This window comes from Rhinolophus sinicus, linkage group LG11 (genome assembly GCF_036562045.2).
Source record: "Rhinolophus sinicus isolate RSC01 linkage group LG11, ASM3656204v1, whole genome shotgun sequence".
NCBI lineage: Eukaryota > Metazoa > Chordata > Mammalia > Chiroptera > Rhinolophidae > Rhinolophus > Rhinolophus sinicus.
Genome location: NC_133760.1, coordinates 79,877,560 through 80,015,081, shown reverse-complemented (window position 1 = coordinate 80,015,081; position 137,522 = coordinate 79,877,560). Strand labels below are relative to the sequence as shown.

The 137,522-nt window shown below is 36.3% G+C and overlaps 1 protein-coding gene across 1 annotated transcript; it reads right to left on the bottom strand.

Moving 5' to 3' along the window:
• Window positions 1–22,813: 22,813 nt before the first annotated feature.
• SAMTOR (S-adenosylmethionine sensor upstream of mTORC1) lies at window positions 22,814–130,397 on the bottom strand. The gene is made up of 5 exons (XM_019714252.2): window positions 130,111–130,397; window positions 114,982–115,123; window positions 96,330–96,500; window positions 40,090–40,204; window positions 22,814–26,003 (listed from the first exon to the last, which is right to left on the bottom strand). The coding sequence occupies exons 1-5, from the start codon at window positions 130,268–130,270 to the stop codon at window positions 25,374–25,376; spliced, it is 1,218 nt and encodes a 405-aa protein (XP_019569811.1). The 5' UTR covers window positions 130,271–130,397; the 3' UTR covers window positions 22,814–25,373.
• Window positions 130,398–137,522: the final 7,125 nt, after the last annotated feature.

Here is a 137,522-nt window from a genome sequence, read left to right as displayed (position 1 = left end):
AAAAATATGTTTTTTAATTTATCGCCCATTTTTTATTAATCAAAGACATAGATACTGATCTGTACAGCCAGCTGGCCACTGCACGTGGTTGGCATAATTCCAGCCACAGGCAAAGGCATTCAATGGTGTGTGTGGCCATGGTGGCCCGAGGAGGGGTAAATGTAAGTGCATCGTACTCTTTTTTTTTTTCTCCTCCATTATCTTTTTAAAAAAAATTAGTTTCAGGTGTACAAAGCAATGTAATAGTTAGACATTTAAACCCCTCATAAAGTGATAACCCACCCCCCAAGCTACTACTCCTCTGACATATAGCTGTTACAACACCATCACGTATCTTCCCTAGGCTGTACGCCACATCCCGTGACTATATATACACCTATAAATTTAGTTATAGTTGACATTCAATATTATTCTACTTCAGCTTCAGGTGTATAACATGTTGGTCAGGCATCTACACAGTCTATGAAGTGATCCCCCTGATAAGTCCAGTGCCCATCTGGCACCCTACATGATCTTTACAACATTGTTGATTATATTCCCCATACCGTATTAACTACCACTTTGTATTTCTTAATACCTTCACCTTTTTCACCTGCCCCCAACCCCATTCCCTTCTATCACCCTGATAGATCAAATACCTATCTGGCACATACCTAGTTATTACAATATTATTGACTATATGTCTTATGCTATACCCTACATCCCCATGACTATTGTGTAACAACCAATTTGTGCTTAATCCCTTCCCCTTTCACCCATCCTTAATCTCCCTCCCATCTCAATGAAGTCCCTCTAAGATTCCTTGTAATACTGGTTTGGTGGTGATGAACTCCTTCAGCTTTTTCCTGTCAGGGAAACTCCTTATCTGTCCTTCAATTCTAAATGACAGCCTTGTTGGGTAGAACAATCTTGGTTGTATGTCTTTGCTTTTCACCGATTGGAATATTTCCTGCCACTCCCTTCCGTCCTGCAAAGTTACAGTTGAGAAATGAGCTGCCAGTCTTATGGGAACTGTTCCCTTGTAGGAAACTAACTGCTTTTCTCTTGCTGCTTTTTCAGATTCTCCCTTTGTCTTTAACCTTTGGCATTTTAATTATGATGTTCTTGGTGTTGGCCTGTTTGGGTTTATCTTGTTTGGGACTCTCTGTGCATCCTGGGCTTGTATATCTATTTCCTTCACCAGGTTAAGGAAGTTTTCTGTCATTATTTCTTCAAATAGGTTTTCAATTCCTTGCTCTCTCTCTTCTCCTTCTGTTACCCCTATAGTGCAAATGTTGGTACCCTTGATATTGTCCCAAGGCCCCTTAAACTCTCCTCAATTTTTTGGATTCTTTTTTTTTTGTTTTTGCTGTCTGGTTGGGTGTTTTCTGCTACCATATCTTCTACATTGCTGGTTGGCTCCTCTGCTTCATCTAATCTACTGTTGATTCCCTGTAATATATTCTTCATTTCTGTTATTGTATTCTTTATTTCCGACTGGTTCTTTTTCATAGTTTCCATCTCCATTTTTATGCTTCCTCTCTCTCTGTTGAAGTTCTCCCTGAAATCAGTGAGCATTCTTATAACCAGTGTTTGGAACTCTGCATCTGAAAGCTTGCTTGTCTCCATTTCGCTTAGTTCTTTTTCTGGAGCTTTATTCTGTTAGTTTATGTGGCATGTGTTTCTTTGTCTCCCCATTTTGGCTGCCTCCCTATGTTTTTTTTCTATGTATTAGGTAGGGCTGCTATGTCTCCCAGTCTTAGTAGAGTGGCCTTATGTGGTAGGTGTGCTGTGGGGTTCAGTGGCACAGTCTTTCTGGTCACCTGAGCCAAGCGCTCCAGGTGCATCCCTTGTGTGGGTTGTGTGTGCCCTCCTCTTGTAGTTGAGCTTTGGTTGATAACTGTACATCAATGGGAGGGACTGACTGTTGGGCTCACTGGTTGTGAGGACTGGCCTTGATTTCAGTGGAAGGGTTGTTGTGCAGGGGCTGATCCTACAGAGTAGGATCTGCCTCAGCAGGACTCTGGTGGCTGCCCAGTCTGCTTCTTGGATGTGTCGTACTTGGAGGTGGCTACGTGATGCTCTAGCTCGTTTTGAAGCTGGCCACTGGGGGCTCCAGCCCCAGGACCACCTTGGGGGGGGATCTGCTGTAGGTCAAGTTCAGCCACAGCCTGTGCCCTACTCAGGGCCACCCGGCAGGAGCCACAAAGAAATCCGCAGATGGTTGCAGCCCATAATGTGCTTGGAAGTGCCTTGAGAGGCCAAGCCATGATCCAAGGCCGGCTGCCGCTAGTGCTGGCTTAGAGCTGCTCAGCCAGAAGTACAAGTCTTGCTCAAGCTAGATGCTGCTTGTCTGGGTTCTGTGAACCTTTGAGAGTCTAGGAAAGTCTGCAGCTTGAGCCAAGGCAGGTGGTCTGTACAGTGGCCTGGGTGTGCCTGAAAGTTGGGTGGGGCTGGGTCTGGAATGGCCAGGGCAGGGTGAATGAACAGTGGAGACTCAGACTCAGATATGGTGGCTGCCTGTGTTCACGCGCCAGGAAGCGGGAGGGCTCAGCAAAGAAACAATGGCTTCCATCAGCTCCCCCATCCAGGAGAAAGCCGCCTCTCCAGCCCCCGTCCCAAGCCAGACAACTCAGTTCCCCCCAGTTGTCCCTGCCACCTCTCGGTTGGAGCTCAGAGTGAGTGATTCCATTGGTGGGTAATTCTGTGCGTGGTCCCTTTAAGAGAAGCGCCTGGGAGTGCAGCTGCACACAGTCTCACTGAGTCACAATCTCTGCTGGTTTTCACAACCAGAAATTACAGGAACTTCTCTCCCTGCCACTGGAACCCTGGGCTGGGATGGGGCTAGGACCTCTTACTCCTATGGGGGTGCGGAGGACCCCCACAGCTGAAATATCCCTCCCGATCTTTAATGGACACACGCGGGTGTGGGACCAGCCCGTTACGCATCTCTGCCCTTCCTACCAGTCTGGAGGTGGCTTCTCCTGTGCTTCCTTAGTTGAAAGGCTTCAGTTCAGCTTGATTTTAGCTGATTCTTAATAATGGTGGTTTTGTAGATTAGTTGTAATTTTAATGTGGTTGTGAGAGAAGGTAAGCAGTGTTTACCTACTGTGCTACGGTTGTCCTCGTAAAAAATTTTTTTTCAATTACAGCTGACATGCAATATTATATTAGTTTCAGGTGTAAAACGTAGTGATTAGACATTTATATAACTTACCAAGTGATTAGCCATCTGTAGTCAGTGTAGTGTAGAATACTTCAGTGAGGTGGGTCTGTGTTTGAGAGTTAACTTTAATCTGTACATTCCAGGTAATTAGCATTTGAAGGACACTAATCAGGAATCTACACGGCTAAATTGGATGGACATGTGCTCCAGGATCACTATGTAAATCTGCACTAGAGCTATATTAATTAGCATGAAGATTAGAAATAAGTTTTCATTTTGGAAATAACAGGTGTTCAAGTCATGTGGCTGGCTGGAATGTTGTACACACACTTTTGTCCTTGCCTAATGTGGGGGCAGAGCCCCAGAAAGTAGTTTCCAGGCTCTCAGCCTCACATAGGTGCCTGGCTCAGGTAGTAAATTGCCATCAACTGTGATTGCATGGCCATCAGCTGTGGCTAGTTGGCCGTCAGCTGTAACCAGTGAGCCATTGGCCACTAATATAACTGCTGTGGCTACGCTAGCAGAGGGAAGAGGAGAGAATGGGGGCTAGCAAGAAGATGGCGGCTGGGCTGGCAAGCGTGGATGGCGGTTTGCGGACAGTGTGGATCCAGCCTCCAGTGAGAGTATAGTGCCGCCAGAGAGAATATAGTGGTATGACTCCCCTACCTATGGCTCCGTGGGTGTTCCTTTTTGGCCTCACCATATCCTGCGTTCTTGTGTGGGGAGCGGGAGCAGAGACCCCGCAGGCCTCCCTGTACGACAAATGGAGCAGCGAGTAGGGTCTCCCGCACGACACCTAAATATGGTACAAGACTCTGCTGAAACTAACACCCTTCCGAATAGCTCCGAGTCTAGACCGCTGTTTAGTACTTTGTCACAAAATGTTGTTTGTGTACTGTTTTTATGCCTGTTTGTTGATAAATATTTATTTGTGTGGTAGCATTAAATTTGAGATTTGTGTTCACTGTAGGACACTACCTAGTATAAGCGAGGAGCTCTCATCAATCTCTAGTTGTTGAAGGCAACCAGTATTTCCTAACAGAACCTGACAATTGTGAAGGCCAAGAGTTGTTCATTTTCATCCACCATATTTTTTGCATTTATCATTTCTTTTCAACTTCCATTGCCACTAACCTATTTTAGGACCTAACACCTGAATTTCATCAGTGACCTATATGCTGATCATCTTGATGTCAGTTTCACCCCAGACTAATCCATCACACTGGCCCCCTGACTGATAAACTCAGAGCGTCACTCTGTGACACTTCTTGGATTAAAACTAATTACTTCTACAGGTTATAGGATAAAGTCTAAACTCAGGCTGGCACCTGAGGCCCTTCAGGCATGATCTAAACCCCCGTTGCCTGTGCACTATTCATCCTGAAACTAGAAATATCACGGTCAATTCTTGACACCTGGCACATCCACAGCCAAACCCCAGGAAATAAAATAACCACCTGGGAACTATTTCAGTGACAGAAGATTTCAAGCACAGTTATTGATGGCAATGTGAAGATCCTAATAGCATGAACCTCCATTCTTCAAGAACCATTTTGTGTTCCCATTCTTCCATGAACTATATTTTTAGCAGCAGAAGGTTTTGTCTTTTTAAGTTTTTTTGCTAATTTGTCTTTTAACATTTTGAAAATAATGCCTTACTGTCTCCTTGTAGTCTAAAGATGATGATGAAAAGTCTGATGCCAATTTGATTCCCTTTCCTTTGTAGGTAATCTGTTTTCTCACTTAGCTTTTAGAAAATTGTCTTTATTGTAAATCTTCTGAAATTTCATTATGTTTAAATTTAGGAAAACCCTGGGATTTTCTTTTTTTTTTTTTTTGCAATCCCCCCTTTTTTTAATTGATGTTCTAATCATTCTTAAATTCTGGAAAAATATTGCCTATTATTTTTCCCATATTTCCTTTCTTCCTTTTTCTCTTATCTGGAACTCCTGTTTTTAATATATGTTGGAACTGTATCTAAACTTCATGTCTCTTTCATATTTTTTTACCTCTTTTTTTTTGGTATGTGCTGTTTTCTGGAAGAATTCTTCAGATTGATAGTGCAGCTACTAATTTACTACTCAGGCTTTTTTCCCCCTAGGCTTTTTATGTTTCTGTTGAAATATCATTTATTCTGTTATGATCTAGTTTTCATTTTATGGTATTTCCTCCTTTGAGAATATTAAACATACATGTTTTAAGTCCTGTTCGAACACTCAGTTTACTGTATTTCATCAGCTTATGTGTTCTTCCATTTGTTGGATTTGTCGTCTATCTTCCATGCTGTTGACTTTCTTCAAAAGTTAGGAATTTCTTGCCTCTCTCTTTTTTTTTTCTTTTTCTGTCTCTTCTGTTTTTTTTGTTTTTTTTTAAATTTTATTAGTTTCAGGTGCACAAGACAAAGCAATACTTAGACGTTTATCGTTTATATCCCTCACACTGTGTGAACCCCCTCCCCCATCCACTATCCCTCTGACATCGCACAGAGCCATTACATTTCCACTATCTCTATTCCTGATGCTGTACTCCGCTTCCTGTAACCATATACATACATATACATACATATATATATATATATATATATATATATATATATATATAAAATCACAGTTGGCATTCATTATTGTTCAGTTTCAGGTGTACAGTGCAGAGATCAGGCATCTACATCATCCCTGAGGTGGTCTCCCAAATGGGACACGTGTCCATCGGATACCCTACAAAATCTTTACATTATTGATTACGTTCCCCAAATTAATTTTCAAAACCCCGTGGCCATCTTGTGGTTACCGACTATTTTCTAAACCCCTCACCTTCCCCCTTATCCCCACCCCCACGCCCATCTAGAAACCCTCAGTTTTTCCTCTATGTCTCCAAAACTGTTTCTGATTAGTTCATTCACTTATTCTTTTCTTTAGATTCCGCATATAAGTGAGATCATATGGTATTTGTCTTTCTCTGTCTGACTTATTTCACTTAACATAATGTTCTCTAGGTCCATCCATGTTGTTGCAAATGGTAAGATTTCTTTCTTCTTTATGGCTGCGTAATACTCCATTGTATAAATGTACCACAGTTTCTTAATCCAGTCATCTACCGATGGGCATTTCGGTTGTTTCCATGCCTTGGCTATTGTGTATAGTGCTGCAATAAACATAGGAGTGCATAAAGATTTTTGAATTGGAGTTTTGGATTTCTCCGGATAGATACCTAGGAGTGGGATTGTTGGATCATAAGGTAGTTCCATTTTCAGATTTTTGAGATACCTCCATACTGTTTTCCATAGTGGCTGCACCAATCTGCATTCCCACCAACAGTGCACCAGCGTTCCCTTTTCTCTACATCCACGCTAGCACTTGTTGTTTGTTGATTTATGGATGGTAGCCATTTTGACTGGGGTGAGGTGGTATCTCATTGTGGTTTTTATTTGCATTTCTCTGATGGTAGTGAGGTTGAGCATTTCTTCATATGTCTGTTTGCCATCTGTGTGTCCTTTTTAGAAAAAAGTCTCTTCATGTCCTCTGCCCATTTTTAAATTGGGTTATTTGTTTTTTTGGAGTTGAGTTGAGTGAGTTTTTTATAAATTTGTGATGTTAACCCCTTATCAGATATATCATTGGCAAATATCTTTCCCATTCAGTAGGATCCCTTTTTGTTTTATTGATGGTTTCCTTTGCTGTGAAAAAGCTTTTTAGTTTGATGTAATCCCACATGTTTATTTTTTCTCTTACTTCCCTTACGCGAGGGGATATGTCAGTAAAAATCTTACTCTGGGTAATGTCTGTGAAGTTTCTTCCTATATTTTCTTCTAGGAATTTTATGGTTTCAGGTCTTACATTTAAGTCTTTAAGCCATTTTGAATTTATTTTTGTATATGGTGTAAGGAGGTGGCCCAGCTTCATTTTTTGCATGTGTCTGTCCAGGTTTCCCAGCACCATTTATTGAATAGACTGTTTTTACCCCACCGTACATTCTTGCTTCCATGTCGTAGATTAAATGGCCATATAGGCATGGATTTATTTCTGGACTCTCTAGTCTGTTCCATTGATCTATGTGTCTTGTTTTTATGCCAGTACCATTACTGTAGTTTTGATTACTATAGCTTTGTAGTATAATTTGATGTCAGTTATTGTTATACCTCCCACTTTGTTCTTATTTCTCAAGATTGCTGAGGCTATCTGGGGTCTTTTATGGTCCCTATAAATTTTAGGATTATATGTTCTATTTCTGTGAAAAATGTCGTTGGTAGTTTGATAGGAATTGCGTTGAATATGTATATTGCCTTAGGCAGTATGTACATTTTAACTATATTAATTCTTCCTATCTGTGAACATGGTATGTGTTTCCTTCTATTTGTATCTTCTTTCATTTCTTTCTTCAGTGTCTTATCATTTTCTGAGTACAGATCTTTCACTTCTTCGGTTAAATTTATTCCCAGGTATTTTATAGTCTTTGGAGCAATTGTAAATGGGATTGCTTTTTAAATTTCTCCTTCTGATGTTTTATCATTGGTATATACAAATGCAGCTGATTTCTGAATATTAATTTTGTATCCTGCTACTTTACTAAATTCATCTATCAGCTCTAATAGTTTCTTGGTGGAGTCTTTAGGGTTCTCTATATATAGTATCATATCATCTGCATATAATGACAATTTTACTTCCTCCTTACCGATTTGGATGCCTTTTATTTCTTTTTCTTGTCTGATTGCTGTGGCTAGAACTTCCAGCACTATGTTGAATAGAAGTGGAGAAAGTGGGCAACCTTGCCTTGTTCCTGATCTTAAGGGGAATGGTTTTAGCTTTTCCCCATTGAGTATGATGTTAGCTGTGGGTTTATCATATATGGCCTTTATTATGTTGAGATATGATCCCTCTATTCCCACTTTCTTAAGGGTTTTTATCATAAATGGCTGCTGGATTTTATCAAATGCTTTTTCTGCGTCTATTGATATGATCATGTGATTTTTATTTTTCATTTTATTAATGTGGTGTATCACATTAATTGGTTTGTGGATGTTGAACCACCCTTGCATACCAGGGATGAATCCCACTTGATCATGGTGTATGATCTTTTTAATGTATTGCTGAATTCTGTTGAGGATTTTTGCATCTCATTAGCGATATCGGCCTGTAGTTTTCTTTTTTTGTGGTGTCTTTGTCTGAATTTGGGATTAGGGTGATAGTGGCTTGTAAAAAGTGTTTGGGAGTCTTCCCTCCTTCTGGATTTTTTGGAAGAGCTTGAGGAGAATAGGTGATAATTCTTTTTTGAACGTTTTGTAAAATTCACCTGTAAAGCCATCTGGTCCAGGGCTTTGTTTGTTGGGAGATTGTTGAGTATTGATTCAATTTCCCTGGTGGTAATCAGTCTATTCAGGTTTTCTGTCTCTTCTTGAGTTAGCCTTGGAAGGTTGTACGCCTCTAGAAAATTGTCCATTTCTTCCATATTGTCAAATTTGTTGGCATATAGTTACTCATAGTAATTTCTTAAAAGTTTTTGTATTTCTGCTGTGTCTGTTGTTACTTCTCCTCTTTCATTTCTGATTTTATTAATGGGTCCTCTCTCTCTTTTTTTTAATGAGTCTGGCTAAAGGTTTGTCGATTTTGTTTATCTTCTCTAAGAACCAACTCTTGGATTCATTGATCTTTTGTATTGTTTTTCTGGTTTCTATTTCATTTATTTCTGCTCTGATCTTTAGTATCTCCTTCCTTGTATTCCCTTTGCACTTATTTTGTTGTTCTTTTCCGAGAGCCCTTAAGTGTGAAGATAAACTGTTGATTAGTGATGTTTCTTGTTTCTTTAGGTAGGCCTGCAGTGCTATGAATTTCCCTCTTAGGACTGCTTTCGCAGTATCCCATAGATTTTGGGTCATCGTGTTTTCATTTTCGTTTGTCTCGAGATATCTTTTGATTTCTTCGTTGATCTCCTGCTTGACCCATTCATTTAGTAACATGTTATTCAGCCTCCATGAATTTGTGTGTGTCTTCCAGTTTTTTTCCTGTAGTTCATTTCTAATTTCATAGCACTGTGATCAGAGAAGACAATTGGTATGATTTCAGTTTTCTTAAATTTATCAAGACTTGTTTTGTGGCCTAACATGTGGTCTATCTTGGAGAATGTGCCATGTGCGCTAGAGAAGAACGTGTATTCTGCAGCATTGGGGTGAAATGCTCTGAAAATATCGATTAAATCCAAGTGGTCCAATGTATCATTTAAGGCTGTTTCCATATTGATTTTCTGTCTGGAAGACTTGTCCCTTGTTGTCAGAGGTGTGTTGAAGTCCCCTACTATGATAGTGTTACTGTTGATCTCTGTCTTTATGTCAGTCAATATCTTTTATATATTTAGGTGCTCCTATGTTGGGTGCATAGATGTTTACGAGGGTTATGTCCTCTTTTCGGATCGATCCCTTTATTATTATATAGTGCCCATCTTTGTCTTTTAATATGTTCTTCATTTTAAAGTCTATTTTGTCAGATATAAGTATTGCAACTCCAGCTTTTTTCTCATTTCCATTTGCATGAAATATCTTACTCCAACCCTTCACTTTCAGCCTGTGTGTGTCTTTTGATCTGAGGTGAGTCTCTTGTATACAGCATATACAAGGGTCTTGCTTTCTTATCCACTCAGCCACCCTATGTCTCTTGATTGGAGCATTTAATCCATTTACATTTAAAGTGATTATTGATAGGTACATAGTTATTGCCATTTTTAAATTTGTAGTTAGATTGTTTTCATCTTTCTTCTATTTACAGAAGTCCTTTTAGTATTTCTTGCAATGCTGGCTTGGTGGTAATAAATTCCTTTAGCTTATTCTTTTCTGGGAAGCTCTTTATCTCTCCATCAACTTTAAATGATAGCCTTGCTGGATAAAGCAATCTAGGTTGTAGGCCTTTGTTTTCCATCACTTTGAGTATCTCCTGCCACTCCCTCCTGGCCTTCAATGTTTCTGCAGAAAAGTCATTTGATAGTCTTATGGGAGTTCCCTTGTATGTAACCCTCTGTCTTTCTCTTGCTGCTTTTAGGATTCTCTCTTTGTCTTTAACCTTTGCCATTTTAACTATAACGTGTCTTGGTGTGGACCTGTTTGGGTTTATCCTGGTTGGAACTCTCTGCACTTCCTGGGCTTGTATGTTGGTTTCCTTCATCAGGTTAGGGAAGTTTTCGGACATTGTTACTTCAAATATGTTCTCAATCCCTTGCTTCCTCTCTTCACCTTCTGGTATTCCTATGATGCGCATGTTGTTGCACTTGATGTTATCCCAGAGGTCTCTTAAACCATCTTTATTGTTTTTTATTCTTTTTTCTTTCTGTTGTTCTGTTTGGGTGATCTCTGCTAATTTGTCTTCTAAATTGCTGATTCGGTCCTCTGCTTCATCTAACCTGCTGGTAATTACTTCAAGTGAGTTCTTTATTTCGGTAATTGTGTTCTTTAGTTCTAACTGGTTGTTCGTTATGATTTCTACATCCTTCTTTATGTTGTCTCTAAGCTCCTTAAACATTCTTATCATCAGTGTTCTGAAGTCTGTCTCTGATAGGTTGGTTACCTCTGTTTCATTTGGTTCCATTTCTGGAGGTTTCTTCTGTTCTTTTATTTGGGACATATTTCTTTGTTTCCCCATTCTGGCTGACTCTCTGTGTTTGCTTTGATGTATTAGGTAGATACCCTGGAGTTCTTAGTTCTTGCTGGGTTATCTTATGTAGTATGTGCCCTTTATATTTGACTTGCACTACTTCGTTCTTCTCCTCTGTGTATGCTCCAAAGGTGACTCTTATGTTGTGCATATTGTCCTGTTAAAGAAGATCTTTAATTGCTTTTCACTTGTGAGTAGATGGGGTTAACTCATAGGCTGACTAGTTGTGAGATTTGGCTCTGCCCACTGCAGGGTGTTCTGTTGTGTGAGGGTTGACCGCTTAAATGTGGTTTGGCCTCTATGGGGTCTTGTGCCTGTAGAGAATTCCCTCTGGGTGTGTCACTTGTAGGTCAAACCTGGTAGTACTCTGGTTTGGTCTGGAGTTGGCCTCTGGGTATTTTGAATCTTGTGCCTCTTAAGCTTGGCCCTGGTAGGGCAATTTCAGAACAAAGCAAATCACCAAGCACAACAGCAACAACAACAAAGATAAAATCAAATACATTCACATATAAAACCAACTGACAACCCCTACTCAACACAGGCAAAGATATCAAAGATATAAAGACAAAACAAAACAAAACAAAACAAAACAAAAAGCTCAAATGCTAGATATGCTGCCCCCTCGGCAGGAGAAATCAGTTGTGGGACGGAGGGAAAGAGCCCACCTCCTGGCTTTTGTGTTCTCTGTTCCGTCCTGGGATCCCCTGCGTTTCTGCAGCTGCAGATGTCAGCCGGGTTTCCACCACCTCAGATGCTGGCTGCATTTCCAGAGCCGCAGATGCGGACCACGTTTCCATAGCCACTGATGCGAGCCACGTCTCCACTCCGCTCCCTTCCCTCTTCCCCTGCTCGCCCAATTTCCCCACCTGCAAGTAATCCTTGCACAAGTCTCTTAGCTGTTTTGCGTGATGAGCAGAGGGTCCTTTGATGGGTTATAAATGTCCCGTTTCTGATAAGATCCGGAGGAGAACTCAAAAAGTACGCCTCACTGCCACCATTCCTATGATGTCCCTCAGGAATTTCTTGCTTTTCCACAGCAGTTTTCCTTCTCTGATTCTTGTGCCTTCTTCCTTTAATCTTTTTGTCTGACTCAGTTTTTCCTTGGTTTCCTTGAGAGTGTTCGCAGTTCTCTATTGAGACTTACCTTATATTTTTAAATGCAGCTATATTTATATTAAATTATTTAAAACATATTCTTTATTATTTCTCTGGACTCAGTGTAGAAAGGGGTTATTTTTGCATATGCTGATTCTGCCTTCTTAAATTTTGTTTTATATTTTTAATTGATCATTATAGAAAATGTATTACATTTTTTAAAATTTGGACATCTCAATTTTATAATGATATTTAGCTATATTTTTCTAAAAATAATGATCATTTATTTTCTTTCCATTTGTTATATCTGATTTTGAATTAAAATTAAAAGCATTGTTTAATAATTTGGGTTTAATTTTAAATAAGTGGTGAAAGCATTCTTGGAATGTTCCTCACATTAATGGAAAAGCTTCTAGTATTTTCACCATTGAGCATATTCGTGTTGGTTAATTTCAGAAGATTATTTAAAGAATATGGTCTTTCATTCTTAGCTAACTAAGGTAAATTTTTCATTGTGTGTTGTCTTTTGAGATGCTCATGTGTTTTTACCTCATTGATGCACTGATTTATTAATCGATGATATTAACTACTAAATATTAATCTATACTTATAATTCTGGAATAAATCCTCATTGGTCTTTTAATGAACTGTTGAATTCAATAACCAAGATTTTATTTGTGATATATATTTTTATGTGAGATCTGTACATGATTTTATTTTCTACTATTATCGCTTGAGGTTTTAGTATAAATGAAAATGGAAATAGTATTTATTCATAGGCTTGTGAGATAATTAAGTGTTGGGCACTGTTATATCTATATATCTACATTATATATATAAATATTTAATTCAGATAGAATTCAAACTTACACAGAATTGACATTTTCCAAATCTTGATATTTCCCCAACTTCACAGACTTATCTCTGATATTTAGTGCTCCCATCAGGAACCTGGCAGTGTTTGCAGCTATTCAGTTTTATGTTCTTTGTTTATTTTTGCAACTATGAATGGGATTCCCCCCCCCCCACACACACACACATTATATTTGCTGCTTGGTTTTTGATGATTTATAGGAAAACTAACTTACTAAATTTTCTTATTATTTCTAATAGTTTTTTGGTCATTTCTGTTATACTCTTTAGTGAATGATATCATTTACAGATAATAAGCTTTTTCTTGTCCTTCCAGTATTATACCTCATTTGTTTATCTCATTTTATTAAATTAAGTTTGTACAGTCATGATGCAATTAGGCACCATTGTTCTTCTTTCTGCCCTTAATGAAAGGTATCTTGTTCTTTCATTGATTATGAAGTTTTCTATAGGTTTCGGGTAGATTGTTTTTTGTCATGTTAAGGAGCCTTCTATTAATCTGACTTATAGCACATTTATGCATGGATGTTGGATTTAATAACTACTTTTCTCACCATCGAGATGACCATGTTTTTTTTTTCTCTTTAATTGGTGGATATAGTGACTTATATTATTACTTACCTGAATTTATTCTTGGAAGAAAAAGAACCCTCTTTAGTAATAATGAATTGTGTCAAATACTAGTTTCACATGGTTTTTGCTAGTATTTTATTTTGCATTAATAGTTATAATTGAAATTACCTGTGACTTAAGCAAAATAATGGCTTTCCTAAGATGTCCTAATTCATGTACTCTGTAACTAGACCACCTTACTTGGTAAAAGGAACTTTGCACATGTGATTTAGGTTAAGGATCTTTTGATAAAGTGATTATCTCAAATAATTCTCATTGACAGAATCTAATCATGAATCCTTAAAAAGGGAAAACCTTTTCTAGTTGCAGTTAGAGAAAGACACAGAGAGAGATGTAATGATAGAAGGTTCAGAGCTGTGATGTAAGAAAGATGACCTGACATTGCTGGTACTAAAGGTGGAAGAGAGCTAGGAGTCAAGGAATGCAGGTAGTCTCCAGCTGGAAAAGTCAAGGAAAGGATTTTTCCTTAAAGACTCCAGAAAGAAACACAATTTGTTAATACCTTGATTTTAGCCCCTGAGACCCATGTTGGACTTCTGACTTACAGAACTGTAAGCTCATACATTTGTATCTTTAAAGTCACTAGGTTTGTGGCAATTTGTTACATACAGCAGCAAAAGAAAATTAATAGTTTATAATTTTATCTGTGTGCTCTTCAAGTTTGAATCAACTATAGCTGAAAAGTTCCCTATTTTTATTTGAACTTTTGAGTTCTTTTTGAATGTTTTGAAACTGATTTTAGAAAAAAAAAAAATCCGTCATAGAAGTTTTGACCCTGTAGATACCTACCAAGAAGGGTTCCTGGTAGCTAAATGGGCTCAAATTTATAAACAGAGCCTTCCAGACAGTGCTGAACAGAGGCCTCTCATGCAAGTGCACTTCAGGAAGAAGCCTGCACTGAATTCCCTGCCTCCTGCCCTGAACTGCCTACCTGTGCTGGGTTCCTGCCCTTGTAAAGGAGTTCCTGGAATTGTATTTCAACCAATTTCAACTGAAACTTTCCCTGTCCAATCAGAGTTGTGCACCGGTATCTGCTATCAGCATCTTCACCGACCAATCAGAGTAGTTTCATTCTGACCAATCAGGAAAGTGCCTTTTGGACCAATCAAACTGTGAGGATTTGGAGTCCTCATTGGCATGAGGATGGACAATTCAGGAACCAGGGCTGGGGACTTCTGTCTATATATATCAGCTCCCCTCTGGCTTGGGAAGTGTATTTTACCTTTCCACCAAAGCCTGGAGACTGTTTTTCAGCTAATGCTGAACCGCTAAAGATGACTTGGCCCAGAGTTAAGCAGAGCGGAACAGGTGGAGCAGAGCGGACCAGAACAGAGCTTTCTAGCTGAAGAGGGACTTCGCCCCAGGACTGTCTCGCAGCTGTGCTATTGCACAGTATTGCTGTCTCATAATCGAGCTGTAACCCTATTGACCTGTTCCTTAGCTGTGCTGTACTACAACTGAGTAGTTTGCACTGAGTCAGGTTTACTTCTTCACTGCATCCCAAATTGGAGATTCCTGTTGGTGTTGAATCCCCATCAGATGACAGACATACATACACTAAAACTCATCTGTAAAACTGTCTGGTTCTCATGACTGTAGGGACGGAGTCCCAGAGAGCATTTTCCAGGCTCTCGACCTCACGTGAAAAGGTGCTGGCTTGGTTATTAAATGGCCATTAGCTGTAATCAGATGGTCATCTGCTGTGGCTGGTTGGCCGTCAGCTGTAACTAGTTGGCCATTAAGCACTAATATAACTGCCGTGGCTATGCTAGCAAGCGCCAATTGCGGCTAGCAAGTGCAGTTAGCAAACAGATTGCGGCTAGCAAATGGGGTGAGCAAGTGTGGATGGCGGATTGTGGATCATATGGATCCTACTTCCTGTGCCTCGCCCAGCCGCCAGCAAGACTAGGGTGCAGGAAGAACCTTTGTTGGGAAACTGGCGGATATTTGCTTTTGTGTCTAGACCAGTCACCATTGAGAATATAGTGGTATGACTCCCCTATCTATGGCTCTGTTGTTCCTTTTTGGTCTCACCATATCCTGCATTCTTGTGCAGGGAGCAGGAGCTGAGACCCTGCATGACAAGTGGCACAGCGAGCAGGGTACGGCACTGGCCAGAATCCCCAAATGGGTAATGGAGCAGTTTATAAGTATGAAAGCACTGTTTTGGGAGACAAAGCTCTGTAAGGAGCTGCGCCAGGAGCAGGAAACGCGATCTGCCTGGGAGAGATGTGACCTGTGCCCCTCCCTGCCCCCCTCCCCCCGCTCCCCCCTTCCGTGAATTGGTGGTCCTTTTGGGCCTCCTGATGGTATGCCGCCCTATGGGCCATAGCAGGTGTCGCCTTCCTTTTGGTAATCTGCTGCTGCTGTAGGCTCTGAGGGTTGCAGACATCTTGCACTGAGGCCTCCACCCAATCGGACACCTGGTATGGCGAGCAGGATTCTGGCCAGGTAGGAATGATGTCTGACTCTGGGCAGGAGGAGAGGTGGCCCCCACATTGTGTGTGGTACCCAGTAGCCACTGTTTTAAGGAGTTGGACCCCTGAGGAGGAGTGGGAGGACATGGATGGCTCTCTGGCCAACGTGGAGAGGGCCCTGCAGGTTTTAGCTGAGCGGTTGCTGGAGGAGGTGAAGGATACAGCTAGCTGTGTGGGCTGGATGTTCCTCACAGCGTTGCGTCATAGCACGGAAGATGTGCTTAATGAAATAGCCCAGGAGTGGGACCAGAGTCCCTGCATTGCACATGGCACAGCTAGCAGGGTATTGTGGTTGCTCCTTTTCAGCCTCCACGTGTCCTGCATTCACCTGCTGGGAGCAGGAGCAGAAAACCCTGCATTATACTTGGTGCAGCGAGCAGGGTTCTCCCGGTCAGGTAACAGAGTCGTCTGCCCCTGGGCAGGAGGACATGTGGCCCCCCGCACAGCATGTGGTGCCCGGTGTCTTCTGTTCTCATGAGCTAGACCCCCTTGGAGGAGTTGGAAGACATGGATGGTTCTCCGACCAGCATAGAAAAAGCCGTGCAGCTGCCAGAGAGCTGGACCCTGTGGAGGGGTGGGAAGATATGAACGGTTCTCCAACCAGCATAGGCCGGAGAAAATGAAGGTCGTTGCAGCTGTGTGGGCTGGGAAATGCTTGCTGCTGCAGCCCAGTTGTGGGACTTATAGTCCCAGGAGGAAACGCTTGCTGAGTCCTTGGTGGGAGATGTGGGTGAGGTCAAGGTTGTCCCTTACCCCCAGGTTGGGCAGGACTTGGAGCCCTCACCCTGCAGAGAGGGCACACATTGTGGGGCCGGTGCACAGCACTGGAGAATGACTATGGACTATGGGGAATTGCCTTCCACCCCTGATTTGATGGACCACTTGACTGTTTGCTTGGGAATATACGACCATGTAATGGTGCTGGAGGATGTTTACTTCCTGTGTCTCGCCCAGCCATCAGCGAGACTGGTGCAGGAAGACCCCTTGTTGGCGTGTTGGTGGATGTTTGCTTTTTGTATCTGGACCGGCTGCGAGCGAGAATATGTAAGCACCTTGGTTGTGAGCCACTATTGTTCTAGCACAGTGCCGAGAAACCCTAGCTGTGCCCAGAAAGGCTGGTGGTACCAAGAACCCTGGCTGTGCCCAGGAAGTCTGGCTGTGCCCAGAAAGTAGGTGGACATCGAGGGACAACCCCTGGAAGATTACTTGAACTGGACTGAAACTTTTTCTCATGAGCTGGGTTCCTGGCACAGGGCCCCTCGCCTAAGACGCTGGTTGCGTAGGGTGGGAGGCGAGAATCTGGAAGGGTGGAGTGTAGTTTCCAGGCTCTCGAACTCACATGGAAAGGTGATGGCTCAGTTATTAGATGGCCATCAGCTGTAATCAGATGGCCATCTGCTGTAACTAGTTTTGACCATTAGCTACTAATATAACTGCCCTGGCTGAGCTAGCAAGCGAGGATTGCGGCTAGCAAGTGCAGTTAGCAAGCGAGGATTGCGGCTAGCAAGTGGGGTGAACAAGCGTGGATGGCGGATTGTGGATCATGTGCCTCCTACTTCCTGGGTTTCACCCGGTCGCCAACGAGACGGGTGCAGAAAGAACCGCTGTTGGGGTACTGGTGAATGTCTTTTGTCTCAATCAGCTGCCATTGAGAATATAGTGGTATGACTCCCCTACCTACGGCTCCGTGGGTGTTCCTTTTTGGCCTCACCATATCCTGCGTTCTTATGTGGGGAACAGGACCAGAGACCCCGCTTGACAATGACTTTTTAAAGGAGAAAATACGACTCCTTTTTCAATTTCTTCTGACACTCGTTTTTCTATTATAATTCTCATGTACTTTGTCTTTCCTAGTAGACTGGACTCTTCTTGAAGGCATAATCTGTCTGATTTATCTTGATATTAGAACTCAGTAAGAAAAAGAATGCCTTGCACAGTGTAATGCAAACACTTACATGCATGTCTGATTTAACTTTACTTCCTCATATGCAGTGCCCAGTGTTTATGAAACTAGTTTCAGAAAGACAGCCATTCAGCCAGCCACATTAATTAGGCAACTCAAGTAATATGGTGAATGAACATAAGCCTGAAATCAGACCCAAGTTACATTCTGGCTGAGCCATTTTTCTAACTCTGCAACTTTAGACAATTGCTTAACACTTCAAAGATTCAGTTTCCTCACTAGTACAATAGTAATAATAGTACTTTGTAGGCTTGTTGACAGGATGAAAGTGAGGCAGTCTTCTCAGAGTGCTCACTTAGCAAACACCTGATAGTTACTTAACAAATGATAATTGTTATCATGACTACTGAAAGGGCTTCATTTAAAACTGAATGGTATTTTTCAAAAATGTGTATTTTCTATTGCTCCCATTGTAATTTTCTAGGCTGTTATCTTGTCAAAAGGGGATACTGAATCTCCAAATTATTCTTGTATGAAAGGCCTCTGTAGTGCCATAACTTTAGTTGATGGATTCAGACAAGTACTCTCCACAGGTGAGGTTACACCCTCATAACTTGGAATGTGGTGGAAGCAACAGGTGTGCTTTTGTAGAGCTATAGAAGTCAGTACTTTAGAAACTGAACTATATTTTACGGGTTGTTTTTTCCCCCCCATTTAAAACTGTACTACTCTAATCCTTTTCTACTCTTAAGTAAAATTGGTGATTCTCTTAGTTCACGTTAACTGTCATCCTTTCTATTTATGGAACATTCTTCATGCTTAATAATTAGTTGAATGAAACATTCTGAAGAAGTGGTTACTTGTCTTTGAATTCATATTTAAAAGAGACAAGACAAACCTGTGTGAGACTTGTTTTTAGTTTCCATTGAAATCTTGCCAAGTAGGTTGTAATGAACCGTATCTTTTACATCATTTTCTGGGCATTCATAAGAGAGGAAATCGAAGATCAGAAAATTTAACACTAGCTCAGCATGGTTCTAAAGAGTGGATAGCATAGATTTTGAATTGGGTGGAAATAGTGGAGGCAAAATGTTCCATGTGCATGGAAGGCACAGAACAGGCAAGACTGAGAGGAAAAAGGAACAGGATTATTAAAGACTGCTAAAATAAATAAGAATCACTATGTGCTGTATCTCTACTATGTGACTATTTGCCCAAGGTCCCAGTGTTTAGTGGTGGAAACCTATCTGGATATAAAACCAGTGAAAAGTAGTTGGAATAATGTGTCCCTTACATGTCATAGGAACTGCTGGAGCACTACTTTTCTTAAAGAGTTGAAGAGATCAATTAGCTAAATCTTCCATTTAAATATATAGCGAAGCTAATGATGGTTTACAAACAAATTTTTTATTGGCAATGAGAGGGAGGTGGGAATTGGATAGTAGTGAGAGACATGGGGACAGAGTACGATCTGAGATAAAAGTATAAGACATTTAAGTGACAGGGGTAAGCAGAGGGGAGAAACAAAAAGCTATATAGCTCCCAGTCACTTAACATTGACCTAAACTACATTTCTACAAAGCAATTCAGACTTCTCCAAAGCATAAACTGAGCTATATCCTAATTCTGAGAATGCATTAATAAACTAATTAATATAAAACAGAAGCAGACTACCCCCCAAAATGGATCAAGTTATCAGCAGTGGTCCTGTGCCACTTCACCTGGTAAAATGAATTCATTTGCAGATGTTCACTGAGCACCAATTTGTGCAAGGCACTTTTCTAAGATGAGTATCATAGCAGAATAGATGAGGGTCTTGTCTACACACACACACACACACACACACACACACACACACACACACGAATAAGGAAACAGATAAACTTCAGGTAATTAGAGTTATTCAGATTTTACAGTTATGTGAAAAAACTAGGTTATGTGGATTGGGAAGGTCCTCTTGGGGAGGTAATATGTAAGCTGAGACCTGAGTAACAAAAACAAACTAGCCATGTAAACCCAATAAAAAGGCAGAGGGATGAGCTAGCGCAAAGATGGGTGCAGGCCTGTGCCCTCTCCCCAGGACTCTAACAGGCAGTGAAGGAGGGGCTGTAGGTTGAAATGGGAGAGGCCGGGAATGGCAACACCATTTATGCCTGGCACTTCTGTAAGGGATGCCCATTTAAGTACACTGCATCTAGATTGGTTATGAACAATGTGCCAAAAGGTCATGTGACTAGATTTCTTTGATATGTACCAGATGCTGAAGTGCAAGGATATGCTCTTCTGTGATTTTAAAGTTTGGGTGCCTTGTATTAATGCTAATGTATTTATCCTTTTTGAAGTTAAAGTGCCGGCCCTGAAAGCACAGTATTCCTTACAGTACCTAGTCCAGTGTAATAGTGTAGTAATTAAGCCTCAACCAGTGAGTCAAGCAAGACTAGAGATGATTTGTGACATCCTAACTCCTCCTTCCATTACCATTCTCTGGACCACCAGAGTCCGTCCTACCTTGATAATACTTCTGGTTACATAAGCTCCACATCATCTCTTTTCCTCTCTATCAAAATGGAATCTTCTTACTTTCAAATGCCCAGGTCCCTACTGCTTCCACAGTCATCTGTATTCTGGTACTGTAATCTGTGCTATTGCTTCAGTGGGGTTAGAAAACATACAGCTCCTTTTACAGTCTCCAGCCATGAGCGCCTTTCTGTTTCAGGTCAACTTCCTAAGCATCTGTCTACTTGCAGGCAGACTCCAGGGACTTGGCTGGCTCACTGCTCTTCTTCCAGCCATCATCCATCTACCTTATTTCCAGGGAGTTTCATCCATGCCTGTTTTTGGGAAATGTTATCTCCTGGATTCCTAATGAAAAGGCCTGTGGCAATTTGGAAACTATGATTGTTTCTCGCTGACTTCATCTTTCCTACACACTTTAGCCTGTCTGTGCACACTCTCATCCAAACAGGTGTTGCAGAACAAGAGTATGTGGGAGAACTGAATACTGGCCATGGTCATGTTTGTATTCTTTTTCCTTGGCTGAAGGCAATGGACTTAGCTAAAGAGTGGCATTATTTAACTGTAAAAGATGTGAGGGTCTAGGGAATGAAACTAAATTTAAAGGACTTTAGTGTGGATTCCATAATAGCCTCATATAGAATATCTGTATGACCACATAAGTCATATTCCAGGTATCTGATTCCCCACAACAGCTCAAGGATCTACAGGAGTCTATGAATGATTTACTCAGTTGTGACTGCCTTCAGTAGGTATGACATATATGCAATAAAAGGATACAAGTACAGTCCTCTGGCTTTTCTCCATAAGGAATTGAGAATAGACGTAGATCTAGGAAAGATTATCGGTCACTCATTTGTCTTTTGAGCAATGCTTCCTATTATTTTTATGGTTTACATGGGCATTTGGATCCAACAATATTAACGAATTTGTTTTACAGCCTTCTAATTATTAATGACAAAGTCAAGAAACAATTCTGCAGTCAATGTCCATGACATAATTCTTTGTATTTTCCTTTAACTTAAAAAAAAAAGGTACCATCTTTGGTACTATTGATGGGCCCAATCTTACATATTTTTAAAATCTATGATGCAAAATAGTTATCAATGCTTTTGATTACTACAACCAGGCCATGACATTAACAAGTGTTTATATTATTGCAAAGTGGAATAGCTTTCTATTAATTGAGCAAAGGTGGTATGGTTAAAAATAAAATTCACAAGTTGAACACGGTTTAGATTGACTAAAAGTTACCACTCATTAATGCCATATGTAATATGATTCTTATTTGAAAAAATACGTATTACACTACTGAGATCATTCTGAAACAAATTTAAGGTAAAATACACATTCAAACCTGAATTTAAGATAAATTAGAACAAAAGACTTTCCAATGGTTGATGTTTGAATTTCTCTAATAAGACAAAATAATGTTCGGAAAACAGCGTATTTCCCTCTTTTTATAACATTTAGAGGTCCTTAAATAAAATTGTTAGCTATTGTAGCATGCTTATTTTTGGGTATTGTATAATATAGGCCACCACTAATCTCGGGGAGCCTTGTGTTAAGTGGATCATGAACATGGGTTTTTATTACGAACTATCATGTTGGTTCATTTTTTTTTTAGGAAGATTCAAATTATTCTAATATAAACATTGTTTGTAATAAACATTTGTGTTATGTTTAGACTAGTACTTTAGAAGAATTTGTTTTCCACCTTTGCTATTATATAACAATTTGCAACACCAAGATGGAACCAAATCTTAAATCTACATTCTGTTTACCTAGTATGTGGTCTCTTAAAGAGAAATACCATTGCAGCACTATGCTTAGAAATGTGTGGGGAAAATGGAGCAAAATCTCAATTCCATTTTTTTCCTGCTTTTTACAATTAGAGAATTAATTTTTAGCGTGCACTTTTCTACAGGGATGAACAATGTATCTCTTTTATCCACAACGTGTTTGTATTTGGTAAACTTTTTTGCCTCCCATTCCATTTCTGGGAAACAAATTAAGAGACTTAAGCAGGGGGAAAGGTGTAGGATCAGTGGGCAATCATTCCTAGACACAGACATTAACTCCATGCAGAATGCGTGTCGTCTTCATTAGATCATAAGCTCCATGAACTGCCCAACCCAGTCCCTACTGTTTCCTCAGCATATTGCACATGGTAGAATTCAAACACTTGTTTAATGAATAAATAACTTGCCTCATGAGAAAGCCATCAGTTGCCCTAAAAAGTGATATACTTAACTAAATTATCTCCAATGTAATTAACTTTCAAGGAAAGTAGAGTATGATATGGTTGACATGCAATAAACTAGAATTTCTGCTGGCTGTTGTCACGGTTCTTCGATAAATAGCATGACAATGGAGAAATCACTTGAGATTTCAGTGAATGAATTTATGAAATTAAGGGGTTGATGAACCCAGCTAGAAAATTCTAAGTCATTCAAGTTCTAAATCGCTTCCCTACTCTTAAATCACTGAGACAGGTCAAAGACCACAAAGCTTTCAGTTTATAAGTAATAGACAATGAATATTAGAAAATTTAAAATTTTTAATAAATGTGCTTTGCTCACAAAATGTGAAAAAATACAACAAACACAAACATACATTTTCAGGTACGCCACCTCCCACCACCTGGCAACTATGATATAAACCACTTGATCCTGAAGAATCCAACCAAATTATGTTTTTGAAACACCAAATAGTTTTGGACAGTCCTATTGTGAATGTGACAGGAGGCCCCTTAACTTCTTTGTATCTAAATGAAATCATTCTTGAGAGTACCCATACAGTATATTAAAAGGAAGGTTCTATTAACTTCTCATCATTACACATATAATCTGGCACCTAGCCACATGACTGCTTATACTTTAACACATACGTTGAATTGGCTTTGGTGGAATATGTATTAGTTTAAATCCTGTCAACATAATTTGAGTAAGCTGAATTTACAGTAACAAATGGTATTTATAAATTCAAACAAATTTATACTAAGTGGGAGTATAGGTTTTATAAAGAGATTTTTCCGTAAAGTACTACTTAAAATACATCATGCACATTTTGGAGCATAAGCAGAATTAACATCTGTAAACAATCAGAAGAATGTATAGCACCAACATTTTAGCTGTGACACGAAGGTTGACTCCAAGGTCGTACTTACACAAGCCTCTCAAAAGCACTGTTTTCATTTACTTTCAAAGCATTTTTATTTGGTATATTGTTTTCTTTGCCCTTAACAATATTTAGTCAAATCAAAGAAAACAAACAATATGATAAAAGAAGTACTACCAAAACAAGTTTTGTGTTATCCTGAACACAGTGGTGTTTTTTTTCCTTCTTTTGGGGGAACTACAAGACTTGACCCACAATCTTGTGGATCAAGGCTTGACTGGAAAGAAAAGTCAAGCCTAATTATTAAGGTACCTTATACTATTGAAAGTAAATGAAAAATTTCAAGTTATTTCTGGCATATTTCAGCAACCAATGTTTACTGCATGTAATTAACTGACCTTTCTGGGTTAATTACAATCTCTTTACTTTCATTAATTTAGAATGTGAAATATCAGGAATACACTCAACCATTTATTTCTTAAAGGATAAATTTTGCATTTCTAAGTTTCACATTCAAAGTTAACTACAGCAATTCATAATCACAAAAACATCAGTTTACCGGAGTAAAGAAGTATAGTTTATGAAATTTAGGGTTAACAATTGAAAATGCAAGTTTCCTTTAAAAACACACACACACGTACATTAATCATGAAATCTGAAACTGATATTTCAGTGCAAAAACCTCAGTATGAGGTAATTTTAATGTAATAACCACTTGAAAAAAATCCACACAGTGGCACTCTTAAAAAATGATAGTTTACATGACAATTGCTGGCTGACAAGACAATGTAAGACTAAGTGTTTTTAGCTATTTAAACTAAATCTTGTCTTGTTTAGACATATATTTCTCCTTAATAATTTGCTTCTGATCCAGAAACACAGAAAGGCATTTATCAATGTGGAAAGGGAAAATTCCCACAGCCAACTAATGGTTTATATTTTCAAAGAAAATTTTTAGCTAGGGTTTAGACAGAAATAAGAATACCAAAAGGTCGAAACCATTTTATGAGACTACCAGCAGTGGGTTAATTTAACATTTTTTCTATATAATTTCAGACTTGTAGTGCATCATTTCCCTAACGGAAAGGTGAGGACTTTTTATCAAGATTGGTCTAGATAAAATATAAGCTCTCTTACAAGTGCAAACCCTTTCACAAAGGTGTTTCAGGTCAATATCAAGTATATATTGTTACTTGCTTAAATATTTTGTAAATGAAACCTAAATAAAAAGAGTAAAAGTGAACTCTCACAGTTAAATATACTTAACACCAAGGATCAAATCAGTAAGAAAGATGAAAATTTTACCTTGGCAATGGTGTTCATTGTACTGTGTTAATCAAATTACAATAAATACTTTGGGGGAAATCTGTCCCCCAATGTCTGATGTTGCGAAATGAGCAAGAACAAGGAAAAAAATTATCATCAATTCCAAAAAGATTAGGAAACGTTGGATCATCAGACAAAACTGAATACAGAAAATGGCTTTCTGTAACAGATAATTTAATTAGAAAAAAGAGTAAGTGCATCACAAAATAACTAAACCAATCTATCTGTGTCACATTTAACTTGTGAATCATCAAAGTGAAATCTACAGCTTTCTACGTATCTTAAAGTTTCTCAATGCAGTGGTTTAAAGTCAACATTGAAAAGATGGAAAAAAGAAAAAAAATACATAGCAAATTATGCTTCATTTTTCACAATAACACTAAAGAGAAAAAGGTACCTTTCTGTGGTATCTTAGTGCTAAATGCTAAAGTAACAGTGGTTTCCGCTATGACAGGGGTCACTCTACATGAAACTTTAAGCTTTCTATATAAGAATAAATTTTAAAATCCAGAAGCAGAAAAAAATAGTAAACTCTGTAAACCTGTGTATTTCTCCTATGCAAACCGGATTTTAAGTACTGAGTTCATGTTAGTATTTCTGATTAGTGTAAGCAATTAGTTTAGGAGTCTGGACTGAAAGGGTCTTTTGCTTTTATATTAACTTAAAAGTAATATGGGATCTTCCAGCTCATAGAAAGGAATGGAGCTGGCTTGACTTTCTCCAGAATCTGAGTCGTATGGCGCCTCGGGGAGCTCTGTGAAACCACACGCTAGCTGTTCATCTTCTGTATCTGATCGCACGTAGCAGGAAGGGTTAGAATATTCCTCGTCTTCTACACTGTTGAAATCTTGAGGAATATATAACATCCCTGGGTAGTTCCTACTCACCAAGTCACTTGTGGTTTTTAGGGAGATTTTTCTAAATGCCATCAGATGCATATGTGAAAATTTTGAATACTTGAAACGTTTAAAGCCCAGGGACTCTATGGCAATCTTCCAGCTTTTCATCATCATAGCGTGACGGTTCTGATGGGAGGAATCAGGTGTGATGATAAGCAATAAACCGTTTAACACTAACAGTTCATGGGCTTTCTTGCAGCAAATCCATCGCTGGTAAGGTGATGGAAAATAAGAAAGAAGCAGAGAGAAAACAACCACATGGAAAAGTTCTCCAGGAAGAGAATCAATAGGGTTTTTCAGCTGCTTCAAAAAGGCATCTATAGCGTCCTGTGCAAGTTGGAGAGGTTGCTGAAGCTGTAAGTTCAGGAAGTCACACTTATACACACTCTGCAGGAAGGGACAAACCAGGCATAGTAAGAATTCCAAGATTATTTCCACCTTATTATACAGATTTTACACTAAATTACCTCACAGCATTTCTATGTAATTCAAGCTTTAACTAGGCACTTTCCCTTCTAAATCATTCCATTTGCACAGACTTATTCAACTCTTAGTCACAAAAATCTCAAAGAGAAATTAAACCCAGATAATTTCTAGTGGTCATTTAAAACATGTATTTTTGTATAACAGTTCATTTGAAATTATAAATAATTTTTAAGCATATATGTTGTTAAAAATTAAGGGTTTATTTGAAATTTAATTTGGGTAAGAGTTTACAGGAATGGTTTATTTTTAAACTTAGTCATATGTATATTCACTTCAACATTTACAATTACCAAAACAGCCTAAAAACAACTTTAAACAAGAAATACCATGAAATAAAGATGAATCAAAGATGTCAAAGAAAATAATGAAAGAGACAAATTTGTAATCGCAGAATACCCAAACTTTTTAAGGTCATGAAAAACATCTTTTAAGCCATTAACTTTAACATTCCAAAAGAAACTTTAATATTGCATTTACTCAATTAAAAAGTTAATCCCAGGTTTGAAATAAACTACATATTAAATTTAACTCAGACAAAACAATCATGGGAAACACTGCCTGCCAGTGAAGGAATAAACAGCATTGTATAATTTGTTGAATATTAAAACTCTATGGGAATGATCCAGAATAAGAAAGCAGTTTTACAATTAGACAAAAATTGTTACCTTTAATCATATAATAATAGTTATTAATTAACAAAGATGTGAGCTAATTCTTTAGTCCCTTGTTCTTGTTAGTGGGTAGACAATCTGGTCACATAAGCATCTGAACTACCAATGGGGAAAGTGATACACATAAAGCTCTATTACATAGAAAAAGATTGTTTTTCCTTCTTTCCTTTGTTTTTTTTGGATAGCTTTATTGAAGTATAACTGATGTACAAACATAATTAAACTGTACACTTTTGATGTTTTTCATTTATACATTTGTGAAATTGTTGCCACAATCAAGTTAATGAACACATCCAACACACCCAAAAGTTTCCTTGTGCCCCCTTTATAATCGCTTCCTGACACCCTCCCTGCTCTTTTCTTACCACATTAGGCAATCACTGATGTGATTTCTATCACTATAGATTAGTTGGCATTTCCTAGATTTTTATATAAATGGAGTACACAGAATGACATACTCTTATTTCACCTGGCATCTTTCACACAGCATAGTTATTTTGAGATTCATCTATTTTTTTGCATGTATGAGTATTGATAGTTTATTCCTTTTTAATTGCTGAGGTATCCTACTGGATCAAGGATATACCAGAGTTTGTTTATCCATACACTTGTCTGATCATTTCTGGTTTTTGTCTATTACATGACTCAAGCTGCTATGAATATTCCTGTTTGTGTCTGAATGGACATGCTTTCATTTGTATAAATATCCAGAAAAGTGGTGGCTAAATCGTATAGTAGGTGTATGTTTAACTTTTAAAGAAACTCCAAAATTGCCTTCAAAAGCTGTTATATAGTTTTACATTCCCAGCAGAAGTACATGAGAGTTACAGTTTCTCTAAATCTTGCTCAACACTTGGTATGCTAGCCTTTAAAATTTTAGTCATTGTAATAGATGTGTAGTGGTTTATTGTGGCTTTAATTTGCATTTTCCTAATGGGCGGTCATGTTTATCTTCTTTACATGTATTTATTTGCCATCTGGGTATCTTCTTTGCTAAATTGTCTGTTCAAATCTTCTGCCCATTTAAAAATAATTTGCTTTAAGTTAAAAAAACACACAACTATTATTATTATTATTGAGTTTTGAGAGTTCTTTATTCTGGATACAAGTAAGTAATCAGATACAAAACTTGAAAACATTTTTTCCTCAGACTGTGGCTTCTCTTTTTATTCTCTTAACAGTGTCTGTTGAAGGGCAGAAGATTTTTTAATTTTGATGAAGGCCAATTTATCAGTTTGTTCTTTCATGGACTACTTATGGTGTCATATCTAAGAAATCTTTTCCTAATCCCGTATCACAAAGATTATCTTTGATGTTTTCTTCTAGAAGTTTTATAACTAGGTTTTTTCATTTAGGTCTATGATCCATTTTGAGTTCACTGGTGTGTATGTTGTAAGATAAGAATTGAAGTGTTTTCCTTTTGTACATGGTTATCTAATGGTTCAATCACCATTTGTTGAAAAGACTATCATTTCCATCTTGGTTGAAAATCAGTAGTCCCTATGTTTGGCCCTATTTGTTGACCCTCTATTATATTTCATTGATTATCTTGACATCAATAATACATTGTTTTGATTGTTGTAGCTTTAAAATAAATTTCGAAACCAGGCAGTGTTACTCTCCAACACTGTCCTTTTTAAAGGTTGGTCCTTTAAATTTCCACAAAATTTTAGAATAAGTTTTTCAAATTCTACAAAACAGCCTAATAGGATTTTGATCAAGATTGCATTGACTCTATTGATCAATTTGGGGAAAATTGACATGTTAACAATATTGAGGTTTTTTCACCAATAAAAATGGTGTATCTCCCCACTTATTTAGATCTTCTTTAATTTCTCTCAATAATCTATAGTTTTCAGTATACAGATTTTTCCATATCTTTTGGCAGATTTATATGAGATATGTATTTATATTCATATAAACATGATTATATATTAAATATTGCATATTTTGATGCTATTATAAATGGTTAGTGTATAGAAATCAATTGATTTTTGTATATTGATGTATCTTGCAACCTTGCTAAACTCATTTACTACTTAACAGTTTCTTTAGCTTCCAGGGGATAATCTAACACGATTAATGTGAGCTGTGAATAAAGACAGTTTTACTTCTTCCCAATCTGGATGCCTATTAGTACTTTTTCTTGTTTTATTATACTGCTTAGACCTCTGGAGAAATGGTGAATAGATGTGGTGAGAGTAAATATCCTTATCTGATTTTTGTTCTAGTTCTTGTGGTTAAAACCTTTTTGTTTCACAGAGTATGACGTTAGCTGTAGGTTTTCCAGATACCCTTTGTCAGGTTGAGGAAATTGCCTTCAATTCCCTCTGAGAGTTTTTATCAGGAAAGAAACTTTTGATTTTTGTTAAATGCTTATCTATAACTATTGAGATGAATCTTTTTCTGGTGAAACAATTGTTTTTTGAACATTAAACAAATTTTGCTCTCCTGGAATAAACCAAACTTAGTCATGTTGTATTATCCTTTTTAAACACAATATACTAAAATTTTATATAAACATTTCTGTTTCTATTCATGAAGGATATGGTGCATAGTTTTTTTGTTCTGTAGTATTTCTGTCTGGTTTACATATCAGGATAATGGCCTCATAGAATGACTTAGGAAGTCTTAGGGATGAGTTTGTTTATAACTGGTACTACTTCTTTAACTGGTAGATTTTAACAGTGACGCCATTAGGCAGGGAATTTTTTTTGTAGGAAAGTTTTTAACTGCCAATTCAAATTTCTTTAATACATTTAGGGCTATTCAGGTTATCTATTTCTTCATGAGTAGGCTTGTTAGTATGTGTCTTCAAAGGAATTTGTAAGTTTCACTTAAGCTGTGGAATTTATTGGCACAAAATTGTTCATATTTCCTTATTATACTTTTAATTTTGAAAAATTTGTAATGTCTCTTCGTTCTCTTTATTTCCAAGTCAGTAAGGCTAGTGGTTTATCACTTTTATTGAAATTCTCAAAGAAGTAGTTTTTGCTTTCAACAATTTTCCTTTTGGTAATTAAAAAATGTTTCAGTTAAGTTTATTGGGGCAACATTCATTAACATTATGTAAGATTCAAGTGTACAATTCTGTAATATATCATGTGTATACTGCATTGTGTTCTTACCACACAGATCTAGTCTCCTTCTTTCACCATATATTTGACCCTTTCCATCTTGGTTGAAAATCAGTAGTCTCTAAGTTTGGCCCTATTTGTGGACCCGTACTGTTGTCTGTGTCTCTGAATTTGTTTTGTTTGTTGACTTGTTACTTTATTTTATATCACAAAAATGAGTGAAAGCATATGGTTCTTGTCCTTTTCAGACTTATTTCATTTAGCATTATACTCTCAAGATCTGTCCATGTTGTCACAAATGGCAATATTTCATCCTTTATTCAGGCTGAGTAGTATTCTATTGTATATATGAACCATATCTTCTTTATCCAATCATCCATCAGAGGACCCTTAGGTTGTTTCCACATCTTGACTACCCTAAGTAATGCTGCAATGAACATAGGGGTACATATTTCTATATGAATAAATGTTTCCAATCTTTTGGGGTATATACCCAGAAAAGAAATTGCTAAATTGTATGGAAGCTCTATTCTTAATTTTTTCAGGAACCTCCATACTGTTTTCCATAGTGAATATACCAATTTAATTGCCACCAGGAGCGTATGAGGGTTCCTTTTTTTTCCCCACATCCTCTCCAACAGCTGTTATTCTTGTATTTTTGATAAGCCATTCTAATAGGTGTGAAGTGGTATCTCATTGTAGTTTTGATTTTTATTTCTGTATTAGCTAGTGAAGTTGAGCATCTTTTTATATATCTGTTGGCTATTTGTATGTCTTCACAGGAAAAATGTCTGTTCAGGTCCTCCACCCAATTTTTATTGGATTTTTAAAAAATTGTTTAGTTGTATGAGTTCTTTATATAATATTTTGGATATTTACCCCTTATTGAGGTGTTTGCAAATATCTTCTCTCATTCAGTTAGTTGCTTTTTGTATGGTGGTTTCTTTTGCTGTGCAGAAGCTTTTTCGTTTGATGTAGTCCCATTCATTTATTTTTGGTTTTACTTCCCTTGTCTTTGGGTCAAGTTCACGGAAACTTCTCTGAGACCCTGGTCCATAAGTTTAGTACTAATGTTTTCTTCTATGGGTTTTATTGTTTCAGGTCTTACATTTAAGTTGTTAATCCTTTCTAGAGTTAATTTTTGTATATGGAGACAGATAGCAGTCTAGTTTCATTTATTGGTTAGTAGGTGGCTTTCCAATTTACCCAGTACCATTTCTTTTTTCCCATGTTTTTGACTCATTAGTCAAAAAATTAGTGGTCAATGTAAGTCTGGGTTTATTTCTGGGACGTCAATTCTGTTCCATTGGTCTGAATGTCTGTTTTTTGTCAATACCATACTGTTTTGATTACTGTGGTTTTGAAGTAAAATTTGAAGTCAGGAATTTGATACCCCTGCCTTTCTTTATTTTCATATTTTTTCTTCATGATTGCTTTGGCTATTTGAGGTATTTTGTGGTTCCATACAAACTTGAGGATTTTTGGGGTCTATTTCAGGTGTGTCCAAACTGCGGCCTGCGGGCCAACTGCGGCCTGCGGGCCAACTGCGGCCCGCAATCCATTTTTAATTGGCCTGCAGCAAATTCCAAAAATATGTTTAGTTTACTTAAATAAACCAAGTGAGGCAATACGTACTATACCTTGAGTGAGTGGCCCAGCTGTTTGTGTATTTTACCGCATATGGCCCTTGGTGAAAAACGTTGAAAAAAGTTTGGACACCCCTGGTCTATTTCTTTGAAAAATGCCACTGGGGTTTCGATGGGGGTTACATTAAATCTGTATATTGCTCTAGGTAACATGGCCATTTTAACTAACTTGATTTTTTGAATCCATGGTCATGGAATACCTTTCCATTTCTTTGTGTCTTCTTCAGTTTCTTTCAACAATGTTTTATAGTTTTCAGTGTATAGGTCCTTCACTTCCTTTGTTAAGCTTATTCTTAGGTATTTTATTCCTTTTATTGCAATTGCAAATGGGACAGTTTTCTTCAGTTCTTTGTCTGATATTTCATTGTCAGGATACAGGAACACAACGGATTTTTGTATACTGATTTTGTATCCTGCAGCTTTACTGTATTTATTTGTTGTTTCTAATAGTTTTTTGGTGGAATCTTTAGGAGTTTTTTTATATAAAGAATCATGTCATATGTAAAAAGTGACAATTTTACTTCTTCACTTACAATTTGAATGCCTTTTGTTTCTTTCTCTTGCCAGATTGTTCTGGCTAGTACTTTTAGTACTAGGTTGAATAACAGTGCTGAGAGTGGACATTCTTGTCTTGTTCTTGATCTTAGAGGAAAAGCTCTCAGTTTTTCACCATTGAGTATAATATTAGCTGAGGGTTTGTCATAAGTGGCCTTAATTATGTTGAGGTACTTTCCTTCTGTATCTTCTATTAAGTGTTCTAATTATAAATGGATGTTGTATATTGTCAAATGCTTTTTCTGCATCTATTGATATGATCATATGATTTTTCATCTTTTGTTAATGTAGTGTATCACATAGATTTGCATATGTTGAAACATCCTTGGGTCCCTAGGATGAACCCCACTTGATTATAATGTGTTATCTTTTTAATGTATGGTTGTATTCAATTTGTTATAATTTTGTTCAGGATTTTTTGCATCTATGTTTATCAATGATTTGGCCTATACTTTTTTGTGTTGCCCTTGCTAGGTGTTGGTTCAGCGTGTTTTTGGCCTTATAAAATGACTTAAATAGTGTTTCCTCTCCTTCAATTTTTGGAAGAGTTTGAGAAGGACAGGTATTACATTTTTTTTGAGTGTTTGGAAGAATTCCTGGACTTTTACTTTTTGGGAAGTTTTTGATGATTGTTTCAATTTCCTTACTAAATCAGTCTATTTAGATTTTCCAATTCCCATGATTCCGTCTAGGAAGGTTATATATTTTTAAGAACTTGTTCAATTCTTCTAGGTTATTGAATTTGGTGGCATATAGCATTTCATAGTATTCTTGTATAGTCCTTTGTATTTCTGTGGTGTCCATTGTAACCTCTCTTTCATTTCTGATTTTGTTTGAGTCTTTCCTCTTTTTTCCTTAGTGAGGATAACCAGAGGTTTGTCAATTGTATTAATCTTTTCAAAGAATCATGTCTTTATTGCATTAATTTTTCTATTGTCATTTTGTTCTCTATTTCATTTAATTCTGCTCTAATTTTTATTATTTCCTTCTCTCTAGTGACTATGGGCTTCATTTGCTCTTTTCATAGTTCTTAAAGGTGAACTGTTTGGTTGTTTATTTGAGATTTTTCTTGTTTCTTGAGGTTGGACAGTAATGCTATAAACGTCCTTCTTATTACTGTTTTTGCTGCAACCCCAAAATTTTGGTATGTCATACTGCCATCCTCATTTGTCTGTATGTATCTTTTGATTTCTTATTTCTTCTTTGACCCAGTTGTTGTTTAGTATTATAGCATGTTGTTTAATCTCCAGATATTTGTGGTTTTTCCAGCTCTCTTTTTGCCATTGATTTTCAATTTCAAACACTGTGTTTGGACCATTTGCGTGGTATGATTTCAATCTTCTTAAATTTGTTGAGGTGCATTCTGTGCCCAACATATGGTCTGTCCTTGAGAATGTTCCATGTGCACTAGAAAAGAATGTATATTTTGGTATTCTGGGATGAAAGGCTCTGTAAATATCAATTATGTCTACTTTGTCTAATGTGTCACTTAAGGCCGAAATTTCCTCATTGACTATCTCTTTGGATGATCTATCCATAGCTTTCAATGGAGTATTTAGGTCATTTATTTCTTCAGCTCCAGAATTTCTGTTTGGTTCATTTAAACAGTTTCACTCTCTTTGGTAAAGTACTCTTTTTGCTCATTGATTTTATTCCTGAGCTCAACAAACAGCCTTTGTGAGTTTTCATCTATCTCTTGAAGTTTTCTGTGTGTATCTTTGTTTTTTCAGTACTGCAATCTTGAATTCTCTGTCATTAAATCACAACCTTCCATCCCTTTATTTTCTGGAGATTTTTTATTTTCTTTCTGAACTACCTGTTACCTTGGTTGTTCATGGTACTTGATGGATTTTTTTCTCTTCTTTCTAAAGTACTTGTTGCCTTTAACCCTTTAGCAGGTTGATAAGTAGAGCTTTTTCTTTTGTTTTTCCAGTGGATGCTGCTATAGTGCAATTTTTTTGTTTTCTCTTACACGCACTACATGGACTTCTGGGATGTCTGCTGGGTAGCACTGCCTCAGCTGTGGAAAATGCTCCATATTCCGAGGATTTGGGCACCACTTCCGTAGTATTGTCTGATAAGTGATGGGGCACACGGCCTCTGAGTTCCTGGTGCTGCTTTCCTGCAACTAGAAGCTGCCAGCTGTGTTGCACTATCTGAGGTGTCCCAGTTCCATCTACTAGGTTCCAAAGATGGGTGGGGGAAGGGTCAGTGGGGGAGGGAGCCTCGCATCTGTGGCTTTGTTCTTTTCACTGGGTTCAGTCACGATAGGTGCGGGCCACACCAGCTGGAATGTTGCTTCTGCCTCCACTGCTGCTGCATCTGCTGGAACCAGTAGGCTACAGGAGGGTTAAGGGAGGACTCAGGTTTCTGTAGCTGTTCCTTTTTCCCTGGTGATTTTGGCTGCTATCGAGCAGCTGCCACCCTTTGCATTGATTCTCCACCTCTATCCATGGGCTCAGACTCTGGTCTGCCCAATGGGGGTTGCAAGCCAGCCCTTCACATTCGTGCATCCACTGGGGCCCAGATAAGTGCAGGACTGTGTCTCTGTCTCTGCAGTTCCCATCTCTGTCCTTCCCCCCATCATGCCTTGCCTGCGCACTCATATACCTCTACCTTCTGAAGTCTCAATGTGGGGATCATTCAGATGTGTTTGTGTGTTGAGCAAAGAATCCTTTGTTGAATTATAGTTGTCCAACCTAGTGTATCTTTAGGGTGAGAGGTTTTCTCACACCATCATAATGCTAACGTCACTCTTAATTTGCCCTTTTTTCCTGAAACTTTTCTATTTCATTTAAATCAGATTTCCACTCTGATCTCTATTAGTTTCCTTCTTGTCCTTTAGATTTAGTGTGCTTTTTGTTTTCTAGTTGGAAAGTTGATCTCATTGTTTTGAGACCTTTGTTATTATTGGATAAAGGCGTTCAGTACTGAAACATTTCTCCAAGGTACTACTTTATTGACATCTTAGGCATGTTGATATTGTATGTTTTTATAAATCTTCATTCCACACTGTAGTCCAATTTTCTTGGTGAGTTCTTTTTTGACGGATGTTATCTAATTGTTGAGAAATGGGTACTGAAATCTCCAACTACAATTTTATAAATGTCTATTTCTCTTTGTTATTTTATCAATTTTAGGTGTATATATTTTAAAGCTCTGTTATTAGGTGCATTAATGTTTAGGATTGATTTGCACTCTTGATGAATTAACCCTTTTATCATTACGAAATGACCATCTCTACTGTTAATATTTTTTGTTCTGACGTCCACTTTGTGTGATTATAATATAGCCACACCAGTTTTCTTTTGCCCATCCTCTTGCTTTTAATCTATTTGTGTGTTTATAATTGAAGTGAATTTCTTATAGGCAGCATATATGAGGTCTGACAATTAAGTTTGCGAACTCATCCTTTAGAAAAAGTGTAACATATCTCATTGCTATCACTATGGTCAACTACGAAGAACTCCCCTTGGGAAGCTATGCACCAATGCCAGTGCCTAGTCGACCCTTCAAAGCAATTTTGGAACTCTTTTTGTAGAATGGCCATCAGAGCTGTTGTCGTATTACCCTTGATTTCTGAATGTCATCCAAATGTCTTCAATATTTCCTTTATCTTCAGGTAAAGAAAGAAGTCAATGGGGGTCAGATCAGGTGAGTAGGGAAGGTATTCCAACACAGTTATCTGTTTACAGGCTAAAAACTCCATCACAGACAGTGCTGTGTGAGGTGGTGCATTGTTGTGATGCAAGAGCCATGAATTGCTGGGGAAAAGTTCAGGTGGTCTATGTTTCTCATGCAGGCTTTTCAGCACTTCCAAATAGTAAACTTGGTTAACTGTTTGTCCAGTTGGTACAAATTCACAATGAATAATCCCTCTGATATCAAAAAATGTTAGCAACATCGTTGCAACAAGTTCATGAACTTAACTGTCAGACGTCATATTTGCGTGTTGCCTTTTTATCCAATCTGACAATCTGTGCTTTTTAATTGGGGAATTTAGGCCATAGCTATTTAAGGTGATTATTAATATACAGCAGTACCTCAGTTTTTGAACGTATCTGTTGATGAACTTTTTACGAATGCCATAAACCCGGAAGTAAATGCTTCATTTTTCAAACACGCCTCAGAAATTGAACATGTCACATAGCTTCCACTGAGTGCAAGATCCTGAGGCCTAGCTGTCGGCTGTTTTCGAACGTTTCAGAACTCAAATGGTCTTCCAGAACGGATTACGTTAGAAAACTGAGGTACCACTGTACTTAGGTTTAAATCTATAATCTTGCTTTTTATTTTCTGTTTGTTCACCTTTTTTGCTATTTTTGGGATTAATTGAATTTATGATCCCATTTTATCTCCTTTGTTGGCTTATTAGCTATAACTGTCATTTTAGTGGTTGCTTTAGGATTTATACTATACATCTTTAATGCATCATAGTCTATCTTCAAATATTTCACCACTTCATGCATATGTAAGAACCTTAAAATAGTGTATTTCCATTTCTCTCTTCTCATTCTTTGTGCTATTGTTGTCATTCCTTTGAATTTTACATACATTATAAACCCCACTCTACATTACTTCTGTTTAAATGGTTGTATTAGTTTGCTAGGGCTGCCATAACAAAATACCAGAAATTGGGTGCCTTAATCAACAGAAATGTATTACGTCACAGTTGTAGAGGCTAGAAGTCAGTGATCAACCAACCTGTTCCATGCCTTTCTCTGAGCTTATTTGCCTGCAATCTTTGGTTTTCCTTGGCTTGTTGATTGCCCACTGCCTTCATCTTCACATGACATTCTTCCTGTGCATGTGTTTATATGACAAAATTTCTTTTTATAAGGACATACAGTCATATTGAATTAGGGCCCACCCTAATTATCTAAATAAAGTCACATAATGGTGGTTATGACTCTTACATGTTTTGGGGGACACAATTCAACCCATAACAACGGTCATTTATCTTTTAAAGAGTTTAAATAATAATGAAAAAAAACTTATGTTTTTCACACCTATGAAGTTATCACTTCCTGTATTCTTCATTATTTTCTGCTGATCTGTATCTCCACCTGGCTGAAACACTTCTTACGTAACATTTCTTATAATGCAAATTTGCTGATTTTGAACTTTCAGCTTTTGCATGTTTGAAAAAAAATATTTATTTTGCCTTCATTTCTGAAAGAAATTTTTGCTGGGTATGGGATTCTAGGTGACAAATTTTTATATTTCAGTACATTAACATGTCTTTCTTTTAATTTCTGGCTGCTTTTAAGACTTTCATCACTGTTTTTTTTTTTGGTGGGGTGGGTGGGAAGTTTCGTTACCATGTTCCTTGGTGTAATTCTCTTCCTCCCTCCCTCCTTCCTTTCCTTTTCTTTTCCTCCCTCTCTTCCTCCTTCTTGCTTCCTCTTCCTTCCTCTTTTCTTCTCCTCCTTCTTCTGTGTATGCTTGGGATTTGTTGAGCTTCTTGGATTTGTAGATTTATAGCTTTTATTAAATTTGGAAAATTAATTCTTTAAATCTCCTCCCCTTTTGGGGGGCAACACCAATTATGCTTATATTTGGCCACTTGAAATTGTCTTACTGCTTGCTGATGCTCTTCCATTTGAAAAAAAATCTTTTCTGTGTCTAATTTTGGGTAGCTTCTATTGCCATATCTTCTATTTAACTTTTCTTCTGCAATATTTAATGTACCATCAATTCCATCTTATCATACATTGCAGTAATCCATCTCTAGAAGTTAGATTTACATATTTTAAAATATCTTCCATGTATCTACTTAACTTCTTGTACATATGGAGTATATTCATAATGCCTTTATCTTAATGTCCTTGTTTTCTAATTTTAACATCTATGTCAGTTCAGGGTTGGTTTCTGTTGGCTGATTTACCTCCTTGCTGTGGGTCCTATATTCTTGCTTCTTTACATGGCTGGTTACTTCTTTATTGGATGCTAGACATGGTGAATTTACCTTGTTGGGTGCTGGATGGCTTTGCATTGCTCTAAATATTCTTCAGCTTTGTTCTGGGATGTAGTTAAGTTACCTTAAGACAGTTTGATCTTTTTGGGTCTTGCTTTTAAGATTTGTTAGGTGGGAATGGAGCAGTTTTCACTGTCAGGCTAATTACTCTCTAATTACGAGTAAGGCAATGCTCTTCTCTGTATTTTATCAAATGTGCAGGGATTCTTCAGGTTTCCAGTGTGGCTGGTGGGAACAGGTACTATTTCCAGCCTGTATGAGTGCCAAGCACTATAACCTCTGGTTCTTCTAGGTGGTGCTTCCTTCAGTCTCATGGAGTTTTCCTCCATACCTGTATTGACCAGCACTCAGCTGTGTACTCAAGAACGACTCCGGAGACCTCTGGAGTTTTCCCTCTGTGCAGCTCTCATATCTTTGGTATCCTGTCCTAGGAACCCCAACTGTCTTGGTCTCCCAGGATTCTCAGCTCTGCCTCCACAACTCAGGGAATCAGCTGGGCTTAGGATATTCTCTTTGTGTCATATCCTGGAAACTCTCTGAAGGCTATATACTGGTGCAATTGGGCTCATCTCATTAGTTTACATTCTCTTGTGGATCATTGTCTTTTATTACCTGATGTCCAGTGCCTTGTAAATTATTTTAAATATTTTGTTCACTTTTTTGTTGCTTCAGGCAGGGGGAAAGAGGATCAATCTGGTCCGTTACTCCATCTTGGCTGGAAGTATACGTCTCTTCCCTTTGTTTTAATTATAAGGTTCTGGAACTGTGAACATCTGATTCTACTACTAAATTACTATAGTAGTTGTTTTGCCTTCCCTAATGACTTTACAGTTGAAAGTTTATATATAGTCCTAATCTTTAAACAAATTAAATATTTTAAGAATAATATTTAAGTCTGAGATTTAGATCAAATAGTCATCATGTCTCAGCAGAGCAACACTTGCACTTTAAACTATAATTCCCGATGGCAGAGGAATTCTCTGCAATGATAAGTAAGAACAGCTGTTTTACCATAAAGCAAACATTTGTCCATCTTTAGGAAGTAGATGTAATAATAATGGTTTTAATGTTTTCTGGTTCCTCAATGTTACTCATACATATTTAATTTAGACAGTCATGCTCATCAAAATTAAAGAAAAGATTCATATAAAAGTTGAATCTCCATGTAGGAACATTTCAGTAATAACAGCAAACATTTCTTTAACACTTACTATCTAACAGGGTACTTTAAATACTTTTTCTCAGGTAAACATTGCAACAATCTTATGAAGTATGGTCCATTACCAACCTCATTATACAGATGAAAAAACTGAGGCTCAGAGATTCAAACCTAGGTTGAAAGCAAGTCTACATTCTTTTATTCAAAAAGCACTTAATAACTATTTAATACACCAGGCATGCTTCTAGGTGCTGGGAATATAGCAGTGTGGGGGAAAAAAGTCCCTACCCAAAGAATTTATAACACATATTATTATCTTTATGACAATAAAAATGCAATTTGTATTTTTTTTTTTGTGCCTGGTGTTATCAAAAGTAAAATGGCAATCATTATAAATTTATATCAAGAAAAAAAATCTAATTTTAAAAGTAGAGGAAACATTCTATGTAAAGGTAAGGAGTTTCATCTACTAAATACAAATAGCCGAGATTTAATAAAGTTTTGGCTGAGTCCAAAGCCCTTGCTCTTTCTATTGCTCCATAATGGCTCTATATCACACTATATTTCAGAAAGAGATGCATTAAAAAAATAAACCAAACAGAAGGCCCCCAAATCTCTGCAATCTACTAAAGTTTCTTGATTGAAACAAAAGATGATAAACAGGGAACAGAAACAAAAACGATAAAGACACATATGGTACTACTCAAGTTATTACTGGTTAACTAAATGCTCAAAAATTTTCATGCAATATATATTTAGTTTTGAATAGAAATAATCTCTTATCAACTTGTACACAGTAAATGTATTTGCTATTTCAGGAATGTGCAGACAGTGCTTTTCCTTTGTAAATTTATGTGTAAAACAGTCAAATCTCCAAACAAAACAGAACTATGCAGACATACCTCTACAGCAGGTACAATGTCTATGCCGACAGTGAGAAATTCTTCAAACTTCAGAAATGGGTTAAAGCAGCTGCCAACATCAAGTAATCTGATCTTTCCTGAGGTTTGTAGTAACCTAAAAACAGATTATTTTGTTTTATAAATGGCAAAATGAAAATCAACTATAAGAAAAAAAATCAAACATTTGAGAATAAAAAAGGTCATACAGATTTTAGGCTCGCTAACTTTTTGGTCTCAGGATTCCTTTAACACATTTAAAAATAACTGAGGCCTTAAAAAGCTTTCATTTATGAGGATTATCTCTCAAATACAGTATTTGAAATTAAAACTGAATAATTTAAAATATACTTATAAATTCATTTATAAATCAATAAACCTATTGTATATGTTAATGTAAATTATATATTTTTAATGAAAAATCTAGATTAGAAAGAGTAAAAAGTGAGGCATGCTTTTATGTTTTTTGAAGTCTCTTTAATGTCTGGCTGAATAGAAGACTGATGGATTTTTATATCTGTGTTAGTGTTCAAGCTGTTCCAACATTATATACCATATAGTTTCTAGAAAACTACACTCATGAAAAAAATCAAAGTAAAGAAGACATCTTCGTATTACTGTGAAAATAAACTTTTCCCCCTTAAAAACCCTTGAAGGATCTCAGATCCCCAGACCATATTTTGAAAACTGTCTTTGCAGATGAAAAATCCACTAACAAATCAAGTCTATGTAGTCCATAAAACAATGTTTTTGTACTTAAACTTGAGTATGTCTCAATGATTTAAAAAGGCCAAAGAGAATAGCATAAATAGTACTTTTTAATTTATGAAAAATTTTTGTTTTATTTTTATTTAAGAGCTTTCCTCATGTCCAAAAACAGTAGGGAAAAATTAAGGTAAACAAAACCAGAAATGACCGTATTTTAAAGTTGGTCAAATGCAACTAATACGGCTCTAGCAACAAGGATGAAGGAAAACAGTGGATTTTGTTGGTCTGAAGCCTGTAAACCTAATGTTCAGACAATGTAGCAATAATAAGAATCAACTTCAGACATATGCCATTTTCACTGATGTTAATTTTCTTTAAAAAAATTATGAGTAGATACTGGGAAAATAAAGAAAAGAAAATGTAGGGAAACAAGTGGGTACAAACAGAATCTTGGTTCCTTGAAGTCAAAAAGGCAGGTACAGTTGTCCATCTATTTAGGTTTTTTCATCGTATCCCAATAACTTTTTCATTTTCTCTTACACAGTCTCACATGTTTTGTTGGATTTTTATTTCGTATGTCATTTTTCATGCCATTATTGCTTTCCCCATGGATAAACTTTGTTAAAAAATTTCATTTTTTCTTTTTTTGGTTACAGAAATGCAACGGATTTTTGTATATTGATTTCATATCCAGCAACTCTACTAAGTTCCTGTTATCTCAATTGCTTATCTGTATATTATTTTGGGTATTCTCATCTAGGTATATAATTATATAATCCATGAAAAATGACATTTGTGTTTCTTTCCTATCTATCCACCCATCCATGTTTCCACCTGTTACTTTGCCTCACTGCTTTGTCCAAGACTTTTAAATACAATGTTAAACAGAAATACTAGCAGGCACTGCTATTTTGCTAGTCTCAGAGGGAATGTTCCAGTGTTTCATCATTAAATATAGTGACTGTTGTAGGTTTTGTATACTACCCTTGCTAAAGTTTAAGAAACTCCTTTTACACTTTGCCAGTGCTTTAAAAAAAATTTATTTTTAACACAAATCTATGTTAGATTTTATCGGATGCATTCTATCAGCTATTCAGATATGACTTTAATCTGTTTATATTGTTCAGTATACTCATTAATTTTGTAGTATTAAACTAACCGTTCATTATTGGGAAGGACCTAACTGGTTTTGATATATTATTCTTTTTATATTTATTTTATATATGCATATGTAGTCAATTCTTATTATTTGTGGTACTTATGGTATATAAAGTCACCACAAATACTGAACCATATAGTTGCTAAGGGAAACACAGGCTTAGGCCTCTGGCACAACATTTTTGTCAACAGGTCAACATATAACTTGGATTTATGTGTGTTTCTGTTTAAAGACACCTTATTTAATATATATTATAATGCGTTAACACAACTCACAGCCAAAACCACTGTAACTTATGCCTAAAGGAAACTTATCTAACACAGGTATTTTCTCTGTAAGGCATTTATTGATACAGCTTTGTTGTGCTTAGATACACTAGACAGAACTTCAACAGGATGCATGGGGGCCACTTTAAAACTAAAATCATAAACAAAAAGCACAAAAATGCAAAAACTGTGACACTAAATAGACTGAATAAAAGGACATTTCCTTATACAGTCACACTCTGTCTGGATTATGACATTTCAGTCAAAGTTTGGATTATATATGAGGGTGGTTCCATAAGATTATAATGGAGCTGAAAGATTCCTATCACCTACTGATGTCACAGTGTAGCAATAAATTGCTCATGATGCTTGTGGTGATGCTGGTGTAAACAAACTGCACTGACAGTTGTATAAAGTATAGCACATGCAACTATGTACAGTGCACAATACATGATAATAATAAATGGCTGGTGCTCATTTATGGATTCACTCTACTATACTTTTCATCATTATAGAGTGAAACCTTTCTACTTATATGAAGTCTGCGTTGGTAGCAGCCGGCACCAGCCTTATGGATCATCAGCCTTATCATACTGCATGCTTACCATGTCTCTTGACTGCATCATTTCCTCTTGTGCTTGATTTAATCTCATGCTGTTTTGTACAGTAACATACTGTAAAAGCCTGTAGCTTAGCAGCAATGGGCTATACCCGAGGTATCTAGTAGGCCATCCCATCTAGATTTGTGTAAGTACACTGAGTGATGTTTTCACAATAAGGAAATAACCTAACAACGTAGTTCTCAGAACATAATCTTGACGTAAAGCAATACATGAAATAAATAAAAAGCAATACATGAAATAAAGCACTACATGAAAGGTGAAATAAGAAGACAGAGCTTGTTTTGTTCAACTTCAGGGAATGTGTACGTAAGATGACTCAAATTTTTTAACACTTTGCGCATGTCCACAAATGACTCTGAAATGCCACTGAGTACTGATACTGGACTTACAAAAACATTTTAATGAGTAGGTTAATTTGCAGATATGATTTGTGAATGAGGACTGACTATATATATATATATATATATATATACATTTTAGTATTTTTGTGTTCATTCACGAGAGAGACCACACTATAAGTCCCCCTTTCTGTACTGTCTAGAGAGTCTTTTAGTATCAAGGTTATGCTAGACTCCTAAGATGTGTGTGGGAGACTTCCTTTATTCTATTTTCAAAGAGTTTGTGTAAGAATAGAATTCATTTTTTCTCGAATGTTTACTACAACTTGCTGGTGAAGTCATTTGGGCCTGGAGTTTTATTCTATTTTTTTTTTTTTTAAAGATTTTATTGGGGAAGGGGAACACCTATTGGGGAAGTACTTTATTGGGGAACAGTGTGTACTTCCAGGCCTTTTTTCCAAGTCAAGTTGTTGTCCTTTCAATCTTAGTTGTGGAGGGTGCAGCTCAGCTCCAGGTCCAGTTGCCGTTGCTAGTTGCAGGGGGCACAGCCCACCATCCCTTGCGGGAGTCGAACAGGCAACCTTGTTGTTGAGAGGATGCACTCCAACCGAGCCATTCGGGAACTCAGCGGCAGCTCAGCTTAAGGTGCCGTGTTCAATTTTAGTTGCAGGGGACACTGCCCACCATCCCTTGCGGGACTCGAGGAATTGAACTGGCAACCTTGTGGTTGAGAGCCGGGGCTCCAACTAACAACTGAGCCATCGGGGAGGCAGCTCAGCTCAAGGTGCCCTGTTCAATCTTAGTTGCAGGGGGCGCTGCCCACCATCCCTTACGGGACTTGAGGAATTGAACTGGCCACGTTGTGGTTGAGAGCCCACTGGCCAATGTGGGAATCGAACTGGCAGCCTTCGGAGTTAGGAATATGGAGCTTTAACCGCCTGAGCCACTGGGCCGCCCCCCTGGAGTTTAATGTTTGAGAAGATTTTAAACCACTGATATAAGTTCTTTAATGATTATGTTATTCTGTCAAATTTATGAACACAGTATTATTCATTATATTGTTATCTTTTAAACGTCTTCAATATGTATAGTTCCATTCCCCTTTTAAATCCTGAAATTGACTTACAACTTTTTCTTTTTGTGATCTGCCTCAGAGATTTTAAGCTTTAACACGGTGTTTACAAAATTCCAACTTTTATCTCTGTTGATCTTTTCTTTCTTCTTGTATCTTCATTATTTCCTTTTCACTTTTTTTTTGGGGGGGTACTTATTGGTTGGTTTATTTTTTTTTGAGATATTCTTACTTCATTAGTTTTCAGCTTTTCTTTTTTATATAATATATTCATTTAAACTATAAATTTCCCTCTAAGTGATGCTTTAGTCCATATCCACACGTTTTACTATAAAGCATTTTTGAAACATTATTTTCAGTTTATTTTCCAGTTTAGCCAGAACTGAGACCAAACTTCTTTGACAGTGTTATATTACCTGTTATACTTTTCACTGAATCAAAATTTTGAAATACTTATTTATGAGGTAATAACTGTCTGAAATTAAGCAGTTTGTGAAGCAGTTTTTTCCATACTTTCACATTTAATTACTATTATAAATAAAATATTCATAATTTCTCCAGTTTAAATATGAACATACAATTTGTAGTAACAAGATGTATGTTCTATTACAGATTTTCTAATTCATTGTATGGCCCTAGAAAAGCCATTCTGGATCTCTGCCTTCACCCACATCTAACAGGGATATACTATTGCCCTTTTTAACCTACCTTATATACAAATAGGCATGAGTTAGGTGAAACATTTTGCTACAGTTGCTAAAGAAACAAGGTAAAATATCTAACACTTTATCATAGTAACTATTTTCTAATATTTGATTGCTTTTTATAACTTAACCAAAATAAAGACTGCACATACTTTCAGACCTACAAAATTCAGTAGTTACACAATGAGAATTAAAGTAGTAAAGCTAGTCATTAACAGTAAATCCATTCATCCATGTTTTCAATTAATTAGGAAATAATAATTATAAAAACAAGTAAAATTTTGTGAAAATATTCCTATTTACTCTGGCTTAGGAGTTCTTGCCCATATCAATGGCTTGTATGCATTGGCCGTAGCATCATGTACCTTGGACAGTCACACTGTCCAGAGACGGTTAAATAGATCTGGCAACCCAACTGGGATATGTCTGTTAGCCTGAACGCCAGATATGCATGCCATTCTCATCAGTGATTGCTTCTAACTTCTCACATATGTGCTTTTCAAAGATGAGGTGACAGGTAGAGCAAAGCGAAGGTCCCTCCCATTGCAGCAAAACTGTCAGGATTTAGATTATTTTCAACCACATCTAGCAGAGAGCCACTGCCTTTCCCTTGGTTTTTAATGTTTCAACGTTGCGGTTTCAAAGTGAACTGCTCCTTTACCTTCTAAGCCGCTCTGTGCGACATGGTCAGCCGCCGGTCCTGCGTGGGCTCCACGAGCAGCAGCCACGACGGCAGCGCCGCCGAGGGCCCAGATGGAGGCCCACAGGAGCCGGTGCCCTCACGGCGGCCACAGCCCATCGTCTTGAAAACACGAGAGGCTATGCAGGCCGCACAGCAGCGGCCACCAGAGTCTCCCAGCGGCTGGGGTCGGGAGACCTGCTGCTCCGTGAGGCGGGCACTAACATTTTTTGATGAAGTGTTTTTTCACAAGGAAATATTTTTATTATTTAGCTGAAATATTTTCTAACTTTCATTATAAGTTCTTCAGCTCATGTATTTTTTTTTAGAGGGTTATTTACTAATTTCTAAACCTTTGGGAATCACCTGATTGTCTTTTTGCTATCAATTTTTAGTTTAATAGTATTGTCATTAAAGAATATACTCTGCATAATTTCAACCATTTTAATCTTGTTGACATCTGCTTTCTAATTATTTATAAATTTAATGTAACAAATTAAAAATGTAATATAATTTTTAAAATTTATAAATTTTTATAAAACATCTTTTATAAATGTTGCATATATGGTTGAAATGAATATCACTTGGTAGTTTTTGGGTACACTATTCTATATATGACCATCAGGCCAAGTTTGTTAATCATGTGATTCAAATACTGTATAGTCTTACTTTTTGAATGCTTGCTCTCTCAATTTTTGGGGTGCATTAAAAATATTGCAATTTGTTTTTAAAGAAGAATAAAAGGAAGATCTCTATAAATAGATTTGAAATGGTATTTTTCATTTTTGCAAAAAGAAACTCAAGAAGGATAAATACAAAGAGTTATTAATACAACCTCAGAGGACTTGGAAATGAGGTGGATGTTTTAAGGAAGCGATGGGACGTCTGAGTGCACAATTCGTTATATTTTTGACTTTTGAAAGTTAACCTTACGTATTCAAAAAATAAAATTAAATCACAGAAATGGGAAAAAAAATACCCACAAAACAATAAGAAAAACTAATGAACCTAGCTATATGAGTATATTAAGAGAAGGAAAAAAACTGGTAACTTCTAAACATAGTGTGCTGACTATAATAATCTAAATGGGTGATATTTTAAGGACAAAAAGAGAACTGCAAAGAAATCCTGAACTTTGCTTAATAGTATGTTGTTGAGATTATGGTGCAGCTGTTTAGAATTTATTTTGCTTGTATTGAAGTGCTGAGCAAATGGGGAAATAAACTAAAGTTGCTGGGAGATACAAATTCAGAATGGGGGAAAGGAGTGAAAGAACCCTTTAGCGATGGACTGGAATTAGAGGTTTCATATGAAAGGGTGTACTAGCAATGACACTCCAGTAGCAATGAGCATAAGTAATGCCAGAATTTGGCTTATTCCAGGGTTGAAGCAGAGAAAGCACAAGATGAGCCTGGATAATCTTGTTGTACGAGGTCGGACAATTAAGTTCGCGAACTCATCCTAGAAAAAGAGCTACATACCAATATCACTATGGTCACCTTCAAAGTACTCCCCCTGGGAAGCTATGCATTAACACTAGCGCCTAGTCCACCCTTCAAAGCAATTTTGGAAATCTTTTCCTGGAATGGTCATCAGAGTTGTTGTTGTCGTATTACCCTTGATGTCCTGAATGTCATCCAGATGTCTTCCTTTCAATATTTCCTTTATCTTTGGGTAATGAAAGAAGTCACTGGGGGACCAGATCAGGTGAGTAGGGAGGGTGTTCCAATACAGTTATTTGTTTACTGGCTAAAAAAATCCATCACAGACAGTGCTGTGGGAGCTGGTGCATTGTCCTGATGCAAGAGCCAGGAATTGTTGATGAAAAGTTAAGGTCATCTTAACTTTTTCATGTAGGCTTTTCAGCACTTCCAAATAGTAAACTTGGTTAACTATTTGTCCAGTTGGTACAAATTCGTAATGAATAATCCCTCTGATATCAAAAACAGTTAGCAACATTGTTGAAACAAGTTTGCGAACTTAATTGTCACACTTTTGTACAAGAAAGTAGGGTAATGCTACAAAACTAATGGAAGTTTATCAAAAGGTCAAAGGAGGTAGTTTACAGGAGTTTCCACTGGACTAATCTGGAATGTTTTCGGCATAATGATAGGAATGATTTTTAACAAATTGAATTTAAAAAAAATCTATGAGTCTATAGGTACTTAAAGAGAGAAAAATGGGAAAGTTCTTCACAGAAGAATTTTTAAGCAAGGTAGAAATAATTTAAAAAAAAATTCCAAAGACTATAGTAAATAAGACAAAACAAACAAACAACCTCCCTTCCCCCAATTCAGGCAAAACCATTAATGGATACTAAAGCCACAGGTGAAAACTCAAGGAACGGGAAATTCACTTAGTCTTCATATAACCCCACAGATTGGAGACTAAAAAAGTGCCTTTACGATGGAGAAATATGGCGGACACTTTAATCAAATAATCAAATTTAATTATCACCCATAATGGAACAAATTGGCATGTGCCCTCTTAGTCATATACTGAGAACATGATATCACCTACGTGCCTATCAAAAATGTTTAACACGAATTTAATCACAGGGAATTTTCTGGATTAATGAAGCCTAAGAGATATTCAACTAAATACAATATGTAATCTTTGATTGGATCTTGGATCAAACAACTAACCCACAGTTGTAAAGGACATTATTGTGGCAATCTGGAAAATCTGCATAAGAACTGTGTATTATGTAACCATATCAATATTAAATTTTCTGAGTGTCATGATAGATTGTGGCCATGTAGGCAAATGTCCTCAATCTTTGGTGATACATGCTAAAGTATCTATGGTTGAAGTAACTCAAATGGTACAGAAAAGAAACAAAAAAAAATGTGCATGCATGTATGCATATATTTACACATACACACATCAAGATAAGAAAAAAATAGCAAAATGTTAACTATGAATGAATCTTAGGTTATGAATATAAGTGTATGGGTTGTACTACTCTTAAAATTTCTCTTAAGAGTTTTGAAATTTATCTAACTATAGTATTTGAAATATAAAACCATTCTCCCCAAAACAACTGTAGATTTGTCTGTCAGTTTTTGCTTTATATATATTGAAGCTATACTATTAGGCACATACAAATTAAACACTGTTATATTTTCCTATTAAATCACACCTTTTATCATTATGAAAAATTCCCTTTACTTCTAGAAATATTCTAAAGTCTTATATTTTGGATATGTCTCTCATAAGCAGCATAAAGTGGATTTTTAAATCCAGTCTGACAATCTTTTAACTAGAATATTTAGATCATTTACTTTTAATGTGATTTAGTGACATATTTTGATTTACATCTAGTATCTTACTTTGCACTATCTGCTCTACCTGTTCTGCTTCTACTCTTCCCTTCTATACCTTCTTTAGAATCACCTTGGGAGCTTTAAAATCACTCGGAGATTCTGATTTAATTGGTGTAGGATGGAGCCTGGGCATTAGGATTTTCAATAATTCTCCAAGTGAATGTATTGTATAGCCAACGTTGGGTGTCAGTTTTAGATTTTTCCTTTTAAATTTAGTAATTCATGAGTTTTCATTTTACTGATTTGAAAATTTTAGTCTCTAGTCTTAGAAAAATGTACACTTAACTATTGAATAACCTTAACTTTCTCTCAGACCATACAAAGGCTTGAGAACACTTAAAATTCTGTTAACCACACAACTTACATTAGTCTTTTTGTATATTCTGTTTTGTGAATGTTTGTCTAGATTTACCAACAGTTATCATTTTTTTTCATTTTTCATTCCTTCTTTCACCTCAGATTTCCTCTTCTGCCTGAAATATCTTTAGAATGTCTTTTAGTAAGGGTTTGCTCTCATTCTTTCCTTTCCTTTTGAAACTCCAATAAGAAGTTAGACCTCATTTTATCTTCTATGTCTTCAACATTTTAACTCAATTTTATTTTTTATATGTAGTCGTTTCTTGTATGCATGTGGCATTCTGGATAATTTTATTTCATCTGTCTCAGTTCAATAATTTCCTCTTTAATTCATGCCATACACTGAGTTACTTAATTATTTCATTTCTAGAAGTTTCGATTTTTTAAATTTTGGCCTTCCAAATAGCTAATTAAGTCCTCAGTTTCTAGTCCCTGCAGAAATTTCAAGCGTGGTCTATTTTATAGACCCTGACTCAATTCTAGTACTTGAGGTCTTTCTAGATCTGTTTTTGCTGTATGCTGGCTTTAGATCATGTTACCTTTTTTCCATACATTTTTAGTAATTAGTTTTTACTGCAAGCTGTTTATTTTTCTTGGAAAATGATTTATGAAGATGTTTTAAGCAGAAGCATAGATTTATGCTTCTTTCAGGCAGCCTGGAATCCACTAGTGTAGGACCACTTTCAACTAAATAAATTCGGGTTTTAAGTTTTATGGACCAAATTGATGATGTGAATTTAGACTACTAGTCTGTGCTTGGGATGTCCTATAATTTCAACTTGTCCAGATCTGTCATGCTCTGGGTGAATTGGGTAGATTGACTCTGGTTCACTCCTCAACGGAGAAGGTAACTCTTTGGAGCTTCAACTCTATCAGTGAAGTATAAAAATCAAAGTTTAAGTTTGCCGGTCTGGACAAATGCTCTAAAGTCAAAAGGAGCTTTGTGCTCTATCTACCTGAGTTTCTGCCAGCATTTGCATTTTGGACTTATCAGTTCTTTGATGTTTCTATTTATCCAACATTAAAAAAAACTGTTTTCAAGTTTGAGAGATTAGACTAGCCTCCTAATCATATTCTAATTTAACTTTTAAAGTAGAATATATAAACAGATAAAATTAACTTAGTCTAAGTTGTTGGCATATAATCAGTTTGGGACAACAGAGCCAGTACTTATTAAATGAACAGAAGTACTGCTTCATTATTGTTCACTGATTCATGAAAGTACTGTATTATGTGAATACATAAGTGTGCTAAGAGCAAAACTAGGTTCTGAATAATCTATTAAATGACTTAGAAGTTTCTTCATCAAAAAAGACCAGAGAACCAACCTGAAGTGATCTTAACCGACAAACTTTACTTATACACTAATATGTACAATAATATAACATGGGAACTTAACTTCAGAATCAATTCTTTATTAATTAAAAAATTAAAAACTCCATAGTAGTGCTAGTTGCAAAACACAAGAGGAACTACCTAGAAATACATCCTTATTGTTCTTAAATGTTTTCAAACATATATTCACTTCTCTGTAAGAGATAATTATGACTTAATACTTAACATAATGTTGAATTCCAATGAATATTTACATAATGAAAATATTGAAAAAATATGAGTTTGGAAGGAAGAATCTTACCAGCATACAACCAGGTGTAGTTTCTTTCTCTAAGTCAGAGATTCAGAGATTCTTAAATATTTTTAGACCATGAACCCCATTAGCAGTCTAGTGAAGTATATGGATCTTTTTTCAAAATAATGCTTTTAAATGAATAAACTGAATTACAAAGGAATATACTGAAATCGTATACTGAAATTATAAAAATATTATTTTGAAAATGTTATGATACAGTAACATGTGTTTCTTTAGTAACACATTAAATAATACGGATCAGTGGATCTAGTAACTGAGATATTTTCAAAGTAGTGATAAGAATAAGTATTTTGACATATATACTAACTACAATACGATACTGAAATATCTGTGATTTCCATTAGTGATAAAGTCACAGATACTGGATTTTGCTATCTACCTTCCTAAAAGAAGGAAATGCTAAATTTTAATTAGAACTGAATAAAAATAAAGATTTTTTTTTTCCCTCATTCAAGTCCATGGACTCTCTGAATTATATTTATGGACCTCCCAAAGGGTTAAGTGTCAGACGAACTAAATTTGGACAGGTTCATTTCACTTAGATAAAAGTGTCAAGTGAACAGAAAATTATTCTGAAGGAATGAAGCACTTCATTTTTAGGGAACCCATGGTAATTATGAGCTAAATTTGTGGCTCACTTCTAACAAGTATACAAGAATTCTCAGTAGTTATTGTCTGTATTAACCTCACCTCTGGTTCTGTATTATTATTATTTTTTAGTTATTTTCAGGTGTATAAAACAACATAATGATTAGACATTTACACCTCACAAAGTGGTAACTCCAACAAGCCTACTACACATCTAACACCGTACATAGCTATTACAATACCATTGACTATATTCCCTATGCTGTACTTTACATCCTGTGAATATATATGTATATATTTATCACTGACATTCAATATTATTTTATATTAGCTTCTGGTGTACAGCATAGTGGTCAGGCATTTATATAATTGATGAAGTGATCTCCCCGATAAGTCTAGTACCCATATGGCACTATACATAGTTTTTAACATTACTGACTATATTCCCCATATATATTGCACATCCCCGTGACTATTTTGTGACTACCAATTTGTACTTCCTAATCCCTTCACCTTTCTCACTGGTTCTGTATTATTCTTCATGTATTTTATTTTCCTCATTTATAACATTTTTTCATATTTTAAAAACTATGTTTTTATAAGGCATTTATATCCTTTCTGGAATATGTGCATTCTAGAAATTTTCTGCAAACAAAATTGTAAAAACACCAAATAGAGATATGGATAAAACGATACTGAATTACTCAATTTTCTCATTTTAATCACTGCTTCAAATTTTTCTGTAAGACAAATAATTATTTTATTTTAATACTATGTAGAGCTACCCTGGTCTCTCTCTGATTTACCCTTAATAAATTCTTAGGGGATTTGTCATTACATAATTCAACATAAATCAATGTTATAAGAACTACTTTCACATCAAGATGATTTTTGTTGATAAAGACTAAATCTTTTTGTTTTTAATTAAAGTTTATTGGGGTAACAATTGTTAGTCAAGTTATATAGATTTCAGGTGTACAATTCTGTAATACATCATCTATATATCACATTGTGTGTTCAGCACCCAGAGTCAGTTCTCCTTCCATCACCATATATTGGATCCCATTTACCCTCATCTACCACCCCTCTCCCCCCTTACCCTCCGGTAACCACTAAACTATTGTCTGTGTCTATGAGTTTTTGTTTCATTTGTTTGTCTTGTTCTTTTGTTGTTTTCAGTTTTATATACTACACATCAGTGAAATCATATGGTTCTCAATTTTTTCTGTATGACTTATTTCACTTAGCAGAATAATCTCAAGATCCATCCTTGTGACTAAATCCTGACACCAACATTTCTGTATTTGAAGTACACTACTTCAAAATTAAAAAACAAACATTATTACTATTTATGTAAATTCTCATACTGTATAAATTTACTTGGGAGAAAAGTCCATTTTGTCTGCAATTTAAATGATGGCTAATGTGGTGGTTAGATATCTCAAATTAAAAAAAGTTGGTATAGCAACATAAGAATAAATCATTTAATAAAAAGTACTAAAACAGTATAATAGAATCTTGTTTTTCTTTTCTTTTTTTCTGGAGTACCAAGTGAACTACTCTTTCTCACTGAAGTTGAAGGATCTGGATTTTCCAGTATCTTGGCATCTAAACCATATTTCAGAGTCCCTTTCCCTTACTGAATACAAAAAAAAAAAAACACACCAAAATCTTTGTCAGATCATATGTTCTAAGTTTTAATGTGAAAATATAGGGGCTATCAATTAACCTGACAGCTCAAGGCCTAAAATCAGAAATAAGATAGATTTTGGAAGCCAAATTTCCAAAAGTTTATATTAAGTAGCTACAGTCATAAATAATATAGTTAAGACTGTTTAATCTTACAAAGCTTTTAATTTGAAATTATTTATCTAAACTATTTCAAATCTTCTACAAAAAAATCCAGTGCCTTTAGTATCATTAAAAAAATAGCTTTAAATGTATACATATCTATAATTTGACATACATTTAATACCAATTGTACCTGTCTGCCTCTGTTTAGGAACTTGAAATATTAGGTAGAGTAAGAGTCCTGACATCCAAGGAATTAAGTCCAGTGAAGAAGACACACATGCAAATATATATTATGAAAACCATGCAATGATTACCTAGTAGAGGAGTATATAAAATATTTCAGCAGTAGAACACCAGTGGAAGAAAAGAGAAATCTGCAGCTGAAACCTACAGGACAAGCAAGCAGGATTTTCCCAGGACAAAATGGGGAGCAGACAGTGGAGAATAAAGGGGACAGTTGTTGAGGTGGGTTACTGTCAATTCAGTTATAAGCAGAGGAAGTATAAGAGTATGTATTTCTCCAAGTAGGTATGGACTTTCCATAGTATCTCTGAAACTCATAAAGTGGCTTTTGTAATGTTGTCTTGTCACTACTTTCACTGTATTGTAATTTTTTTTAAGTCCACAGTGACACTTTTTTGTTCTTTCTGCCCTTAACACTGTTTTAAAACTCACTTTGAATTTTAAAAGCCAAAGAAATAAGCCTGTAATCACGTTTCCTAGAAAACAGAGAAGAAAATATGATCTGAAATGGTTCTTTCCATTTATTTATCCAAGACCTGAAATCCAAATCCATTATCATGAATAAGCACATATATGTATATGGCAATATTTTTCAAACTGATTTACATGTTTTAATAAAACAGTCACAATATAATTTCCCCCAAAGAAACAGAAAAGTTACTAAAATGGGAATTATAGTAGCATCTTCCTCATAGTATTATATAAAGATTAAATGAGTTGAATACATGTCATAGATGGGGATAGGATTCAAGAAATAATATAATTATCAAAAGTTTGGTGCAGTAAAAAAGGATCTGGAGACAGATAATCAACAGAACTCTATCTTTACTTGTGCTTTACTACCAAGTGACCTTAGAAATTTTACTTATCCTCTCGTTTGTTTCCTCATCTGTAAAATAAAGAGTAGGACTAGATGAGCTCCACAGGCCATTCTAATTCTAAAATTTGAGATCAGTTCTTGACAGAATAAAATAGCAATCTCTTACCCAATCCAAACCTGTCTATATCAACTTCCAGCTGGAAATAATCAAATGAACAAAAATTAGGACTTACTAGAGAAAAATATTATTACCTAGTGAATTTTATCAAGGGCCGAATTTCATGAAAATTTATTTTGTCAGATTTATATATAATAGCAGCAAAGTTCAAAGGGGGTACCTTTTTGAATGTGCCACACATAGGATACAAACTGGCATAATCATGGGACTGTCAGATCCAATGATAGCGAACAGACTTCTTTGAGAATCTGATGCACTCTATTGCCCTTTTTCCCCTAGAAAGCAATGCATATGACATACAAATCACAACTGGATACAGTTTGGAGTGGTTCACTAACTCCCCTTGAGTCATCTGAGTTTCCATGTATAGGTAGTGATGACGAAGACAAGGGTTTACAGCATCATTGTCTTCGTCTGGTATAGTTTAGTTGCAAACAAAAGAAAACCATCTGAACTTAAGTAAAAAGCAAATTTATTTTAAATATGAAAAGATATCTCACTAACTACAATTTGCAGTAGCACAGCTGGTCTTCATGGGTATAGAAAAGTTACCAGGCAGACACTCTTCAGTCTCCATCCATCTTTCCAGAAAGTTGCTTCAGCTGCCTTGCAAAATTTTTCATCTCCAACGACTACAATAGAAACAGTCCTGCATCCCTGGACTATACTATACTACTAAAGTATAATTATTTCTTAATTCAGTTTAGAATAATACTTGGTATTCACATAGACAGGATACGAACTAGGCATATTAAGTAATACTTGTGAGCCCATCTTTCAGTTAATGTTTAGCATTCTTTGTTAGGATGTGCAATATAATTCTCCTCCAAGACACTTAATAACCCTCATATAGCCATTCTCAGATTTTACTTTTCATGCTTCATCCTTCTTTCCATAGCCATCTACAGCTTATCACAGCCGTATCATTTTCTACTGACACATCTCTCCAAAAATTAACATGGATTTCAACCACAACAGACAATTTACCACTACTAAGAATGTTCAAAAGGAATGTGGTGTAGACACTGAAATGTCACTGAACAGTTTTAATAAATTTTGTGTTTTGGAATATGTTTGTTTTCTGGAGACCCCCTGGGGGCATTTGAACACTTTTCTCTAAATGTGCACTGGGCTGTATGTAAGCCCTATATTTGAAGGCAATTTTTTTGACATTCAAAATATGATTCCGAAAGATCGTGCAATAAAAAAAGTCTGTCATTATATGTTACAAGAAACACAACGTAAGGAATGGCTGAATTTTCTAATGTTGGTAAGGCAAATGTTTGGAAAATTAGTTTGTTCTAATAAGGAAAATCTATATAACATGTTGGTCAAGAGGCTAAAATTTGGCTAAAAGGTTCATTTGTTATGCTTCCTCCACATTTTAGTGCCCCTTGAAACATTCATTTACTTTCGTCAGTAAATTTTAATTTTGTTTTTTTTAGACAAATTCATGCAGAGAATTTTTAAATTGTGGTATTTCAAAATATCTTTAAGACTTAAGAATTCATAGTCTTCTTTCTAACTCCACTTGACAGTTTTTCTTTCTTTACACAATACAAAGGTATTAAGAAAAAAACCTTGTTATATGTAAAAATGTATAGGCTGTTCAAATAGTATTGGAAATTTAAATAGAAAGTTGTTCTTTTTACTCAATACTGTCCTTGTTCTCGTTTCCAAAACAGTTTTAAAATCGTATTTCTTTACTCTCTCCCCCCTCAATTCCCACCCTGCTGCTTAAATAAATAAAGAACTACAGGATTTTATTTCCTACATAATTTTGTCTGGCATTATGCCAGTTTCAAAAACAGCATCTTGAACTTCTCAAGACATATTAAGGGAGCTATAAACTCTAAGTAAAATTTTTTGCCCATTACAAAAGAAAACCTGGCAATATTTACCCAAGTATGTAGTTCACAACAGTGGTTTTCAAAGTGTTTTCTACAGAGGTAGGTATCTTCTAGAGTTCATTCAAAGGCCAACAAAGGCAGATTGGGAGATCCTGTGAGGCCACAACTTCTATACCTTTTGACCAGACCATAAATTGGTTTCCCCTGAAGAAAAGGTTAAAATGGTTGAAATTAATGATCTAGGCCTATTTATTATCTCTGATGATTTGAAGTAAGGGAAGGGGGAAAATAGACTTCCATCTCTTATCTTTTTGAGGGGAAAAAAAAAGAAAATGCATTTTGAGAGTCAATATGCAAATAGCACTGTCACTCCCTGAATTCATGACAGTCATATATACATGAGAAATTTTTCTAAAGCCAACTTTTAAGGCTGATAGATGACAAATAAATGAGAAAGATTACTAGATACCTTGGATCACATAAAAATCATTAGTTCCACCTGTCCTCTTGTCTTAATCATTTCTTCAAGGAACAGCAAAAAAATTAAAATAGAAAAAGTCTGACTCCAATTGAAGACTTGGCTTTTTATAATTTATTTACCAACCCATTCTTAGCACTTTTCATACAATCCATTTCATTTCTATATGTATCACAAATTCCTGAAATTCTGATTTTGATGTCAATGTGTAAGACAACAGCTCCCCTCCTTATTTTGGTAGTCAAGAATCAAAAATGTACTGGAAGGAAATTAAGTGTGGTGAGTAAAGGCTATTTATAGGCTAATATGCACTAAGTAGATGATGTCAAGCTTTCTAACAAGGAAAAGAGAAGACAGGTGTTGGCTCATGGAGTTAATGATTTATATGTGAAGAGAAAGTTTTTCCCAAAGTGAAGTCCATGAAAGTCTTGCAAGATGCTCCTTTATCAATGGGTCAATAAATGTGGGAAACATGTTCTTTTTGAAGAGCTACAGGCATGTAGTCTTGTATTAGCTCTATAATTAAGAAACCCAATGTAATTCTTTTCATTCAATGTTTTCCCCAATTTATTTTGCTGACAAACTCCCTTTTCAATTATGTATTATTTTATAGAACTTCTCTGAGAAACTTTGAGGTCAGAGATAGGGGAATAGAAGCTTCACAAGAAAGACATGGATATCTAGTTTCTAAGTAAAACATTGGAAAAAACTGAAAGGATGACTCAGAAACTCCATATACAGAGATCAGAGAGGGGTATAAAGAATTAAGTGAAAAGATCTCACCCAGGGCTTCACAGGAACACCCAGATTCCTTTCTTACTGTGTTGCCATGTGGTGATCATTGTAATCATGTAACAACTGCCATTACACCAGCAATGTAAAATTCATGGAAGAAGGTACTACCGTACTGTTCTTATTTATAGATGCAGAGAATGAGGCTTGGGTACGTTAACACTCCCAAGGTCATATAGCTGGCAAGTGATTTCAGATGCAATTAAAATTTGTCTGACTCAGCATCTGAGCTTTTAACAATTATGCTTACTTACTATGTATAATACCGTGTTTCCCCAAAAATAAGACCTAGCGGGACCATCAGCTCTAGTGCGTCTTTTGGAGCAAAAACTAATGTAAGACCCGGTCTTATTTTAATAAAAGATCGGGTGTGATATGATAATGATATATGATATGATATAATGTAATATAATATAATATAACATAATACCGGGTCTTATTTTAATGTAAGACCGGGTATAATGCCGGGTCTTATATTAATTTTTGCTCCAAAAGACGCATTACAGCTGATGGTCCGGCTAGATCTTATTTTTGGGGAAACAGGATATAGAAAAAAGTGGCAGTTTGGTTACAACCTAACAGTTGTCCATGCATAAAATAAATATGCTATGGAAACATATGCTATGAATGCAGTTCTTCATTTTGAAAACAAGTTAACCCTACATATGTTTTCTACTGCTTTGTAGCAAACTACCACAAACTTTAAACCACCACCTAATTTTGTAGGTTAGAAGTCCATGCGGGCTTGGCTGATACTATGCTTAGGGTCTAATAGGGCTGACATCAAGGGTTAGCAACCCGAGGCTCTTATTTGGGGGTGCTATCAGGTGGGAGGAGAATCCACTTCTAGGCTCATTCCAGTTGTTGGCAGAATCCAGTTCCATGTGGGACTGAGATCCCTGTTTCTTGCTGTCTATCTGCTCAGCTTCTAGAGGTCACCTACATTTCATAACTCACCGCCCACTCCATTTTCAAAGCCAACAAAAGCATGATGAATTCTTCCTATGCCTGAAATCTCCCTGACATCCTCTTTCAAGGGCCCTTTTCTTTCTCTTGCGTTTAGAGAAAGTTCTCTGCTTTTAAGAGCTCGTGTGATTAGATTAGGCCACCCAGAAAATATTCCTATTTTAAGGCCAACTCATTAGCAGCTTTCATTATATCTGCAAAATCCCTTCACAGCAGTACCTAGATTAGTATTTGAATAAACAAGGGATAAAAATTTTGGGAGCCTGGGGTAAGTGGGTATCTTCAGAATTCTGCCTATCACACCATACTTGGAAAAAAACCCTTTACTTTTTTCAGCTACTAGTAACTTTAGAAGTTTATTCAGAATATTTGATTTTATGGTTAGAGAAAGGCATGAGAAAGACTGAGAGTTGTGTGTGTGTGTGTGTGTGTGTGTACACACTGGTTACTTACAGATCACTTTAAATGCTATTTTGCTTTTTTGAAGCCATAAACAAACAAGCAAGAATACAACTAACTTGGACATTCAGTTAAAATGAATGTTCTCATTCTGATTACTATTAAAAAATAAAGAAAAATCACAATGACAGTAGAAATTAATATTACTTGAATTGTGGACTTTTTAAAACAGAAAATATAGTTTATTATTTTTAAGGATGTAAAGGAACAAACACCAGCCTGGCAAAACTGGCCTCTGTTTAACAATATATTTTTTGTTAAAGGATAGTTTTAAAGTATTACTAGAAAAAGTTGCATTCAATGTTAATTGTTTTTGCATGTAACTGATAGAAAACATAATGAAGAAATATCCCATTTTCTAAGGACAAAAACCACACAAAAGAAAGCCACAAAACTAGATTGTGAGTATCTCAAAAAATGTTGCTGTTTAGGAAAATGAAGCAATGGAAAACTGTTCTCTAAACTTAATATTTAATTCAATTGCAATCAGTATCTCCCAAAAAGATTCTTTTTTAAACTGAAAGGAACAATGAAGTAAGTGAAGGGAAATGAAAAACTAAACCAATTACTAGAAATTAAAACAAGAAATAATACTAAAAACTATATAGCATATAAAAACTGAATTAAGAACAAAGGAATAGAATATAGGATAGCTTCAACTACATAAAAAATGTATCTGATAAATTAGATCCACTCCTTAAATCATACATAAAAATAAACCTCAGATAAATTGGTATTGACTCATATATAATCTGAACCCCAGGTAGGTCAGATTCAGAGTTTGTGCTAAAGAAAAAATAGCTGAAAATATTTAGTCTGAAGAAAAAAAATCTTTTTAAAAAGCTTTAAAGCACTAGAATAAAATCATGAAGAAAACAATGATTTTCAAAAAAAAGTAAACAAATACAATGCAAAGAAAATAAAAGCTAATAATAGTCTGCAGAAAAATGTCATAACATTTTATAACATAAGAAGAATACTAATAATATATGAGATTTAATTTAAAAGCAAAAAGTCAAAACCTTTACATATAAATGGGAAAATGATGTACACAGATAATGAGGGAAATGCTAAAAGTAAACTAAAAGACATTAACATTAGCCCACACTACTATTCACAAAAAATACAAATATACATCTAAATTTGCAAATCGCACAAATTGTAAAAATATTATTTTATATTTACTGAGGTCAAAGTACAGTTTATACAACTGTCATGACAATGAATAAAAGGATAACATTCCAGAGCCGTGTTGGTCTTTGTGACTTAGAGCAAAGGTACCCCTTCTTCAAAAATAAATATTAAGTTAGTATATTAATGCACAAACTAAACAACTGAACACAGTAGCCCAGCTTGGCTCTGCCCAGACAGGTTTTCTAGAGCTCCTGAGAAGCCACGTGGCTGTGCTAATATGTGGGTCACATATATCCTAAACCCTGAAGTGCACACACAGCTAGCAACCTACTAGAACCCCTAAGGCACCTCCAGTGAGATGAGTTTATTAGTGTCAGAGTGGGAGGTGAGCAAACATTGGGGCCTCCAAGAGCAGCAAGTGGGCAAGAGAAGTGAAACAAAGGAGGCCCCATATGGCAGGGACAGAACAGGTGTGGGTACCGTTTTATGAATGATGGTGTTCTCTCTTGCTGCTCCAAGGAAGGCCAGGACGCAAGACCACCACCACCCATTCTCGTTTAAATGTCTATATGCATAACATGTGAATGATGCTTCCTTGGATGTAGTGACATTTTATGGTGCACAATAGGAATACTATTTGTGGCAACCTTTTATTTTTGCTTTCCATTTGAAAACAAAATGGAAATATTTAGCAAGAGCATTGAAATATTCTTACACTTTAACTTGCAATGTCACTCTAAATTTTATCTTAAGGACAACATGACAGGAGATATCATATATTAACTTGATGAATTATTATACAACTATTACAAATAAATGCAAAGACCACAGAAGACATGAATGTTTACTCTACCAGTGGAAATACGATAGCATATACACTTTGAAAACAGCAATGTGAAAATACACATGCAAATGGAAGATAACAGTCATTTTAAGATGGTAAAAACAGTGAATGCTTAGAATGAGCTTTAAAAGTTCTAAAGAAAAGTTCCCCTACATGTTTACATATCCCAAGTATATTACTTCTATTATTTGTTTAAAAATACCTTTTTCCAGTTATTGCAAAGACATTTATGATGAGCTGTTAATAATCATGAATTTAAACTTAATGATATAATATGTCAGTGATTTACTTCTGAAAGCTCATATACTTAATGAAACATTCATAAGTATTTTCTTTTGAGTTTTAACAGGTAAAGAGCATTTTAAAGTTTTAATATATAAAGGGTATTCACTACATTGTTCTTAAAAGTGAAGAATATATAAAATTATCTGTCAGTATAGGAAGCCAATATCAGAATTTCTATTTATCTGTGATTTTCACCTCTATAATAAGAAATTAAGCTTTACTGGTACATGAATTGACATTGTCGCCTGTGATGGTTAATTTTATGTGTTAATTTGACTAGGCCACAGTACCCAGATATTTGGTTAAACCCTAGTCCAAATAAGTCACTGTGAAGGTATTGTTTTAGATGACATTAACATTTACCTCATATACTCTAAGTAAAGCAGATTACTCTCTATAAAGTGGGTGGCCTCATGTAATCAGTTGAAGGCCTTAACAGAAAAAGACAGGTCACCTGAGAAGGAAGGATTTCTGCCTCCAGGCAGCCTTCAGTCTCAAACTGCAACATCACTCTTCCCTGGGTCTCTAGGCTTACTGGACTGCCTGCAGATTTTGGACTTGCCAGCGCCCACAACCATGGGAGCCAATTCCTTAAAACATATCTCCTGCTCTGTGTGTCTCTCTCTATACACACACCATGTTGGTTCTGCTCCTCAGGAGAACCCTGACTAATACAACCCCCCTCACCCTCCCGCTGAGTTTCATTATCTGAGGGATAGAAGTGAGTTCCAGAACACAGAGGGATGACAACAGCATATCCCGACTTCTGTTCTCTAGCAGCATACAACAAAATACTGTGTTTCCTTGCTTCTAAGTAAGTGAACAGACTGAATTATTGGTTTTAAATAAACTAAGCCTCATGAAAGAGTTACCTTATCAAGATTCCTGGCAAAGAAACTAAAGATTAAAGATAATCTAAAAATGAAAATACCAGAAAATTATATTTAAAAAAAACAAAAATAAAAACATCTTTGACACTTCTATTCCTAGTAAAAACACTTTTTTACTAAACGTTTTGGCAAAAAACACTTTTTGGCAAGAAGTTGGAAAAATTCAAAATTGTAAAACAAGTTAATTGAAATGCCAACTTGTACTCACTTATGACCTTGTCCTAAGTGATTATGTTCTGAGATAGCAATTAACAACACAGGGATGCTATCATAATTAAGATATTTTAAAATAGTATTTATTTCAACTATCTCATCTGTTATTATTTATGACATAAACAACTTACTGCAACCTCCACTTCGTGTTTTTTTTTTTAACAACTCAATTTTGTGGTAGGGCATGATCTTTAAGGGTAGGGATCTAGTATTTGAGTGAGAATATGTTTTATATGTAATGGAAATCTTTTAAGAGTTAATACGGACTTAACTGTCTTCTTAAAAATGACTTAATGAACATTACTTTTTCTTGACAATAGGAATATTCATCATGACTATTAATTTTTTTAGATATATAGGGAGTGCTCTGCCCCTATAATAAATATGTCTATGTTTCTGGAATTATTTGTTGTTTTTCTCTAATAGCTGGTCACATTTTGTTATTATGTATCTAACACTTTTCTGTCATCTTATTTAAGGTTTCTAATCTGTTATCCTTTAAAAAATTCTCCCTTCCCTTGGCTCAAATAAACTCTTATAAAATTTTTCTAAAAAACAACAAAAAAACAAACAAAAAAACTCCCTTCCCTTCTTTTCCTCCTCTTCATTTTTGTTATGAAGGCCCTAGTTCCAGGGCAATTATTTGAACTGATCTAATCTTTATTCAAAGTGGCTGAGTAAGTCAGCCGAAACTGAATATACTGTTTTATATTAATCAGTGTAAAAAGCCAAATAGAAGAGATATTAGATTACCAATGTTTTCTGAAGATATAAAGTCCCCTCTCCCCTCCGCTCCCTTTCAAAACCCTGTTCATTGTCTAACATTTTTATCTTTTGTTTTTCTCCTTGGAATTACCCACAATTTGTTTTGTTTATAGCTCCATCCTACTTAAATAATCTGGGCGAAGATCACCTTACTCAGTAGTACACAGGCCTGAAACGATAATCTAGAATAAAGAGGAAACAAACAAACGAAACAGAGTAGTATTAACTTTCCCCGTTTCTAACCTCAATTAAGTCATTTCTATATTCTAAAGTCAGAGTTAACTTAATCACGAGATTGGCACTATTGGGGATTTTGGTTAAAATTAATTCTACACTCCCTTCTAACAGAGAATTCATTCACTCACTGATTTACTGGGTTCCTTTATATGCAAAGTTGCAATATTAGGTACTGGAATTATAGCAGAGAATAATACAGTTCCAACATCTGTCCACATGGAGCTTTACACACTAGTACAATGGTTTGGAAAACTATGGTGGTTAGGAAGGTCATAATGCCCCTGGGCCAGTTACTAAGTAAACACACTTTTAGAATTCTTTAACCCTTTTCTTAAGTTCTCAACCACTATTAAGGCCTAAAGAAAACCTGGCCTTTAGCCACAGGTTCTCTTGATATTTTATGACAGAGTGGATTAATATACTTAGAATACTGTGAATTCTGTCAAACATTCAAAACTGTTTCTACCTTTGAGAATATGTTTTCAATCTAGAGTTAATCCAATACAGTAGAGAGAGCTTGGGAGAAATAGGCTTTTCCTCTTAACTGGTCTGGAAGCAGGTAAATATTCCCTAAAGGTAGTCCGCCTGAGAGAGGAAGACAATGCCATTCTGAAATACTTGCCTGCTCTATGCTCACATTTATAGCTTCCCAGTTCTGTGCTGTAACACTTTTCTGTCTTCTTATTTAAGGTTTCTAATCTGTTATCCTTTAAAAAGTTCTCCCTTCCCTTGGCTCAAATAAACTTACAAAATTTTTCTAAAACAAACAAAATCTCCCCTCCCTTCTTTTCCTTCTCTTCATTTTTGTTATGAAAGCCCCAGTTCCATGGCAGTTACTTGAACTGATTTCATCTTTATTCAAAGTGGCTGAGTAAGTCAGCTGAAACCGAACATACTGTTTTATATTATTCAGGGTAAAAAGCCCTGACATGTACAACTGCTGGCTACATAAAGTAACACTACTGCTCGGAAGTCTAAAAACCACTGCTTTGGAAAACTGAGGCATGAAAGAACCCAGATGCCTGAAGTTCTCAACAATTTACATATTTCAAAGAAAGCTTCTACCTGAGGTTCATAGTTCATCTCTGGTCAAATTTTTAAGTCCACTCTCTTAATTTTGAAATATTCTCCAGAAGTAAAATAATTACCTTCAAACTTTCTAGATTACTCATTCATATGCTTCCATATTTTTTCTTTCATTTATTCAAATATACTAAGTACTTACTATATGCCAGATAGTCCACAAGTGTCGATGATACAGTGATAAATAAGACAGTTACTGTCCTTAAATTCACATAGCAAGAATAAAATTTAGGTGATTGCTACATAAGTAAAATGCCTTATGATTATTTTCACGTCTTTCTATATCTAGTACATCTGAATGGAGGGAGAATGGGAAATAGACACAATATAATAAAGATACAGTACTATACGAGGACTACCACTACAAGAAATCATAAATATGACTTGAGAATTGAAGTATGTATACACTCCTCCATATAGTTACCCAATACAATGAATTGGCTATTATCAGTATAAGAATAAACAATACTAACAGATTATTAAATCTGGTGCAGGGAAACATTTCAGAATTGCGTGCAATGCTGTGACTAATCTAAAGCCCGCTCTGACTTTAGCACATGCACAGGTAAATCGTCTCCCTGGGCCCAATGCAGATGGAGAATGGGAGAGAGCCAGAGGAGGAAGAGAGTGAGTTCCAGTGGCTAGCTACCTGTGGCTATAACGGCTGCTGCCTCATGAAACAGAAGAAGTCAGGACGGGGTGGGCTGAAACCCAAGAAGAAGCCTGTTTATTGACAGAATTTCAGCTCCTGTTTTATATCTTTAAATAGGAGCTTTCCCATGAGCTTCATGGTAGAAGGTTTAGAAAGCCAAAAGACTCTATTCTTCACTATAGGTCTCAAACTACAGATCCTGGCCAGGCTTAAGTACTAGATCATAGATGAGTTTTGTATTTCCTTTGTTATCCGTAATTAACAGCAGTCTTCAAATTTATCTATACTTGTCTTACTTGTTTTTTTCCCACTTAACCATGCTTTCACACAATATTACAACTATACTTTGTAAGCAAAGGAGAACTGTTAAGTAACACAAGATGAAGGTACCTAAAAACTGGGGTTCACGTTTTCCTCTACACACGCCATTGTCAATTAACACCATTTACTGCACTATCCATTATTTCATACAAATAACTGGCAAATTAAAATAATACCAGTGATAAGGAGCTTAGTTATCAGTCTTAGTGCAACTGAGACAAAGATAAAAATTCATTAAGTCTCCTTAGAGCAGTTAATTTTCAAACTCACAATTTCATACTCACTAGACATGTAACTGACAAACAAAGATTAAACACTAATTTAAATACTAATACTAAAATACTCACTTTTATAATTATTATAAAACATGTATAACATACTGGAAATATACTTTCAATAATTGTTTAAAGCATGAGGTATAATCAATTATTTTATTTTTTAAGCGAATGGGAATGAAAGTTAACTTATAACTGTCCAACTTTCATACTCTTTTTAAATACTTTCCAGAAATTCTTTATGTATGAAAAAGAATTACCTGTATACAAAGAGGTTATAGTGTCACAGGTCCAATGCCCCTTAGTGCTCTGTAGTCTAAGTGAAATTAATGTTTCACATCTTTTTCCTTGCTACTGTAATATGATTTGTAAGTATCAAAACTTTAAAAAAAATAATATCCCTGGATGGATGTCATAAAAAATAATGATTCTGAAAAGCACAAGATTTTTTTCCTACACTCAGCAAAAAAAGAACTGCATTTAAATTAAATTGAAATGCAAATAAGTCAACTAGCTTAACTACTGAATATTGATAATATTTAAAAGCAAAACATGGAAAACAAGGGCTTTGCTCTAGGCATACCTTAAACCATAGGCAACCAAGAGTAACAAATATAGAAATACAAAGTTGAAGAATTACATGTACACTCATCCTAGAAAAAGCACTACATACACCTCATTACTGAATATCACTATGGTCAACTTTGAAGTAGTCCCCTCAGGAAGCTATGCACCGACGCCAGTGCCTAGTCCACCCTTCAAAGCAACTTTGGAACTCTTTCTGGAATGGCCATCAGAGCTGTCATCATATTACCCTTGATGTCCTGAATGTCATCCAAATGTCTTCCTTTCAATATTTCCTTTATCTTCGGGCAAAGAAAGAAGTCACTGGGGGCCAGGTCGGGTGAGTGGGGAGGGTGTTGCAATACAGTTATTTGTTTACTGGCTAAAACTTCCCTCACAGACAATGCTGTGTGAGCTGGTGCATTGTCGGGAGGCAAGAGCCATGAACTGCTGATGAAAAGTTCAGATTGTCTAAGTTTTTCACGCAGCCTTTTCAGCACTTCCAAATAGTAAACTTGGTTAACGGTTTGTCCAGTTGGTACAAATTCATAATGAATAATCCCTCTGATATGAAAAAAATGGTTAGCAACAAGTTTGTGAAGTTAATTTTCAGACCTCGTATACATACATCTTCTATTCCTTGGCCTCAGCCAATTGCTACTTTCTTTCCATCCCCTAATTTTGTTAATGCTGTTGTATTTTTATTAGCATTAAAAATAAATTCAGTTAAATTCTTATTTAGGTGATTCAAGATAAAAAATTTTCTCTACAGATTTACATGTACAAAATAAAATGTGTATTGTAGTCACTTGGGTAGAACTACTGATCTGAATTTCCTTAAAGACATTATCCTATCTTAATGTTTCCACTTGCTATGACACTTCTTTTAAGAGTATCATTACTCTATAAACCTCCAAAGAACACCCTCTTAATCTGTATCTTATTGATGATTATCCTTCTGAACTCTTATGTTCACTGTGGCTTCCTTTTCATTCCTGTTATACGTACACATTCCCTAAAGTTCCATAATTAAGGTGTCTCTCTTTCCTTTTCTCTTTCTACTCTGCCATCTTTCTTCAGACTGATTTTGGTATTATTCTGTATATCTGGTTGACATCATGTAGTTCCACCAATCAAATTAAATTAACCCCCAAATGCAGATGAGACTTTTATATCTTTTTTCTGATTTTTGAACTTGTTTCTTAGCTACAGACTCACATTTCCAACAGTATGCAAGATAATAATCACCAACACATGCTGTTGAATTCATTAATTTAACAAGTATTTATTGGGTACCTAGTATGTGTTGGCACTATGTTAGGAGCTGAGTCACTCACAAGGCAGATGTGGACCTTATCTTCACAGAGTTTACAATGTGGTCTAAAAGGAAAGACAAACCATAAATAGAACAAGGGTTTTAGAGCAGGGGTTTTCAAAATGTTTGGTCTCAGAATCCTTTTGCCCTCTGAAAAATTACTGAAGACTCCAAAGAATTTTTGTTTATGTGGGTTGTATCTATTGATATTTACTGTATCAGAAATTATAGCTGAGAAAAAAATTTTAAATGTATTCACAAACAACAGCAATAATAAAATCATTATATGCTAACATAAATTAACATGTTTTAAAAATGAACTACATTTTCCGAACAAAAATTTAGTGGCACTGTTTTACATTTTTTGCAAATATCTGAGGTCTGGCTAAACAGAAAATGGATGGATAATCATGCCATCATGGTTTAGTATGCAGCAGAAGTACTTTTTGTGTACTTCCCATTTCATCACACGACATATTAAAAAGATTACTGAAAATTTCATTTTAATAAAATTATTAATTTTTAGTGCTTCATCAATGACAATCTTAAGTAAAACTGGTCTTCTTTTTTCCATTATAAGTGCATGGTGAAGAATACAAAGATTCTTAATATAGTTTGGTTCCACTGCCTTGATTTGTATTAAGGTGTTGGCAATTTTATCCACCACTACTTTTGAACCATTAGTACCAGTGGAAAAAAAAAAAAAAAAAAAAGCAAATAATATGTTAGTTTTAACACAGAAAAACTTTGAATTTGAAGACTTCCCCAAAAGGGCCTCGGACGTCTAAAGATCCATGGACCACACTTTGAGAGCTGCTGTGTTAGAGGCGTATGTAGCTTTGTTGATGATACCAAGTCTAGGAGTAAAGGAAGTTTTTCCTGAGAAAGTTGAATGTTCATGACGGCATGTAAGGATAAAAAGGAAATTATCCAGGTGAAGGGGGATGAATGATGTGTTGTGAGAGAATGCTCTATGCTGAAGGAGAAACACCAGGCAGGTATGAGCTGGAATTGTACCCAGATAAAAGGAAGATCGATATTATTGAGTACTAGAGTTAAAAAGAAAATGTACTGAGAAATAAGGGAGGCAAAAGCCAATCATAAATGATTTTTTAATGTTATGTTAAAGAGCTTGGACATATCAAGGGCAAAGGGAAAGCAGTGAAAAGTTTTAAGTAAGAGAACTGGCATTATCATGTTTGCATCGTAGAAAAAATTCTCAGGTTGAACTATGGAGAATGGATTGGAGTAAGACTGGAAACAGGAGACTACTGTAACAGTCCTGGTGAGAGATAAGGACAGAGAGAAATAGACAGACTGAAGCTATACCGAGAACTCAGAACTAATAGTAGGATTTGGTGATTAACTAGATGTGGGAAGTGAGAGAGGGTGAGGAGTCAAAAATAAATGTTCAAGTTTCTGGCTGCAGCATATACATGCAGTTAATGAAATAGGGAACACCCAGAAGAGGAACAGATTTGGGTGGTTCAGGAGCAGGATAGGAGAGACTATTAGCTCACTCATGACACAGGATGTCTCAGGCACAAGAGGAAATAGAGATGTCTGGTAGAAAACTGGATACATGAAGGTCAGGTCATAGGTCTGAACTGGAGATAAGGATTTGGAATTATCGTTATAAATGTGGTACCAAAGCTATGGAGTAAATTAAGCTGCCATGGGAGGATGTGCTGAGTATGAAGAGTGGAGAGGCGAGGACCAGGATTTAAGAGACAGACAGAGAAAGCAAATGTATTGCTATTAAGAAAGTACAAGTAAATGGATTGTATAAGTAAAAAGGACAAGTAAATGCACATGAATTAAGATGAAGACTGATTTTTTTTAAGGTAACATTGCAGTAACAGAAGAATATGGAAGAAATTTATTGTTGATGACTACTAAATTACAATTAAGACTCATAAAATAGGTAATAGCACGTGCCTCTGACACCCCCATGCAACGAATAACTTAACTGATATGTTTCAGGAAGACTTTTAGCCTTTAGGTAATTCATTAGAAAATAGTAATTTGTTAGTTAAACACTGAAGACTCCATTTCCTAAATTATCTTTCTTTAAGTATGTACACGTCTAATTAGCTTTACATTTTTTATTGGATCAAATTAGATTCAATTCCAGTTATTAAAATAATAAACAACTTGTTTTAGATAGTACATCTTGAGTAGTTGAGGACATAGTACACAGAACTACATTAAGACTCTTATAACCTGAGGTTAACAAAAATCTTTTTTTCGGAATGCTTTAAATCTTACTAAAAAAGCACAATTACTTTAAGAATCCCTCTAGACAAAATTTCTTTCAGTAGAAAATATTTTATAGTCATTATTTTCTTTTGTCAGATTACAGAGCCTGGATTCTTCTCATGGCCATTTGCCGACTGAGCTGTTATCTAAATGATGTTTTGAATCTCTATAATCATCACTACTTTCATTCTCAACATCTAGTACTTTGGGTCACTGTCTGAAAGCTCAGAACGGTGGAGTTTTATACATAGTTCTTCCCATTTTTTTAATAGCTAGAAGACTATACAGTATTATTATTATTATTTATTTACTTATTATTTAAAGAAAAGAAGGCTCAGGAATGTTAGGTATTTCCCCAAGGTAATTCTCTGAGCCGATGCTAAAACTGGGAAAGGAACAACCTTTCTAACTTTTTAGAAAGGAGTAACTGATAAGAATGGATTATTTGCATTTAGCTTATTCATAATCATATATATGCATATATACATATACATACATATATACATATATGTGTGTATGTATTTTAACCCAAAAAATCCTATGGCAGAAATCTTTACACTTTGTAATTAGTAATATGCATTGTTTCTACAGAAATAGTTTTAAGAAATTATAATATACATGGCTTTAAATTGGACTTAATAGCTTGATAATATTACCAGAACTACAGATCTGATATTTGTAATCATAATTTCATCCTATTAACACTTCAGTACAATAAATGAAGAATTTTACTTTCATGTTCAAATTTATATTTGTATATATATACTTTATTATAGAGGGCATTTTAAACTAAAAGCAAAACTCTATTGAACACCACTATTATATATAATGAATTATGTTCAAGACATTTAACTTCCTCCTTTACCACTGTAATATCTTTACTTATTAGGATAAGCTTCAATATTGAAAAGCCTGAGAAAATACAAAGAATGCTAAAACTGAATAGAAATCAACTGCTAATTAAAATTTTTTAAAAGATAGAGAACATTAAAAATGGCATTGAAAATCACTATTTAATTGTTATAAACTGAATTGTCAAAACTGGCATTAATATGTCTAATTAGCAAAGTCCAAGATGGCAGTGGCATAAGATGCTGAACTCACCCTTCCCACGAGCAACATCTAAACTACATGTATACAGGTAGCATTTACTCCTGTGAGATAACTGAGTGCTGAACGAACAGCTTCTGACAGCAAACAAGACAAAGAAACTGGGAAGCCAGGTAACCCTCCAGGAGCTGTGGGAACTTTCCAGGCCCAAGGAACCTGTGAGCACCGTTGTTAATGTTCCCTTCTACTTTAGTTAAGTGGGCAGGTGCTCTATTTGGGTGCTTTGGCCTACATGCAGCATCACTGCAGTGCTTTCACAGCTATATTTCCTGGAAACTTTTGCCTCTGAACAAAGGGAACAAGCAGAAACAACAGGGTTTCATCACACCCACCTGGCCTCCTTGCCAAGAGCTGCTCGGGGGCCCTACAGGCTAGTGCCCCAGGTGCCATAAGCACCTGTTGTGCTCCAAGCCTCTTCCCCAAACTACCAGGCACACAGAGCCTTCACAGAGGTCGCTTGTACACAGGACCACTTTTGGTACAACAAACAAGAGAGAGACTGCATAGAGAAGAGCAGAGCTGTGGGATCTTCCGGGGACTGTAGGAATTCTTCAGGGTTCCAGGGGCTGGTGAGCACCACTGGTTGTCTCCCTCCATCTCCACAGGGTGGGCAGAGGCTCTATCCAGGTGCTTTGGACTGCCTGCAAGGTCACTGTAGTATGTTCTCGGACACACTGCCTACACTACTTTGGTGGAACAAAGGGAGTAAGCAGATAGGATCAACAGTGCATTACTGCACACACCTGCTTCCCTACCTGGAGCTGCTCTGGCTAAGTAGACCAATGCACTGGATGCCTGAGGCAATTGCTTGGCTCCTACTGGCCTGCCCAAACCAGCCAGCGCACAGTCTACAGAGAGCCCACTTCTATACAAGACCTCTTTTCCAAGACTGGAAGAGACAGCTATTTTGTCTAATTCATATAAATAAACATAGAAAGTCAAACAAAATGAAAAGAGAAGAACATTTCTCAAATGAAGGAACAAGGAAGATCTCCAGGAAAAAAACCCCAAAAACTAAAGAAATGGAGGTAATTTGCCTGATAATGAATTAAAAGAAAATAGTCGTAAGGATGTTCATCAAACGTGACAGTGGAACTTAGGGAGAACTTCAAAAAAGAGTTAGAAAGTATAATAAAGAACAAGCAGACCTGCAAAACATAATAACTAAAATGAAAAACACATTAGAAGGAATCAATAGCAGATTACCTAACATGAAAGAATGGATCCGTGACCTGGAAAACAAGATTAGTGGAAATCAACCAATCAGAGCAGCAGAAGGAATCATAAAAACAACAAAAAAATCAGGATTGTTTAAAGGACCTCTAAGATAACATGAAGCACTCAAACATTCACATTATAGGGATCCCAGAACGAGAAGAGAGAAAGTAACCGAAACTTTATTTAAAAAAATAATGGCTGAAAAATTTCCTAACCCAGGAAAAGAAACAGATATCCAGGTCTAGGAAGCATGGAGACTCCCAAACAAGATGAACCCAAAGAGACCCATACTAAAACATACTGTAGTTAAAATGGCAAATGTTAAGGATAAATAGACAATCTTGAAGGAAGCAAGAGGAAAACAAGTTACATACAAAGGAAACCCTATAAGGCTATCAGCTGATTTCTCATTTGCAACTTTACAGGCCAAAAGGGAATGGTAGGAAAGAAAGGAACCTACAACCTAGAATAATTTACCCAGCAAAGTTAAATTCAGAATTGAAGGAGCGATAAAGAGTTTACCAGACAAGCAAAAACTAAAGGAGTTCATCATCATTAAGCAGCTTTACAAGAAATGTTAAACAGTCTTCTTTAGGTAGAAAAGGAAAGGCCATAACCAGAAGAAAATATGAAAAAGGGATAAACCTCACAGGCAAAGCCAAATATTCCACAAATATGAAAATCAGACAGTTAAAAAGCTACCATGAAAGTTAAAAGAAAAACAGTATCAAACTCAACCCAAACTATAATAAGTAGTTACGAGATACACAAAGCAAAAATATCTAAAATAATAGAGGGGAGAAAAAAATGTAGTCCTTATAGAATATATTCAAACTGAAACATCTACCAGCTTAAAATAGATTACTACAGATAAAGAATGATGCACATAAACCTCATGGTAACCAAAAACCAAAAATCTCAAAAAAACCCCACAAAGAACAAAGAGAAAGGAACATAAACAAAACACTAAAGAAAGCCAGCAAACCACAAGGGAAGAGATCAAGAGAAGAAAGAAACAAAGGACAACTATAAAAATAACCAACAACCAATGAACAAAATGCCAATAAGCACATACTTATTAATTCTTTTAAATGTAAATTCATTAAATGCTCCAATAAAAAGACATAGAGTGGGTGAATGGATGAAATAACATGACCCACCTGTATACTGCATACAAAAGACTCCATTGAAATGGAAAGACACATACAGACTGAAAACGATGGGATGGAAAAGATATTCCAGGCAAATAGAAACAAAATGAAAGCTGAAGTAGCAATACTCATATCAGATAAAATAGACTTTAAAACAAAAAATGTAAAAAACGACAAAGAAGGGCATTATATAGTGACAAAGGGGTCAATCCAAGAAAAGAATATAACATAAATATCTATGCACCCAACATAGGAGCACCTAAGTATAAAAAGCAATTGTCAATGGGAATAACAGCAGAAATCCACCATAATACAATTAAGAGTAGGGGATTTCAACACATCACTCACATCAATGGATAATCAAGACAGAAAATTAGTAATGAAATAATGACCTTAAATGTCACATTAGACAAGATCGACATAATAAACATGTTTAGAACATTTCATTCAAAAACTGTAGAATGCACGTTTTTTCAAATGCACGTGGAACACTCTCCAGGACAGATCACATATCCGGATGTAAGAGACTGTTAGCATAAGGACTGCCACTTTAAAGTTAAGATAGGGTTAACAGCCCTGGCAGCCCTGAGCTCAAGTAAGCAGGAGAACTGCTACTTTAAAGTCAAGATAAGGTTAACAGCCTTGAGCTTAAAAAAACAAAAAACAAAAAACCTAATGGCCTAATTGTCAGTTCCTGGATGTAGGCATAGAGACCAGATGTTTTATCTCCTGCTATGGAGGCTTTTGTAGCTATCTGTTGTAAACTCTTTGAAGCATAGCTCAACCTGTACTGTACTCCCTAAGACTTTGGAAAATTACTGAGTGCCTTAGAGATGCCATAAAAACCCTTAGCTTTGTAAGCTAGGAGTCCTTGTTAAAACCCGCTGCGTCGGGCAGAGACGGGGACCCCAGCTAGCTGGAAATAAACCTCGCTGTGTGACTTGCATTATCGTGTGTGTGTCCTCTGTCTGTCTGAGGGGTGAAAGATTCCAGGACTTAACAAGGCCACTAAAAAAGCCTAAATAAATTCAAGAAGACTGAAATTACTGATGTCAGCATCATGGTGGAGTGAGAAAACCCCTTGTTTTTTCCCCTTAAGTTATGACAAGTGAAACAACTATCATTCAATAAAGAATACCCTTTTCGACATCGTCTGAGAAATTCACGCATGAAGACAGCAGAAAGTGGGCACATGAAAAGGAGAAAGGGAGGTAGGATGGCAGGGAAGCGCAGACAGGGGCCCAGCTGACACAGCAGCAGGTAAGAAGATGGGCTGCAGGCCTCACATAGCAGCCCGGAAGGCGAGAGGGACAGGAGCAACATTTGGACCTGAGTGGCTGGTGCCCTCTGAGGCTAACCTTGGTGACAAAGATGGATGCAGCACAATAGTGTGGCAGCCATGGGCTGGCAGCCGCCATTAGCAGGAGGAAGACAAAGTTGAAGACATGCAAATCTGACTCCCCTCAGCTCCCTGCACCTGCCCAGCTCTAGCTGACACCGTAGCAGTGGAGGTGTAGGGTTGCAGCCCAGAGGGTGGGAGAGGAAGCAGCAATATTCCTGCTTCAGTAAACAGTCCCACTTATGCCTAAACCCGGATGGAGATGAAGCACAGCTGTAAGACAGCAGTGCATTAGCAGCTACCAGCACTAGCAAGAAGGCAAAGCTGCAGGCTCAGTTTTGCAGGGTCATCTTCCCCCCCGTCCTCCATCCCCCACCCACCCCTCCACCAACCCACTGCAGTAGAACTCAGTGCAGGCAGTGGAGACACCTTGGGAAGAACGTGCAGCTGGCAATCTCTGATTTAAAGGAGGCATTGCTGGGAACTCACAGTCCTGGAGTGCCACTGCCCACCACATCCCACCAAGAGAATGGCATCCTGAGATTGAAGCAACCTGGTAACAGAGGGGATGCCTACCTGCTCATGGAATACAGGGCATTTTCCACGCTAAGACAACAAACACAACCCAAATGAGACGCCAGAAGTCCCAGGAGTGCAGGTAAACAAAAACTTGCATTATAGCATCATCTACTAGAAAACAAAACAAAAGACCTCTACTTATAAACTTGCTGAATTGTTAAAAACAAAACAGTACCTAAAAAAGAAGAGTTCACCATCTCAAATGCCCAGGTAGAGAAAGAACCCATCAAGTACTATGAATAACAAAGGTAACAAGGTAGCTCAGAAAGAAAATGAAAAGACTCCAGAAACCAAACTCAAAGACATGAAAGACAGAAGAAGGAAACAGAAACTATAATTCAGAATAAGGTATTAAACATTAAATTTTAACATAACGGTTAAAGGGGAAAAAATATTTGAAAAAATTATAATTTCCACAATTTGGAATCAACCACAAGAACAAAAAGAGACAATTGTGATAACAAAAACATAAAAGAGGAGGTGGAAAAGGACAGAACGTTTATAGGTCAATGGAGATATGATAAAATCAGAAGAAAAAAGACTATTGTATGAAACATTTATTTAAATGAACCTCATGGTAACAACAAAACAAACATCTAGAACTGAGACACGTAACAAAAAAAAGACAAAACAGAGGGAAAAAGCTTAAAAAAAACCAAACTAAAATAGCAGACACAAGGGAAAAGAAACAATAGCGACACACAAAACCCCAGAAACAAAAGATAAAATGGCTGTAGTAACTCCTCATATGTCAATAACCACCCTCAATGTAAATGGACTGCTCACCTATTGAAAGTGGGATGGATTAAAAAAACAAGACTCAACTGTACGTTGCCTTCAGGTACAAAGACAAACAGGTTCACACTAAAGGGTGGAAGATGATACTGCAAGAAATGGCATTCAGAGAAAAGTGGATGTTCCCATATTTATATCAGTCAAAATAGAGTTCAAGACAGAAACAGTAGTAAGAGACAAAAATAGACATTTTATAATGATAAAGGAGATAATTCATCAAGAAAACATAACATTTATCAATTGATATGCACCCAACCTGGAAGCACCAAAGTATACAAAGCAATTCTTAACAGCTAATGGGAGACAGAGACAAAAATACAATTATAATAGGGAACATGACAGCAATGGGTAAACGTGACAGTTTACCCAGTGACAGCAATAGCTAAACAATCCAAACGTAAAGCAAACCTTGGCCTTAAGTGATATTAGACCAAATGGACACAAGTGATAGTTGTAGAACTGTCCATCCCAAAACAACAGACTATACATTCTTCTCAAGTGCACATGGAACTTTCTCAAGGATTGACCATATGTTTGGGTAGAAAACTTGTCATAATAAATTTAAAAAGACTGAAATCATACCTAGTTTTTTGTTTTTTTTTAAAGATTTTATAGGGATAGGGGAACAGGACTTTAAAGGGAACAGGACTTTATTGGGGAAGAGTGTGTACTTCCAGGACTTTTTTTTTTTCCCCAAGTCAAGTTGTTGTCCTTTCGATCTTAGTTGTGGAGGGTGCCGTTCAGCTTCAAGTTGTTGTCCTTTCAGTCTTAGTTGTGGAGGGCACAGCTCAGCTCCAGGTCCAGTTGCCGTTGCTAGTTGCAGGGGGCGCAGCCCACCATCCCTTGCGGGAGTCGAACTGGCAACCTTATGGTTGAGAGGACGCACTCCAATCAACTGAGCCATCTGGGAGCTCAGCGACAGCTCAGCTCAGCTCAAGGTGCCGTGTTCAATTTTAGTTGCAGGGGGCGCTGCCCACCATCCCTTGCAGGACTTGAGGAATTGAACTGGCAACCTTGTGGTGGAGAGCCCACTAGCCCATGTGGGAATCGAACCGGCAGCCTTCGGAGTTAGGAGCATGGAGCTCTAACCACCTGAGCCACCAGGCCGGGCCCCCAAGGATAGTTTTTGACCACAACAGTATGAAACTGGAAATTAACTACAAGAAGAAAGCTGGAAAATCACAAATATTAGGACATTAAACAACACGCTTCATAACAATTGGATCAGAGAATAAATAAAAAAGAACTCAAAAGACAGAGAAAAATGAAAACGACAACATGACATACCAAAATTTTAGAAATGCAGCAAAAGCAGTACTAAGAGGAAGTTTATAATATTATAGGCCTACCTCAAGAAGCAAGAAAAATCTCCAACAATTTAACATTACACCTTAAAAAACTAGAAGAAGAAAAAATGAAACCCAAAGTCAGTACAAAGAAATAAAAATTCGAGTGAAAATAAATAAAATAGAGAAAAGACAAGAAAAAATTAATGAAACAAAGAGCTGGTGCTTCAAAAAAATAAATAAAATTGACAAACCTCTGGCTAGACTCACAAAGAAAAAAAAGGGATTCAAATGATTAAATCAGAAATGAAAGAAATTAAACAGATATAACAGAAATACAAAGGACTATACAATACTACGAAAGACTATATACCACAAAATTTGATAACCTAAATAAAAGGGACAAGTTCTTAGAAATATATAACCTGCCTAGACTGAACTATGAAAAACTGGAGAACCTAACTAGACGGATCAATAATAAGGAAATCAATACAGTAATCAAAAAGTTCCAAAAAACAAAAATCCAACAAAGGATGACATCACTAGTGAAATCTACCTATCCTTTTCAAACTTCCAAAAAATTGAAAAATAGGGAATATTTCCTAATTCATTTTATGAAGCCAACATTACCCTGATAAGAAAACCAGGCAAAGACAACACAAAAAAGAAAATTAATTAGGCCAATATCTAGGATGAAGACAGATGCAAAACTTCTAAACAAAGTATTAGCAAATCAAATGTAACAATAATTAAAAGGACAATACAACACGATCAGTTGGGGTTCAACCCAGGGACACAAAGATGGTTCAACATATGTAAATCGATCAATGTGATACACCACATTAAGAAAATAAAAATTAAAAAATATGGTCATATCAACTGATGCAGAAAAAGCATTTGACAAGATACAACATCCATTTATCACTTAAGCCCTCAATAAAATGGGTACAGAAGAAAAGACCTCAACATAATAAAGGGAATGTATGAAAAACCCTCAGGTACCATGTTTCCCCGAAAATAACACCGAGTGTTGTATTAATTTTTGCTCCAAAATACACATTAGGGCTTATGTTCAGGGGACGTCATCCTGAAAAATCATACTAGGGCTTATTTTCTGGTTAGGTCTTATTTTCAGGGAAACACGGTAATATCATACTCAATGGTGAAAACAAAGATTTTCATCTAGAATCAGGAATAAGACAAGAAGGCTGTCATGCAGGGACTCAGGCGGGGTTTCTGGTCCCGCTCCCCAACAAGAATGCAGGATAGGTGAGGCCAAAAAGGAACACCCATTGAGTCACAGTTAGGGGAGTCATACTACCATATTTGGACTGGAGGGGTCCGCCTCTCTGCAATCCGCCGTGCTAACTGCAATCCGCGCTACTAGCTCAGCCACCATCTTCTTGCTAGCCCCCATTTTCTGCTAGCATGGCCATGACAGTTATATTAGTGGCATATGGCTCACTGGGGACAGCTGACGGTCAACTAGCCACAGCTGATGGCCATCCAATCACAGTTGATGGCCATTTACCACCTGAGCCAGCACCTTTCCACGTGAGGCCGAGAGCCTGGAAACTGCACTCCTGGCTCTGTCCCCACACTCCACTCCTACAGGGTCTCGCCTCACAATCTACGTGACAAGCATCTTCCATGAAGGGCCCTGTGTGAGGAGCCTGGAGGTGAACGCAATATCCTGGACACAGCCAGGCTCTCTGGGCACAGCCAGGGTTTCTCAGGGCACCACCAGTGCTTCTGGGCACAGCCAGACTTCCTGGGCTTCTTAGGGTACCACCAGTCTCCCCGGGCACGGCCAGGGCCTCTCAGGGCACTGCCACTCTCTCTGGGCACAGCCAGACTTCCTGGACTCAGCGAAGGTTCTCAGGGCACTGCCACTCTCTCTGGGCCTCTCAGGGTACCCTGCTGGAACAACAGCGGCTCACAGTCAAGGTGCTTACATATTCTCGATGGCGGCCGGTCAAGACAAGAAAGCAAACATCCGCCAGTTCCACTACATGGTGGTCTGTTACCAAACAGTCAAGCGGTCCATTAAATTAGGGATGGAAGGTAATTCCCCATAGTCCATAGTCGTTTGCCAGGGCTGTCCTGGGGGTGAGGGACGACCTTGACCTCACCCTCATCTCCCACGGAGGACTCAGCAAGCGTTTTCTCCTGGGACTACAAATCCCGCATCCGGGCTGCCTCAGCAAGCACTTCCCAGCCCACAGGGAGGCAACGGCCTTCGCTTTCTCTGGCCTATGCTGGTAGGGGATTTGTCTACGTCTTCCCACCCCTCCATGGGGGTCCAGCTCTCCGGCAGCTGCTCCTCCTGGTCTTCCTGAGACTGAGTGTACATACACACAAACTACTCCACCGCCTTTCGGAGAGCTTTGGCCGCCACCGTACCCTGCTCGCTGCGCCATGTGTCATGCAGGGTGGCATGCGGAGTCTCTGGTCCCACACCCCGCATAAGAAGACAGGATATGGTGATGCCAAAAAGGAACACCCACAGAGCCATAGACAGGGGAGTCATACCACTATATTCTCGCTGGCAGCATCCACCTCTTTGCAATCCGCTCTTGCTAGCTCAGCCACCATCTTCTTGTTAGCCCCCATTTTCTGCTAGCTTAGCCATGGCAGTTATATTAGTGGCCAATGGCTCACTGACAGTCAACTAGCCACAGCTGATGGCCATCCAATTACAGGTGATGGCCATTTACTACCTGAGCCAGCTCCTTTTCAAGTGAGGCCGAGAGCCTGGAAACTGCACTCCTGGCTCTATCCCCATAAATGCTTACTCTCAACATTATTACTCAAGAAGGTACTGGAATACCTTGCCAGAGAATGAGGCAAGAGAAAGAAATAAAAGGCATCCGAATTGGGAATGAAGAAGTTACACTGTCACTTTTTGCAGATGACATTATGTTATATATAGGAATACCTAAAGAATCCACAAAAAAGCTACTAGAAACCATAAATGAATACAGTAAAGTTTCAAGCTACAAAATCAACATACAAAAATCCACTGTATTACTATATACTAACAAAGACATCTCAGGAAATAAATAAAGAAAAAATTTATTTTGCAATTGCAACAAAAGGAATAAAATACCTAGGAATAAACTTAACAAAGATTGTGAAAGACCTATACACTGAAAACTGTAAGATGTTTTTAAAAGAAAGTGAATAAGACACAAAGAAATGGAAAGACATTCGTGTTTATGGATTGAAAGAATCAACATAGTTAAAATGGCCATATTACCCAAAGCAATATACAGGTTCAATGCAATCCCCATCAAAATCCCAATGACAGTTTTTAAAGAAACGCAACATAAAATCATCAGATTTGCCTGGAATCACAGAAGACCCCAAAGCAATCCTAAGAAAAAAAGAGTAATGCTGGAAGTATCACATTCCCTGACTTCAGCTGGTACTACAGAGCAACAATAATCAAAACAGTATGGTATTGGCAGAAAACCAGACACAGACCAATAGAATAGAATTGAAAACCCAGAAGTAAACCCATATAAATATGGACAGATAATTTTGGACAGGAACCAAAAACATACAATGGAGAAAAGACAGCTTCTTCAATAAATGGTATTGGGAGAATTGGAAAGCCACGTGCAAAAGAATTAAACTGGACTGCTATCTGTCACTATGTACCAAAATTAACTCAAAATGGATCAAAGACTTAAACATAAGATCTGAAACAATAAACTGCATAGAAGAAAACAAGTACAAAACTTACGGACCTTAGGTTCAAATAGGATTTTATGAATTTGACCTCAAAGGCAAGGCAAGTAAAAGCTAAAATAAATGAATGGAACTACATCAAACTAAAAAGATTCTCTAGGGCAAAAGAAACCATTGACGAAATAAAGAAGTAACAAACCAAAAGGGAGAAGATATTTGCAAGCAATGCCTCTGATAAGGGCCTAATATCCAAAATATACAAGGAACTCATACAACTCAACAACAAAAATACAAACAATCCAATTAAAAAATGGGCAGAGGACCTAAAGAGACATTTCTCCAACGAGGACATACAGAGGGCCAGTAGACATACAAGAAATGTTCAATATCACTAATCATCAGAGAAATGCAAATAAAAACCACAATGAGATATCACCTTACACAGTGAGAATGGCCACCATCAACAAGACAAATAGTAACAAGTGTTGGAGAGGCAGTGGAGATAAAGGAACCCTCATACACTGTTGGTGGGAATGCAGACAGGTGTAGCCATTATGGAAGGCAGTGTGGAGATTTCTCAAAAAACTAAGAATAGAATTACCATATGACCCAGCAATCCCTCTTCTGGGTATTTACCAAAAAAATCTGAAAACATTTACCTGTAAAGATATATGTACTCTGATGTTCACTGCAGCTTTATTTACGGTGGCCAAGACATGGAAACAATCAAAGTATCCTTCGATAGATGAATGGATAAAGAAGATGTGGTATATATACACAATGGAACACTATTCTGCCATAAGAAAAGATGTGCCATTTCCAACAACATGGATAGATCTTGAGATGATTACGCTAAGAAAAATAAGTTAGACAGAAAAAGTCGAGAACGATATGATTTCACTGACATGTGGCATATAAAACTGAAAACAGTAAAGAAACAAGACAAACAAACAACACAAAAACTCACAGACACAGACCATAGTTTAGTGGTTACCAGAGGGTAAGAGAGGAGGGGGTGGTAGATGAGGGTAAACGGGATCCAATATATGGTGATGGAAGGAGAACTGACTCTGGGTGGTGAACACACAATGTGATATATAGATGACGTATCACAGAATTGTACACCCGAAACCTATGTAACTTTATTAACCATTTTCACTCCAATATACTTTAATTTAAAAATAATATTGCATTAATACTGTATTAAAATAAAGAACTTTTTTTTTTACATTAAAAGAAACAAAAGAACAGTTACTGGAGTACAGGGATGTTTACAATCTCCACAACCAAAAAAGAACAGTATCAAGCATATTTAAAAACAACAACCACAAATCAGTAGGAAAAGCAAAACAACTCAATTGAAAAAAAAAAGGCAAAATATATGAACAGGCATCTTGTTGAAGGAGAAACATAAGGAACAAAATTATTAAAAGTTAAGGAAATGTAAATAAAAAAAGAAATAAAAGGCCTCAAAATTGGAAATGAAGAAGTAAAACAGTCACTATTTACAGGTTACATCATTATATATACAGAAAAATCTAGACTCCACAAAAAGGCTATTAGAAACAATAAAAAAATACAGTAAAGTTGGAGGATACAAAATCAAAGTAGAAATATCAGTTGCGTTCCTACATACTAACAATGAAATAGACAAAGAAAGGAAGAAAACAATCCCATTTACAATTGTAACAAAAAGGGTAAAATACCTAGGAATGAACTTAACAAGGATGTGAAGGACCTATACACAAAAAAATACAACATATTGCTGAAAAAAGTTGAAGAAGACACAAAGACACAGAAAGACATTCCACATTCACGGATTGGAAGATTCAACAAAGTTAAAATGGCAATATTATTCAAAGTAATATACAGATTCAATTCAATCTCCATTAAAATCCCAATGGCATTTTTCACAGAAATAAAACAAAAAAATCCTCAAATTTGTATGGAACCACAAAAGACCACAAATAGCCAAAGCAATCCCAAGAAAAAAAGAACAAAATTGGAGGTATGACACTTCTTTCACTACAAAGCTACAATAATCCAAACAGTATGGTATTGGAGGAAAAACAGACTCACAGACCAATGGAACAGAACTGTGAGCCCCAAAATAAACCCACACACATACGGGCAACTAATTTTCAACAAGAGTCAAAAAACATAAAATGGAGAAAGGAAAGCCTCTTCAACAAATGGTGCGTGGAAAACTGGAAAACCATGTGCAGAAAAATGAACCTATACTGCTGATACCATAAATAAAAACTAACTTAAAATGGATTAAACAGTTGAATAATAAAACAATAAAAATTATATGAGAAATGATGTGTACTAAACTACGGACCTTAGTCTCAGAGGGCTTTTTGAGAACTTGACCCCATAGACAAGGTAAATAAAAGCAAAAATGAATGAATGGGACTACATCGAACGAAAAAGCTTCTGCACACCTGAAGAAACCATCAACAATTCAAAAAGACAAGCAACCAAATGGGGAAAGATATTTGCATATGATACCTACAATATGGGACTAATGTCCAAAATATATAAAGAATGCATATAACTCAACAACAACAAAAACAGTCCAATTAAAAATTGGGTAGAGGGCTGGAACAGACACTATTATAATGAAGACATACAGATGGCAAACAAATATATGAAAACATCCTCAAATTCACTAGTTATAAAAGAAATGCAAGTCAAAACTACAAGGAAACCTGTTAGAAACCTGACATCTGTTAGAAATGCTGTTAATCAGGCAAGAAATCATAAACTTTGGAGAGAATGTGGAGAAAAAGGAACCCTCGTACACTGCTGATGGGAATGTAAACTGCTACAGCGACTGTGGAATAGTATGGAGGTTCCTCAAAATATTAAGACTAGAACTTCCATATGACCTTGCAACCCCTCTTCTGGGTATCTACCCCAAAATTTGAAAACACTTATTCCCAAAGATACATGTATACCCCTATGTTTACTGCAGCATTATTTATGGTAGCAAAGACATGGAAACAACCTAAATGTCCTTTGATGGGTGACTGGATAAAGAAAATGTGGTACATATACACAATGGAATACTATTCAGCCATATAAAAGATGAAATACTACCATTTGTGACAACATGGATGGATCTAGAGAGTATCATATTAAGTGAAAAAGGTAAGCTGGAAAAGGACAAGAATCACATGATTTCTCTCATATGTGGGCAATAAAACAAACAACAACAAATGAACAAACAAAACAAGCAAACAAACTCATATACAGAAATAAGAGAATGGTAGTTACAGAGGGAAAAAGTGGAATAGGAGGAAGAGCATAGAAGGGGTCAAATATATGGTGATGGAAGGAGATTTGGGTAGGCAACAATGGAAAATACAGATGTTATATTATAAAGTTGCACCCATAAATCTTATATAATGTTATTAACCAATGTTACTGCAATAATTAACTAAAAATACAAAACATAGTAAAGGTCACTAAAAAATTTTTTCAAAGACAGAATGTGGGAAGTGAGTGTGCGGTAGAAAATGTGAGTTCTCCAACATAAAGTAAATAATCAAATTCATTATAAAACTTTTAAAATTACATCTGATAAATTGCATTTTAATGAATAATCCATTTCAGGTTTAAGAAGTTTTTAAAATCTTTGTTTAATGCCAATGTAGTTATCCTGAAGAAAATACTAGACAGACATATTAAACTAAAATCATAATGTACAAAGCCCACTGTCATTACCAATAACATATTCTTTTAAAAAGATTGAAATCATATCAAGCATCTTTTCTGACCTCAATGGCATGAAATTAGAAATCAACTACCAGGAGGAAAGCTGGGAAAAATGTATGAAGACTAAACAGTGTGCCACTAAAATTAAAATACATGAAGACTAAACAACGTGCTACTAAACAATTAATGAATCAAAGAGGAAATCAGAGACTATTTTGAAACAAGAAAATGAAAGTGAAACAAAAATTTCAAAATTAATGGGATGCAGCAAAAGCAGTTCTAAAAGGGAAGTTCACAGCTATACAGTCCTATTTCACAAACAAGAAAAATCCCAAATAAACAACGTAATTATCCCTAAAGGAACTAGTATAATAAGAACAAAAAAACCACAAAGTAAACAGAAGGAAGGAAATAGTTAAGACCACAGAAGAAATAAAGTAGAAAATAACAATAGAAAAGATCGACAGAAGTAAGAGCTGGTTCTTTGAAAAGATAAGTAAAATAGATAAAACCTTCACCAAACTAAACAAGAAAAAGAGAGCCCAAATAATTAAAATCATAAATGAAAGCGATGTTACAACTGACACCATAGCAATACAAAGAATCATTAAATACTATGAATAATTATATGCCAAAAAATTAAACAATCTAAAAGAAATGGTTAAATTTCTAGAACTATATAACCTGCCAAGACTGAACCAGGAATACAAAATCTAATCAGACCAATTAGCAATGAAATTGAAGTAGTAATCAAAAAACTCCCAACAAATAAAAGTCCAGGATCACATGGCCTCACAGGTGAATTCTTCCAAACATTTAAACTACTTCAAAAAACTGAAGAGGTTGGAACATGTCCAAACTCATTTTATGAAGCCATTATTACCGTGATATCAAAACCAGATAAGGATATAACGAAAGAAGAAAATTACAGGACAATATCCTGGATGAACATAGATACAAAAATTCTCAAGGAAACATTAGCAAACTGGAATCAATAATACATTAAAAGGATTATAAATCTTGACCAAGTGAGATTTATTCCAGTGATGCAAGGATGGTTCAACATCTGTAAATCAATCAATGATACATCACATTAACAAAATAAAGGATAAAAACCACAGATACAGAAAAAGCATTTGACAAAATCCAAAATCTTTTTATGGTAGAAAACTCTCAACAAAGTGGGTATAGAAAGAATACATCTCAACGTCATAAAGGCCATATATGACAAACCCACAGCTAATATCATACTCAATGGTGAAAAGCTGAACGCCTTTCCTCTAAGATCAGGAACAAGACAATCACCATTCCTATTCAATACTGGAAGTCATTGCCATAGCAATCACACAAGAAAAAGAAATAAAAGGCATCCAAATTGGAAAAGAAGTAAAATTTTCATTATTTACAGGTAACATGACACTGTAGAAAACACTAAAGAAAACACTAAAGACTCCATCAAAAAACCATTAGAACTAAAAAATAACTTCAGTAAAGATGCAGGATACAGAATCAACATACAGAAATCTGTTGTGTGTCTATACACCAATAATGAAGGATCAGAACAAGAAATTAAGAAAACAATCCCCTTTACAATTGCATCAAAAAGTATAAAATATCTAGGGATAAATTTAACCAAACAGGTGAAAGACCTGTACTCTGAAAACTATAAGACAATGAAGAAAGAACGTGAACAACATACAAATAAATGGAAGGATATAACTTCTTCTGGATTAGAAGGGTTAATATTGTTAAAATGTCCTTATTACCTAAAGTAATATGTGGATTTAATATAATCCCTATTAATATACCAACGTCATTCTCCTCTCAAAATTAGAACTAATTCTAAAATTTATGTGGAACCATGAAACACCCAGAATAACCAAAGCAATCTTGAGAAAGAACAAAGTGAGGTATCATGCTCCCTGATTTCAAACTATATTATAAAGCTACAATAATCAAAAGAGGATGGTACTGGCATGAAAACAGCTATTTAGATCAATGGACCAGTACAGACAACCCAGAAATAAATCACTTAAGTGGTCAATTAATCTACAACAAAGGAGGCAAGAATATACAATGGGGTCAAGATAGTCTCTTCAATAAGTGGTGTTCGCAAAACTGGACAGACACATGCAAAAAAGAAAAAAAAAGAAAAAGAAAATGGACCACCACTTTCTCACACCATATATAAAAAGAAGTCAAAATGTAGTATAAACTTGTATGTTAGATCTGAAACTCGAAAACTCCTAGAAGAAAACACAGGCAGTAAACTCTCTGATATCGCTCTTAGAAAAACCTTTTTGGATATGTCTCCTTGACCAAGGGAAACAAAATAAAAAATAAACAAACAGGTCTACATCAAACTAAAAAGCTTTTGCACCATGAAGGAAAAATATCAACAAAATGAAAATACAACCTACTGAATAGAAGATATTCACAAATTATACTAATATTAAATAAGGGGTTAATATCCAAAATACATAAAGAACTCATACAAATTAACACCAGAAAAATCAAAGAATCTAATTTAAAAAATGGGTAGAGGATCTAAATAGACATTACTCCCAAAAGGACATACAGATGGGCAAGAGAAATATGTCAAGACGCTCAATATCACTAATCATCAGGGAAATGCAAATTAAAACCACAATGAGATATCACCTCATACCTATCAGAATGGCTATCATCAATAAATCAACAATAACAAGTGGTGGTGAGGATGTGGAGCAAAGGGAAAACCCTTGTGCACTGTTGGTGGGATTGTAAATTAGTGCAGCCACTATGGAAAACAGTATGGAGGTTTCTCAAAAAATTAAAAATACAGCTGCCATATGATTCAACAATTTCACTTTTGGGTATTTATCTGAAAAAAACAAAGACACCAATTTGAAAAATTAGAGGTACCCCTATGTTCACTGAAGCATTACTAGCAATAGCCAAGACATGGAAGCAACCTAGATGTCCACTAATAGATAAATACAGAAAGAAGATGTGGTACGTTATAATGACGAATGGGGAAAAGAAAGAGGAGGGACATGCTAGAGAGGGATTAATTGATTTATTTAGCAATATCTAATTAATTTATTTAGCAATATGCAATAGCAAAAGACAAAGGCACTTAAAAGAATGTGCTACCGACAGAAAGTAAAGGTGGTTAAGACTAAACTATATACAGTGTTTCCTGGAAAATAAGACCTAGCCAGACCATCAGCTGTAATGCATCTTTTGGAGCAAAAATTAATATAAGACCCGGTATTATATTAATTATATTATACTATACTATATTATATTAATTAGAGCCGGTCTTATAGTAAAATAAGACCAGGACTTATTATTAATTTCTGCTCCAAAAGACACATTAGAGCTGCTGGTCTGGCTAGGTCTTATTTTCAGGGAAACATGGTACATCGATAACAATGTTATGTCAAAGGAGTATACATACATATAAGTTTAAGAGATCTCAACATATGTTTACTATTGATCAAAACCACTTGGCTAAATACACAAATAACATCAACAAGGAGTAGCCAAAAGCAGTGATAAACTCTATAGGACAGCAACTATTACAGTAGATGCCAAAAGCTCACCAAACTGTAGGAAAAACAACAGTGGAAAGGTCAGGAAACAAAACCTTGTCAGGTCTGCAGCTGGGAAAGGTGAGGCGTCTCCCACTGCCTCTTGCTAGTTCCTAAGAATGCTGCTGCGATTGCCGTTGCTGTTGCTGTTGTTGTTGCTGGAAGTTAGGGTGTCTCCCGATGCTGCAAGCAGCACACAAGTTTTCAAAATGCTAACAGTTCTCAAGAAGGCTAACTGTGGGAAACACTAGAGTGGTAGGGAACCAGCCAGACCTAACCATGTCCGCGGCTGAGAAGTCAGGGTGTCTCCTGGTGTTGTAACCTGCGTTTTGCTGGAAGTTTCCAAAATGTTAGAATGATGAAGAATCACCAACGATAAATGACGAAAAATTTTTTTCACTGCCAACTGAGGTATGTCTTATGTATTTTTTCAGATGTACCCTAGAGCCACGCTCTTTGTTCCTGCCTCCTCCTCAGGGAAAATGGCCAGTTCCGGGAGGGTTCGGCAGTTACTGTGATAAAAATATTACTTATCCGGCTGAAGGGCCAGTTCACTCGGACAGACAACACCTGCTGTTCTTGCCTGAGACCATCGGCCCAAGGCCTTCCAAAGCCTGGCAACATGACTGTCACATCATTCTGATATAACTTAGTTACTTCTCCACCTCATTTGCTCATGTGGGCAAAACAGACAGAAAGTAACATCCTCCCATACCTCTCATGCTGGGAACGAGATGAGGGAGAAATTTTCTTAACCCTAAGCTAACCAATACCTCACATGCAGTCTCTCTCTCATGAGGGGAAACAGGAACAAAAATGAATCAAAAGCTAATCAATACCTCACGTGCAGTCTCTCACGTGAGGGAACCCCACATGCAGTCTCTCATGTGGGGCAAACAAAGGAACAAAAACTAACAGACAAAAGCTCGCATCAGCCAATGAAGGCAAATTTTCCTCAACATCTTCCCTACATATGTATATACAATAGAATATTATTCAGCAACAAGAATGAAATTTTGCCACTTGTGACAACATGGATGGAGCAAGAGGGTATTATTCTGGGTGAAATGGGTCGGACAGGGAAGACAAATATTGTATGACCATTTATACATGGAATCTAAAAAAAAAACCACACAAAATAAATGAATAAACAAAACAGAAAGAGATACATAGATACAGAGAACAAAGCTGAAGATTGAAAAAGTGAGGAGAGTAGGAAGATGGGAATAAAATAATGTCAAATTAGGTCCTCTTTATTAGACATTATCTATTATCATGCATATATCCCCGCTCCCTGTCACAAACCTTTTAAGAATATAATCAGTATCTTCCATTCTGAGGTAGAGTGGATGTAAGCCCTATAGTAAGGCTCTTTGATTGGCAATGACCATCCAATAGTCTTTTCTTTCCTCAGTGCCACCATCTCATCCTTCTTCCTTTTTAACTAATCCTCAAGTAGATGATTATAAAACCATGATTGTACTGTCCTAAACATATCCTTCCTTCTTTCATTTCTTTCCATCTGTTCATTAGTCTGTCCTTCCACCCATGAAGAATGTGTTGAGGCCCTACTCCAATGACTATAAATAGCAAATAACATCCTGAATACGAAAGTTTATACAAATTGATAAACAGATAAGATCCCAATACTTAAGTGAGCAAATGATATAAACAGACAAGTCTCAAACAAGGAAAGTAAAATGATCCTATTCACAACCATGGCTTACCTGCTAAGAAACTTAGTCAAAATTGTGGTAATAGACATAAATAGCAGATGAATTTCTTCTCTCATACTGTCTGACTGATTAATTGGTAACGGCTTCTTAAAGTGTTATGTGAAAAGGATTTTGAGGTCAAGTCCAGGCTCTGTAGGAAAGATCCAATGACCAATTATCTGTTTATCACGGATTTGGGAAAATATAATGACAGCATGTGTGCCATGTTTCAGCCATGACAAGATGACAAGTACTAGAACTTCATAGAATAGATTTTATTTTCCTGATTTCATATTATTTTCCTTTTATCTTAACATTTTCCTTTTCATTGTTTTATTTTTCTGTATCCGTTAGAAATGCATATTAATACAATGGGATGCCGTTTTATTCCATCACGTTAATAAAGAATGGAAAAAAACGAGGAAACTCAATGCTGGTAAGTTATGGCAAAATGGGCACTTCCACTGCTACAGGTAATGGAATTAGCATTATATTTCTGGGAAGTCATTCAGTAACATGTACAACTGCCTTAAGTCATTTAAACTCTTCAACCCTGAATTTCCATTTTGGGAATCCATCCCAGAGACATAAAAATTCAACCACAAAGAGGTTTAATGCTGAGATGAAACAACTGTTAGAAAGGAAACAACCTAAATGTCGAACAAAAGAATAATGTATATAAAGCAAGATTCTTTCCACCATATTATTCTTCAAAAAGAATGCATTATATCTGAGTCCTTACCAAGTCTCTACATTACTGAGCCCTCTCAGTTACTCTGAACAATAAAGTACTATTGAGGAAAAACTAACACTAGCCTGAAGTGATTTAAAACAAAGTTATCAAGTTTGTGGGTATAGTACTCCTATTCATTGGATCAGTAGTAATGACCTCTCTTTCATTTCTGATATTAGTTATTTCTGCTTCTCCTTTTTTTTCCCTTAGTTAGCTATGGGTATATCATTTTTTTTTTTTTTTTTTTTTGATCTTCAAAGAACAAGCTTTTGGTTTCACTGATTTTCTCTATTGTTTTCCTGTCTTCAATTTCATTGATTTGTGCTCTAATTTTGATTATTTCTTTTCCTCTGCTTATTTTGGAGCTAACTTGCTCTTGTTTTTCTAGTTTCCTAAGGTAAAAGCCTATATTACCGATTTTACATCTTTCTTTTCTAATGCAGTAGTCCCCCCTTATCCAAGACACCCAGTGGAGGCCTGAAATTGTGCACAGTACTGAACCCTATTATATATGTATATAAACAATAGGATTCAGTACTACGAATATATATGAATATATATATATATATATATATATATATTTATATATAGTTTTTTTTCCTATACACACATACCTTTTCACCTAAAGGAAGCACTTTACGGCTTCTCTTTGGCATATTTTAACTGCCAGCATTATTAGTCTTCACTTTGGGACCATTATCAAGTAAAACAAGGATGACTTGAACACAAGCATGGTAACACTACGACAGCTGATCTTATAACCGAGACAGCTAATAAGTGATTGATAGGCAGGGAGTGTATACAGTGTAGGTGGAGATGCTGGAAGAAGGATGATTCACATCCTGGGCAGGATGGAGTAAGATTTCATCATGCTACTCAGAAAAGAATGCAATTTAAAACTTATGACTTGTTTATTTCTGGGAACTTTCCATTTAATATATTTTGACTGCTGTTGACCGTAGGTAACTGAATGCACAGGTAAGAGAGAATTACTACATTTGCATTTAATGCAATACATTTCCCTCTAAGCACTGCTTTTACCACATTCCATAAATTTTGATAAGATGCATTTCTATTTTCATTCAGTATAAAATAATTTTAAATTTCTCTTGAGACTTCTTGTTTGACCCATGTATTAGTTACAAGAATGTTGTTCAATCCATAAATATTTTGGGATTTTCCAGCTCCCATTCTATTACTGATTTCTACTTTAATACTACTGTGGTCTGACAGAATACTTTCTATGATGATTTATCTTTTTAAATTTCTTAAGGTGTGTTTTATGGCCCAGAATTGGTCTATTTGGTGAATAGTTTGAAAAACTACAAATAATTTTTAAAAGGCAGCAAATTAAGTACTTATTTTATATCAATTACAAGTATACATATACACAAGATGTAGGAGGGTTGGGACACAGCTATCTTAACTTTAGGAGGAATGGGTGGTAATTGGTGCTTGGGATAAAATTTTCAGCAATCACATTATACACAGATTTGCAAAGTGTAACATCTCAATTAAAGAGATATAGATGACAAAAAAAAAAGATTCTAGTGGTAACAAACATTTGGCTTTGAATTTGGTTTTCATGAAATGTAAGTAAAAAGAAAAAACAAAAAAAGGGTATTTTCGCTCTGTGAGCCCTTGCTATCTGAACCCAGAAATCAAAATGCCCTGATATTTTGAGATAAGACTGAAGATAAAGATAACCCTTATTATCTAAACTTGCTATCCAAAGTCAGAAGTCAAACAGACTTGGATAGTAAGGGCTATATATCTTCCCATATGATAATATCTATAAATAAACAGAGCAAATATTTGACATTTGACTAATTCATCTGCCTCTCTAAAACAGAGGGAGGGATTTCTCTTTGGGAAAACTGAGTATTATTCTGTATTCAGGATCACTTTATATTTAGACACTATGCAGTCGCAGATTTTTATTATGAAATATAATGCTTTAATAGCATGGAAGAGCAGTTTACAAAATTCTTTATACTACATGGTCTCTACTATGTAAAAACAATGCCTATTAAAAACACTCGAAAGAAATGTTCCTAAATGTAACCAAGACTGAATAAATAATTTTTTTTTTACATCTGTAATCTCTACATGCAAATTTTTCATAATGTGATCTTATTTCATTTGTGGTCAGGAAAATATACAAGAGTGATATTAATATAAGTATTATAATAGAGGTATAGAAAGGTTTAATATTGGTATCAATTCTTTCAAGAAGTTCAGATTAAATTCTGGAATTAAAGATGCTTCAAATATAGCCTAATATAATATAGCAACAGTTTATCAGAAAAAGGATATATTGTACTTGCAACTGCCAGAATGTGAGCATAAGCATGTACCACCAGGGGAATTTAAATAGTTTCATATGACTAGAATACAAGCTGTAAGAATAGTTGGCAGGGCAGGAGGCATTAAGTCTACACACCAGTTGGGGCCTGATGCTATATGAAGGAGTACAAAGCTTTTAGAATGAAGAAAACCTAAGCCTAGCCATCCCAGGCTAAGTCATTTCAATGTTTAATACTATGTAAATCCCGACCTATAACAATTATATATGGATACTTTCCTTTAACCACTTTAAACCAAACAAATTTTTCTCCTTGAAAACAAAACCAGATAGTAATTTCTTGACTATGGCAGAAATGGGAGGGTAGACGTTAGCAAATCTACTCAGGAAACAACCATAAAACTGAACACAATTGTCAAAAACAACCATCTCAGGGTTCAAACAAAGGCAATTAAGTTGAGAAGTATGTCTTTATGAACACCAACGACAGTGCCCCCCCACCCCCGTTGGGATACAATTTTCAGCAATCACATTGTATACAGATTTGCAAAGTGTAGCATCTCAAAGAGATATAGATGACAAAAAAAAAAAATGACTCTAGTGGTAACAAACATTTGGCTTTGAATTTGGTTTTCATGAAATGTAAGTAAAAAGAAAAAACTGAACAGGCCTCATCACCACCACCCCCTGCAGGTTGTTAGGGATGGACTTCAAGGACAGTGAAAAACAGCCTCACTGCTGGAAGAGGCTAACACATTTGGAGCAAAGTGTGAAAAACCCAAAGAGAGAATTGTAAAGGTAGCAAACTTGTTAGAAAACAATAGGGAAGTCAGCAGCTGCTATGTTGGCCTCAGGCTGCAGTTTTCCTAGAGCTGAGCTGTAAACTGAAGGACTAGCCAGAAATTTAACAGAAATATCGTGCAAATGAGAGAAGCATAGAGGGATTAGATAAGCTCCCTACATAGCCTTGGCTGACGGGGAGGCTAAATGAACATTCTTGGGAGACCCAGGAGGGCCTAGTGAAAAGCAAAAGGTGAGACAAACTTGAAAACTGCCTGAATTTTATTTTAAATGTACTCCCAAATCAACACACAACCAATGGCAGAGGGCAGAAGCCTTACCATCTCCAGAAGTGTCTAGGCACAACCTCTAACCTATCACTACCACTAAGCTATGTAGACACAGGTGCAAACCCTAGAAAATCAGCCTAAAAATGAAAATAACAATAATGTACAAAGTACAGGGAGATATATCACACAGATAAGTCCAGGCAAATTACTAAAAAACCACCACCACTAACCTCCTTGGGGGAAGAATCTAAACCAAGATTTTCTACAATACATTATCAAAAATATATTGAACAGTTTTCAACAAAAAATTATGAGACATGCAAAGAAAAACAGGAAAGTGTGGTCCATACTTAAGAAAAAAAGCATCAAACAGAGACAAACTCTGAGTGAGCTCAAATGTTGGATTTCCTAAAGACTTCAAATCAGCTATTACATAAATATTCAAAGATTGAAAAGAAACCAATTTAAAGAATTAAAGAAAATATGATAATGACTCAACAAAGAAAGTAATGTCAACAATGAAAGAGAGTCTATAAAAAGAATCATACAGAAATTCTAGGTTTGACATTTTCCATATGTACCTGTTTTTGATAGCAATAGCACAATAACTCTAATTTCTTACTCTGTCTACATTTTACAAATATGCCTGAATTATATATAGAATGCTTAGTAAATCATTATGCTTTTGTAAGCTTTGTAGTAAACTTTAAATAAAAATAAAGATGTGTTATCTTTTCCTACTGAACTAATCAAAAGTATGTTAATTTTTCAATGAAATTGCTTATAACTAGATAGTATTTTCAACATAATATAAATATAATATAAAATCAAAATGACCAAAGGTGATGCTATCTACAGGTTTGGATATCTACAGGTTGATAGCTACAGGTTTGGAACTGTTTTAAGAGGTTAATTTAATTTTATTTTTCACGCCTAGCTTTTAGTATCTAACAAGAATCTTTCTAGAATTACTCAAGTATAGCATTTTCAAGAGATTAATAAAATATAACTTGATAGCACAAGTCTATTCTGGGACTAGGGTGTATAAATAATTGTAATATTGCTAATAATTAATTGGACTATCATACTCATGTACTCATCCACAATGGAATACTATTTAGCCATTAAAAAGAAGGAAATCCTACATTTGTAACAGGAATGGACCTAGAGGATATGATACTAAGTGAAATAAGTCAGAGAAAGACAAATATTGTTATGAGCTCACTTCTGTGTGGAATCGAAAAAAAAAAATCAAACTTGAAGAAACAGAAATCAGACTTGTGGTTGCCAGAGGCAAAGGGTAGGGAGCGTGGAAGGCAGGCAGTGAAAGGTACAAACTTTCAGTTATAAGATAAATAAGTTCTGGGGATGTAATATATAACATGATGGTTATAGTTAGTAATACTGTATTACATATTTGAAAGTTACTAAGACAGTAGACCTTAAAAGTCCTCATATAGGGAAAAAAATTTGTAATGATGTGAGGTGATGGATGTTAACTAAACTTACTGTGATAATCATTTCACAATATATACATATATCAAATCATTATGTCATACACCTGAAACTTACCTAACGCTGTATGTGAATTTTACCTCAATAAACCTAGAAAAATATTCATGTACTTATTAAATACAACTTACGTCTATATGCATACATTGATTACCAGCAAGCAGATTTTCATATCAAGAATAAAGTAATGGCAACTGGTTCAATTAGTGATCTTTCATTAGTCCTTATTTGTGACAGCCACTTTAAATTAAACATAGTTTAACTGAATTTTCCTATTTTGACTCTGTATTACCATAAAAATATTATAACATTTAATAAACTATTCTTCCTCATTTTTAGTGAAGAAAATCTATGTTATAGAACCATTAGTTTTCCAGATGTCCCTTAAAATTCTATGCTAGTGTTACAAATCTGTACTTCTCAGCCTAACATGTTACCAGAGAGAGGAGCACGCATACTGCCCACTATTTGGTAAAAACCATCATACTATTTTATATTATTAACACAGTTATCCAGGATAATGTTAGTAACTTAAGTACAAAAAGTATACTTACTCAGTTATAATTTCACGGTTTGTAAAGCTGAGGTTGGTTAAATGACCTTCAAGTTTAGAAGACTCATGCGTAGTTAAGGCTGGAGTGGTCTTAGTGGCGAGTATAGCTCTTTTTTCATCTTTTTCAAGTGCTTTTCTCTTCCCACCATTTTGGAAATATTCTCTGCATACACTACAAGGCAAAATAAAATTGTATCTTAAAACACTAGGCATGAATAGAAAATAAAATGGAAAAAAATTAGCCTTTATTAATCAAAATGGGAAACTTTCAAATTACAGATTCCTATTTTGAAAATGTCATATAGAGGTAAGTGAGAACCTTGTAGCACTTTCACATTTAAAATTACCATACAACAAAGCACGATCACAGATTATATTTAATAAATAAAAAGTATGTTTTTTCAGGAGTACAGATGTGCCTGTATATTTTGCTGAACTTTATTCTTAACTGAAACATAAGTTCCTCCAGAAAAGTATAGGTAACTCTGCTATTCAGTGACAACATCCAAAAAGAATAGCCGTCACAGTTAATTCAGAGCCAGCTTTGCTAGTATTAGATATTCCAATAGCTGTTTTTAGATCCTTTCTGGTTTATGAAAACAATGGGGAAAAAAAGACTAGTATGACCTAGTTCTGGCCCTTGATCTTACAATGTGACAGGAGGATACACACTTAAACAATTAACTGATATATTTATCAAAGCTACTTAAAGTAAAGGAAGATGTCTTTTCTTTGTTCGTTTTTTTTTTCAATCTAGTTGTGCAGGCACAGCTTAGATCCAAGTCAAGTTCTTGATTTCAATCTAGTTGTGCAGGGCGCAGCTCACTGGCCCATGTGGGAATCGAACCAGTGACCCTGGTGTCATGAGCACTGCGCTCTAACCACTGAGCAAACTGGCCATCCACCGGTGGCTCAGCTCCAAGCTCAAGCTGTTACCTCTCACTGGTCCATGTGGGAATCGAACTTGTGACCTTGGTGTTATGAGCACTGCACTCCAACCACTGAACCAACCGGTCGCCCACCTGCGGCTCAGCTCCAAGCTCAAGCCATTGTTTCTCACTGGCCCATGTGGGAATCGAACCAGCGACCCTGGTGTTATGAGTACTGCGCTCTAACCACTGAGCCAACCGGTCGCCCACCTGCGGCTCAGCTCCAAGCTCAAGCCCATTGTTTTTCATCTGGTTGTGGAGGGTGCAATTCACTGGCCCACGTGGGAATCAAACCAGCAACCTAGTGAAGAGCCCGGGCTCTAACCAAATGAGCCATCCGGCTGGCACTCTTTTTAGATTTTTAAAATAAATCACATTATTATTACCTCTCACTCATACTTTGAACAAAGGTAGACTTTTTTGCTTCATAGACACTCCTTGGTGAAGTTTCAAAAACACATGGCAAGAAAAGTAAGAATTGAGGAATTAACTTAAAACTGATTTCTGCAAGTAGAACTATGGTCTAAGGGAATAATGCCCCTTTCTCCTCACACTTACAGGATGCTATTAGTTCAACTTCAATTTTTGCTAAGTATCTAATTATTTAAGATTTACATAACTTATCCTATGGAGATTTAATTTTAACTTTGTTTACAGGAGTTGAAACTCACCATTGATCAAATATTTATTAAGTACTTATCATGTGCCAGGCACACAAGTGATAGGAAAACAAACTGAAGAAGGCATAGCTGCCTTTAAGGAGCTCAGACTAGTGAGGGACACAAACAATTTACATAACAATAAAGAAAATACAATTGATAAAGACAAAAGACAATTGATAAATACCATATTCAAACATGTAATACAGTAATATAAGCTGATTTTAGAAAAATTAATAGGAATAAATCAGTTAAGGAAGAAGGTTCGTTAAGGAGAGAAGCGCTTTTCTGGCAGAGAGAATATCATGAACAAAGGCACGGAAGAGAAAAGCAGCATGGATTTGAGGCCAGACACGTAGCCTAGGAAACTGACAGCCCCTTCCAGGGTACAACATGAGGTGCCTCACTGGTTACACAAGTAATAGGTGACTGTATCCAGTACCTGCAGCTGGAGAAAAACAAGAATGTGTTTCATCCAGCAAGGCTGGTCCCTAAGACCAGGACCTGACCTTTAGCTATAATCTCATTATGGTGTCACTTGCATCGCAGTTATTATGAGGCCCATTATGCATCTGATGCCATGACAGTTTCCCAGGAACCAAATAAGGAAGAAAAGGTGGGGAAATGGAGGGTCCCGTCCAGGGGAGGAGATGAATGAACCATGTCAACTGTACAACACTAATTCCTGCCCAGGAGGGATAAGTACCCCTGACCGTGATTGTTCTCTCAGTTCTCAGTTGGACCACATCTTTCTTTCAAGTGTGTACTTTCATATTCAATAAATCACTTTCACTTTTCTGTATCTGTCTCACTCCTGAATTCTTTCTTGCATGGAAACAAGAACCCCATCACCACTGTTGGGGGTTGAGTCCTTTCTTGGACATCCTGCAGAGATAGCAGTTCAAGGTATGTGAAATTTAAAGTGCCCAGCAGAAAATGGATGGATGGATGGACTGACCAGTGGAAAGGCCCTGAGGCCAGCACACACATATATAGAGAACTGGTAGCCAGGTAACACTGGAGAGGGAAGCAAGCTTTAGACCTGCAATACCCACAGGCTAATTTAGAAATGTGGCCTTTAGAAATATAATCTAATGACAGAAAGTGGGTTAGTGGTTTCCTGCAGTGTGTGAGTGTGTGTGTGGGGGGCAGGGCAGGTGTCTGACAACAAAGGTGTACAATGGAGCTTATAATTCCTCTATCATTTAACATTTCACTAAGCGTAAAACACAAAAGTAAAGAGCTTGCTTACCTTTCTATTAGGTAAAAACCATATATAACTGCTGATATTCAACAGTTCTTGAGCCACAAAAATTGCAATTTTATATGGTTCAATCTCATAGTTACTTAGAAACTTGATAGCAAAATACTTAAAGGGCTAGAATTCCAGGTTCTCATAGGATAATAATAACCATCTAAATTCTAATCTCCCTACACGTCTTCTAGAAAATATACAAATCACTAAGCAGAGCAAATAAAAAGCACATATAGTTCACACCTAGGGCATAATGAGGACACAGACAATAGCACTTCTTTTACACGTAATTGGGGAAATAAAAATCTGAGGCAAACTGCTGGCTTTTGAGCCACCCAAAGTAGACTCTTCAGCTGAGAACTCTAAAGGAGAGGAAGGTCTGATTGGGGGGGTCTTAGAGGTAGCAAAACCCACATCACATCAGCTAAGGTTCACCACCAAAAGAGAGTCCAATTCTGAGTGGGGAAATCTTAATTTGTAAGCGGGCATTTCCCCGCCAAATCACGTCGTAACGTGGGGCTTTTTTGACATTTTCTCGCCAAAATTAGACTTTCCGTAAAATATTCATATCTTTCGATCTATTTGATATTTTTCTATGAAACTTTCAGTGTTTTAGTTTAAAAAGAGGTCTCTATTTATTTACTTTGCAAAATTTTTGCCGGTTCCAACTAGAGGCGATATGACGAGTTTACTCGTTTCCCGCAAAAAATGTGTTAAGAGACTGAGGAAACAATGAATCAGAGTATTAGCTATGGGAAGGTTTTATTTCTGCTGGAGACAAGAGACACATTGAAAAAAAAAATAGTATCTCTGAAGGCATGGTAATAAAGGGAAAGAATAAACAAGGATAAGAAGCCTACTAAAGTGTTATAATCTATACGTATTTTAAAATCATTAAGTCAGGCCAAGGAGTACATTATTTATTAAGGAAACTCTACTTCTGTATTTGTAGCAATCAAGCAAGGTTCTTTGGAATTAAGAAACAAAGTAAGCCACACAAACCCCTACCTACAATATCTAGAGGTACTCCAACATAACAGACAAAATATATAAAGGAAATACTAATGAATCCAGCAACCCTACAAGTTTCTATTAGAAGGGAAGAGAAAGACCGTCAAAACTTGCAGCAGATGAAAATTCTCAAAAATACAGAAAACAAAGACACAAAAGAGAAGAAAACTGTAACATAACACTTCAATTATAGTTATATAATTAAGAAATTGCAGAACAAAGTGAAAGAACACTTCAAATTTGAAATAAAAATAAAAAACCAGAATAAAGAAGGACTAAATAAATGGAGACATATTCCATAAATATGGATAGGAAGACTCAATATTGTCACAATGTCAGTTCTTCCCAATCAAAATCACAGCCAATTATTTTGTGGATATCAACAAAATGATTCTGAAGTTCATATGGAGAGGCAAAAAACCCAGAAATAGCCAACACAATATTGAAGAAGAACAAAGTTGGAGGACTGACACTGACTTCATGGCTTACTATAAAGCTACATAGTAATCAAGACAGCATAGTGTTAAAGAAATAGACAAACAGATCAATGGAATAGAACATAGAACCCCCAAAAAGACCCCCATTAATATATTCAACTGAAGTAAATATTCAAATGAAGTAAAAAATAATCTTTTCAACAAATAGTGCTGGAACAACTGGACATTCACATGCCAAAAAAAATTAATCTAGACACAGACGTTCCACCCTTCACAAAAATTAATTCAAAATGGATTACAGACCTAAATGTAAAACACAAAACTATGTAAGTCCTAGATAGTTATAAATTTCTTAGGAGAAAATCCAGATGACCTTGGATTTGGTGATGACTTTTAAGATACAACACAGCAAAGGCATGGTTCATGAAAAAAGAATTGAGAACCCAGATTTCATTAAAATTAAAAACTTCTGCTCTGCAAAAAAACAATGTCAAAGAGAATGAGAAGACAAGCCATAGACTGGGAGAAAATATTTGCAAAAGACATAGCTGACAAAGGACTGCTATCCAAAATATACAAAGAACTCTTAAAACTCAACAATAAGAAAACAACAACCTGATTAAAAAACAGGCAAAAGACCTGAACAGACACCTCACCAAAAATGATATATAGATGGCAAGAAAGCACATGAAAAGATGCTCCACATGGTATGTCATTAAAGAAATGCAAATTAAAACACCAATAAGCTACCTCTATACACTATTAAAATGCTCAGATTCCAGAACACTAAAACACCAAATGTTGGTAAAGATGTGGAGCAGAAAGAACTCATTCATTGGTGTGAATACAAAATGGCATAGTCACTTGGGAAGACAGTTTGGCAGTTTCCAAAACTAAATATATTCTTACCGTACAATCCAGCAATCACGCTCCCTGGTATATGCCCCAAAAAGCTGAAAACTTACTTCAACACAAAAACATGCATATGAATGTTTATAGCAGTTTTATTCATAATTGCCAAAACTTGGAAGCAACCAAGATGTCCTTCAGTAGGTGATGGGTAAATAAGTTGTGGTTCATCCGGACAATGGAACACTTTTCACCACTAAAAAGAACTGAGGTATCAGGCCATGAAAACACATGGAGGAACCTTCTCTTGGAGGAACCTTAAATGCATATTAAATGAACAATGTCAATCTGAAAAGGCTATATATACTGTGACTCTGACTATATGACATTCTAGAAAAGGCAGAACTATGGAGACAGTAAAAAAAAGTCAGTGGTTGCAAGGTATGGGGGAAGAAACGATGACCAGGTGGAACCCATAGGATTTTTAGGGCAGTATGACACTATCATAGTGGATACTTGTCATTATACTCTTGTCCAAACCCATAGAATATATAACACCAAGAGTGAACCCTAACCATGGACTTTGGATGATAATGGCGGGTCAATGGGGGTTCATCGATTGTAACCATGTCCCAGCTGGGTGGATGCTGACAGTGGGGGATACGCTGCATGAATGAGGGCAGGGTATATGCAGGAACCATCTGCACTTTCTCTTCAATTTTTGTGTGACGCAAAAGTGCTCTAAAAAGTAAACTCTAACTGAAAGTGGAAAAAGACCCAGCTCAGATTAGATATGTGCCTCCTGATGTAATGCACTGAAATTACTATCACCTATGTAATATCCTTGCTAATACGCTTACCTTGAATTTAATCACAAAGAAACACCTATAAAAATCCAAATTAAGAGAGATTTTTTTTTTCATAAATTGAAGGAAAGAAAGTGTGAGTCAAAGATTTTATATCTAGCCAAGCTGAGCATCTTTTACCAAATCATAAAAAAACAGCTTTTGGTATGCAAGCTGTTTTTAAAGAACCTACTGGAAGATGAACTTCATCCATGAGATGATTGGGAAATGTTGGTGAAGAGGCTAGTAGTGAACAAAAAGCATTAAATGAATTTTTAGAAAAGAATATTTTATAATGATGAAGGCCACAATTCCCAATGAAGATGTAATAGCTATAAATACTTATGGGTCATTTATCATAGTAACCACGTTCACAAAGCAGAAACTCTGTGAGATGTGTGGAGAAATCTATACAACAAGGAACTTTAACACACCACTCTCAATCAAGTGAATGAACAGTAAAGTGACAGAAGCCCTAAAGAGCATAATAAAGTTTATCTTATCATTAACCAACAAACTTTCCTCTCAAATAGAGAGTATAGCTTCTTATCAAGTGCATACGGAATATTCAAAAAAAATTACCATATATATGTATTAATTCATGAAGAAAACCACAGTAAGAGCCGTAGGAAAAATAACAGACAAAATCACCCAATCACAATGCAATAAAACCAGAACTACAACAAAACAGACAAAAAATTCATTTCACCTGCTAATTTTTTAAATTAAATAACTCTGGGGTCAAATCTAAAATAATAATAATAAAAACACCACAAGTCAGAATCTAAGCAATGTAACTAAAATAGTGACCTTAGGAAAATGTAAACCCTTTAATATTGTATCAATACAAATAAAAATAAATGAAATAAATATCCACCTCAAAAGATTAGGGGAAAAATGTAAACCAAAAGAAAGGAAGGTATTAATGAGTTAGAAAAATACAAGACCATCAAATAAATACACAAACTGGTTCTTTAACTTGCATAACTTTATGCAAATGAAGCTGAACACTTAGATGAAACAGATTATTTTTCTAAGAATATATATTAAACATAGGAATATAGGAAAATTTATTAAACTTGACTTTTGGTTATTGATGGAAATGGAACGTTTAAACAAAATCTAAAACTGACGGATGAAACAGATAGTTATCAAAGAGTGATTATTACTTCACCAAAAAGCAGGAGTAATCCAATGAAGAATTATACCACGCCTTCAAAAACCAGATAATCCATTAACCATGTTTTTTATTTTTTGTATCTTCTGATGTTTTGATATCTTGGAAGGCCTTACACACAGGGGATAAACTGCCTCTCCCAAGGCTAGCTAATCCCTAAAGATAATACACAAGTTCCTTGGGGGCATGCCTCTCATATGCAAGCCAACTCTGCCTTTATTTTACATTTCCACACCAAGCCATTATTTCCCCTGTGCTAGATCAACCCAGGTCCAGGTCCCGACAGTCAAGGACAGCTCCTATGCCCCAAAGCGCACCAGAATTATTCCAATTAGTCAATCCTAAACTGCCTACTCTGCCCAGCTCTGCCTGTCCCCCAGAAACCCCAACAAGTCTCTGGTCTTTTCTTTCCCCTCACTCCAGCTTCTGCTTCCTCACCAAATTTGGTGCTTGCCTGTGGCCTTGGGCGGCACGGCACACCCGCTTCTCTCAGAACGTAAGTAATCAATTCTTTCAGTGTTATTGACCTGTCCATGTCGCCACTCAACAACCTCTATAAAGTTAACTCCAATGAATACAAATGAGACAACCTCAAAACGATTTAAACATTCCAGACTGTAGAAACAAAGGGAAATTTTCTAAAGTCATTTTAGGGAGCAAAAACAATAATTAGGCTTGATAATTTCTACAAAAAATATAGGCCAATAATCACTTACAAATATCAATGTAAAAATATGAAATAAAATTTTAGCAAACAGAATCAAACATGACCAAGGAGTATATATTTCAGGAATGCAAGGATGACTCAATATAAGAAAATCCATTAATATAATTCACTGATTGATTCATAAATCTAAGGAGGAAACTCATATTCATTTGCACAGATGCTTAAAAGGACATTCAACAAAATTCAACACTTATTCTTAATAAAACTGCTCAATGAAAAAGGAGTTGGTGAATACTTCCTAATAGTAAAACTATACACATGTATCAGCCAAAAAGTCAGTAACTTATTTAACAGGGACACACCACACCTATTATTGCTAAATGAATAAGGCATAGCTATGGCAAAGATATAAGGGCATATATCTGTAGATGATATAAAGAGCTCTAAAACAATCAAGAAAACCAATCCAATATATAAAAAAAAATCAACTAAACCAATATAAAAAAAAAGTGTCAAACACACGAACACATAATTCACAGAAAAAAAGGCAAATATTTCCTAAATATATGAAAACATACTCAACGTCATTCACATGAGAAACGTAAATTAAAACCACACAGAGATACCAATTCCCATCTATCAGATTGGCAAAAATTCAACAGGTGAGTGACATACTCTGTTGGTGAGGCTGTGGAGAAACAGATACCGTCATTTTTTGCTGATGGAATTGCAAATGATGTAACATCTATGGAGAGTGATTTAGCAATATTTAACAAAATCTCATATGCATTTACCCTTTTACCCTGCAATTCCACATCTAGGAATCTACAAAGATAAAAATGCAAAATGAATATTCATAAGGTTATTTATTATAGCACTATCTGTAACAGGAAGAGCTTGTAAATGACTTATCAAAATGAGGAACATAACTATATACTTGTGATGGTTAATTTGCATGTCAACTTGAATGAACCATGGGATGCCCAGATAGCATGTCATTCTGAGCGTTTCTGTGAGGATGTTTCTGGATGAGGATAACATTTAAATTGGTAGACTGAGTAAAGCAGATTGTTGTCCATAATGTGAGTGGGCCTCATTCAATCAGCTGAAGGTCTACATAGAACAAAACTCTGACCTTCCCTGAAGTATGAGAGATTCCTCCTGCCTGACTGCCTTTGAACTGGGACACTGGATTTTTTTCCTGCCTTTAGAGTCAAACTGAAACATTGCCACTTCCTGAGTCTCAAGCTTGCCAATTTTAGAACTGGAACTACACCACTGGTTCTCCTGAGTCTCCAGCATGTCAACTCACCCTGCAGATCTCGAGACTTGTGAGTCTCCATAAACAAGTGAGACAATTCTCTGGAGAACCCTGACTAATGCAACACCAAACAGAGTAATCTCCACGACATAGTATTAGGTAAAAAAGAAAGATACAAAATAGAGTACATAACACGTACCACTTATATAAATAAGAAAGGGTGAGTATGTGTGTGTATGTGCATGTGTACGTGAATTTGCTTATTTCTGGCAAAAGAAACACTGGTAGGAGAAAAAAGAAACAAACAAAAAACTGGAAGGGAGCCTTTTCTGAGTATACCTTTTTATAAAGTTTTGAGATTTGAACCATGTAAATGTTTTATAGTCCCCTAAAGAAAATCTGGAGGAAAAAACCCCATAAAACTGAAAGCAAAGTGAAACCAAGCATACAGTAAATTGGTAACATAACTATACACAAAAGAACTGTTTCAAGTAACTTTTAAACACAGTATTATGATTCTTAGTGGAATATAGTCTATAGATAAAAAGAACTGCAAAGAAATCTTAAATTTCATTCAATCAGTTCATTGTTAGAAGTAAAACTGATATTGAAATTTTGAAACCATTTTATGTGAACTGTCGGACAAAGTAATAAATGTGTTACTGTTATTCAGAACTAAGTCCATCAGTGTAACAGAAAATATATGAATATAAAACAAAGAAGTTAGGCAAAAATCCTATAACATTACATTGGAACAGAAAATATCAATTATGAGTTTAAGACTATAATTTTTTTCTGTCTTCACTGAAAAATTCTAGAAGGAAGGACATACCCCAGCAGCATATCTAGTGCCTACATCCTGATTTCTAAATGCCAATGCACACTAAAAGAAACTAGGACTCCTTGAGGAGTTTAAATCCTAGGTCTTGGGCAGAGAAAGTAAAGTCTAATCTATAGTAAGAAAGTGCTCAAAGGTGATGTCAGAACATAGGAGTCAGCTTTGAAGGGGTTCGCACTGGCTAAATATGGGATAATTTGAGCAGAAAAAAACAACCCAAAACACAAAGACTGATGGAAAAAGTGAATAAATAACAATCCAGGAGGCTACAGTGATATTCCAAAAATTAAAAAAACAAACAAAAAAACACTTGTCAAAACTGGAATGGACTATTATACTAACTCCTTGTGAAAACTGATAAAGATTTACTTACGTATTATTTTTACCTAGCCTTTCTGGAGAACATGTAATCATTCTCTGTTCATATAGGAAGTTTATTTACAGATGAATGAAAACTGACAAATGCAAAGAATGATATGATTTAAAAAATCATTTTGCAACCCCAAATGAAATAATTTATTTAATAAACGGAAGTAAATCTCTTGGTTGAAAGATTGCTGGGAGACAGGAGTGATCCATAAGCCAACGTATCACTCTACAGGTTACTTGCTAATTGCAAAGGGAAAATGTAAGTTTACAATAGAAGGATCTGGTAATAGATACCACCTTAACCAAATAGCAAAATTTAGCATCTCTAGTGGTGGAATAACCTGACAAGAAGAACCTGTTCATGTGATGCAATATGAAGTATGCAGTTTCACCTAATAGGTATTTAGGCAAAAAATATGTGACCTGAATCAACAACACTTTAGACCCAACTTTCAGTACACAAGAAGTGAGTTTGAAGAAGTAGTTATATGGCACCATAACAATAAGATAAATCCAAAACACAGGACACAAAGCTAGTTTTGGATTAAGATACAGACAATCACAATAGACCCCTGGTTATGCTGTAAGTAGAAAAGAAACTATACAATCTAAAACACAGTATATTAAAAAGCAATCAACAGAGTTGAGGCTGCATGGAAATCTAAAAGAACTAATCAGAGACATGAGTCCTCCCAGATGAGAAGGATCACAGGCATGTGTGCATTTGTTGAAAAGGTTCATGGGTGGCAGAGGATCAAGCTTCCATGGTAGAGAAAGTCTGTTTTATTAAACAGAATCCAGCAGAGCTTTTAATGGCTGCTTAGAATGGTATGACAGACTGGAATCTTTAAGAAACCCAAATGCATGCTGTTCTCCCCATTCTCCTGCTTCCCCCCAGTGCACGTTTCTGGTTATGTAAAGGGAAGGGGACAACACTAGAGAGTTGGAGGGGGACTAAAAAGCAGAGAGTATTCTTTACACTCTTCCTTAGGCTTAAGTTAAAGAGTCCTACTAGAGGATGGCCCTTGTAATATACATAGAATAGCACTCACCCTCAAAGTATTTGATCACAGAGATGAACTGAAACCACCTTCACCCCAACTTAATTCCTGATGGGATCAAGTGTTCAGTCTCTCATCCAAGCTGCTTGTCAGAGAAAAAAAGCATGCCCTCTCTAAGGAAAAATAATATTTATACCAGTCTCTTCTAAATACAACGCCAGTATATATATAGTTTTAAAAATTAACAGAAATAGGTAGAGATCCAAGATGGCAAAGTAGATAAATGCTGTGCTTGCCTCCTCCCGCAAACACATTAAAATTACAACTAAATTATACAACAATCAATCTGGAGAATGATCTGAAAACTAGCAGAAATAAGTTTTATACCTAACGACATAAAGCCTCAAACTGCCATGTTGCGGCTGAGAATCGGAAAGTATATCTTGGCCACAGATGTTCCCCCTGGGAGAGTGAGAAACCCCAGCCCCACACCAAGCTCCCCAACCCAGAGTATTGGTGCCAGGAAAAGGGCCCCCACGACATTTGGCTGAAAAACAGTGGGGATTCTGAACATCTGGGTGGGAAGAAGGCTGCAGGAAACCCAGACGTCCTCTTCAAGTCCCTGAGCACAAACTCGCTCACTCGCAGGCACTCACTCTGGGCTCTGGCAGAGGGTCAGTGACTTTGGGGGTATGAGGGACATATGGGAAGATAATGAGTTGTATGGCTTCCAGGCAAGGACTAGTGGGACAGTCTCCATTTTCCCAATGTGGGGTCCTGCACCTGTGCAGCCAGCAGGCGGGTGCCATCTTTCCTGTGTTGCGCCCTCCCCAAAATCCATTGCCAAATCTGAATCTGACTGGTCTGGTGAGCTCTGCCTGCTCCACGCCGGTGACTTCCTAAGACCCCGCCCCACACAAATCACCTAACGCCAGAGGTACTTTCTTGGCCAGCAGTCAACCCCACCTGCATTGCACTCTTTCTTAGACAACTCTCAGGGGTGTGCAGGCCCCAGGAGGGCAGAAACTGGCCTCAGTGTGCTCTGAGACTTTTGTTGAGTAGCTCCAGGCTCAGCACTGACACCAAACAAGAATCTCATTAACCTCATGAACGTAACTCGTCCTACTCTGGTGACTCCGAGACCCCGCTTCACCCAACTGGCATACTGCATGAGGCTCTATTGGCGGCTGAACCTCATGAGAGCCAGCAACTGCCAGCAGACCTCAGGGAGTCCTGTGTTTCTACAGAGCTACCGGTACTGGTGGCAGCCATCCTTGGTTTATAGTGTGGCCACTCCCACGCGCCTCCAGGTATAGCACAGGCAGTCACCAATGCAGATCACTTTGTAGCTCTACCAGATACTCCCCAGCCGGTCACAGGCAGTGGGTGACCTGGGCCTGGACCAGAGCCACTACCAAGAGATCCCAGAACCAACATACTTTTAGGTTGGCATTAGACCACAACAGAGCACCACCCAATTATCCGCACACCCAATTTATGGTCTCATGGTCTCAGTAGGCACCAGAGTCCACTGGAGGGAATCCACCTTCGTGGGGTAAACCTGCTGCACAGTAGCCCATGAACTGTGGTGGCCAAACCCCACAGTCTATCAGCCTAAGGGGTCAATCCCACCCACTGATGTGCCAATAGCAATCAAAGCTCAATCATAACAGGAGGGCACACATAACCCACACAAGGGACACTCTTGGGGCATCCTGGAGCAGGTGACCAGGGTTACTATGCTACTGGGCCCCATAGGGCACACACTACAAAGGGACATCCGGCCAAGACTGGGAGTCATAGATCCACCTAATACATAGAAACAAACACACAGAGGCAGCCAAAATGGGGAAATAAATAAATATATCTCAAATGAAATAACGGGAGAAAATTCCAGAAAAAGAACTAAACAAAATGGAGGCAAGCAACCTACGAGATACAGAATTCAAAACAATGGCTACCAGCACGTTTAAGGAACTTAGCGATAACTTCAAAAAAGAAATAGTAAGCATAAAAAAAGGACATAGAAACCACAAAAAAGAACCAGTCAGAAGTGAAGAATACAATAACTAAAATGAAGAATACACTAGAAGGAATCACCAGTAGACTAGATGAGGCAGAAGATCAAATCAGTGATTTAGAAGATGAGGTAGCAGAAAACAATCAGAACAGAGACAAGAAAAAATAATTTTAACGAGGACGGTTTAAGAGACCTCTGGGACAACATCAAGCATACCAACATTCGCATCATAGGGGTACCAGAAGAAAAAGAAAGCGAGGGATTGAGAACCTATTTGATGACATAAAGACTGAAAACTTTCGTAACCTGGTGGAGGAAATAAACAAAAAAGCCCAGGAAGCACAGAGTCCCAAACAAGATGAACCCAAACAGACCCACACCACAACACATCATAATTAAAATGGCAAAGGTTAAAGACAAAGAGAGAATCCTAAAAGCAGCAAGAGAAAGGCAACTAGTTATTTACAAGGGAGCTCCCATAAGATTGTCAGCTGACTTCTCAATAAAAACTTTGGAGGCCAGCAGGCACTGACACAAAATATTCAAAGTGATGAAAAGCAAGGACCTACAACCAAGATTACTCTATTCAGCAAGGCTATCATTTACAATCAAAGGACTGATAAGAGCTTCCCATTCAAGTAAAAGCTAAAGGAATTCATCACCAGTATTATAAAGAATGTTAGATGGACTTCTTTAAGACGTTAAAAATACATATACGAATAACAAAATAGCAATAACTACATATCTATCAACAATTACTTTAAATGTAAATGGATTAAATGCTCCAATCAAAAGACATATGGTGGCTGAATGGATAAGAAAACAAAACCCTCACATATGCTGCCTATAAGAGACTCATTTTAGATATAAAAACACACAAGACTGAAAGCAAAGGGATGGAAAAAAATATTTTAGGAAAATAGAAACGAAAAAGAAAAATCTGGGGTAGCAATACTTGCACCAGACAAAATAGACTTTAAAACAAAGGTTATAATAAGAGACAAAGAAGGACCCAGTAATCCCACTTCTGGGTAATTATCCTGAGAAACTTAAAATGCTACTTCGAGGGGACGTGTGCATCCATGTGTTCTTTACAGCATTGGTTACAATGGCCAAGATGTGGAGGCAGCCTGGGTGTCTGTTGATGGACTGATGGATAAAGAGGAGGTGGTACATATATACAATGGAATATTGCTCGGCCAGGGAAGGGTTCTTGCCATCTGCGGTGGCATGAATGGACCTGGAGAGTATTGTGGAGTTATGTCAGACAGAGAAATACAGATGCAATGTGATTTCGCTTACATGCAGAATCTAAAGAACAAAATAAACAAACAAACAGAAACAAACTCACAGATACAGAGAACATTTGGATGGTTGCAGATTAGAGGGGGGTTGGGGGGGCACGTGACAAAGGAGAAAGTATTAAGAAGTAGAAATTGGTTGTTACAAAGTAATCATGGGGATGTACGGTATAGCATAAGGAATATAGTCAATAATATTGTAATAACTATGCATGGTATCAGATGGGTACTGGATTTGTTGGGATGATAGATGGGAGAGTGTTGGGGGACAGGGTGAAAAAGGTGGTGAAGGCATTATGAAGTACAGACTGGTTGTTACAAAATAGTCCAGGGGATATAAAGTAAAGCACAGGGAACATAGTCAATAATATGGTAATAACTGTGTATAGTACCAAGTGGTACTAGACTAGTCAGGGAGATCACTTCTTAAAATTACACAAATGTCTAACCACTAAAATTATATAAATGTACACCTGAAATGAATATAAAATACTCAACAGTAATTGAAAAATTTTAAAAGTGGGAAAAATAGGTGGAAAGGTATAAGAGGCACAAATTTCAAGGTAGAAAACAAATTAAGTCACGGGGATGTAATGTATAGCATAAGGAATGTGGTCAGTAATATTGTGATAGAATGATGCAATGGTTGCTGTACTTATCACAGCAATCGCTTCTTTAGGTATATAAATGTTGAATAACTACAGTGTATACCTGAAATTAATATATGGTAGCTATATTTTTAATAAAAATCTTTTTAAAAAAATTAACAGACAGAAATGAAGCATAAAAAGATAATCCATAACCAAAGCAAAAAGTAGCCAAAAGAAACAGACCCAGAGATAAACCATATGTTGGAATCAGCACACAAGGACTTTGCAATAACTTACAATATTTTAATGGAGAAAAAGATTAACTGAACAGATGAAAATATGGAGAGCTTTAATAGAAAAATGATATTTCTAAAGAAGAGCCAAACAATTATTATAGAAAAATTGAGAAAAACATGATCTTGAAAACCTCTCTCAGTAACTGAGAGAACAAAAAGCCAAAAAGAACAATTAGTATGAATATACAGAATATTTGAACAAGGTTATTCAAAACCTTGAACCAACAATCAGAAAATACAGAATGTGGGCTATTTTACAAATCAACTGACATTACTCTAAAAACTCAATGTTAATGGAGAACAAAAACACAAACCTGAAAAAATGTAATCACCAAATGCAATGCATGAACCCTGACTGGATTTAGAAAAACAAATTATAAAGTACATTTTGGGGACAATAAGAAAAATCTGAATTTATGAACTAGATATTTTAGGAAATTACTACTGCCTTAATGTGATAATGGTATTGTGGTTATGTAGAATGTTCTTATTCTTAGATGTGTTAGGCTGAAATGCTATCTATTTACTTTCAAATGGATCAGAAAATAGTGTGTTTATATGTTTCTCCTTATAGAGTTAGAAAAGACCAATTCTTTTATGAAACGTACAACTACACCTTTATATTGTGTTTTGTTTCGTTTTTAACACTTCATATTAAAAATTAAATTTTATTATTTTTTGAAAGAAATCTTATGTAAAACTCTTCAAGCTAACCAGTCAACAAAATCTTAGCAGGGTAATGTCACTAAGGCTTATGTCACATGCCAAATACCTATAAGTTGTAAGTATAGCTAATGGGAAACAAATTTTGTCAACCCCTTTTTAAAGCCCATTTTAGCTTTCAAAGTGACAATGCTCTCATAGAATTGACAACAGAGTAAGGAATTACATATAACCCAAGCTGGAATTACAGATAAGTCAAGTTTCAAAATTCAATACTGTTTTGAAGCCCTTTTCCCCAACCTACTTTTAAGTAAAACTCCTCTTGGGATTACTTCCCATAGTAAAATCTTTTTACCATATTTTGCCACTGTTTTTCTTCAGCAGTTTGACCTAAAAATGACCTCTTTTTTTTTCCAGAACACATGTAGATACAATAATGATACAAATATATATCTAAGGAAAAAGAAAGGAGAGTGAAATGAGAGGCAGATTCATTATTCAAGTGGAAGATACAAGCAAATACTCCTATGAGAATATCTAAGTTCATTGAAGAACTAATGTCTGAGGGTTTGCCTTATGTACTGGAATACTAATTTAAAAGCAGTGCTGCTAAAAGCCAAGAATGATGGTCTTAAATAGTGATGGCGCTGATTCCCTGATTGGATTACATTATTACTTTGTGCTACAAGGAAAATATTTCATTCAGCAGTACACCTCATTTTATATTTCTTAGCTTGAGGGGAAAAATGCATATTCTGTCACATTTACAAGCATTTTCTCTCTACAACCGAATAATAAAAAAACATTTTAATTCTACCATCCCATTTCCTATTATTCTGGCCACTTCCTATAGTTCCCCAACTCCACAATTCTTTGAGTCCACAATCCATTGATCATATCACCTTTTCAGAGCTCCTCACCCACCTCATATTCAAGTCCCTTCTCACGTCTCATCATAATCACCAGTGTGTGTCCACCATCATCTCTCTGTCCCTCTCTTAAGTCATTATACTCGTTTGAGCTTTGATCCTACACTGTCATGTCCATTCCCTTCCTCACTCTCCAAGAAAACCTGTTTCACTATAACTCTTGTGCCTTGATTATTGCCTCCTAACTGGTTTCCTTTTTCTTACACACTTGCCCTTCCTATAGTCTATCTTAACACAATTCTTAATGAATTCTTGACACATTTTAAAAGGCTAATAAAATCCTGTCACTCCTCTACTTAAAAGCATCCCATGACTGCTCATCTCACGCAGAATAAAAGCCAATTTTCTTTACAAGGGTCCACAAGACTCTACAAAATCTAGCTGCTCATTATCTTATTTTCTACCACGCTCCCCCTCTCCTTCTGCTCTAGCCACGCTGGTGGACTCCTTGCTGTTTCTGAAATGTGCCAGCACGCTGCTGCCTCCAGGTCCTTGGAGGTGTTAAGGCTTGCTTTCTCCCTTCCTTTTGGTCTTTTACACAGACCATTTCAATGAGGCCTTCTCTGTCTACCCTACTTAAAACTGTTTTATTTTCCCTTACTTTATTTTCCTCATGGCACTTACCATTTCTGAACCTAATAGATACTTAATTTACATAGTGTTTCTTGCTTCTACATCCCACTAGCATATAAGCTCCATGAGAGCAAGGATTTTGTCTGCTTCGTTAATTGTACTCCCAGTGTCTATGTTGTGCTAGCACAAAGTACACAACATTAAAAAATATTTATTACATGAGAAAAGTAAGTTAAATATATATTTTTCTCTGGATGATTTGTTTTATGAATGAAATAGGCACTATTACATAATTTTTAAATGAGATTAACACAGACATTTCGAATAAACAATAACTGAAGTGAACTATAAACCTAAGGTTATCGTAAATCTATTGTCCATGCAGAAAAATAATGCTTTGTTTTCTGGGAATTCATTTTAAAATTCAGTTGATATACATTCATTCTTATAATTTTACCACTTTGAGAAAATTGGGCAGCAGTATTTCATTTTCTGATGTTTTTAATATTACAGTCTATACTATGAGAAAATAAACCTTGTCCAAAGTTAATATAATGCTAGAATACCCTGAATCACCTATCAAAATTTAGGTTTTTAAAACTTTTAAGTTGTTTTCAAATTTTAAATGATAGAAAAGTGTTCACTATTGCTTGAATCCAAATATGAATATTTACCTGAAGAAATGTCTATACTATAATTTATTAATGATGAGTCATGTTAACACTCATATTTTACTGTAGTAATGTTTAAGGCTTTACTTTTAAAAATTTGAAACAGAAAATTTAAAGGTATGTCAAAGAAAAACATTTTGATTAAAAAAAGATGAAATAAACCTAGGGAAAGTGAAACACGGGGGGAGAAGTTGTTTAAAAGATATCATCTGTGTTAAAGCACTTCTATGTTGGTAAATTATACACAGCATTGCATAAATTTGAGTGTCAATACATTGAAAACCAAAAATGTTAGTTTACAAAAACACTCACCTACAACACCATTCAATACGACCTTCGCCCTCACAAGTTTTTGCCCAATGATTATCTGCCAAATTTTTCATTGCAACAGCATATTCACAAAGTGTTTCCTCATCCTCACAATGTTCTCGCCAGATCTTATCAAAATCTCCCACTAAAAACAAGAAAAAAAATGAATTAAGTTAACTTTACTTAAAACTATGTCAGGGTCTTAAAAGTTTCAGCATAATCTAAAATTATTTAAAGATGAGTATAAGCAAAATTATAATTTTAAAAGGTCCCACATGCAAATAGATGCATCATTTTAGCCATGATGACCTGATAATCAAATAAATTTTACCATTTTAAACACATGGATTTGTGAAACTGAATAAAGCTAATAAATGTTAGTAGACATACACAATTTATCAGCTTATAAACCAAAAACGTACTGGTAGGAAACAAGTATGGCTGGACATTAAATCAGTCATCACACTTAATTATGAAATCTGAAACATCAATGTGATAATGTGTAATAAAAAGAGCTATGGCCAAATGAATGCCCTTAACATAATTGTAAGGGTTAAAGAGCAAACAAAGATTATCAAGGTGGCTTCATTCAATGTCTTTAGACAAAAGATTTAGTTAAGTTGTCATGCCTCATATTCAAATGCTGGCAAATTTTGGTGACAGAATAAACATAAATAACCAAATTTGGAGTTGATAATTATACTCAAATTCTTTCCTCAGGTGAGACTATTAGATTCTAGTATTTAAGAGTTTTTTGTGTGTTTTTTAAACAAAACTTGAATTATAATAGTTTAACTATAACAACTCATATCTATTCAAAATGTGAAAACAGCTGGTTATTTTAAGCACACAGTCCAATAAGTACTGAGTTGAAAACCAAACTAACAGCCTTCTAGTTGACCAAATCAAGAAAGAACAATAAGGATACAAACAAGCCTTCACACACACTGGTGAGTATGTATCAGTCTCAATCTTGGCCTGAATCCTGATTTTAAACCCAAAAGGGATAAAAAGTTTTCTCTTTTGGGGGGTATGTTCTTATACAACAAAATTTTCATTAATCATTAATATTTGTGTAGTGACAGGGCTCTCTAAAAACAAGCAGGCAAACAAAATTTTTCTAAATTCTCCAAGAAAAACTCCTCAGTTTCAGCAACATCTTTCAGATGCAGTTATCAGTCTCTAAATAGAACAAGAAGTAAAGCCTTTGAAGCAATGTTTTGATTAATGATACTTTAATAAATCTATAATGGTTTATAACACTATTCCTGACTTTACTCATCCAATTTGATACCAAATGGTTCATTGAGGTATAGTATCATTTTAAAGGTGCTTTATCTTTTGTTGAGATAGGTGTCTTCAACTCTAAAAGGCCCTTTGTTTGAACTTGTTTCACTGCCCTATATAATGTACATATTACAAATAAATACATAAATTTACTACATTTCCTGGTAACAGGAGTCATTCAAACAAAAGTTCTATGATGCAATATGGTTGGAAAAAGCTATGTTTAACATATTTCCTTTCAGTAAGACTCCTTAGTTTAGATTCTACAGAAGGTACAACTTAAGACATGGACCTGGGTGCAAGTAGTTTATGTGGAAGAGAATCCTAGGAAACAAAGAGGGAGTGGGAAAACAAACCAAGGAAGGACAAAAGGCTAATACAAGGGTGCATTATTGAGGTTGCTGCTGCAGACAACAGAATTTTTTACCTAAAGGATGGGAGGCTGAAACATTCATCAGTTAGCATCCCCCATTAACCAAGGGTTGTTAACAACTTGTACTTCCAGTCTGTACTTAGGCACTGAGTAAGGAGACATCCTCAGTGGGCTCCAATAGTGTTGAATAAAGGCAGAAAGCAGGAAAGAAAGCAGCATATATTTAAGGTGGAACTCTGTCTGGGCTGCGTGGCTCTGGGCTCCCAGCATCTGTCCACCACAGCTGAGGACCAAGGTTATGTTACATGGGCCACCACAGGCGTCCATCACTGTATGTCATTGTATAATGTGAAACGCAGTTTACTTTAGGATTATTCTACTAGCTATTAGTTGCAACAACTATATATACAGAAACCAGGTGCCCTTCAGCTTTTTAGAAGACCTCTAGTTTTTCACCCTTAACAAAGTTCTCTTTAAATACTGCCAATTTCTTATGGAGTTTTAAGGCTTACTATCTTTTCCAATGAAGTTTTGAGGAAGGATTCAAATTGTGTCTGTAAGCCTATTCAACTCAAAATGATGGCAGACAACTTCAACTTAATGTTTTCACTAACATTTAAGGGTCTCCAGACTCTCTCCAAGTATGCTGATACTAAAATTGATGTGTGATTAGTTAGTGTAGCACCTTTAAATAATATATGATTGAGACTAAACAATACAATTGTATATACTTTTCATTCTTTCAACAAATTTCCTGAAAAAATATTCTGTCAAACACTACATAAAATAATAAAGTTAATGAGCAAGTACCTGCATCAACAGAAGGGAAGATGATGTAATAAAATGTGGCAGATGCTATAATAGAGCTATGAACCTGCTATGTTCCCTATGTTCCATGTAAGGCACTCTAGATCCAGAACTTTTAAATCATGTATTTATTCGACAAAAATGTATCAAATCTGACTACTAGGTATACACTATGTTAAATGTCTGTGGTATCAAAGTTGAACAAAAAACATAGCATTCAGTTATGAGAAAATTCCACTTTCCAGAATACCCTTGAAAACTTTATTAAAGTATTTTTAAAGTAATAAAGTTATTAAAAATTGAATGGGAACATTCATTTTTTTTTTTCCGTAACAGCCCGTTATTCGTTTTACAGTGTTCGAAATAAATGGTATTTACCCTTTAAACAAAGCATTTTCAAAATAACTTATGATTTGGGCTCTAAAAGCCAAAAAAAGTTAAATAGTATCCAGCATATATATTCAGAACCCTTCTGCTAACTTGGCCAAACTGTATGCGAACTTATCCTAGAAAAAGTGCCACAAACCTCATATCACTACGGTCACCTTTCAAGTACTCCCCTTAGGAAGCTATGCACTTACGCCAGTGCCAAGTCTACCCTTCAAAGCAGTTTTGGAACTCTTTTTCTAGAATGGCCATCAGAAGTGTCATCGTATTACCCTTGATGTCCTGAATGTCATCAAAATGTCTTCCTTTCAATATTTCCTTTATCTTTGGGTAAACAAAGAAGTCATTGGGGGCCAGATCAGGCGAGTTGGGAGGGTGCTCCAATACAGTTATTTGTTTACTGGCTAAAAACTCCCTCACAGACAGCGCCATGTGAGCTGGTGCATTGTCGTGAAGCAAGAGCCATGAATTGTTGGCGAAAAGTTCAGGTTGTCTAAGTTTTTCATGCAGCCTTTTCAGCACTTCCAAATAAACTTGGTTAACTGTACAGTTGGTACAAATTCATAATGAATAAACCCTCTGATAGCAAAAAAAGGTTAGCAACATTGTTACAAGAAGTTCGCAAACTTAATTGGCAGACCTCATGTACACACACGCATATGTTAAAAATCGACTCTAAGGATGATTGTTATCATTTAGTTATTAAATCAACCAAGTTTTAAAGGATTGTCTTATTTGAAAAATACTTTTACATTATCGAAAGGCAAATTAAGAACTAAGAACTTCTTGAGATCTGCATCAAAGATCTAGTCAACAGAATAAGAAATGCTGAAGTAGTCAATTTCAACCAATCAGAGCACTCAATCATTAAAAATTAGCGTCATGATGATTTTAATATATTGGCATTTGTGATGATTCAACATCATTCTGATTAATAATTTATTTTCTTACTTTTTATAGGCATCCTATAAAAACACAAATGTATCTTAAACTAAAAAAAAGAGAGAGAAAGAGAGGGGGAAGTGAGGGAAGAGGAACATCTCCAATGAGTATGAGTACATGTGTACATTTCACTTTGCCCAAATAGAGAGAATTCCAAAATTATTTTTAGAAAGCAAAGTTAAAAATATGTGTCCTGTAGCCTAACTTGAAAATAGCTAATAAACATTTTATGGCCAAACTAAAATAATAAATTCAGAGAAATCAGTAATCATTTGTTCAAATACAGTTTTAAGATCAGCTTAAAGCTCTACCTTGTCTAAAAGATAAAGTCATCTGATTGTCTTATAAAATTCTAGAACAAAGTCTACTTTAATATGACTTCTATTTATTACATACTCTTTATATTTGAATTTGTTATGACATTAATTAAAAAAACTAATTAATAATTTAAAACACAAGTAATGCCAATTTAAAGTTGCCAAACAGTTCAATATGAAATCAATGAACTAAATTATTCTAAAGCTTGGCCCTAATATCAAGATATAATAATGGTATAATTATTTTTAAATTCACCTTCACAAACAATAAATATGAGCTACTTTCTATGAAAAAACAATAACTAGGAAGACATTAATAGCACAATCATTAATGCAAGACAGATTTCCATTTTTAGTAATTTTGTGAATAGTTTAATATATTATTACTTTGATAACAACTGTCTTTGTAACAACCAAATATAATGAAATAAGGAGTTATTCATCTTTGCTCTTAATAACCTCAAGGAAAGCTGTATTACAAATCCAAACTCAAATGAACCAATGGAATCCCTAAACTTTTTAGAGGTGATATTTTTTTCCTTTATGAATTAACTTCTCTCCTGTCACCTGGTAGAGCAATTTTCTTTCCGTCAAAACATAACTGAATTCACATATTCCTCAAGAGGGTTTGTTTATCTGCCTCCCACTTGCTTATCTTACAATTTCCCCATATGTGTGCATCTGCCATGCTTATAGTACACTGTCACTTACTTACATATACTGTCTGTTAAACCCCGGTATGATTTTCCCATTAGAAAGTATAAACTGAAAGGCAAAGACTACTTTTGATTTGTAACTTGTATAAGCTGTATCAGTTAATCATGGAGCCCGTTATGGGGAAGAAAGTATTTTATATTTTCACCATGGTGAAAAAATACAGGAAACACCAAAATTATAAACAAATGATATCAGTTACTAGAGTTAAATTCAAACTACAGTTGATAACTGTCAACAGATAACAGTGATAAAAATGCAGTAAAATTTGAATACTTCAAAATTGTGTTCTCAAAATAAGAGTCACAATGTTTAGAAAAGCAGTAGATTCAAAGTCAATTTTCTAGAGAGTCTTCACTATTTTAAGATGATTTATAATTTTTTTTCACTTCATGTTACTGTAAAAGAAAAACTTGTAGCTGGAAATGCAGTCACTCCATTAAGTTCTTTAATAATAGCACACAGGTCTTTTTGGAAAATCTATATGCTTAAGGTAAAATTATTGGTAACAACACAAAATAAATAAGGAGTTATTTATACGTGGAAAAATAAATAGGGGGTGCCAAAGTTCATGTTTTCACATGCCAGGACCATTTGATATTTCAAGTATATTAGAAACACTAATTTTCTCAGTAATTCTATCCTATTTTTCATTTTAAAAAGATATAAAGCACAGAAAATAAGAAACTCAGTAAGTGTAAATGTGAGGCCAATTTAAGATAATAGCCTGTCATTATTCTTGGTGGTTTAGAGTCGTGAGTCATGACACCAAAGATTAACATTGCATTACTGTGGTTCTTAAATGGCATACAATGCATAAAGAGAAGGTATCACATAATTCCATGTACATAAAACTCTAAAAAATGAAGAAAAATCTATAGTAACAAGAGACTGGTGGGATGAGGAGTAGAGAGAGACTGATTGCAAAGGAGCATGAGGAAATTTGGGGGGCAATAGAAATGTTCTATATCTTGATTTTGGTAATGGTTTCAAAGGAGTATACATCTATAAAACTCATTGAATTATACACTTTAACTGGGTGCAGTTTACTGTACATAAATTATACCTCAATAAATTTAATTTAAACAAATGCCATGAGCACAGTAAAAGTTACAAAATAAAAACTAACTGTATTTCATTAAATCTGAGTCATCAAATTCTCTTAAAAAAACTCAAAAACAAAGATTTACCTTGAGTATCACAAACAAGTCTTGAACTTTTAGAAATTCAGAACAATTTATTTGAATTTTACTCAGGTATATTATCAAATATGGACTATAAGATACATTATCTATAGATGACCACATTACCAAATTCAAGTTCAAAGAATCTTTAAAGGTCATGAGTTAAACAGAGAAACTCATGACCAAGTGGAAACAAGTTCAGTAGCTATTTCAAGACATTAAAACAAAGTGTTCAGGACTAGGCTGTCTCATAAACATAGTTAAACTATACACAGGCTAGCCTTCTCAGCATTCTTGAGCACCTAATACAGTGGCACACCTCAAGGTGGGATAAAACATCCAAGGCATTTGGTGTTGAAGCAGCTCCTGAGACTCAAACAAAGAAATTACCTGAAAACCTGTATCTTACAACATGCTACGACTAGTCCTTTCTCCGAGGGCAAAAAACCCAATACTATAATGTACTAAAGAGGTCAGACCTTTTATATAAAAACTTAGAAATGTAAGAAGCAAAAGCAGGCAAAAAAAAAGTTACAGCCATTCTAATACTGAAGAGGCTATAGTTGAGGTAGAAATTCCAGGGACCGCTCAATCTTCGATGTTATAGTACTTAAATGTTATAGTCCAGACAGTACAACTACAGATACACCTCTATTATTTTTAATTATATATTTAACAAACTTAATGCTTCCTATGTGCCAGATGCTGTTTTAAGTACTTTACAAATATTAATTCATTTAATTCTAATACTAACCCATTAAGGCAGATATTTTACTTTACAGATAAGGAAATTGAGATACAGAGATTAAGTCACCTCCTCAAGAGTACACATCTAACCTGGCTGTCAAGTGTCAAAGTCCATGCTTCTAACTACTAGACCACCTTACCTCGCTTTATGAGTTTTTAATTAATGAACTTTCATGGATCTGAACAAAGCTTTGCTCTAGCGCGAAGTCTGATTCTACTAGCCACAAACAAGTAGTCTTTGTCAGTCAAAGGCAGTTATTTAATCGCTACAACTGTATTATTTGTTAGATTTCTGGCAGTAATTTCAACTCGGGCTGCACACTGGTATCACCCAGAAGTTTCATTTAATTGGTCTGCAGTGGCAACTGGTGATTTATTTCAGTACTCCCCAGAAGAATGCACTGTGCTTCCATGGCTCAAAATCATAGGTCTATGGCAAGGTTGTAAACTCAAATGCCTAATGAAATAATGTACAGAACAGTGAGATGAGGGGCAACTGGAAGAGTCAAATTTCCATGAATAAAACTTAATATAAACACAATTTGGCCCACGGTGTGTCTTCTGTGTTTGGAGCACTCTGTTATGAACATATTTATGATAAAAAAAATAGTTAATCCACAATGTAAAACTGAATACATTCTGTACAAGAAATAGAATTTTAAAAAGTCAATCAATGGCATCAACTTCTGCTATTCCTTTGTGAAGCAACTTTACCAATATATGTAGGACCACACAGATCGTTTGTTTAGTGCAAACAAAAGATTTATGAACAAGCTTCTGGGACTTAATTTCTGTATAAATAGGAACAGGAATTTCTACAAAGTAGAGGAATTTCTGGGAATTCCGGAAATGGGAATAAGTGATGAGCAGATGCGCCTCTAAAAGCTGGGAAGCAACCATCTATTTTGAAATAACCCTTGCAATGGGCATCAGTATATCTACACTTAAAGCACAATAAATTAGTACAGTTTAGATCAGTGGATCTCATGTGTTTGGATTTTCCAACTAGTAGTATACAAATTTCACCTCCAAAGTTTAGGAGATTGATATTGGGGTTGCAAAATTTTTATCTGTGACGTTAGAGTATATAAATATAAGTAAATATACAAACATATAAAATATTACTACCATCTTCTAATACCAACACACACAGAAACACACATTATACCATTGCAACACTGCAATATCCTTATCAGTTCTCATTTTTCATTGGCAAAATTTTATTGTTTTTAAAAATCTTTGGCTGACACTGGTACGTGGGAACAAATAGGTAAGGAAGGGGGAGTGGCAGATAAGGAGAGGAGAAATAGAATTCACAGCATACAGTAAAACAAGTTGATTCAACACATATTTACCGAATATATGTTAAAGGCGAAGTACTTTTCAGTATCTAGTCTCCATTATTTACAGTTTTATTTATAGAAAATAGAATGATGTTCACAATGATAATCTGGGTTATTTTTAAAGGGCTATAAATCTAATGTACTCAATTTAAGAAGATATGACCATACATTCATTACAAAAAAATATATATATCCGAAAGTTAAAATTTAAAAGTTAGGAATATTAAAAGATGAGACTCAACTATCTAGAAATATCTGTATTTGCTTCTTTCTTTATATGTGTGTGTGTTTATGTGTCCTAAATCTAAGAGGCATGGTGTTAGGTACTAGGGATGCAAAGATAAAAGGCAGAGTCCTACTCAAAGAACTAAACTTTAGTGGGAAAGATAGACAAGTGAACTGGTTACGTGATAAATACAAGGCAAGCACGACTGTGCTATGGGAGCAGAAGGTAGAAAGAGGAGCACTTACTAATGTAAAATTAGACACTACTGGTGTCTTTCAAGGATTTGTCCTCTGTGATACATTATTATCACTCCATTGGTCAGTTCATCTGCCCTCAAAGGTTCAACTTCCACAGAGAGGGCTTCCAATCTTACACTTCCCAGGTTCCAAACTAAATCATTACTACTATACCTAGAATAAGCCAATTTGTCCATCTCCTCTCTTCTCCCTGTACCCATCCCAAGACACACATTTCCAAACTGGATGGTAATGGCTACTTATACTTCCCCAGACAAGAAATCTTGGCATTATCTGATTCTTACGCTTTACTTTCAATAAAACAGCTCATTCTGACCTTCAAAAAGTCTTTATCTTTCTCCGTTTTCATGATCATTACTATTATTTATGCTAGTAATTCTACATCAAGTTAATATCAGTCTCCTAGCTGATCGCCTTTCTTCGAGATTCCTTCTCTAATATCTAGTTCAGTGTTCTTCAACCCCTTTGTCCATTGTATAATCTATGAAGCTTTTATGTAATAGAGATGTCTGTGTTCCACAAAGTTCTAGAGATGATACTAATGTGGAATTAAGGCTAAGATCCAGTACATTTGTTGTTACTTTTTCCACAAAACAATCAAAGGATCTATACCAATACTTTTGATTTTTATTCTATCTTTTGAAATGTAAAAAACCCCCTAAAAAGATACCTTACTACAAAGATGACTAAAATAACAAAATCAAGTAGCTATTATTATACTGTGTGCCCTCACTGACTTGACTGCTTATCAGTCACTATTCCCTTTATCTTTTAGTGTTACTGATTATTAAATCCTTTTCATTTTTTTACCCTGATAGAATGGCAGTTGTAACTCTCCTAGGACAAAGTTAACAAACCTTTCTGCAGACAGTCTTTACCTTCCCAATTTTGCTGATTGAGGAAAAATTCCAGCACAAAAAGCAGCACTTTTTGATTCTAGATCAGAATGAGTGTGACTGGGAAAAACATGTAAAGAAATAAGAGTAAAATCTCACTTGAAAAAAAAGTAGAACAAAAAGAACCTGTTCAAAGTCTTGGGATCATGGACTTCGTCAGTATTTTAAAGTAGTATTGAAGGCCACCGAAAGAAAAAGAATTAAGGAAATTTCAATTATAAACAGTCTGTTATCCTAATTTTAAAAACAATTTCAAAACTTTGTTTTAGGAAAAACACTAACATTACATTCATTCCTTCATTTTTAGACCTTTTGGTTTTAGTTTAATTAAAATTCTCTAATTCAAAAGTTTTTCCCTTCCCCCCAACAATTGTCTTATTTTAGGTGTTTGCTAAAGAATAATCAATCACAAATGTATTTTTCAGCTTATCCTAAACTTTTCAAATTCACCATTTATCTCAAACTGAACAAGAAGTGGAATAATCAATGAGAATTAAACATCTAAACTTGGCGATTTAGTTGTTCAGTCTTAAAATGCTGCTCATAATTGTTAATCTTTGTAACACAATTTTTTCTGGATTTAGCCTACAGAGCCAAGCCATCCTGTGTTCTCATTTTCTGGTTCAGTATCAGTAATCTGTCTTGTTTATTTTTACTACTTTTATATTATCATTGCTATAAATAATGTGAAATTTTTTTATCTAGAAAGTAAAAATAAAGATCACCCATAATCCATGATCTTGAGAATACCACTGTTAACAGGTTAATAATGTGTATTTTTGTTTCTCTCTGATTAACTTATAAACTGCATGGGTTTATGTGATGAAATGTTTTAATCAATTCTGATATATAAAATAAATTCAGAGAATGAATAAACTGATGAAATTTGCTAAAGCAAAGACAGTCACAAGATAGGTTAAAAAATCAAAACTAAATTGAAAGAAGATCATACTTTTATTCCTAAAAACCACAGCCTTTATATGTTCTTGGAATTTTTACATGATTTAAATTTGGAGAAAGAGATGACAAACAAAATAACAATCATTCTAGTAACGGGATTATGTGACTAGGATTACAGAAAAAAACCATACAAAGACAACTGAAAATACACATGGCTCTACTTCAGCTCTGAATTAGATACAGAGAGCAAAACTGTTTCTTATTTAAAAGCTGTCTACAACGCATATGATATATTTAAAATATTTTTTGGTTTACACGAAGATTATATTTTTAAAATTCTGTATAGCAAAGACAGAAGACACCTATATCTGCAAGCATATTTCCATTCATATAAATTCAATCTAAAAGACTATCCCTCATCGAGTAAGACAAAGAAACAAAAACTCACAGACACAGTCATCAGTTTAGTGGTTACCAAAGGATAAGGGGAGAGGGGGTTGGTAGGAGAGGATAAAGGGGGTCAAAAATATGGTGATGAAAGGAGAAATGACCCTGGGTGGTGAATACACAATGCAATATGTAGATATTGTATTACAGAATTGTACACTTGAAACCTATATAATTTTACTAACCAATGTCACCCCAATATTTAAAAAAACGAGCATTTAATAAAAATACATAAATAAATGACTGTCCCTTATCTATAAATGGCTGACACCAGAAACATCACTTGTCATCACCACTGCTAAACATTTCCCTACCATTTCCTCTTGGTAACTGCTTCAAATATCAGCACTACCTGGAACACTGACCTTTACCTCTAATTCTCACTTTACCTTATACAAACTGGCAAAGGATCTCTAAGTGGTGACACAGGACAGGCAGTGAAATGGAGTAGAGAATGGGAAAGTGGTAAAAGAAGAGTGCATTAAATGTACTTGCTAGTCTTTACCACTAGTCTATCCACTACCCCACACCCCAAGACTACTCATCAACAAATTATCAGTTGGATAAATGGATTGGTAAGGGTGGAGAGAAATCTTTCTCTACCACAGCAGAAAAATCTTATTTTCATTTTCAGCCCTGTTTCATTTTTTTTATTAGTGTCAGGTGTACAAAGCAACAGTAACAGACATTTACACCCCTCACAAAGTGATAACCTCCCCCGACCCCCCGCAGTCTACTACCCTCTGACATCTTATATAGCTATTACAATACCATTGACTATCTTCCCTATGCTGTATTCCACATCCTGTGACTATAGAAATATATGTGTAACTAAATATATAAAATTAAATATATGTATGCATATACAGAGGGTGCCAAAAAAATGTATACACATTTTAAGAAAGGCAAACTATATTAAAATTGTAATACATACCGATAACAAAAGATGAATACAAGTCACATCTAACTTCTGTGGTTACAAGAGGTGCTCAAAGTCGTTACCATCAGCGTCCAGACACTTCTGATTATGGCGAACTACTGCTTGAGCAACATTGACCAAAGTGTCCACTTGTATACATTTTTTTGGCACCGCCTGGTATATTTAATTACAGTTCACATTCAATATTATTCAACTTCAGCTTCAGGTGTATATAGTACATTGGTCAGGCATCTACACAGACTACGAAATGATCCCCCTAAGTCCAGTGTCCATCTGGCACCCTACATACTCTTTACATCAATTTGATTCCCCATGCTGTATTTCATATCCCCATGACTATATTGTGACTACTAATTTGCACTTTCTAATCCCTTCACCTTCTCCCCCTGCTTCATTTTCAATTTCACTACCAGAGATAAGAAAAAACTGTATTTATCCAACCATGCACTCATGATCCAGTTCTTACTCCTGTCCTTACCATCCAGAGAATTTTTTGCCTTTCATCATTCTACCCCAACTTATTTCCTTTCCAAATCTCTCCCCCCAAAACCCACAGCTCACATAGCCTCAGCGCAGCTGATCATTCCTATCCGTTTATATCCTCTTACCTAACACAAGTTCTAGAGCTGCTTCCTATTTCTCATTTTCCCTCCCATTCCAGCATCTGGAGTCACCTAATGGCTTGGAATTAGGAAGAAAAAAACTATTATTCCTACAAAATATGTACAGTGCTAATGATGAACTATCTAAACTTCAAGCAAGTTATTTTAGTATTTTGGGGATTCAGCTCACTTGTGTGAAAAAGGAAGGAACTAGTTTAGGGCACCACTCCAAAATCTGGTTGACAAATTTCCAGTTCCCATAATATGGATTCTGAAAATATACATCTGAAATGGAATGCAGGAATTTTCTAAAAGGCACCCAAGATGAGTCTACTGATCAGCCATGCTTGGGAATCACTGATAAATGCTAAGGTTCCTTCTAGCCTAACATTCCAAGATTCTAAGCTGGAATTTTCACTGCATATTCTTATAGGAATATTGTTATAAAAGGAGTATAGTTTCCAGTTACTGGTATTAGAATTCAGGTATGTTACTGATTAAATAGGCCTCCCTAACCAGACCCAGCACCTAAGCACCATTTATATTATTATTTCATGACCAAAACTGACTTGCAAATGACGTGTAAAAATGTTTGCAGACTGGGGACCAACCATCAGCATTACAATAATACTAAGATCTCAAAGGAGAACACTAAAAATTATTTCTTTGGGATTATTTTGTACATAATCAGTCTTTTTCACAGATGGCTTTTTCACTGATTTTTGTCAAATCACAACTAAGATTTGCCCTACATGTGAGAAAAAAGGTACGAAGGCATGCTCATTAGGATCTTTTACTTTTGTTAGTTCACTGACTGGGCTTTGTATATTGCTGGAATAAAGCCTAGAGAATTCTAGATCATTGGTGGAACTCAGGGCATTAAAATGCCTAAAGAACAGTCTCATTCAAATGTTTACAGACTGCCAGGACTTTACCTGCCTAGAAGCACACTAGATCATTCACTTATGAATTACGTGTATCTATTCTAGCTCTGGTAACTTCCAGCTACCAATTCTCCTTATGAACAAGTGTTTCTTTGGTTAATATTCAGGCTTAAAGACAAGTTTCAACATGTGGGAACTAAACAAGTATAAACAGCACTTGAAGACACGATGATACATTAGCAGTGTGTTAATTAAGTGGAATCTATTAATTTATGAGTAAATAATAAAATTATTTAGAAAGGTAAAAATAGTAACTGAATTAATTACATGCCTCATTTTTTTCTTTAAAAATATGTACTTGCTTAAATTTGTACAATACAGCATGATAAAGTGTCCATTTATTTCTTCATTTCTCTCAACATATAGTGAAAATCTATAGCGAATGCCATTATGTAAGTGCATTCTCTGAATATCAAGAATGATGCAATGGTCGCTATGGTAACTACTCATTCTATTGAATAAATTGTGGGCTGTGGTTTAAAACATTCTTTTAAGAAACAAATTTCAACATCTTAACTATGTCTGGTAAGTCTTCTTCTATTGCTACCTACTAAACAATAACTACAGGTCATCTTTGAGAATACTATTTAAGCAGCTATTTAAATAGCTAGGCGTGAGTTGCCAAGGGAAGAAAACTGAATTTAAAGTTTGAAAAATGAAACACATCAACTATGCTCAAAGGAACAAAGACAGTTTTAACCTTCTTGAGTAACTGAAAAGTGTAAATCAAAAGTAACATGATTTTATGCGTCCGTTCCATCAATTATCATAATTTTGCTTATAATCCTAAATTAAGTATAAGACTAACACTAAAAGACTGCCAATTTTCAGTTTGCAATTAAGCTAAATCCAGACCAAGTAGAGAGTTATCCCTCATTTTGGTCTTTAGAAGAAATTTCTCCTGAGCGTATGCAAAAATGGAATTTTCATTCAGTGTATTATAAAATAGCTCTGTAAAACAGCCTATATTTAAAAGTGCCAAGGATAACTGTAGACCCCAACTATAAACACTCCTTAGGCCAAGCAAAAGCTACTAAGGCTTCCTCCTTTGCTTAAGATCTTCCACAGCAGGGTTCCCAGCGACGGCTGGCTTCTCTGGGGAATCCGTGTCCTTAGGATGCTATTCAAAAGCTAACAGCTATTTTGAGAACCTGTTCCAGATCTCTTCCTCCTCCGCCTAAACAAACACAAGGTCGAGCATCTTAAGTGTGGTGAGGATGGAGACCTCACCACAGGGCAGGGATGGAGACCCTTCCCCTTTGGACACCTGCGGACTTCGCCGCCCTGGATGCCAGTGCGAGGAAGCTCGGGCACCGCCTGGCTAACCCCGTAGGAATGAGGTTCTAGGAAGGCGGTCTGACCCGGCAGCAAATCAAACAGGCTGGTCACGCGTCAGCGAGTGAGGGGGCAACTCAGGATTCTCTTTCAGTCCTTCTTTCTCAGATGGATTTTACCTGCCGTCGTGTTTTACCTTCACGTCTCTCGCAACGAGCGACCTCCACAATCTCCATGAGGGTGTGCGTGTTTGTGTGCGTGAGAATAATCTTGGCACTTAGGGCTGGGGCCTCACTCAAGTTCCTCCACAGGCCTGGAACTCTCCTGAAGGGCCCTCGAAAAAGGGGCGGGAGGAGTGCGCCTGACGCCGACGGAGGACTCGCCCGAGAAGGGAGTGGGAGAGCGGGCCTGGGAGAGCGTCACTGGCAGGGGCTGACGTGCAGCTCTTTCAGGTTGTAATGGTGGCCCCTTGGCGGGAGTGGAGAGGTGACAAGGGGCTGGGGGCGATGCTGCCTCCCCTCCCCCCGCTCAGCTCGCTGTTTACCTTCCCGGTACTTCTTGCGGAGCCGCCGGTGGACGCTCTTCACCACCCCGGACAGCTTCTCCTGCTCCAGCTTCCGCTCCTGCTCCCGGGGCGGCGGAATGCTCGGGAATCCAGCGCCGTGTCCGCGAGCAGCGCTTCGGCCGCCGGTTTCAAGCTCCATATCTCTGCTGCCGCCGCCGCCGCCCCTCGGACCCTGACGAAGGAAGTGGGGAAGGAGGCAGCAGCGGAGGCAGCAGCGGGAGGAGGTAGAAGAGCCGGAGCGACGGCCTGAGGGGGAGCTTACCCAAGCGCACAAGCTGGTTGGTGGACTACCGAGGGCTGGGCGGAAACGGAAAAGGCCGAGAGCCAATAGACGGAGAGCGCCGGGTTGGGGGGGTTCCCACCGGGTTGTTTGGGAAGGCGAGCAGCTGGAGGAGGCGGGGCTTGCAAGCTGAGAGGAGCTGAGGCGGTGGGAGCGCTAAGGCCCACTGCTCCTGCCCCTTCCCCGCTCCTCCCCAGATTCTATGCGCAGGCGCCGTGATGCAGCCTCGGGAGACGGGCTCGGCGCCACGCGCTTGCGCGTCTAAATTCGCTTGGGTTGGACCTCTGATGTCCAGCTTTCTCACGTCTTCCATCCATTCCACCGCCTGCCAGTTACATTATGGCGTGATGAGGTCAGGATCCCCTACCTGAGCCTCCGTTGCATCTTGTCATTTGTTGGTTTCCTTTAGCTGAGTAGCAATGGGAAACGCTTTTGAGATGACTTGGCAACAGTGGAATTTTACACTTTGAGGGATGCTTTCATTGGAGCAAGGAGAAGTCTGGTTTCCATGTACTGGTTAAATCTGGTTTCCCGATTTAACAAACGGGCCGGCAATGGCTAATGTCTACAGTGCCAGTGCCAAGGAAAGACACAGAAAGTAGGGGAGAGGGCCAAGAAGAGCAATAGGAGATGGTGGCAGAGAGGAAAGGAAAGATGGAAACCCCACAACAGATGCCCTCAAGAGCTTTTGTGGTGGGTCGGATATTACAGGAATCCTGTCCTGCTCTAATTCGCATTAGCTTGGGTGACCTCCCAACTTTTAATTTGGTGGAGTGTGCCTAAGTGGGTTTGGCAACCTGTTCCTCCCACAGTACTCTTTTCTCAGGAAGTTCATGGGGAATATGGTTGCTGATTTACGTAGCAGAATGGTGGAACACTGCTCTCCAAAGAGAAGCAGACTGCATGTGGGGGCAGAGCCCCAGAAAGTACTTTCCAGGCTCTCGGCCTCACGTGGAGGAGTGCTGGCTCGGGTAGTAGATGGCCGTCAGCTGTGGCTGATTGGCCTTCGGCTGTAGCCAGTTAACCAATTAGCCGCTAATATAACTGCTGCGGCTACGGAGGAAAGAGAGAGAATGGGGGCTAGCAAGAAGATGGCGGCTGGGCTGGCAAGTGTGGATGGCGGTTTGCGGACAGTGTGGATCCAGCCTCCAGTGAGAGTATAATGCCGCCAGAGAGAATATAGTGATATGACTCCCCTACCTATGGCTCCGTGGGTGTTCCTTTTTGGCCTCACCATATCCTGCGTTCTTGTATGGGGAGCGGGAGCAGAGACCCAGCAGGGCCGCCCCGCACGACAAATGGAGCAGCGAGCAGGGTCCCCTGCACGACACTGCAGTTAGCTCCTGAAATAGTACTGAGACTTCTGCAGTATCAGAGATTCATTGGCTGAGAGCCTTTAATAAACTGTGTTAGGTTGTAGCATACCTTTGCACTGCAGTTATTGCTTGCTTGACATTGTTTGTAAATTGTTGCAATAACTTTCTGATCAATGACTTCATAACTATGAATAAAGCTTGCGTTTTGTAACTGTTTTATATGCCACCTTCTGAATAATAAAGACCCTGAAGGATAAAGCAGTATACACACTCTCCAGAATATGGAGGAATGGGAGGGAGGAGGTGAAGGGAGAAGACTGGTGGAATTTAAAAGATGGAAGATGTGTCCCTAAAGCACAGTGAAGAGGCAGATCAAACACAGGTAAACTTCAAGAGAACTAATTATAATTATGAAGAGAAATTATACAAAAGTGCTTAATAAATTGAGGATATAGTGATTGTGGGGACAGAGCCCAGAGAGCAGTTTCCAGGCTCTCGGCCTCACATAAAAAGGTGCTGGCTCGGGTGGTAGATGATCATCAGCTGTGACTAGTTGGCCATCAGCTGTTACTGGTTAGCCATTAGCTACTGATATAACTGCTGTGGCTAAGCTAGCAAAGTGGTGTGGTGGTGTGGTGGTGTGGCATCCTGGTGTGGCATCCTGGCGTGGCATGGCGTGGTGGAGTGTGGATTGCGGATTGCAGAGGCGGACTGCAGAGAGGCGGATTGCAGTTAGCAAGTGAGATTGTTTGGCAGAGACAAAGGGACAGCGGGTTGCGGATCCTGTGGCTCCTGCTTCCTGTGTCTCCAACCCAGCTGTCAGGGAGACTGTGGGGGCAGAGCCCCAGAAAGTAGTTTCCAGGCTCTCGGCCTCATATAGACAGGTGCTGGCTCAGGTAGTAAATGGCCAACTGTGATTGCATGGCCATCAGCTGTGGCTAGTTGGCCGTCAGCTGTAACCAGTGAGCCATTGGCCACTAATATAACTGCTGTGGCTACGCTAGAGAGAGGAGGGAGGAAGAGAAAGAATGGGGGCTAGCAAGAAGATGGTGGCTGGGCTGGCAAGTGTGGATGGCGGTTTGCGGACAGTGTGGATTCAGCCTCCAGTGAGAGTATAGTGCCGCCAGTGAGAATATATTAGTATGACTCCCCTACCTATGGCTCCGTGGGTGTTCCTTTTTGGCCTCACCATATCCTGCGTTCTTGTATGGGGAGCGGGAGCAGAGACCCCGCCAGGTCTCCCGCATGACAGAGACTATAGTGGTATGACTGCTCTACCTATGGCTCCGTGGGTGTTCCTTTTTGACCTCGCCATATCCTGTGTTCTTACGTGGGGAGCGGGAGTAGAGACCCCAGATGGAACCATGCCAGACACTCCACGTGACAGTGGTCTGTTATGCAAGGCGGCCTGCAGGGTGTCTGCTCCTGCTCCCCACATAAGAACACAGGATATGGCGAGGCCAAAAAGGAACACCCCCAGAGACATAGGTTGGGGAGTCATACCCACTATATTCTCGCTGGTGGCATCTGCCTCTCTGCAATCCGCCTTTGTTAGCTCAGCCACCATCTTCTTGCTAGCCCCCATTTGCTGCTAGCATAGCCATGGCAATTATATTAGTGGCCAGTGGCTCACTGGTTACAGCTGACGGCCAACTAGCCACAGCTGATGGCCATCCAATCACAGTTAATGACCATTTAACAGACCTTAAATCTAGTGGTTTAAGGTCCAGCAGACTTTAAATCTAGTGAGCACCTTTCCACGTGAGGCTGAGAGCCTGGCAATTGCACTTCTGGCTCTGTCCCACATGGTCTTACTTGAAATTTCATTTGGCTTGAAAAAGGGGAGTTTGAAAAGAAATACCTCTTTTGGCTGTGTCCATATTTTAATATATATGGGAAGCAAAAAGAGGTGCAAATATTTGTAAGTTACACTCATAGTAAAGAGAGCATTAAATTTCATTTGTACTGAACTTTTAAGAAAACTTTCCTCCATGCTACTACTAGCAAATGCATTTTAAAATCCTTTTTAAAAATAAAGATGTAACTGAAGGAAAATTGGAAAATACAGAAAGGAGTAAAAAGAGTGAAAGTGTTAAGAGACTAGACCTTAAATCTCACCAAAAAAAAGAAATAGTTAACTATTGTGATCAGTAGCTAATACTATGGTGGTAATCACTTTGCAATTTATAAAAGTATCAAATCAACATGTTTTACATCTTAAACTTACACAATGTTACATGTCATTTATATCTCAATAAAGAGGGGGGGCTGGGGGGGGAAGTAAAAGTTACCTGGAAACTAACCACTGAGAGATAACAACTGTCAGCATTTTTTTTCTTTGCTTATAAATACAACATTTCAAATGGGATATTTCTTGATGGCTGTATGGCAATCTATTATATGAATAGCATATCATTTCAATAGCCACTTTCTAGCTCTTATATACTTATGTTTTTTCCAGTTTTCTATATTCCAAATAATGCTGTGATGAACACCCTTATACACAATTGTTTGTCCATTTTTTAATTATACATTTCAATAAACTAAATTTCTAAAAGACAAATTTCTGAATCAAAGGGTCAAACATGGTAGCAATTTATGTCACCTCCAGCAGTACTTGTGAATATCTATTTCACTGCAGCCTTACCAAATATAGGTATTACAATTTACAAAGTTATTGAGATTTTTTAAAGGTCTCTATTTTTAAGAAATGTGGAATTTTCTGCTATTTCTTAACTGGATATTCTGGTTAACATAATATTTAACTTTAAATATTAATACTATAAGAGCAAGGAAAAATAACTTATTTAAGATTACCTAGTTGTCATTTTTCAAGCAAATTGCAGAGCTCAATATTTTAAATTTTTTTTGGTTTAACAGTTTCTTGAGAAGAACTCCAGAAATAAAAATTGCACAGCTGGAATTCATTCTAAATTTGCATGCATTAAAACAGGGCAAGGGCCAACATGTCCTGAGAAACACCAAGACTAAGTTTTCTTTGGAGGACTATGGCAACTGGCCATAGACTACAGCATAAAAAGGAGTTTGTATTTATAACCTTCCTTCAGTATGATTAGTAATATTGGCAAAATTCTTCTATCTGTTAAGGTAGCAGAAAAATGGCAATGGGATTATCCATTTAAGTAAAATAATTGTCTTAATTACTGGTAAGAGGAATTTATTGCAGGAAGAAGATTTATGTCATATTAATGTCATATTAATGTGTCATATTAATGAGCATATCCTATGCCAAGGAAAACATCAGCATCTTCCCCTGACCTCCAGTATGACAACACGATTTCATTTACTGTAAATATCTTATTTTTTAAAAAAAATTATTTCATTATTATTTTAAATGGCTATTGGAAAAAGGGATGTTGAATAAAACTATTCAATGAGCAGGACAACCCAGTCTGGGAGGAAGAGGCATTTCTAATGACTGCACTAAACCCCTGATAAATAAATTTTTTAATCCTCATTCTTTGCCTTATCTGACTGACTTTTGCTCCCTTCCCATGCACATTTGGTGTGTCATAGTAATCTTCCTATATCAAAGAACCATTCAGTATAGGGAAAAAGGTTTTTGGCAAGAAAAACACCTTGTCCTCTTTGTTTGCAATTACATTTTTATTAAGAAAATAAATTCCCATAGATGATGATGAGTCCACATGTAAAAATAAAGTGCATTCTATTCTCAGTGAGAGTTCAAAAATATTAATTTGTGATGAAAAGTAAGTTTTTAAAATCCATATCAAAATCTAGGTACTGACACTGAGTTAGCCAATAGAACGATTCTGGATGCATTTTGCAAAGTGTACTTTTCATTACTACATTTATTGAGTATTCCTGTAGGAAGGAGAATACTACACAGTAGAAATTGGTGTTCTTTTAATTATCTAAAGCATTGATCATTTATTTTTATTCTTCACTGAATTTTGGTATTATTTACTCCTCTTTGACCCTCTTTATCATCAAAATCTTAAAAACAATTAGGTTTTAATGTTCTGTATTAGAAGTGTTAATATTAAACTTATGTTTATAAAACATGTAATGGTGTACACCAAAAGTGCAAAAAGACTTGATAAAACTTTTCATTATTGAAGATAGAGGTATATCCCAAGCTGGCCAAATCTTTGCCTCATGGCTATTTAGAAATAGAATTTTTAGAAATTCAGCTAAAATGAAATCTGGAAAAGTAAACTATATTATTTTGAAAATTTTATTATTTGTAAAATTCTTACCCATGAATGTAAAAATATCCATGACGTTTAAGTATTTTTTTCTAGTAATTCCAATTTTTAAAATATGCATGTATAAGAAAGTGTTGAACAGCTTTTGTTTTCATATTTTATTTCAAATTATAAAAACTTTCTTTGAGCAATATGTTTAATGTTTTGATAGAAACAAACATAGTTTAATGTTTTGATAGAAACAAGAGAGATATTTCCATTCAGCATGGCTGATTACAACTTTCAAATTCCTTTTATTTATTGAAAATACAATTATTTTCTTTAAAAATGTGTGTATGGTTACTAGTCCATTGTCTTCTCTGCAATTCTTAACATATCTGCCAATTTAAAAATCTTTAAAATAATACAGATAGTTGTCTTTCCAGAGTTAATATGCAATATGGTATTAAGGCTAGTATGAACTACAGCAAGTGACAACTATTAATTATCACTTAATCCAAATGCAACTATAAAATTTACAATATTTTTGTGATATATTAAGTTGGGAAATATATTTAATTATCACGATAAGGCTAATGTAGAAAGAGATCTACGTAGAAAATGGAAAGTATTCTTCCAGGTAATAAATAGATGAGGTCCTCATAATGGATGGAAAGATTTTCTGCATCCTGATTCTAGCTTTGTATTAACAACCAGAGCAAGGTGTTTGGTTTCTCTGAGCCTTATTTTTTTTCTCTGTTAAGTGTACAGTGAAGAAGTTTGATTTGACTACTGGTTTTCATTTCTTTTCTTTTTTAACTATAACTCACGTTAGGAAATACATTTTCCATCAAGTCTTAAGACACATATATCCATAAGATACATGTAGATATATAAATATAGACACACATACATAATTAGGACAAAAGTTTTACCAGACAATACTTACTGAGTGCAACACATGGTGCCATTTTCAATTCTATTTAAGTTTTTAAAACTATGGAGCACACTATATTGATTTTTATGGGCTTCTAATTAGTCATGATCTAAACTTTGGTAAACACTGGCAATTTAAAAGATCCCTTTTACCCCAAACCACTGTAGTACTGTGACTCACACTGACTTCTTTCTTTTTTTTTAGTTTTCAAATTTGTTTTAATAAATAGTATGAATAACAGTTTTATCTTCTATTTTTTTACTGTGTTATTATTTAGCGATGATTTTCAATCTACACAAGGACCTATCTGAAAAACAGGAATTTTTTTTTAATTGGAGAATATTGATTAATGCTTTTCTTTTACCATTTAAAAATTTACTTATTTATTAAATTTATTGGTGTGACATTGGTTAGTAAAATTATGTAGGTTTCCATGTACATTTCTATAATACATCATCTATATATTATATTGTGTGTTCACCACCCAGAGTCACTTCAAATATACAGTGATGGAAGGAAAACGCATATTGATTTTAAGAATGCTTTGTGAGATGTACCTGCCATGTTGAGGCTACTCAGTGGCTTTTGAACACCATTTTTCTGTTTGGGGGATTTACTCCATTATGAACGCAGGCTCATACAAGTGACCTAGACTGTGCTATTCATGTTCTCTTGAGTGAACTGTCTAT

What these genes read in the sequence shown, in the direction of transcription:
- SAMTOR (XM_019714252.2), bottom strand. Translation starts at nt 130,270, where the DNA reads ATGGAGCTTGAAACCGGCGGCCGAAGCGCTGCTCGCGGACACGGCGCT. An exon ending in CGTATTGAATGGTGTTGTAG is followed by an intron (nt 96,501 to 114,981) that starts GTGAGTGTTTTT and finishes TTTGCCTTGTAG; the next exon opens with TGTATGCAGAGAATATTTCC. An exon ending in ACATTGTACCTGCTGTAGAG is followed by an intron (nt 26,004 to 40,089) that starts GTATGTCTGCAT and finishes CCCTTCCTGCAG; the next exon opens with AGTGTGTATAAGTGTGACTT.